The sequence below is a fragment of the Pagrus pagrus genome (assembly GCF_965226575.1).
Source record: "Pagrus pagrus genome assembly, chromosome: 8".
In the NCBI taxonomy this organism is placed as follows: domain Eukaryota; kingdom Metazoa; phylum Chordata; class Actinopteri; order Spariformes; family Sparidae; genus Pagrus; species Pagrus pagrus.
This window is the reverse complement of record NC_140192.1, coordinates 2,488,113-2,590,412: the sequence shown is the minus strand read 5'-3', so window position 1 is coordinate 2,590,412 and position 102,300 is coordinate 2,488,113. Positions and strand designations below refer to the sequence as shown.

Sequence of the window (102,300 nt, the reverse complement as noted above, 5' to 3'; positions counted from 1 at the left end):
GCATCATGAGGTTTCCTTGATTTAAAGGTGCAATATGTAGTTTTGGGGAAGATTTTGAATCAGAAGAGAAAGATCTTCATTAGCCATGTTTCCATTAAATTAAAAGTGAATTTTAAAGGGACTATGAGGAACTTTCTTGTTGTGAAGATCTCAGCAGTCTGTTCGCTGATGGTCCCGTTTGCTGTTACAGGTTATTTATAATCATCAGAGGAATCACACCTCGTAGTCACTTTAAGTGAACTTTTGAAAGTTCACAAAAAGAAAAAAATTAAATTTTAATCTTGTGCGTTTCCATATACTGTTTTGAGCGAATGAACTTGGCTACGTTAAGTGTAATTTCGTCAGAGGATGATGTGGTGTAGGCTACGTGGCTACAGAAGTAAACAGAGGCTAGAGGTAAACAAACCAGGAGACAAAAGGACAAAAATGAGCCTTTCCACAGGGCAAACTGTAATTGTTCTTGTCCGCAGTCAGTGGAAACAGCTGATTAGTCATGTGAGTTGATCGTTCAACTTTTTATGCCTTAACAGTTTGTTAAGACCTTAAAGGGGCACCATGTAGTTTTGTAGAAGAAAGGTGGCAGGGTCCGCCACATACAAACAGAGTAAAACAAAAGGTCAGTTTGTTCATTTAGTTTATTCAGTCATGAAAACAAAGAGAGTTTATTTTTTTTAGTTTGTTTAGGCAGAAAAAAAAATCAATCAATCAATTCTGATTAAAATTTCTTTCCCAAAACTACAGAGTGCTCCTTTAAAGGACATCACATTTTCATACTGTTTTACTTTGTTTATATGTGGCGGACCCTGCCACCTTTCTAGCTTCAAACAGTGTTCTGGGACCTTATTTTCCTCTGAGAACAGTTATTCAGTTATAGAAAAAATAAATATTTGTGTACCGTTTGTATTATTACCCCATTAATATTGTAAATATTAAAATTCTGAGTTTGTATTTCTTCTCAAAAACTATGTAGTGCCCCTTTAATGAAACTGAAACCAGAGAGCGACTGGAGTTTTTAAAGTCTTTGCCCCACAAAAGATGATGATGATGATACTGACTTGGACGTGACTTTAAAATATGCTGTTTGTTGTTCCCAAAGATTCTTGGAAGGTTTTTTTACACAGCGAAAAGTCAATGTTTCATGCTTCAAATGGGACTTGAATGCAACATTACATGGGCAGGGCTTCATTCAGAAACCACAAGCTGATTCCCCCATTGTTAATAATTTACATGATGTAGTGTTTGAAAATAATGTCACATTCCAGTGGACAACCAGTCTGAAACATACAGTGAGAGATGCAACACATACAATAAAAACTAGACCTGAAATATCATTTTGAGAGCAACTGAATAAATATTTACTCGAATACTTGGCCCTCTGTTGAATTTCTAAAACATGAATGTACAATTATAAACATTGCCATCGTTATAACTGTGACAGTTTTTGCACTGAACAGGAAATGTACCTGTGGTTTGTTTTTGTTGATATTGGATAAACAGAGTAGAGAAGTATTTAATATTGATTAACCTTTTCAAAACACAGCACTATGAAACTGGATTTTCAAGTCTTTCCACCTGTGTTGTGGAAAAATGTAATTCGCTACCATCCCATGAACACTAGGTGGCGCTCTTGCTTCATTTTCAAAAACACTTTCCTCGGTGCAAAGCTGCAGCCTCTTCTTGTAAGGAGTTATCTGAGAGGTCAGATGTGTTCAGTGTGTAATAATAAAGCAACTGGATAAAAAACAGATACAAAAATTTGAGATTTATTGAACTTGAAAATAGCATTAAATTCCACTTACACATTCATTATAAGTAAATACCTACAACATTACACTGAAAATATCACCAGTCACATATAAAACAATGGATACAGAGGATCAGTTCAACGTAAAAAGCAGCTCAACAGCTAAAATAAAAACAAAAAATAAAGTATTAAAGAGGAAAAAGGCCATGCACAAAAGAATTATCCACTGTTAGTCATTAGAAATGCTGGTTCATCGAGACGTTGATGTTTCAGCTTCTGCTATTTTCTGTAAGTTTTGCCTGCTGACAAGACAAGTACGCTTTTGTCCAGTCAGTGGTTCACTTCTTTTGCCTTGAGGTGAACTATTATCACCGAGATATGACACAAAACATTTCAGAGCCCTGTTATGTCACCAATTAGAAAGAAAGAAAGACAGAGAAAAAAAAAACAGCGACAAAAACACATGCACAAATCTCTAAAATTCACCCCAGGCAAACCTCGATACAAAGGAGGAGGAATGGAAGAGAAGCACAAGCACCAATCGGCACACAGCCCGAGGGTGTCTCTCGTCTCTCTGGCACATGTTCAGTATCGCTCGACTCTGGCCTGCAGCTTCTAGTGACAAAGCAACGGCCTGACAGATGCACAGTCAGACGCTGCCTTTTTCTACTTTAGGGTGGGAACATGAAATCAGCAGCGGGAGGAGAAAAACAAATGTTTGGCCATTTTTTTTTCTTTCAAGGGCTGAAGGAGGTGGTGGTGGTGGTGGGGGGGGATTCTAGCCTCTACAGCTGAGCACAGAGAAACATGGGAGTAAGTCAGCAGGACGTGATCAACGTCACTTCAAGTGTAGGCACTCGTGGCTCTTCAACAGTGCACAGCGACAGCAGCCGGGAGGAAAAACAAAAAGTGAATTTTTTTTTATCGCACCAGAGACAGTTTTTCCTCCCAAAGCCAGGTTGATCTTGCCAGTTTCCTCTTAGAGAAATGTGGCTTGTTTTTCAGCACAAAATCACAAACAGAGATATGTTGGGAACAATGGTAGATTAACTCACTACATGTTTCACATAAAATAAAAACAGACCGCAGCTAAAAAAAGAAAAAAAAAAGTGTTTGAACACAGAGTGATGTGGGAAGTCTTTGGTGCTCAGTGTGACAGGAAACTGAACAGGATCACATGTATGAGATCCAAAGAACTGTTGGCATCAACTCCAATCCAAACTGAGAGTGTTGAAGACAACGGACATCATAAAAAGGAGTGGTAATTACAACAGGAACCCACAGAAAACAACACACACCAGGAGTGTACTGTATGGCTATACATAAATCCTTCATTTCAGGCAAGGCTCTGCAGGCCTGGTCATTTGTTACAATAGCTCAGCCACTTATCCTCTCCTTCAACTCCCTTTTGACTTCTGCCCCAAAACGGATCAAGTACAAACAGTCAGCCGTCTTGAACCGGGCAGGTCTCGAGACACACCCTCGTATTGAAGAAGAGACACACCAACCAAAGCCCTCGTTTACACGTTAATCAGTCTATCCTGGCTATTATTAACATAACTCCATTAGTACGATATCATAAAAAGATGCTGAAATTCAAATATCTCTATGTACCTTGTGAAATTTTTTCGATAAAAAAAATCCACAGCATAGATGCAGTTTCGCCTGAATATATTCTGGGAAAATCATATTTTCATCAAAACTGCACAGTAATTAGGGTCTCTCTTTGCTTGCATATACATTACCAGTAAATTAGTATGCTGCAGATGGAAATGATTAATCAAACCCTTTTTTTTTTCAGTATTCTGTAAAAGCTTGAGGAAAATGTCTGAATGGAGGTGAGAGACTGAAAAACTAATGGGCACGCAGAGTTGAGGGCACTACCAGGAGACAGAAAGTGCTGATAAATGTTAAGAGTCCCGGCTCAGTGACCCACGGACCCACACTACAGCCTGCACCGGGCCCGTCCACTGACGGGACTTTGCGAGACTCGAAGTCGATCTCGTCACGTCTTTTTTTTTTTTTTCGTTTGGAGTGTTGATGGGAGTGAGATGTGAACGAGAATCCACAGAGATTGTTGGAGATCTGCTTCAGCTGAACGTGACCAGACCAGCCAACAGCGGGGTCCCGCCTTCTTGTGTTGTGATTGGTCGTATTCCAAGAAAGGCCGACGACATAGAAAAATTGTTCTCACAGGAGCTCCAGTAGTGAAAGGTCCATGACACATACACTGCGTCCAGTGAGTGGAAACTGCTGTTATTTACTGCATGATGAAGCCAGGCTGCGGGGCCATACGAGGTGAGGGCCGCTGGGGCAGAGCAGGGGGGTACTGGGATAGAAAGTGGCTCGGGTATCCGGAGGAGACGTTGGGGAAGGGCTGGCCCGTTCTGGGAGGAATTGGCGGGTACGGCGATGCTGAGTAGAAGACAGGAGGCTGGGGGGCAGCTGTTGGAGCTGGATTTAGAATTGGGGCCGGCTGGGATGGAGGAGGTGGGGGTTTCCTTCTTGGCTGGGCTACAGGAGAAGAGCCGTTAGTGGCCTCGTTGAGGAAGGAGGAGGGTGAGGGTCTGGCTGCCACCGACACATCCTGAGATCGTGAGGTAGGGACCGACGCCTGCGGCAGCCGCTGGCCCTGCAGCACCATCTCCTGCAGCTTCTCGATCTTCACTCTTCTCAGGTGGGCCAGCTTCCTGTTGCTCTGGTAGGTATCAATGAAGGAATCCAGGGTCATGTCGCCATCCAGGAACGAATCAGCCATATTCTGTTGACAGAACAGAAGAGATTCGGGAGAGTTTTAGACGGAGAAACTCTGACTCTTATTCAACATTCATCAAGCTGCTGTGGGATTTCACATCTTAAAAAGATCGTCTAATGATTATTTCTCTGACCAACCATTTATTCAGTAAAAAGGTCAGGGACTTTATTTACCAAAGCACCTGTGAAGCAAGATGTAAATGTGTCCGTGGGAACTTGGCATTTACCAAACATGTCTGTCAACCTTCATGCAAAGAACAATGATATATCTCACCTAATCTACATCCATCTGTTTGTGCGTGTCCAGGCTCATTTACATAGATATACATACGCATACACAGACTTTAGCTGAGATGTTGTTAGGGCCATGTGGACTTCAATGAAATTCATTCAAACCAAACTGTTTTATCTCACCTTTCAACACGTGGCTAGGACGCAGTACAGGAAGACATTACAATTATAACACTTATTACACTATGTGATGGTTAAATAAAGAATGTTGGTGTCTCTAATTGGCAGAAAATACTCCTGACTAGTTTCATTATCAATGCTGATTCATTACAGTTGAAGGTTGTGAACTGATCCTCGCGATCTCTATTAAGAAGCCGCTGACGCTCGGTGGTGCAGTACCAGAGAAACAAGGTGAAATGGAGGCATTAATGGCATAATTTCTCCCTCAGGGAAACTATTACATTGATTTTAAAATAAAACAAACTGAAATGCACAGCTTTACAACCTGGTTTTACTGAGCAGAGATTTTTAAATGGTGCAACAGAGCTCTGCTTAACTTTAAACTCTGATCAGAGCTAATCTGAGATGAAATGAATCTTGGTGTTGGTGCAACCCAGCCTTAATGGATCAGTGTTGAGAGCCTATCAATCATGCTTACATGTTAGACAGAGGTCATGACTTGTATTTAAGGAACAGGTTTACCCACAATTGCACCTGTGTACCACTGGGTAGTTGTGTTTGTAGACAGATTCTCAAGCACAAGGCACAACTGATGAAACATTAATGTGTGAACTCTGCATGTAGGGCATGGAAAGTGCCTCGGTAGTATTTTTCTTATGGTATTAATGAAGCTTAAACAATAACTGACAGGATGGGTAGGTATCACAGGCTATAAAATTGTGAAATTCTGCAGGTTGCGAGTCTTGGGTATAAACAATGACGCCTATGTAGGAGACGACATCAACAACTGGGAAAGCAGGTATATGAATTACTGCCTGGTGAAACTGCGGGACACATGAAGTCATCCATGCAGGGAGCAAAATAATGCTTACCTCTGTCTCCTCTTCTATTTTGGCTCCCTCCGCCTGCAGCAGGGCCAGCAAAAGGTCCAGGGAGGTGTTTCCTGACTTGGAGTCTGTGGAGTAACAAGAGAGAGGAAGAGCACACACGTTATTATTCTGTATTTCATGTGTAGTATAAGCAAAGCAGGCCCATACCATCCACTATACATGTAAATATAGTGAGATAAAGCCTGAGCATGCAGCATCACATGCTGAACACATAATGGACAGATGGAAAACTGCTCAGAATCATCTGCCAGACCCACATTACTCTTAATCTTCCTGTTAATGTGAAAAACTGTTACTACTGCAGTCACACTACAAGATGTTTCACTGCCCTGACTTTTTGTCATGAGGACTTTGTTGTACCTGGTGTTATTTTTACTCTGTTTTGATCGCTTTTATAACACGTCTGTGAACCAGAGCTACAACATTTGTAAAATTACACTACTACAATCCAACACCTCCTTTTTCACAACCTTTTCAACCCATTTGAGTCACAAGACTCTGGTGCAGGGTTTCCACAGCGCTCAATGCAACACAGATGCATTGTGGATTAAGTGTGATCCATGCCTAAATTAACCACAGAGCAGAAAAAAAAACCCAATATCCCCTCAGTTCTTACACTGAACGTGTGAGTAATAATAACAGGTTTTAATGAGCCTATCACACAAAGCTGCAGCAGGATATGTGAACTGTGCCAGTCACAGTCTTGTGACTGGCACATCCAAACAGCCATAACACTGCTCTGTTTGCTGTGAACTTGCAAAGCCCCAACTGAGTCAACTGAAACTGACTTAGTGTCTCTAAGGACGGAGCCTGTTTTGTTTGTGTTCCTAGGCAGGACTGAAAGTCAACACCAGCGGGAGCTGCGATCGCAGACACACATAGAGGCACCAGGAACACATCACACATTGCTGATCTCCACTGTAGCATTGTCATCTCACCATACTGTAATTACAGGAGAGACTCTGGTCTAACCTGATATGCTATTCTATTCAAGGCCTCCTTCTATGCATGATAACAAGTGAACAAAGATCTCGACAGATTAATTTACTTCTGGAGCTTCTGTGTACCTGAAGCATTTCCTTATTTTATGATAACAGACTTTCATTTCTCAGCTAATGTTCGCTACAGTTGTGTAAAACCCGACCAGAGTCCTTCACAAAGAAATCCACGGTCCAGCAGCGTTAAACAACATAAACAAACCCTGTCATCCACAGGATTAAAACAAAAACAAGACAAATCACATCCATAAAACAAAGACCTCTCAACTTTACAGCAGTCAATGTATTCATACCCATAGTGTTCAGCTTACACTCTCATATTTAACTTTACTGTATTTGTTTGACTGTATTAATTGCATCAGGAATAAACAAGATCTTTTTCTTATGATTGACAGGGCTTTCCTGTGTACAGCTGTGCTGTAAAGATCATCCAGCTGCTTCTGTTGGCAGCTTATTATCTTCCTGCTGTCTTAACAATCCTATTTAGCTTGTTTCTATTTGCTAAGCTCAGGCGCCAGTACCGAACAGAAATATTAAAAACAAGGACACTGTCAGACTGACCCAACCCAAACCACTTCAGTTTCCCAACACAGAACAGTCTTTTCTCTCATCAGTGATGAGAGCGGGTCCACTTGGTTTAAAATAATTTATGTTTTTCAAACATTAATTGAATAGTGAGCTGGACTTGAGCAAAACAGACAGATAAAACATAATATTTATGTCTAAAGATTTCACTCTAATGCTGCTTTTCCACCAAATTAGCGGGTCAACACAGGTTTTTTCTACACATCGTCTGTTCCCCATCACCACTTCCCTCAGGCAAGGCAGCCCGTCTGCGATGTTTTTACTGAAGCGTTACGTTTCACGTCATGAATGTGCCAGAAATAGTTGCAAAAGAAGAGAAAACAATAGACCGCATCCCAAATTCCTTCCTTATGTATGCGCCACTGATGCATGTTGATAACGCATCATCACTTCGCGTGGGCGTGTTCACCCGGGTCTTACGTTTAGATCAAAGCTGAGCCGAGGTGTAAAAACCCGTGTCTACTGCAGAGTCAACTGACCCGGGTGTAAACGCAGAGTGTACACATTCCCATTGCACACAAAAGCCCGATCTTAGCAAGTTTAAGTGGGATTTTTGACCAGTGGAAAAGAATAAACAACACAGAGACTCTCCTCTATAGCTGATTACTGATTACCTCCTGAGGCGTGTCAGAAGCTTTTCAGGCGCCTCCATACGCCATTAGGAGACATTTTACATGACTAGCATTGTTGAGTTCATCTGTCAACATCTTGTCATTGTTATGCCCTCAATCCATGACGTTGAGTACTGCTCTCTGTCAATCATCATCCAACTCCCATCCACACTGTAACTTAAACATTTCTAACATGTTGTATGGTAAATGAGTGATGGTGATTGATGGACGCTATGAACTCTGCACAGAACGGGAAGTTAACTTTATTAATCCCACGAAGGGAAATCAGTGTTTTCTCTGTCGTTAGTTAAATCTGTTTTAAATTAACTATATCTGACAGCCAGTATTTCTTCTCTGACACAAAATTGACAGACAGTCAACCTTTGTGCCGTTAGATAATCACTAGCTGCATGTCTGAATGTTGTAACCACTTGTTAACAAGCTTGTCAAACTGGATTGTTGGACTTAAGAACAAGATCACTGCTGCTACATAGACCGTCGTCATACGGGACAGAAACGAGTGGTAAAGCATCAGTGACTCATGTTGTTAAGTGTTTCAGCAAGCTGACCTGTGAAGGACAAAGGACTTGGCCGGACTAAAGTTTCTGTTAAATCTACTGATTATCAAAAACTTTATCTCAGACACTAGATCTCAAAACCTCACATCGGTTTGCCAAAATCTTTTGCTGGCAGAGTTTGAAAAGATAAAAAAAAACGTTCACGGACAGAGGCTTCATTCTCGACACAGCCCTTTGTCCAGCGGTGAACTCCCATTCCTTTCTGTGTCGCCCTCTCACCCATAACAAGGCGGACTCTCAGGCACATCAGCAGCTTCTCCACACAAAGCTGTGATTCTCTGGCTGTGCAGAGAGCCTGCCGAGTGCCCAACAGACAGTCTGGGCCTGGAGATCATGAGACAGCCATTTAGCAGATGAATCCACATCGACCTCTGCTGTGAATCTGAAGGGGGGAGTTCTGGCCTGCCTCACCGCCTTTCTCTCTCTCTCTCTCTCTCTCTCTCTTTTTTCTCCCACCCTCCCAACTTCCCTGCCTGCCAGTCCCATCATCCACCAGTCCCTCCCACACTCTGTTGCTGTTTTACATCAGCATGACTGGCAACACAATGGTCCACTGTAGGCTGCCGCTGGTGGTGTATGGGGGCTGCCCTGCCATTTTGGCCCTCCAGAAACCCGATGGACAGTGAGGGCTATTGCAGAGACATTTTCAGGCGGGAGGGCGGCGCTGGGGGTGTCACTGTTCACAAATGACAACACAGCGAGCTACTGTACGTGGGATCTTTCATCTGGGTCAAACGCTTCTCTTAGCTCTGAGCATCGCTGTCCTTCCCCAGCTGCTATGCTGCAGCAAATCCGGAGGGGGGGGCAGGGGGACACCGGGTAACCTACATTTGACAAAAGCCATCGCTCGCCGACAACAGACAAAACCAACAGACCTGCAGAGCTGCGTCCGTGAGCTGACTCCTGTATGAGACACAGGGAGCTTGGTATTCAGACCGAACAGCAAAAACTGCCTTGGACATTAAACAAAACACAGAAAAAAGCACATACTGCAAAAAAGATTTAGCAGTAGACTTTGTGCGGACTGTACACATGACAGCTCCAGGCAGTCTGCAAGCCTCACAGAGGAAGAAGACAAAGTCAAACTTTTATCAGCGCAGCAGAGTAGTGAATGGCTGGCATGCTATTTTGAGAGAGCTGCTAGGCAACGGCTGCGTCAACAAGGTCACAAGTAGCGTCACTCCCGTCTTCTCCACACACTAGGAAGTACTGTGAAGGTGTGTCGGTGTGGGATATGACAGCCCTCTTCAGTCTTAATAAAGATCCCGCAGCTGAGATGTAATCAGAGCTGGAACTTGCTAAACCCGAAAAAAAAAGAGTTCAATAACAGTGAGTCCTGCAGCAACATGATCACAGAGCTCCTGGTAAAAAGGGCTGCGACAGCCTCTGATGGGAAACATGAGAACTGGTGAAACAGGTCTCTTCAGCTTGTGCTCATTCAGAATATTAAAAAAAAAAAAAAACTGCTCTGGGAAAAACACATTACACAACACCTCTGCTTCTAATGAGGATGTCTGAAAGCAGAGCCCGACTGACACTGGAGCCGACACTGGCATCATATCGGCCAATAAAATCAGCTGACCAATGTATCTGCTCTTAAACTTAAGGCAGATAACAGCAATCATCTAAAGCCTCGTTCTTATCAATGTTTCCATACTGGATGTTTTAATGCAGAGCTGACACGATTAGTCAATTTATTTCAATAAATCTGTCACTGCTGCAGAAAGACTTCCCTGTAAAAGAGGTGTTACAAGCCCTCGCCTCTCCCTGAAGCGGACTTTTGTTACTATCATAATAAGATACACAGACTAACACTAGTGTCATATTACTCATTTTGGTATCAAAACAGATCCAGCTCCAGCTTCTCGAAATTCAAGATTGCCGCTATTATACTAAACTGTAGCAGGGCTGCAACTAGAAAACAATTAACCTCGAGATTACCCTCTCGATTAACTACCAGGGTAGTTTCCAGGGACGCTGAAAAATGTCACTACACTGAGTCTAAAATAAAATGATGTCTTGTATGAGTAAAAACATTTGGAAGTGATCTTATAAAATATATAAAAGATGAATGTAAGAAATAAATCTGAATTCTCGTGTTCGGCTTTTTAAGGAGTCATGTGTCGTTAGAGTCGAGTTCCCTCATTTTTGCAGTCAGCGATTCAGTTAGCGATCTTTCTGTTACACAATCAGCTGTGATCTATGAGTTTTAAATTTCATTTGTGCGATTACTCAATGATTGAAAAGGCTCTTTGGTGAGTATATGGCAAGCTTGGTAAAATTGTCTTCTGATATGTGACTCAGCCCAGCCCAAATGTCAAAACTTTGCCCATGCGATTAACCGTTGAGTCTGTGAAATGTCTCTCATCTTTCTTTCTCTCGTCTCAAAAAAACATTACATAATCAATTTTCCTTCATACACGGAAAAGAAAAACAGCAAATGCTCACACTTGACAACCTGGAGCCACGATTCTTTCATGAAAAATCACCTAAAAGATTTTACGATTATCAAAATAGATGCCGACTCCTTTTCTTCATCGTAGGGTCTCAAAAACCACGATGGCTATTTTTAACTATTAGCTGATATTTTGTCAAACATCATGTAATCCAACAGACTGATTGATAATGAAAATAATTGTTAGCTGGAGGTCTATAGAAATCATTAAAACCTTGGTTAAATGGATGATTCAGCAGGTCTGAGGGATCAGAAGTTTCAGGTCTTCCTCGTGGATAAAAGGTTAAGATGCAAGAATATAATGTTCCTGCTTGGATTACAGCAGAGGACACTTGTTACATAACCTTCTCTTAGTCTCCCGACGTTTCCTGTTTGTATCTCAGCTGTTGTTATTAACTATAAATTCTAATCTTATATATTGGAATAATATCTGGGCTGATGTTTTATGCCAAGTTGGCGTATATCACAACGTTTAACTATATTAAAAACCTGCAGAGACCACAATTGAATGTGAAAGACAAACAGGTTGTAATTATTAATGCCCTGTGTTTACTGTGCTCAGTCTGAAGCCTCTCCTGCAGGCATTTGTTAATGTATCGGTTCTCCATTACTTCAAGAGAGTATTCAAATTTCGTTAGGGCTGGGTATCATTAAAAATTCAAGACATGGAGACAGTCTAATCAATAGTAAAATGTTTCTCTCCGTCTTGTGATTGCTGTGCTCCTGCTGTACCTAGGCTGGACTTGCGCAGCTGATAGGACTCGAAGCTCTCCTGGAGACTGCCGTAGCGTTTGGTGAGCTGCTCCTTCTTGTGCTCCAGTTGGGGCTGCAGGGCGAGGTTCTGCTCCGCCAGGGTTCGGTTGTTCACCAACGTCATTTCCTTGCTCTGCTGGACTTCCTGCATCTACACAAGGAAAAAAATAAAACATGTCAATAATGTGTTTAAGGCATCACACTTGCACGTCCATCAATGCACAGCTCTTCTTGACTGACGGGACTTGTGTCTTACATAATGGACTCAAATTTAGCCGTGTGGGGGGGAAGTCGTTCTCTACAATTAATATAGCTCCTCTGCAGAGAAGCACCATAGAAAATAAAATAAAGAAAAACCTTATTGAAGTGAATATTAACTATGAATCATCGCACTTCATCACACGACTCCCACAAGCCTCTTTAAAGACAAATCATGTTGAAAATCTGCTCCAACAGAACGGTTTGTCTTCTTATTAAAAAATCTCTAGCAGGTTAAATCCAAACGAGGTAAAGGGTTAGTTGGCTTTGTTAAATTAATCTGGTATACTGGAAAAAAATAAGCTGTACTGGCTACTATGTCACTAAACAATAGAGCCTTTTTGACACGTCACAGCCGGACAGCCACAGTCGTATCCAATAACATTAATTATGGCTGCATTCCATTCAGGTGAGCTAGTACCTGTGCGTGCTATTGTGCACCTGACTCACTCACTGTTTCCCGTATGTAATCATTCCCTCATTCACTATTCCCAAACACCATTCACTCAGTAGTCGACCCTATTAATAGTGAGCAGCAAATTTGTATTTTCGGACACAGTATTATCATTTTGTCTCATCCCTGACAGGTGGAGTGCGGACGTTTATAAAATATTTGGCGATAAATATAGTGCCCATGCTCGATATTTGGGGCCGATAGCGGTATAAGGAAGTTCAAGATTCTGATATCGAAATGTAAGCTGACATTGGCACATCTTTTTGCAGTGATCCTTGAAATGTGGCTGTGAAAAACCCATATCCCAGGTATAGTTTTGAGATTCAGGATCTTAAAAAAAACAAACAAAGTGCTCTTTATAGTAATAGGGATTTATTATGTGCACAGCCACTGTCACAGCTTACTGCGACTCGTGAAGGGAGAGGAGCCATCAACGTAGTTTTTTTGGTCATGCTGCATTCATGTCATTTTGTTAAGGGTGGAATTGCAAGCATCTAGACCTAGATTTAGAAGAAACGTTCATGTCATCCTCCAAACTACAATATCTTCAACTTGGTGCAAAGGTATACAGAAGTACTATCAGACTGCTAGTAAATGGCTGCAGTACAAAACCTCAATCACTCACAATTTGTATTACTTCACTATTTTGGCTTGAAAATTATGATTAATTGATTGAAAATCGACTGATAAACAATTTGTTCACAAACTGGTACAAAAACTAGAGAAGCTAGCTTTGTCTATTGTAATAATGTGTCTACAAGGCTAAATCTAAGGAATAACATTGAAACATTCCCGAATTGAAATGACGGGCGATTTCTCTGTTCTCGCCATTCTGCTGGCATTGTTGGAACGCAGCGTTACACCTGAACGCAGCATTACACCTGAACGCAGCATTACATCCGTGCTTTTCCTGTAACAACTCAAAGTCTGTAACCAACTTAGACCAGCCACATTTTCATGTCAGCTCACTGATGTGTCATACTTGGTAGATAGCACTGGCAGGCTCCATAAAGTCGGGGGACTGAAAATGCAGCAGAGGCGGAGATGCACTCAGACTTTGACCCTCCAGTTTCTACAGCAGGTTTCTCTAAAAATCTTTAGTTTCAAGCCCGAGCTGAAAAAACCCTGATGACATTATTAGGTCATTAGCTCCCAACTGTTAAGTAAGTAAGTAAGTAAAAATTGATGGGGTGCCCCTTTAATGTAGGTTTGAACTGAGACCATGAAGACAGGTGGGAAGAACAGCTTGCTATAGTGGAGGACTGAATAAAAAAGGGTCTCCTGCTGCTTTTTTAAATGACTCATTTCACACATTCAACCAACCAGGACATGTAGGAAAACTCTATAAATACACTGTAACGTAGGCCGTGATTATGGAAAAGCTTCTAAAAGTGACTGAGGCAGGTCTTGTCTCTTGGTGGTCGCACTGAATGGGAAAACAACATTTAAAGCAGGAAAAGCAGCTAAATCTGTCTATTACCAACTGCACTTTGCACCGTCACATCCTGAGGTGACCGGCCGTCCTTTGACGAGAGCTGCTCTGCTCATTTATCGTGGCTCACTAAAGAAGCAGACCTTTAAATAGCATCCACAACTGCAGGCTTGCTCAGTCAAACCAAACACATAATTGTTTTGCTGGGGGAAATACTCTCCGATTGCTCCGCTCGCTCCATACAGGCTGAAATAATCACAGGAAATGTAGGTCAAGCTCGTCTGGATGGACCACAGACCTGAATTTTGAAAAGCTGGTGTAGTAACCCACAATTAGATAACCAAACACATATAAACGTCTCACAGGAACAGAGAGTCGCTATACGAGTTATATGGTTGATATATTGGTATACAAGTCGGCAGATAAGTAACAAGACGAGATTTCAGTAGAGAAACACCAAAATACGTCTAATTAGGTCTACACTTGAGAAACTATGTCACCATTACATAATCTGGGTTACGTTCCCACTAAAAAAATCTATCAGATGTTTTGTTATGGGTTTCTATTAAAATGAATAACAATCGGCTGTTATCAGACTTTCTTTTAATTAACAGTATCGGTTGGGCTATAATTAATAGGAGGTGTAGTCCCCCTACAACATTGTGAGAGTGTGTTTGACATTTCGAAATGAAGAAGAGGAAGGATAAACTGATGCAGAACGGAGTCGTCAGAGTGGAGTCGGGAGGAAAAGCGAGGGAGACAGGAGGCAAATGTCATGAAATAGGAAGGTCTTGCACTAAGTGGAGTGAAATTTGGAAGAAGTTGAGGGCTCACCTCTGCCCCTGGGATCGTTTGCCAGGTACGACCACACACATCCCACACAGAAGCTCAGAAACACCCATTTTTGATTCTTATAACTATAAAAATCAGGAGATTAGCGAGAGAAATCACCGATCGGGAGCACAGCGCGAGAAAGGGTTAAAAACCGGGAAACCACCTCTTAAATTGTGAAATATCAGACTATGAAAACACGTAATTAGAACAGTTGCATCTCTCACCAAAACCAATAATCAAAAACCTTGCAGAGCCGGTCCTGTATATGAGCTGACTCACACACCTGACTAACCTTTCTTTATCAACTTCTTAACGTATTATCTGTTTTTAATTCCTCCCTTGTGATGTCATTTTTCCTTTCCTCTTACCGTCCTTTACCTATTTTAATCTATGTATTGTCTTTTATTCCTTTTACTGCTCATAATCTTTTTACCTGTTCTTAATTCCTCGGATGTGATGTCGTCTTCCAACTGTCCTTTATCGTTTTTATTCTTTTATTTATTTCTGTTTTTGCATTTATTTGTTTTTCTTCCTTTTCTGTGATTGTGCCTGTTTTATCACTTTTATTCCTTTTACTTGTAATGACTCACACTGACTTTTTGTGTTTTTAGCCCTTTTTTTATGAGGCTTTCTTGTGTTTGTCTTCCCGAGTTTCCTTCTTTTGCTTGTTTTTCAAAGCACTTTGTGAACTTCGTTTTTAAAAGCGCTACATAAATAAAAGTTACATTTGTCTCCCATCATTCTCTGCTGTATAATCTTTATCCAAAAAGATCCAGAAAGACAGGGCAGGACTTCCCCTCTCTGTATCATTAGGAAAAACGTGTAATTATTTGAATCCACCCAAAGACAAGACACCAAGGCGTTAAAATAATATCTGCTCCCTTACAATTAACTTGAGCTACAGCGTGCATGCCCTGCAAAAGCCTTCCCTGGATCAGAGAAGGACTCAAATAGATAAGAAGCCAGAGGCGAGACAGTGCTCAGCTTAATCTTAACTCACTTCCAAAATGTAACGTACAACACTGTTAAATGAGCCGAAACATAATGTGGGTACATTATAAAAAGTGGGTCACCTCCAAAATCAAGCTCATAATGGCTACAGCCCAGTGGACGCTCAAAATGCTGCTGAGAAAAATGAGTTTTGTAGCCTTCGCTTGCCTCAAATAACAAGCCACAAAGAACCTACCATCACATACATGTTACATTTAGTGTATAACAAAGCACTTGTGTCACACAGTATGTACAGGTATGATGCTTCTAAGGTAATCCTGTGAAAAAACAGGATGTAGTGCAACTAAACAAATTCATGACAGCGCTATTTGCATTATTCAAAGGGCAACACATGTGCCGCCTTCACTGTGTGTTCTGCAAAACAAGGAGATCATTGCCTCCAGCAAAGCATGTGTCTACATCACAGGCAAGAGTTTGTGTCTATATGCTACAGCTGTATACTCAGTACTTCTCAGCACTCTCAGGTTTCACTCAACGCCTTATGACACCCACTCCTTTGTTCCCATCCAGTGTGTTTTAAAAGAAAGAATTTCCCAGACAGTTCCACCTTTCTGTTCGGGCATGTCTTTACTTGGCTTCATCTGTCAATGTTTCCCATAATCTTATGACTGACTAAAGTCAACAACTGCAGTGTCATTGCAGTAAACAAGTCCCTCCCTCTTCTCTGTTAGCTATTGGAAGAGGAAAAACGAAACCATGGAGACAATCAGAAAGGGTGTGGATCAAAAACAGAACTGACAACACAAAAGGCCAGCTCACTGCACAACGTTCATCCAAAGAGCTAATAATAGCCAAAATGTACAGTATACTTCTTGTTTTGCGGGGTAAATGGATCTGACGCACTTGAGATGAGATATAGAAGCTTTTGCAGCAGCTTGTTCATGTCTGAGAAGAGAGACTTTCATCAGATTTTGGCCAATAAAATCTTACAGTACTTGTGTACACAGCCTGAGAGAAAGCCACAGCACCATGACGACAGACGAGAAAAATTCCTGCATCCTGAACATATGTGTTTTTATGTTTGTAATTAGCGATCAGGTCCGAGCTGAACCGGGAAGGAACAAAGTGTTTCCTGAAAAGTTTGCATTTCACAGTTACAGAAAGAAAACAAAGCGCATGAGTACAGTGGGATTAAAGTAGATTAAAGCCGACCCTGGAAATGACCGTGTTGGAAGGCGCAGTAGCATGGGAAATAATCAGAAGCATTAATCCTGAATGAAATCTGTTTAATCTGTTCAAACTCCTTCTAAATAAGCAAAATGTCTGTCTGCGGTGAAAACCTTTCCAGTGACCTTGTTTCCAGCGTGTATGGAAAAAAATTTGGCTTATCAGCTTCTTATCATCACAAGGGCATATTTATGACAGAGTGAAAAGCAGGTAGCCATTAATTGGAAATTTGCTGAGTCCTTGTGGCACGGACGCAAGGCCATGGACTCCTGCCATGAGCCAGCTGCCTGTATGGAGTGGTGTAGTTCATGGTCCTAATACCTGGAAATCAGTTCTCATTTTTGGACTTCCTGTTCCCTCGTCTAAGAGTTTATGAGTTTTTTTAAATTGGTTTCGGTTAAATGCCTGAAATACCAGCTGTGGTTACAACAGGCTTAAGATATTTAGCGTTAAATGTCCCACAATTTTATTATAAAGCGCTTACGTGTGTTAAAATGGCGGTCGCCATGGACATTAAACATCATTTAACTTTACAACGTGTACACTGATCAGTTCATAGAAAACATGTTTAGTCATCGTGTAGTCATAAGCTTAGTGGTGGTGACTTTTAAGTCATGTGATCAATGTAGTCTGTCTGTAGCCTAACATTAGCCTTTTACTTCTAGTGATTTAATTTACGCTTTGAAAATAGCAAAAGTGGTGTTAATCTGTGAAGATTATCTTCGTGAACAAAACCTGTAAATTTCATTAACTTGTGTTTGCCACAGAGATTATTTTTGGACATAATCCAAAATCCGGTTCAAAACTCCTATTGGCTTTTCTGCTGAGGGAACCAGGACGATGCTAACTTCCGGGTTAGCCTACGCAAATACGTCATCGCTACACTTCTCTTGGGAGAAACCCATTGTGAAAAGTGTCAATTTAAGATACTTTGCCATCTGCCTTTCTTACACGCTTCATGTAACCTCGTTTGAGACTTTTTCTGAATAAATAAAATAATCTGTTGAATTCGGCATGTTAGCTTTAATCTTTAATGCAGCAACAGACGCGAACAACCACTTTATTATTATTACAATGTTGTAAGCACTACTTATAGTTCTGGGTGTCAAATGAGCTGGTTAATAATTAATAGCCCTTTTTAAGATGAGGGTGTTAAGTTATGTTTTCCTCGCTATCGGGTCCACTTGTGCCGGCAGCAACACCAGCCATAAATTGGCAGATTTGTGAGTGGAGTTTGGCATGACGTCCTGTCTGAAAAGGAGCGTCTAAGCTAGGCTGGTATTAAAATGTACATTTTCTTGTCTAAAAAATGAGTCAGCATTACAGTAGCCATTAAAAATGCATTGTTTTAACAGTAGACGAGTTTCTGCTGTCTACTGTAGTACAGTTTAATGGAGCGACAATTTCGCAAACTGGGAATCCCTGTGTGATCAAACTTGAGACAATGCTTCGTCCCAAGGTTAACGATTTGTAACCCGCGTTAGCTTCCACAACATTAAACTTCGGTTGACAACACTTATTAACGGTTAAATCCGAAGCGGGAATAAAGGGAACCGATTCCGTAACTGTACCGAGTAAACGTCAGTGAAGCAACAACAAAGGGGTTGAGAGAAAGAGAAAAAAAAAAAACACAGTGACCGAGAAAAAGGAGTCAGTAGCTAGCTTGGACTACAAAAGCGAACAGCTTGTAACATACCTCATCCATCTCCTGGACCATTTTTGTGAGTTTTTCGTCGTCCTCCAGAATTTCGTTGAGCTGAGTCATCGTGTAGGCGCTGAACTTGTTGGAAAAACTAGACATTTTGAGCTCTGGTTGCGTGTTTCTCCTCGCCTGTGCTCCCTCTTTCTCGCCGTCCAGATTGTGACAGCTGACTGAGCTTCTCTTACAGGAAGTAGTCAGAGAAGACGCCAGGCCCGCAGCTGCGTTCACGTGCCGTCGGAAATTCTGGCATCACCGGGGAACTGGCAGTAATCACTGTAGAGCACTGGCTGCATCTTGTCTTCAATGCGTCCTTTTCGATTAAATTAAATTTTAATCACTTTACTACACTAATAAAAGCAATAATACAGCTGTCTCTTAGTGTTTGTTCACATTATTATGATCACTGACTGGGTGCCCACGCTTATCACTGGCAATAATCCCTGTAAAGCACTGGCTGCATCTTGTCTTCAATGCGTCTTTTCGATTAAATTAAATTTTAATCACTTTACTACACTAATAACAGCAATAATCCAGCTGTCTCTTAGTGTTTCTTTACATTATTATGATCACTGACTGGGTGCCCAAGCGTATCACTGGCAATAATCCCTGTAAAGCACTGGCTGCATCTTGTATTCAATTCGACTCTTGTCAGTTAATTCACAACTGTATAATAACGTTCATAATTTCATATTCATTTTCACATACAGGTGCAGCTCAAAACATTAGAATATCATTGAAAAGTTCTTTTTTTTCCTCGGTAACTTAATTCAAAAAGTGAAACTTTCATATTATCTAGATTCATTACACATAAAGTGAAATATTTCAAGGCTTTTTTCTTTTTTTATCTCAAAATATTAGGCCAATAAAAAAAAGGACTTATAATACAGAGATGTCGACCTTCCTGAGAGTATGTTAATTTATGCACTCAATACTTGGTCAGGGCTCCTTCTCCATGAATTCCCGCATCAATGCGGCGTGGCATGGAGGCCCAGGCTGCTTTGATAACGGCCTTCAGCTCGTCTGTATTGTTTTGGGTCTGGTGTCTCTCATCTTCTTTAGATAGATTCTCTATGGGGTTCAGGTCAGGTGAATTGACTGGCCAAGCAAGCGCAGTAACACCACGATCAGCAAACCATTTGCTAGTAGTTTGGGCACTGTGGGCAGTCCTGCCAAGTCCTGCTGGGAAAGGAAACCAGCATCTCCATACGGTACAGAGGACTCGTAACTACTAAGGACTAGTACAATTTTTTCATGAGCTGTAAGCCGTAATCATCAACATTAAAACAAAAAAAGCCTTGAAATATTTCACTTTATGTGTAATGAACAAATTATATATGAAAGTTTCACTTTCTGAATTAAATTATGGGAAAAACATGAACTTTTCCACGATATAAAAATGTTTTGAGATGCCCTCGGTATTGTAACATAAGAAATACATACACAGGCCTATGTGCTGTAGATTTACATGCATATACACACACTTTGCTTCTGGTTTAAAAGAATATACTTTATCTACATTGTGCAATGGCAAAACCACAGGTGGTTATAGTGACTTTCAAAACACAACCAATGTGTCAGTCCAAGTTTACATCGACTGATATCTGAATGGGGGGGTTTACAAGGAGACATTGAACGCAGCATTTGGTTTTAATCCAACATGTCTGTTTCCATAAAGGCCAACATGCAGTACATCTTTTAAACGTGTGTTTTTCATTTACAGTAATTTATACATCATGTATCTCTAGTGTCATTAATTGATTTATTCTCACAACAAAATAAATCTGTATAATGCCTTCAGTGCAACAGACAAAGGCGTCTTCTCTTTGTAGTCATTATAGAGCTTTCTTATAAAGAAACACAACAGTCTATGATATGTTTTGATACATTCAACTCCATATAGTTAACTTAATAATGCCACTTAGTTCACCTATAAGTACATCTTAACCTAAACTAGTTCTGACATGTAGTTTGTCCTGATTTTGGACACAAATACTTGGAGTGTTTGAAGCAGTCTGCGGTTCAACCTTTTCTTCTTGTTACATGAAAAGTTTTAGACTCCAGGCTACTGAACAGCTGCACAAAATATCCCCAAATATTCCAAAAAGCTATGATCCCTCAGAAACATCCATCAGTCCATTTCCACGCACTGCAGATCATTCTCAATAGCGCAGGTTGCACTCAGACTCACTGGCGCTGCTGCTGCTGCTGCTTTGTCGTCTCCGCTGCCTTCCACCATCAGACCTCCAGCTGAGTTTTTCAGACGGGCTGAGGTCCTTCTCCCCAGTCTCGATGCCTAGGACCTGCCTCTGCACCAGCTTACAGTAAAGCCCCCCACTGGCCATCAGCTGACTGTGAGACCCCTGCTCGGCCACGTGTCCCTTGTCGATTACGATGATGTTGTCCGCCTTCTCCACCGTGCTAAGCCGATGGGCGATCACCAACACCGTGTGCTCTTGCATAATGTTGTTCAGAGCCTCCTGGACCTGCAGTAGGTACAGCAGAGATGAACAACATCATCACAGAGAAGAAGCAACACACACAAAAACTAAAGAGTTTATCATCAGGGTGCTTTATTGGATTATTGTGCCTCCTTTGTTCACCTCCTGTACATCAGATTTCTTTTTGGCGTAAGTACATGTAGCCTTTCACTTACGATGTGTTCACTCTCTGCATCCAGGGCGCTGGTCGCCTCGTCCAGGATAAGAACACGAGGGTTACGGATCAGAGCTCTTGCAATGGCCACCCTTTGTTTCTGGCCCCCCGACAGCTGGGTGCCTTTCTCTCCAACACCTGGGGAACGATAAGCAGCGATGACTCAACAGCATGACTTCATCTTTATGATGCACAGATGGCAGTCAGCTCAATGTCCTTCTGATTAAACAGTAATATGTAGTTACCCATTAGGTCTTTTAATATTTCTTTTTGGGAGCATTTCTGCTTTAAACAGTTTCTGGGACCTTATTTTCCTCCCAGAACAGCTTTTTTATTCACTTACGGAAAAAATAAATATTTCTTAGTTTGTATTATTACCTCATTAAACCCCTCTCTAGCAATAATACAGACAGCTGTCTCTTAGTCTTAGTGTCCAAGCTTATCACCTTTTTTTCATTACTACAACACATCAATGGCTGAATCATAAATAAATGCATATAGTAATTACTTGTCTCATAGCCTTTAGGGAGGGTGGTGATAAAATCGTGAGCATTAGCCTTGGTGGCAACCTGCGTCACAGCCTCCACTGGGGTGTCCGTCAGGCCATAGGTGATGTTCTCCTTGACCGTCCGAGCAAACAGCACCGGCTCTTGGCCCACAAGAGACACCTGCGGAAACGAAACAGCAAATGGATAGCACACCCCCACAATGCACCCTGACACATTTCAGATCTGATCTCTCAGACCACATTCACAGGTGGTCTGGGCTGTATGTAGCCACATCCTTTAGCAGTGTGTTTGCATATGTGCTACTCAGCTGTCGTCCTCTGCAAAACGAGAAGAAGAAGCCACAACAACAGGCAGAATGGATTTTCAATACATATTACATGTTTGGGCTTACTTAACCCTCCAACGTTAGCAGCAGATGCTTGTGTCTCAACTGATTTCACCACTGAACTAGAAACCTCAATATCGTCAGACTCCCTTAAAAATGGCACAGTTTTGTGACCTGTTACTTGAAGAAATGTTCCAAACTTTATGAAATTTTTACAAATTATTTTGTCCTTCTTCTGGCATTCAGCAAATGTTATACATTCAGTTATGTATTTCTTTGTGTAAAAGACATAATTTCCATTTGTCCGAGTGATGTACGTGGTCTGAACAGCCTCCTTAATGTAGACTGACCGTGGCGTGGAAGTAGTCGTGCCTGAAGGTGTGCACTGGCTTTCCATCCAGCAGCACTTGGCCTTGCTGAGGAAGATAGAAGTTTTCCAGCAGACTCACACAGGAGCTCTTTCCGCTGCCTGAAGGTCCCACAAGCGCCGTCACCTTCCCGGGCGGCAGAGTGAACGACACTCCCTGCAAAACACACATCATCGAGGAGTGATTTCATGAGCAAACGTGTGCAGTATAGCAGTCTAACGCTGGTATCTGCCAAACCGATCAGTTCTGAATAGTGTTTTAAGAGTTTTATACACAACATTTTGTGGCACACACAATCCCTCAGAACAAACCTTGAGTATATCAGTCTCAGGGCGCATTGGGTATGCAAATGTGACGTCTTTGAATTCAACCAGCCCGGTGCATGTGTCTGGAGCCTCCGTGCCGTCAGCTGGGTGTTTGGGCTCCCTGTCCAGGTACTCAAAAACCTTCTCAGCAGCTCCGACTCCCTGCATGAGGCCTGTGTACACTGATGCTATGTTCTGTAGATAAACCACATGTGACACCAGTTAAAGGGATAGTGTCCTCTGAGTGTTTTCATACTCACACGATGAATGAACATTCATAAAACTGATGAAATACCTCGAGACTCTCTCCCAGTTCAAGCATGTATATGAAGAAAGCTATCAAGGCACCACTGCTCATCTGCTTTGTTATGACAAGGTGGCCGCCATAGTAGAGGATCGCAACTTCTAAAGCGAGCTCTGAGATCTGAAACACACACACAGAAAAAACACTGTAACATCTACATTTAGAGCTTCACATCTTCATTTGATGGGACAACTGCTGAAACTTACACAACTGGACCACATGTAACAAGCGTAAGCCAGCGCTTGTTTTTTGTTGAGCTGGTACATGACCAGAAGCTTGGCATAGTACGAGTCTGCCTCCCCGCCCTCGTTAGCAAAGCTTCGTACTGTCCTCATGGCTGAAATCGTTTCTTCTGCAACTTTATTGGCCTCTGCTAGTGTTGTTTGCACCTCTTTGGTTAATTTCTGGGAAAAAGAAAATACAAAAGATGTACATTTTTTAATTTTACCTGCAGATTAAATGATCAACACAGACGCAGAGCTGCTGTACCTTGTAGTATTCTCCATAAAGTTTAGAGACGAGGGCGATGAAAGGGAATCCCATGATGGTCACCAGCGAGAGCCTCCAGGACATCCCACACATGACGATGAAGTCGCCGGCGCCCTTGATGGCGTTCCGCAGGAAGATGTTGACATTCTGGGAGATGAGGTCGCTCACCTGGGTGGTGTCGGATGACAGACGTGAAAGGATGTCACCTGCAGAGTGACAGAGGCGTGTGAGGACAGCTCTTTGTTGATACATTTCAGGATGGATGCACGTGTGGTGTTTTTATATCACCTGTATGGTTTTCATCAAAAAAGGCAATCTCCTGCCTCATCAGAGTTCTGAAGAGATGGTTCCTGAGTCGAAGGTTTAATCTGGCCATCGTCAGGGTGAAGACTCCTCCGCGTACTCCCATTGCGAGTGAGCTGAGGAGGGGGTGGAAGCGTCATAAAGCATTTAAGTTTGGCTTTTTATTTGTGACGTCCTGCCTTTGCCATATGTTATATCATTATTGTCATTATTATTATTATTATTAGACACCATCAGACTGATGCCTCCCATCTCTGTGTACTGTCCAGGAGGACAGATATCAATATTGTGATGTATGAGACTATACTGTATATCTTAATATAATAAGTGATTGGTTTGAAAGGCTGCATTACAGTAAACTTTTGTGTCGTGTTGGAAGCCGCTCGTTCATTCATGTTAGCAGACTCCATTTCTGAACTAACTTTGTAAACTCACGTTAACTAAAACCTAAAAATATTGCAATATTATTTTAAAGGACAAGTTCACTTCATGCTGATGGAAAGTCAGGTGAAGTTTCGTAGTCCTGAAACATTTCTGGAGCTTCGAGGCAAAACAGTGTTGCAGAATTCAACTAAACACCTGAAGTAGATGGGGACTTGTTTTAAAAATGTTTTTAAAAAACAACGGGAGAAAACATAAAATGGCTCCATACAGTTCGTCCGGCGTAATCAAAGTCTCTGTGTTTGAAAAGACATATTTACAATCTTGGCACGTGGTGGAACTTGAGCACCTACTTCAGACGGCGTGCGGTAATACACAATATTCACACCTTTGACGCACAGTTGTGCTCAGATGGTTTGCATGCTGACGGGACAGTGAAGACTTGGGTTATAAAGAGGGTGTACATAACATCTTTTCAAATTCATCTGGGATCTTGGGGCTTCTGGAGACTCGGATTACAGCGAGCAGGCTGTGAAGCTCCAGAAAAGTTTTGTTGTTGAACTGAACTTGGGGGAGAGTAGATAAGGACTGAATTTTCTTTTTTGGGTAAACAAATATTTGAAGAGCACTATGTAGTTTTGGAGAAGAAATTCAAACTCAGAATTTTCATACGTGTAGTATCTATGATGTTATTATAATACAAACTAGGAAATATTTATTTTTTCCATAACTGAATAAACAAGCTGTTCTCAGAGGAAAATAAGGTCCCAGAACACTGTTTGAAGCTAGAAAGGTGGCAGGGTCCGCCACATATAAATAAAGTAAAACAGTATGCTAAAAAATGATGATGACAGTTCACAACATAAGAGTCCTGGTTAGCAACACGTTCAAATAGACCTGTGTCTCTGTAATTATAGTGTCTCTTTCAGGCCAGTTATTTTATTTTGAAAGTGCATACAGGAACACACTGATGATGACATCACATCCAACCCATTCACCGCTGATATCACCTGTAGATACTCACCTGACTAAGGCGAGTGTGAACAGTGTGAGCACGGGCTTAGCAAGATGCTCCATGCTCTGTTGAACCACAATGCTGTCTATAGCTTTCCCGTACCAGTAAGGTATGAAGATCTCACCTGCAGGTTACAGAGACAGAAACAGAACTTAAAGACCGTCCACTTACTTTTGGGTCTTAGTGAAGTGACTTTACATACGTGAGCTCTTAGTCGTGACGACGTGCTGGTGCAAGTAATCAGCAGACTAATCATTCAATAATAAAGATGAGTTGTGGTCTTTACTTACACTGAATGGTTTTATAGCTGTTTTGAAGCTTATTATGTGTGTTAATATGTAATATATAACACACTACATCTTCATTAAGGTGCTATTAGGTCCCTCTACCTCTGTTCTGATCTCTTACTGTGTTTCTTTTTTTCCCTCTGTGCTATAAACTAATGAAAACAAAACCTTATGTATCCGAATGTCTTCATTTTGACTCTAAAGATTAGCCGCTGTTGCACTTGGTTGCACTTGATGAGAGCAATCTGTGTAATCTGGAATGAGTCAGACGGTCATGAACTATCACCTAGTACTTAAACACAACAGCGGTTCAAAGACGCCGATGACCTATTTCACATAAGTGTTGCAATCCTTAGTAACAGAAAAAATTAAACATTTGATGGAGCTGAACGTTGGACATCTGATTCATATTTCTTTATCTAAGACACTCACACACAGAAGAGATGAGGAGGGAAATGACGGCTAATGATAGCAGCCCACCATCCTTCCTGGAGTAGGCCAGCAGACGTCCCAGTGTTGCCCCAGAGCTCGTCTTCTCCTCCTCCTCCGTCATCTTCTTCCTCCTCTCACCCCCCACGTCCTCCTCCTCCTCACCAGCTCCCTCCACGAGCTTTTCAGTGTCCTCAGCCCGCCCTCTACCTTCACTGCTCCTGCTGCTTCTGCTGCTGCGACTGCTCGCTGAATTGGACTGCATCCCCAGCAGCCTCCAAAACAGCATGACACCCACAGAAGAGGCACAAGTCCAACATATCAAGCTCAGGACCCAGGGCCGATGGGTCAGCGCTGGAGCTCCCTCAGCTGGCTCAGTCAGCATCAGCAGCTTTGCCAGGGTGTAGGTGATGAAGACCAAACAGATGAAGACGGTAAGGGGGGTGAATTTAGCTGCCCTCGGTGGGCCGTCTTCTCTATTCCATGACACCCCGATGGAGGCTCCCAGCAGGAGGCAGGCTCTGAGCAGGACGGTCCCCCAGAGGTCCAACGTTGACTCGAGGACGTTAAAGTTCAGGGTTTCCTCTTTGAACATGCTCAAGTGTGATCCATGTGTGTACAGGACGGTCGTCACTACCACGTCCAGGAGGGTGAACGACACAGTGCAGCTCACAGCTACTTTGAGGCCCATGCTGTTATCTGGAGAGTTAAACAGAGAGTAATGATCAGTACTACCAGCATAGCATAGCCTATGCAAATAAACGGATACGTTTATTACACAAATAGAAATATCCTCATGTATAACGTTTGCCGAATGAACAAGCAGGCCCAAATAGTTAAGAATATGTTGTATACAGCATTTCACAAAGTTCATACAGTGTCTCTTCACACAGCAAGTCTTAAAATGTAGTGTTTTTTTAAGGGAATCTGGTGACTTTTGCCACCGTCTTCTTTTTCCAAAAGAAGTAGCCTATATTGGGGACTGTTTACTGGATTTGTAAAATTTGACACGTTTACTGTCAAATATGTTGTATTCTTTAATACAATTGGTGTGTCACAAGTGACTTCACTTCATTACGTGGTCCAGGTCCATGACTTTTACACACACACACACACACACACACACACACACACACACACACACACACACACACACACACAGCAGCCCACTCCTAGCAACAATTGTGTCAAGTAGATCATAACAATGATTAATGATTTTTAATTTGAAAAGGTACATTAGCACACAACTCAGAGGGAGAGACTTATATGGTCATTGTCTGTCATTCAGAGAGAATATGGTGCCACTGTACCACTGGAAAACATGTTTTTACTATCATTGATAGGCGATTGGTTGATTATCGGGGCCGATATTCAGCATTGTTGGTAGATTATCGGTATCGGTGATTTTTTCTGTCAGATTGCTGATAAAATACAACAAATTTAAAAATGTGCTACTTTGGATCTGATGCAACATCCTCTCAACACAATGTTCTGCCCACAACAATATCTGATTGGTGGCACGTCATAAATTATAGCCTTTAAACACTGACTAATCTGAATCTGCAAAGTAACTAGTAACTAAATTTATCAAATAAATGTAGTTGAGAGGAAGCATAAAGTAGCAGAAAAGGAAATTCTCACCTCAAAATTGTACTTAAGAACAGTACTTGAGTAAACTTAGTTTTATTTCATGCTTAGGGTCACGGTGAGAATTTTTTTTAGAAATATTTTTGCGTTCCCTCGCAATACTTCAATAGCTGAGCTGTGTAAATATGGATCAGACACACCGGCCTCTTCCGACTCTCCCCAATCTTCTGCTGTACAGTTAACAGTAAATACATACCTCCCTCCCTCTAGTTACACAGCAGGACATGCTTAACCTGTCTGGCCTAGATCAGGCACAGGGCTGAGGGCCACGTAAACCTCTCTGGCCCTTAGGGGGCTCCTTAACTTTATCACTCTTTGTTGAACTGCAAAATGTTTTACTGCAAATGAATATCGGTAACAAATATTCAGAATCAGCCCTAAAAAAAAGCCATATCGGTCGACCTGTAATCATTAATGTAAAAATACTCATAAGAATGAGAAAATCACAATTTGTAATGAAGTTTATTCAGTGTTTTAGAGACCCCCCTTGCTTTCATGGCAGCTCAGCTGTCATTGACAAAAACCAGAACCACTCCAGCTAGATTAAAATGCAGGTAAACCTTACATTCATGCTCATACTGCAGAAATTATTCCTGGATATTTTGAGATCTCAGAATTTGAGCAGTGATGACGTTTAGTTATTGTTTGACACTTACTTTTATTTTGAAGGAATGCACTTCCGGTGTCCTGCGGCTGGTTGCCTCGGTGAAGATGAAGTGTCCTATAAAGCTGGTAAACTATAATCTGTCAGAGCTGGAGGGGAGCGTCCAGTGTGGCTGCAGCATCAGTCTGAAGCACATTCCTACAAATCATTAGCTAGCATTGTAAGCTAGCTGTTAGCCCGGCGTTGAGCTGTGTTGCGTCAGGTTTCAAATTCGTCCGTGTTTTTTTAAAATCCCATGTCCAGCCAGCTGTCCTCGGGAACATGAAATACTTTACTACACTCTTTCTTTTTTCATTTTAAACATATACAGCGGCGTAAAAATGGAGGCTAACAGGCAGAAACCGCGTCTCAAACTGAGCTAAGTTTGACAGATGAAGCCAGGGGACACCGGTATCCAAGATCGTCTATTTTAAAGACGATGCACAGCTGTCAGAGTCAGTTACCTGACAACGACCAACAATGGCAGTTATTATTATTATTATTATTATTATTATTATTAGCTGAGACAGTTATGTCAGTATTGTAAATACAAAGTTATAGCCTACTTGGCATCAATCACATCACGTTACATTTAAAGGGAAGAACACTCACCCTCACAATTCTCAAATCATCAAAACAGCTACCCGAGTTGTCCTGAAATGTTAAAAATAAGTCTTCAAATTATCCGCTTATCCTTGTGAATTGTTATTTCATGTGTCCCCTCGGTCTGTTTGTATTTGATAAAAAGACACTCTTAAAGTCTCTTAAGTCTAACCATAAATTTCAGTGCACGGATAATGGAGCAGAATGAAACCTCCTCTGCTTTTCGCCTCTCTGATCTCAGTTGTTGCGGAAGTGAACGTGCTGTGGCTCCTCCCACCAGGTATTTTTAGTGAGCGTTCAAGAGCGAAAACAAACTTGTCTCGATGAGTCTCCTCAGTGTGATGGGAGGACTTTTACTGTCCAGAGTGTAAAAATAGAGCAATTTTAATCAAATTATATAGCTGGTCAATTTGAGCATTGTGATAGTTGGTTACTAAAATATATTTATACAATATAAATAATATAAATAATAGTATTTTTAAGTTTCCCTGAGGAGTAATAGCCATTAATAATTGATTATTGATCATGTGTATGAGTATGAGGAATGTTCATGTGTATGAGGAATATTCACATCAGACATCTAGACTTTACACTAACAAATTTTAAAGGTGCACTCTGTAGTTTTGGGGAAGAAATGTTACTCAGAGGGATCAGAGAAGATCTTCATTTTCCAAACAAACTGAATAATCAAACTCTTTGTTTTCATGACTGACTAAACTGACCTTTAAGGACAACACAATTTCATACTGTTTTACTTTGTTTATATGTGGCGGACCCTGCCACCTTTCTAGCTTCTAACAGTGTTCTGGGACCTTATTTTTCTCTGAGAACAGCTTGTTTATTGACTTATGGGAAATAAGTTTGTATTATAACCTCATTATTATTGTAAATATTAAAATTCTGAGTTTGAATTTCTTCTCCAGAACTACACAGTGCCGCTTTAAAGTTGCAATAGTGATACTTCAGTTATTTAGGAGAATGCAGCAACGTTGTTTTGTTGTGAAGGTCCAGAAATGTTTTATGGACTAAGAAAACCTTCACCTGACTTTCCATCAGCATGAGGGGAGGAGATAAGGCCAGAATTTTCATTTTTGGGTGAACTGTTCCTTTAATGTTTGCATAAATTAACTACTGTTCTAGCAAACATTTGGAAACTGAAACTCTGACATTATTGTCAATGCTCCTGACTCAAACATATTCTCAATGTCTGAGCACATTCAGACTCTGGTATCTGGTGGTGGTTTGTCCATAAGTATAAATCACAATGCTTTGTGGACTTTATTAATAAAAGCATGTGAAAGTGCGTACTGGTTAATGTAAATCCAGTTATTTTAAAGATAAAGACTCCACTTAATAACACTAACAAACGCTCAGGAGAAAATCCTTATTTCCCACCATGTAATGACAAAACACCAGGGCTTAAAAATGAAGCAATAGATTTATTTCAAAGTACCGTAGCTGAAAAGTCTTTTGTATGACAAAAGTGAAAACAAATAAATTAACAACATTTTCATGGGAAACTGCTTTTTTGTTGGGAAAGCTCAACAGTACATGTGGGTCAGTGTTACTGCCATTTCTTTGGCCAGATTCTGTTCAACGTCTGGTTTCCCATCCGATCCGTCAAAGACTTGAGGCGGCTCCTGACAACATGTCGTCGTGCTCCACTGATGTGTCCTCTCCGCACTGTTTTCACACCGTCCTCCTCAGTGGACGTCAGCCTCGGCTAAGTGATACGCTAACTCGGTCTTTATGTCCTCTGAGCCGCTCTGCTCGGTGGCCAGCACCGTCTCAACAGGAAAGGACAAATATAAACTCTCTTTCAGTTTTTTCGGGGAGGGCGAGTCTCCTGCACCGAACAGAGGATCTGCGATTTTAAAGGTCATGGAGGGGATGTTGTTTGTCCTCCGCTTGGCGTTCTTCTTCTTCTCTTGTTTGTAGGCTGCGTTCATATTGGCTATTACCTAGAAAGGGAACACACACATTCAGACACAGAACAGAAGGGATGTGGAAAAGTAAAAAAAACAGACATAACATCTGAGCTGACCATATGTTTCACACAGCCAGTTATGTTAATTAATTAATTAAGGTGACAGATGTGTGTATTTGTAAATATTTTATTTGCTGTCTCACAAAACATTAGTAAAACTAGTGTTAAGTCATGTAGTAAATGTGCTCACAAGAGGTGAAGATGCATAATCATAATGACCTAACTGTGTCCAACATGTCATGATATGTCAAGTATCGTGACCGAGGGACATAAAAAATATACCTAATTGAACATGAAACTTCCTGCCACTGATGCAATTGCTGCGTCGTCCTAAAAAATAAATAATCTCCAAAATATCAACAAGGAGTCGACCGTCCAAGAATCAGCAACCAAAGTTAGTTAAGTGCTGTCAGACAAGCTCGTTAAACATAGAAAGACTTTCACTGGTGGGGAATTTTCTGAAAGACTGTGTGTTGGAGGCAGCTAGCACACCGTCTGACTGTTTGGATTTTCACATCTGCAATACAGACCCTTTTTGCAGTGTGTGTGTGTGTGTGTGTGTGTGTGTGTGTGTGTGTGTGTGTGTGTGTGTGTGTGTGTGTGTGTGTCGGTGTTGTTTTTGCTTTTCTTCAGAACTGATTGTATCAATACAAGACAAAGCAACATGACTTACCAGCTGTTTCACAGAGTTCTGCTGCTCCTGCATTATTGTCATATACGTTGAGGCCTTCTCCTTTGTGGAATACATATCCTGCTCTTGGTCGTCATAATTCAGGAGGCTCAATGACGTCTAGAGGGAAGGAAAGAAAATTAGTGATCAGAAACAAACCACACTGTTAGATTTGTTTTATCTCAACAAGGGAGTCTGGACCTCATTTGGTAAATTAGCCATCCTGTTGAACATGAGGGAATAAGGTGTGAACTTGGTTGTAGGGTTGGTGGACGTCCTGAACAGAAACAGCACCGGGTCCAGGAAGTCGTCCCAGTCGGCCTGCTTCTCCGTCACCATCTGCACCACGGCGTCCTTCAGTAAAGTACAAGTGCAGTCGTGCAGCGGGTTGAGCTGAGGATGGTCCAGAGGAGACACCTTCTGCACGATGCTCCACCTGTCGCACAGCAGCTTCGTCACCTAGGAAACACACAGCAGGAGCAATGAGGAAACTGCCCGACAACAGAAGCGCTACAATCTCATCCTCTCATTCATCAGTTTATTTAAATATACTTTGTGACTCACATCTCACCTCATCACAGAAGTCAGCGTTCTGCGTGCACACTATTGTTTTGGGGGCACCAAACCTGATTGAACAGAGAACAAAATTAATTCAAAATCAGGTTTCAGAATAGTGTAATTTTGTGTGTATCAACATGGGTTAGAATAAAATATTAGCATCCTAAAAGTGGCCGTTCATTAAAGATTTGGAGGCAAATCGTGGCCAGAATTAAATTATGTCAAACACATTGAGTAATTTGGTTTTAAATGGTATCATGTAGTGAAGAAAATCAAACATACTGGCAAATTACATTTTAAAAACCCGTCGTTTAAACCTCAGTATGATTAGTCAAGATTTTGTGAAATGTTTTCACCTGTATATGCATTTGGAAATACATCGCGCAACAGAGAGAGCATCTGTCTTTTGCACTGGAAAAGCTTCTGGCCATTTACTAAAGTAATCAATAAGGACTGTAACCTTGGTGTTGCCTTGCTGGGTCTCTGGGAAAGGACCTGGTGAGAGAACAGAGGACAGACAGCAGGTCTCAAAGTGTGAAAATAAATCAAATACAGTGAAAAAAAATAAAATAATTGATGGATTTAATTGAGGCACAAACCTATAATATCAATCCCAACAATCTCCCAAGGTGCGTCCACTTTTATGGGCCGAACAATCCTCGCCAGGTTTTTACTCCTCTCTGTGTGCTGACAGGTGTCACATACTTTTATCTGAAACAGCAGTTATCATTAATGTTAGACAGTTTTGTCTTTATGTCCCAGAGATGTTAACAGAACACCGAAGACATAAAAATGTGTGTACCCAATCCACCACGTCCTTGATGATCCCCAGCCAGTAGTACTTGCTCTGGATCCTGTGGACAGTCTTCTTCTGGCCCAGGTGATGACCGATGTCATTAAAGTGGCAGTCGAGGAAAATCTGCCTCTTCCTCTCGGCCTCGATGACCACCTCCCTCTTCTCTTCTTTCTTGGGTCCCACATAGTACAGCTTGCCCTCTTATAAAAGACGTGTGATGAGAACATGCTTTGACACGCATGTGACATCCTGACAATATAAGGCTCCCGCAGACCCCTTCATGAGTACTTGCGGCCAAACTCAATTCAAAGAAATGAGTATTTAATGTTGTCTTGCTCATCTTGACAGGTAGACAAGCGGGTTCAAACACAACTTTATCTGTGAAGAGCAGTTCAAGTCCACTCATCAGTTCGGCTTACACTATATTTACCAAACTCCTCTTATATCCAGAAAATGTTGACTTTCATAAGAAGCTTATTCTCTTCTATAACTTAAAGCCAGTTTTAGAAGTTGAGATATACCTGATACACAGTGCTGGGTATGTTTAAACGCTCAGTTAGTGTGCCGGATTTTCTACAGGCTCCTACATATTCATTAAATATATAACATTATGTCCCACAAGATATATACTTCTTTATACATTAAAATTGCACGTTTTTCAAATGGAAGTTCGTAATGTCAGCTAGAGAAAGGCAACGCATTCTCAGTGGGTTTTCCAGGAATCCTCACCGTCAATGATGAACTTCTGGGCGTATCGTTTGAGGTTCTTCTTTCGTAAAGGGTTCATGGTCTGAGGGAAGCAGCCTTTAGCCACGAAGGTGTAAATGTCACCGAGTTTATTGGAGCTGGACTCGACCACCTCCTCCTCAGCCACCTGCAACGACTCCACGCTTAACATTTCCGCTTAGACTTTGTAAAGTAGCACAACGGACAGCGGTTACAAACCTCAGCGAACATAAATATGCTAGCTGCTAATCGGCATATTTAATAGCCGTGCTAGCCACTGCTAACGACGACAGTTAATCCACAACAGATCACAACAGGCTGACGGCACAAAGCGTGTGTTTGGCTCCGCTCTTCTTCTTCTTCTTCTACTGTTGATCTTCTGCGGCCGGTATCTACTTTTTATGGTTAGCGCCCCCTCCGCCTCCTGCTGGACATCCAATGGTACTACAGCCACACTCCACACCAGGTGGTGGCGGTAACGCGCCGATTCGTAGGTTGCCAGCCGCCCAGAAAACGAAGAAGAAGAAGCCGCAGGAGCAGCAGAAGAAGAAGAAGTGTTATTGTTTTGTTGTTGTAGCTCGTCACTGAACGTTTCCTGCGTGTTTTACTGAGGTTATTTCTTCTGAACGAGCTGTAATGACAACCGAGGAAACCGACGAAAGTCCTCAGTTTTATTTCTGCAACTGTTTCACAACTGACAACTTTTTCCTGGAGGACTACAGCCTGCATGTCCGCTTCGTGTCGGAGCAGCAGTTCAGACTGGACTATGAAGCAGTGAGTCACATTATAACAACATTAACAGTGTGTGGAGCGACATGACATGACATGACTGACACCTGGGTTCATTATTGATGTGCAGCTGCTGAGGAGGCTGGGCTGTGTGACGGACCGACAGTTTGAGGATGTGCTTAACAAGGTAAGCGTGTGTGTGTGTGTGTGACCAAGAAAACAACAACAACACAACAGGGTCTCAAATAGTAACTCACAATACGATATTCACTATTCATTGCTCACGATAACGATAATATCACGATACAGCGATTTTTGCAATAATCGTGACATTTCAAGACAATCATCTAACAACACGTCACAAGATCCGTCTGACTGAAGAATACAAAACACAACTCGAAAGGAAAAGTTTAGGAATTATGTATTGATTCAGTTACTAAACTAGTTATTAAATACAATTTTGAGGTACTTTACTTGAGTATTTCCTCTTTATACTTCCTCTACAGTACATTTATTTGATACATTTAGTTACTAGTTACTTTGCAGATTCAGATTATTCAGTGTTTATAGGCTATTAATTGTTACGTGTTACCAGTCAGATACACAGGCGGGACATTGTGTGAGACGAAGCTGCATCAGAGCCAAAGTAGCTCATTTATAAATTAAATTAGTTTATTTTAAAGGCGATCTGACAGAAAAATCTCAGATATCTATAATCAGAAAACGTGCTAAACATCGGCCCCGATAATCGGTCTACCCCTAATTTATTCTCTGTATTGTGGTGTCAGTTTCTCAGAATCTGACCTGAACTGAGATGAAACCGTGTATAAAGAAGTGACAGATAATGAAGCTAATCAATAGTGGCTGCGTTCAGATTTCACAGGAAGTGGACCGGCGAAGGCGTCTCGGCACGACTTCTGCTGAGAGAGCTGCTGCTATAAAAGACGTGTACCAGCCTCTCCATCCTCACGTCTACCACCTGCAGGTATTTACCATGTCAGCCACTGCGCATAGTGTCACTGATGTGTCATGAACGCCACAGTGAGACACACCTGCACCCCTCTTCTCCTCAGGAGTCCTACCTCGCACCGAAGTTCAAGCAGATTGTCCAGTACTGTCGAAGCAGCGACACCAGTGTGGAAGGTCTCTTGGACTTGTTGGAGGAAGAGGCAGGTGAGCTGGAAAGTGCTTGTATTGACTGAGGTTTTAATGCCCTGGAAGTCTGTTATTATTTGTATTAGAATTAAAAAAGTGTTACATGGAACATCTGTATTTCTTTCCCGTCCTCCTGTTGAAGCAGGGAGAGTGTATCGCTTCCCCATGTTTGAGAAGAGCTTCTGTGAGGAGCTGGTGGAGGAGCTGGAGCACTTTGAGAAGTCCTCCGCCCCCAAGGGACGACCCAACACCATGAACCATTATGGGGTAATGTCTCTACGCCTGCTGGCCATTTAATCACCGCTCAGTCATTCATATTTCATCTCTATTGTGCCAGGATATCTGAGTGCTTGACCTACTGTGGTCCCATCAGTCATGAAATATGTAAAGCAGGTTCATGTGGGCACTTTGATGGATTTTCTAAGAAAGTCAAGGAGAATAAGTGCTAATTTCACAGTAACATGCCTGTAGTGTATGGCTGTAAAATTAATTGCACTATACGGCTGCTAGCCAAGATGGAGCCCCTCGTCTGAGACACTAAATTAGGATGATATATAATGTTAAAGCCATGAAAGAGCTCTGTATTAAATATGTATAGATGTAAGAATATCAGAAGGATGTGTCCGAAGTCCTTTTATTCATGATATTCTTCTCATTTTCCTTCTGGTCCAGATCCTCCTGAACGAGCTGGGCTTCGACGAGGGCTTCGTCACGCCCCTCCGTGAGCGCTACCTGCATCCGCTCACCTCCCTGCTGTACCCGGACTGTGGGGGGCGCTGTCTGGACAGCCACAAGGCCTTCGTCGTTAAATATGACATGAACGAAGACCTGGACCTGAGCTACCACTACGACAACGCAGAGGTCACCCTGAACGTTTCCCTGGGCAAGGACTTCACTGAGGGAAACCTTTACTTTGGTGATATGAAACAGGTGAGATGAAACAGAATATATGGTTAGAAATCTATACTATAAGCTATTAAAGTATAGGTTTATTTGGAGTAAATAATAGGGATGTAATGATATGCTGAATTGTACGTTACCTTATGACCCTTCTTCTCACATGATTTATTACCTCAGGAAACATTATCCTGATGGGTTTATGGTCTTAATCTCTAGTTTGAAGCTTTCTTCAACAGAGTATGATGTTCATTTTGTAAATTATGGCCCCATTTAGGGTAAATTAGGCTTCAGGGCGTGGCTACCTTGTGATTTAAAAGTTGCCGCCAAACGTGTCATTGGGTTCACGGTCAGATCCAATCAGGAATCCTCAGCTCCAGTTCAACTACACTTCAGTTATATACCGGAGAGAACTCATTTAAATCGTATATATCATATTTCCTTTAAAGTTTAATTGTTGCTGATAGTTTTAGAAACATGAAAACACCAAATTTACTATAAAAATTTCTATAAAAGCAGCAAATGTGAGAATATTGTGAGATCAGTGCAATAATTTCCATGCAGAAATGTTCAGTCCCATCTAAAGTTGGTAGATTTGTCGCCCCCTGCAGGTGCCTTTAAGCGAGACAGAGTGTTCGGAGGTTGAACACAGGGTGTCCGAGGGTCTCCTCCACCGGGGCCAACACATGCACGGGGCCCTGCCCATCTCTTCTGGCCAGCGCTGGAACCTCATCATCTGGATGAGAGCCTCGCAGGAGCGCAACAAACTGTGTCCCATGTGCAACAAGAGGCCGACGCTGGTGGAAGGGGAAGGCTTCGCCGACGGCTTCACCAAACACTCTGCGACGCTGAATCCTTCGTGTGTGCTGACGTGACGTGCTGATGTTAATTAAGCCACCGGGTGGAAGTAGACACACTGTGGCAGACAGTAACGTATGCTGCCGCCTCGAAAATGATTTAGGTTCATCCAGTCTAAATTCTCTGTCAGCTGATTTAATAGACAGTTTGATTGATGTAGAATAAATCAAGACGACACTGGGTGACTGTAGAAAGTCATTAAATGGAGTTAATTAAATTAACACTTTGACTGTATTCCAAATTGGAATGATGAATATTTATAATCTTTACTATTAATAATAGCAGTGGTATTAATATAATTCTGTTTCAGACCTTCAGAGTAGTGATGAGACTTTACTGTTTCAAATCAAATAATATAAAAAACATATTATTACTGTGTCTTTATATGAACCGAGGGCAGGGTACATCTTCCACACTGGCCAAAAAACCCACTAACACCCGCTAACATCTGGCTTTAATGTTCAGTGTGAATGTAAATGATCAGGAAAACAACGTGGGTGAACACGCTAGTTTTACTCTGCTTTTCAGGCGCGATGCGATGACGTGTGTTAAAGTCGAGGCTGCTGGTTTGTTGAGATCTCTCAGATGCTGAGTTTTGAAGAGAGACTGAAATTAAAGAGACTCGGAGATCAGAAAGAGATGAGACGTCTCACTCGTTAGCAGCTTCAGTTATTAGCTCCAGAAAAAAAACAGTGTGTTTAATTCAGAATATTATTGACTGAGACTTTTTCTGGATGTAGTCTGATGAGGTTGATGATCTGCTGCTTTCTACTGCTCCCTGTTTTCCAGCACATTCGTGATCACGAAGGGGGAAAAAAAAAAGAAAGACAAACTCGTCCACCGGTAATGTGAACGCGGTTAATTGCAGATTACTAGCGGGTTTAAAAAACCTTTGTATACACACTCTTTTCCTTGTAAAAGTGGTGTAATACTGACAAACCATAGTCTGTAAAACTAAGTTTTTGAAACTACATTTATGACCAAAAGAAAAGAAGCTAGTAAACATGGATGTAAAGAAGCCGCCAGGTGTAATCACGTCACGTGACACACATCGGCCGAAAAACACTTTCTCCTCTGAGCTTACGTTGTGAAAGAAGCACAACCCCTGGACTAATTTCCTGATCAGAATTTGAACCATTTGGTCCGATAACATTTGTAAAGTCTTGAAGAGCTACATGATTAAATCATTTAATCGCCGTTCAAGTGAGCAGGGGGCCGAACCAAAAGTTAGCCAGCTCGACCAGCTTATCCGGTTCTTACATCCATCAGTGTCGATGATACAATATTAAAATAATCTGCTTTTTAATTGTCTCATGAGGAAGGACATTTTCTCAGACTGCAAGGACAGACACACAAAACAATTCAGTGAGAAACACTGAGCGGAAACATGTCCAGTTTGTTCACAAGCAAACTCCACAGAGCACCTTTTAATTGTATAATTGGTCACATCTGTCAGATACCAGATCTTTTTTATAAGGTCAGTTCTGGTGCCAGTAGCTCTTTCAATAAACACATCCAGTACAGAATCGTTCCCCATAAATGTTCATCTGTCAGTCACGGTTGTCAGAAGTCAACAATGCTGATATTAAACCGTTCCTCTGCCGGTATAACGCGCTTGTTTTTCTCATAAGCTGCAACAAGCTGAGCTTACTGTTTTCTGACTGTTGCTGATCGGCAGCCTGGATCAGGAACAACAGATGACACATCTGTGATGAAGTGTATTTTACTTCTGACAACGCTGAACCACAGATTTCTTAGTTCTGAGGATGTTCAACACAGGACAAGCACACGATTTGGAATAATGGAATTTTAATTACATGAATTATATCGGTCAGTTCATGAACATCCATCACGTGTGAGCTTTCTTGTTATTGTCATATGCATGTGGTGTTGTGTGGAAGTGAGTTATGTTCTCATACAGAGTCACAAATATAAACCTGTACGCTTACATCTTGCAAAATAAATCGATCCTTTGCAGCAACATCACGTCTTTTTTGGTTGTTTCTTTTTGTTTTCCGGGTTAATGTGCCAATATGGAAGTGTTGAACTGGAGGGAGACGGGGGGGAAAGGAGAGTGTTTCTCTGGGATCAGAGGCACAAAACAACATATTCAAACAAACACAATATACAAAGGCTAATATAGAAGAAGGCGTGGCTTTTTACAGTCGATGTTACAACCTCGTTATCAATAACTTTGTGCCTGTTTTCACGTTTTTTCTGCTGCAAACTCAAACTCTGTAGACGCAGGCTGATGTGAAGTTATTGTACAATAGGTTCTGACATTTGTGGTAACTGTATAATAGTACAGCATCGATAGCTAGAATGTATTAAGATAAATATTTTCACATCAAATATAATATTCCTATACAGCACATACAGATAAATATTTCCTCTCTTATTGTGGCTATTTACATCATACAAGTAAATAAATAAATTTAGTATTTAATATATTGTTCAAGCAATTTCTGTCAAAAATGCACCAATTTTAAAAGCAGATGCCGCTAAAGACATAAACGTCTCCGTCGCTTGGATCAGTCCAGTTTCAGCCAGTCTGTTAGTGTGTCCGTTTGTTCACAGCTGTCGGTCTGTGCCACCATGAACTGTCCGTGGCTCAGCGCCGGCTGCATCGAGCAGTTCGGCCACAGCTCGCTGTGTGTGTGTTGTTCTGTCAACGAGACATCGAGCTTCGTCGGCTTTTATAACGTGGTCTCGCTGCTCATGTCCCGAGGCCGGTGGTGGTCGAGGTCCGAGTCGTAGTCCGACTCCATCTCGATCTTGACCTGGGGCACGGGGCAGGCCATCCCTCGGCCCATAGGCATGGCCGGAGACGACGGGCAGGAGATCTTCAGGTGGAGGGTGATGCTAAGGAAGGGGCAAGTTTCTGGTTACCATACACACCCACGGCCAAAAAACACTGAGGGGCTGCAGGGAGGAGGAGCTCGGCCATGTGGCATCGTCCCCTCAGGCACAACAGCAGCTCGTGTCAGTGATGAGTGAAGTGAGCTGCTGAGGGGCGTCTGAGGCAACGATGCCTGATGGTCAAGACTGGGATAGAAACCTTCGAAGCAGGGAAGGTTTCATGTTGTGGCCCGTTTAACACAAAGGAAATCAGAGATCGAGCTTCCTCCTCTACACTCTATACCCTACATACAGTTTTGGTGGCAGAACAGGTCGAACTACATTTTATTTCTTTGAAACTATAAAGAGTGCTGATGCCAAAAGTAAACTGAGGACGTGTAATAGGAAAATGCAACCTTCAGCATCTTGACTTTACATTAGTATCTTCATTTTATAGAATAAACAAATACATTTTCAGTCGTCCACAGATTAAACTACGGGATTTGTGTTTGCATCCAGCTACACTTTGCAGATCAGTAATCAATCCTGCACCCGACATGTTGTAACATCATTTGTTCTCAAACTTTTTGGATGGTTTGGTGAAAAATGCATTCAAGGCAGGCATAAAAGCTTTTAGTGTTATTACGTTGAGCTACATCCACAACAGTCGACGACATCTCACAAAACAAAATTCATATTAATCAATAAACAAAAGTCAATTCCAAACCATGCCTCTTTCAAAGCAATGCAGACATGATGGGCAATATTGAAATTGTCATTCTCCCACAAATGAAAAGAATACAAAGCATCTGTGTTTGAATGTTCAGCATGTTGAGCAAAGGTCACCAGAAATAGCCTCATCAGCTGCACTTGCAATGCAAAAACATTTTCACTGCTGCGGCTCCAGGTGAGGCTACGAGTTGACGTGCAGGTGTGAGAATCACAAGAGATTTAACATACGGAGGAAAAAGAAACAACCAAAACAATGATGCTTGTTGCATGTGGATGATTATACGAGAAAGAACTGGCCTGACGATAAATCCTCTACACAGGGGGCTACATATACAACATATTCATATATCACACATTATATTTATTCATCTATTTCAATTCCACATGTTTTATTCTAACAAAGAAACCTGACTGACGGCTTTGAGGCACAGAGCACAACTACACAGGTCACCAGCCTTCACCTCACAGTCGCTGCTGTTCAGAATATCTCAAAACTAACAAACACATCAATGAGGAGTTACAATATTCAGCGCCGTGAGACATATTTAACACATGAACACAGTGAAGAGTAGCAGCAGGATTATACAGTTCATGACATTACAATCATCTGCATTGCCTTAAAGTGCATGGAGAGGAGACTGAGCCCAAAACACGAGAGTTGTTACGTGTGAATCCTCCCACAAGTGTTTACAATTTACATTTGTTTCCTAAATTTGTGGGAACGAATGAAGGAATAAAGAAGAAGCAACGAAGAAGTGAACACCACGAACACAAGAGAGCAAATACTTTGGAAAATATTAGAAGAATGGGAATATAAAGCAGCAACGAAGCGTAATAAGTGGCTGGTTTCATGCTACTGTGTCAGATGTCAAATTGAAATAACGGGTTAAAGTTAGCGTGTGATCTTTTTAAACTATCAGCTGAAGCTTCTGATTAGCCGTCGTTACAGGATGTAGAGTTTTGGCCATATTCTTAAAGAGTCAGTTCAACAAAATTACAAAATATATCTATACTACTTACCTGTAGCGGTATCTAACTTCTTAACTTATTAATTAAAAGTATTGTTTAATTGCTGAGAGCACCACAAACAAAATCCCGTCACCTCCACTCCTGTTGAACCCTCATGGTTAATGATTTGGTAGTGTATGGAGAGAGACGAGTAATTGTTTGACCCTGTTTGAATTGAAACGTATGATGTTTGTCAATTTAAAAGATAATTTTCCAAGTCGATAAAGTCTCAGTTTGTCGTGATTTAAGTTAAATATCATCTAGTTTTGTGTTAAAACTCTCAGGGAACGTCATCGTCTCGCTCAACACCAACATCGCTGCCATCTCCAGAAAAAAGTATTAAAAAGATGAAAATCACAATAAATCTGCTCATATTGACAAATACAGTTACGGGTTTTTGGGAGCGTTTAACAAGACGACGTCACTAACGACACTGTTTATAATGACGGATTGTCACAGTCTGATATTTCATTAGTTTGAAGACAAACTGAGACTTCACATCATCAAACATTATTCACTACCATACACAGTATTTTCTGAAATACGGTCCTGTGGAGCAAACCGGACCGGGCGCGACTTCGGCTCAGTGCTGTCGGCTGCTGCGTTTCATCAGTCCTGCTCAACCTCAATAGCTTTGAACCACTACTTTTTGTAATTTTTGTAAACTGACCCTTTAATACGTGCATAGAGTGTGTGTGTGTGTGTGTGTGTGTGTGTGTGTGTGTGTGTGTGTGTGTGTGTGTGTGTGTGTGTTAAAGAGCACTGTGCGTGGCAGCAGCCTCGCAGTACGCTCCCCACTGAGACTGTACAACATCAGGATACATGAGATCTTTGTAGGGGATGTGCAGTTTGAGGACACAGTACCTGCGATCCAAGTCTGACTCTGAGCTGGGTGAGTGGTTGGAGTAGGCGTGGGGCTTGTCCTGCAAGCAGACACACACACACACACACACACGATTACACACACACACACACACACACACACACACACACACACACACACACACACACACACACACAGAGCATCAGAAAACTTGTGTCACGACCCATCCCTCCAGCAGGGGGCAGCAGAAGCTCGAGGGCTCTCACCTCTTCCTCGCTGTCATCTTGTTTGGGCTTCTTCTCCTTCTCCTTCTCCTTCTCCTTGCCCTTCTTCTTATCGTCCTCCTTCTTCTTCTTCTCTTTCTCAGGCAGCAGGTCGTCCATCCAGGCCAGGTCGTGCTGGGAGAACACCATGTCCAGCATCTTTCGGACCACCATCAGACCCAGGATCTGATGAAGGTTTCAACACACGGATACAGGCCTTGCTTTGACTCCCATTAACATTCATCTCACATCCCAGATGTGGTCCGAACAGGATTAAGCTGTTTGGCATTTGTACATGACATTAACATGAATCACTGGTACACACACAGGGAAATCAGATCGACATTTACCCTCTTTAAAACTCTTTTCATCCTAACAAACAGTTTTTGGTATGGGTATTGGTTGGATCTCTAAAATAATGATTACTGGAACATCTTCAAAGCATCCTGGATGCCCGGGTAAAGCCCGATTTCATGCTTCATGCTACTAAATTGCATCAAATCATCGGATCATCTAGAAGTTAAAACCTTGTGTTAAAAGGGTTCAATCTCTTCCTCCAACCACGACGCAACGAGTTAAGATTCATTAACATTTTGTCACATACCATGACGGGGAAGATGATGGCCAAGAATGTGGATTTCAGGATCCAGAGCACGGCCAGACACATGATCTGGACCAGCGTGAACAGGTGAACCTTCCTCAGCGGGACGTGACGGAGGTAGGAGAAGTCGGGCTGGTGCTTGGACGGCATCATGTACAGTTTAATCCTGTCCCAGAACTGAGCAGGAACAGTGAGGAAAAAATGGGGGAAAATGAAGGAAGTTTTGAGTGGCACAGGTTAAACACATGCAGACCTATATGAATAATTAATCCCACATCATTTGCAGGGATTTATATGCGTTACAGCTCAGCTCTCACTGTGCGGCGAGCTGACAGGAAGTTACCCAGGAGCACCTGGCTGTAGGTGTTGCAACTCGTCTAAATGCATCTGTTGCTGTAATTGTTTCTCTAGATATCGGTTGTTATAATGAGACACCTGGCCATCAGAAACCTGCGCTGACACACTCAGTGCAGCCGTCCACAGGTGCAGCAACCGGTCTGATTGTTTTCTTCATTCCACATGATTTGGGAGCTTCTAACAAAATCCCCCAGAGTTTTAATTCACCGTGTAATTCTGTTTTCTCTGCGGTCCGTACGGACACTCTGGGAGCTCGTCTTCCTGCCCGCCTGCTTGGCAGCTTTGAATAAGCCACTTCCCACCTGCTCCAAATGCAATAAGTAAGATGTCCAGCTACAAAAAAAAAAAAAAATCAATTTATTACGATACACGACAGCAACAGCTGGCACACGAGCGTACCTGGATTCCACTGAGGGAAGCGACGCCCATGTAGAGGAAGACGCCGTACAGCACGGGCATGGGGATGAACTGCAGGGAGCAGGAGGAAAAACGTGTTGATAGACTGTCAACAATACAAGAGGACGTGCACGGAGCCCATACATGTCCAATATTAAATAAATAATTATGCAATAATCAAATTAAAGGGTGCAATACGTAAGAATCGACATACACATATACATCGATGTAGATGCTGTTAGCGTGTTAGCTCAGTTAGCTGTGCAGCAAGCTGGCCTACCAGGGGACCGTTGGTGTCTACACCCCTATTCAAGCCAGAGGCTAGCTGGTTAGCATGCTAACTTCAGCGGATATCTCTTCAACACAGTACAAAGTTTCTTCACATTCAGTCGATCAGTTTAGTTATTTTTTGAATGTTTTGTAGGAACATATTGCACCTGATGTGCACACAGATATAGAGATGTGGTCTATCTATGGCTACGCATGCTACTTAGCAATTTATTTATTGATTATTGAACCATTTCCATGGTGGCTCTTTTGTCAGGTAGTGGATTTAATAAAATAGAGGATCAGCTTGAACACTTGACCTCTATATACGCCACTGTTCAGGGTTTAATGCTCTCAGTAACCTGCAGGTGTTTCTGTCCTGATTATAAGCAACAGGAAGCAGCACACAGAACAGAGCCACGCATACCTGATGCTGGACAAACAACCACAACACAAACACAATGATTCATCCACGGTGTACATCGTACCTTGAGGATTGGAGCGAGGAAGATGGAGACTCCGGTGAGAGCAAACACCAAAATGCCTGTCATTCTTTGTTCTCTGTATAGGAAACATTGATTACAACACAAGAGTCAATTTCACAAGGCTTCTCTCTATTTCCTCTTCAAAGGACCGAATAAGGTTTGCTGATATTGCCAGTGGCAGCCTGAAGATTGAGGATTAAGTTACAGCTTTCTTTCTCATTTCTGTCTTCTGACTTTTTTATTCGACTGTGGACCGACCTGACCCCGAGGAACTGAGGCTGCTCTCCGGGAGCGCTCGACTCGCTCTCCATCTTCAGCGAATCGATGTGGGCGATGGAGATGACGGTGGCGGCGACGTACCAGGGGAGGCCCATGAATGAGCAGGCGGCCATCAGGACGCCCACCCAGAACAGATCCAGATGGTAACCACATCCTTTCTGCCAGGGGGAAACCACACACGGATCAGTTTTTAATCAGCACAATCAGACCTCACGAAGCTGGGATGATGTCACTCTGACACCGACCTTAAGTTTGTTCTCCTTGCGGTTAACAATGACGGCGCTGATCTGCTGGTCCATGAAGATGAGGATCGTGACCAGGAGGGCGGGGACAAAGCTGGCCACGTAGACCCACCACGGGTTCTTACCAAACGGCATCACCAGCCAGCCACGCTCCGGCCGAGTCGGCTGGTGGGAGATTTAATTTCCACAACAACTGAGCATTTCACTTCCACAGAAGTACACGGACATTTTATAAATTCAGTCTAGATCAGTGATTCTCAAACTTTTTTCGGCCTGCAAGTTACAGCCTAGTTAGATGACGGTCCGGCAAAACAGCCTCACTGACTCACTCGCTAGTCTCTGTTGTCGTCTTAACTGGATGGAGACGTCAGTGAAGCAGCGTCTGGCTCCAAACTGGAGGATTTCAGTGTCACATCGTGCTCAACGGCTGATCGTTTCTGATATAAATCGTAAATATGTTTTGCAGGCCGTGTCGCACAATGGTCACAAAAAGTTTCCCAAAATTTGAAACTGCTCCTTTAAAGCATTGGCAGATCGAGTCTGGGAAAGCGTTTGTTCGTCAACCAAAAGAAACAAACGAAATACAAATTTAAAAGAAGCAAATGAAAACTTGCCGTACCTTAAACTCTGTGGGGACGATGAGTTTGGGCGTCTTGAGTCCCATCAGCATATCGAGCCCCACGAACGTCATGATGGACATGAAGATGGAGAAGTCGCTGATGAGTTTCCTCAACTGAGACAAACAAAAAACATTTCTATGAGAAAAAAAAACACATTTCTTTTTGCCAGACTGAAAACAGAGACGAGGTCTCACAGGAAGCAAATCATAAAAACTCAAAAATCTGAGCTGTGTCTGGCTTCACTTCACATCATCCTTGTGTCTGGAGAAAGAAAAGGTTCAGCTTTTTGTCTGTCTGACAAAATAAATAGATCTGTCACCTTGGTGGGGAAGTAGCGGCTGAACTTGAACTTCTTGAGCGAGACGGTCATGGAGTACGTGCCGAAGAAGAGGATGAAGGACATGAGGGCCAGGTCGGGGACGTACTTGCAGGACTTTCCCACCAGAGAGCCTCCGTACTTCAGACACTCCTTCTTGCTCAGCTGGCTCCAGTCCAGAGCTGTCACATTCAACTGGGATGGTGGGTGGCAGTGTTGGGGGGGAGACAGGAGAGAGGAAGAGTGAAGTGTTTTGACGAAAGACACGGAGGAAAAAAAAAAATGTAAAAACACAGACAGAATCGTCAGCACGGATGTGAAGTTAGAAAAATCCACGGAGGAGAGTGAGAGAGGACGATGATGATGGGATGGACGGTGAGAGACAAAGGAGAGAAAGAGGAAAGCAACTTCTTCGTCAGACAGAGTTAGTTGGGTTTTTACACACATTTATTTAATCATTCATTCATTCAAGCTGAAATGTTGCCGACTCTATAAAACACTCAGCAATCAACCAAAATAAAAAAATGGAAATGAAAACAAGCACTTACCCCAGAGACACTAGAGCTGTTATCTGGCATTGGAACTAAACCATTGAAGATCATTGCAGCCACTGTTCATGAGACGGGACAGAGACGGGCCGAGAGACGAGGGAGGCGATGAGACAGAAAAGGAGAAGAGTGTGAGGAGGAAGACAGAAGGGAAACAAGAAGAAGAAATGAGAAATTCGAGCCGCCGGACGTCGCAGAGAGCACTCTCTCTCTCACAGAGGTCCCATGCAGACAAACACAAGAGGTACTCACTTGCAAGAGATGGCAGCCATATTGTTTTGTGCATGGCAAAAACAAACAAGAGACAAATCAGTTACAGAAATCAATGTCTGCACGGATTATTACTGCAAAGTCACTTCCACAAGACTCGGAAACGGATCAGTGAACACGTGGGAATGAAATGTGATGATTGACAGCGTGAAGACGACCTCTGGTGATCGTGACTCGCACTGAGCGCTTCATTTTAAAGAGTAAAAACTTGTCCGTGCTGCCGAGGGCACAAACTATGTGCCGGTGCAACTGTTTCAGGCTGAGCTAATATCAGCCGATAGCCAATTAAGCGGTGTGACTTAAAAAAGCAAACACGGATAAAAGTACAAACTCAAAATACAGCTGCTAGCAGGACTGTGGCTCCAAGGAAGTCAGCCACTACCACTTGTCTTTGCTAAAGTAAATGCAATGACTATAATTGGGACGACAATTATATTTAAGTGGGATGAACTTTATTAGAATATCAGAACGAAACACTTACTTGGAAAACTTAATTTTATCTTATTTTATCTTAAAAATAACAGCTGCAAAATCATTTTAATGTCACGGGGAGGACCGGTGTCTCTTGTGTTGTTGTACTTGCTGGCTTGATGTTTGTGAGTGAGTTGTGTACAACCTTTGACTGCTGCATGATCACTTTAATACACAAGTTTTCAAGACATAACATTGCTGCGACGTGGTGAGTTTTGTCAGTAGTTAGCACGTTAAGGATACATTATGTCTGACAAACCGTCACAGAAACCTGGGGTTTTGTATTTACGACAGCTGTTCCAGGTCCCAAATGACAAAACTGTGGTTTCTGCCACCATTTTACAAATTATGCCTGGAATTTTTGGATTGACACGTAGGATGCCGATGATTTTCATTCATCTTACGACTTGAAAAGCTCTCATATATCATGTTAACATCAGATATTCATCTTACTTACTACCCTAACGACATAAAAAGCACAGATGCCTGAGGAGTCAGTCTACTGATCCCACACAGAGCCTTTCCTCGTGGATCATCCCCCCACCTGTACCTCCCTGAGCCAAGGGGTGAACTCACTCGGGTCGGGGGCCAGGCATTCGCACTTGTAGGCGGTCACATAGTCGGGCTTGAAGTCGGTGTTGATGGGGTAATACTTGAAGGAGCCCACCATCTTCTTGATGGCGTCGGAGATGAAGATGAAGGAGATGAGGCTGGAGAAGCCCTCCTCGGTGAAGCGCGTCATGTACTTGATGATGTAGCTGGCGTCCGTGGCCACCAGGATGAAGCACTGCAGGCAGGAGTGCATGCCGATCCACAGACGCAGCTCCATGTAATCTATACCGTTGCTCCTGTGGGAGAGAGAGAAGCGCAATTAATGCATCGATAGTGGTGTTCAATTATAAAATGAACACAAACAGACGCAGCGCTGCATATTTATAAAATGAAGATACAGACGAGGTCACAAGATTTCAGGAGTTTGACCTCTGACTAATTAAAATGAGAATAAAGAGAAACGTCTTCATTTGTCTTCTGTACACTTCAAAGTTTCGTCTTTTAAGGGGCTCGAGATCAAATATCAGAACCTAATTAGACTTTTCACCGTTTTTATCTGGATGAAGAAATCAGCAAATTAATGCGAAATCAACCCTTTTTTGTTCATCTAGCGATTCACACCATCAGCGGCTGAGCTTTAAACTTCAGCCTGGAGGGAGGATCGACTGAAAGCTGCGACACGAGCAGCATTTTAAATCAAATCTCTTCGCTCTCAAACTGGAGCTGAATGCAAATAATGCTGAGAGTCATGATGAGGAGTTAGAGCAGGAGAGTCAGCTGTGTTTTTCTCCATAATGGGATTATCAAATAATCCTCTAATTGACATTAAAGAGGTCGTCTACTGTGTTCACACTGCAGCCCGTCTGGTGCGGACTCACTTGCTGAATTCAAACAGGAGTTTTTCAAAGATGAGGATGGGTCCAGTGGAGCTGAGGATGATGAGGGGCTGCCCGCTGAAGAGGCAGAAGACGGAGCCGGCCAGAGCCGTGCCCAGGAAACTCTCCATCACGCCCTGTTAGGAGACAAGACACAGAAACATGTTGAGGAGGAGGACGAGAGGCTCTCAGAGGAAGCTGGTGGGAAATCAAAGTGCAGCCGCGACGATCAAACTTCAGATGAGATGTGGGAAGAGAAGCATGACGACACAACAGCGGAGCGTGTAAAGGTCGAGTGTTTTAACCTGACAGAGCGTCAGGCGAAGCACTTCTCTGAAACAAGTCCTGTGTGTGTGTGTGTGTGTAAATGTTTGTGTTGCTGCAAAGTCACTGAAGCACAAATAGAGTGAAGGAGACTACAGAAGCCCGCAGGGACAAATAAAGAACTTCTGATCTAAATTAATTTCCCTTCATGTGTTTATGACCTGAGAACTGGCAGAAATGTTTGTTTTTGTCAGGATGATCTGTCGAAGTTGCTTCATTTTTTTCGATTTGTGAAAACTAGTAAAACTAAATTATCCTGGGGTAAGAAAAGAAAGGAATTAAATTAAATACATTTGTTCAGTTTCACCCACAAAAAAAGAAAAAATGTTTTTTTTCCCACGTGTCAGAACCAGAACGAGAATCAGAAGAATCAGAAATGCTCAGTAAGTTTACACATACGAGGAACGTGCTGTGGTCTGTAGGTGCAAAACAACAAACAATACTAAAAGCACTTAAAGGACATAATAAAACTATAAAAACATAAATAGAGATGATTTTAAAGTGGGTGAAGACCGGCCAGATTTGTCCAGCAGCCACTCAGAGACCTGATCTGATGTGAAACCACATGAAGCCGACACTCTGTGGTCAGAAGAGGTTCATCCTGGACCGTCTGTGACATCACTGCAGTATGACCGAGCAGTAAAATGAAATTAATGAGGACGTCGTGTAGTTTTTCTCTCAGCTGTCCTTCGATGGAAACACATTCGGATGATTGACAAGCTGAAGTAGATATTATTCATATCAGGATAAACAAATTAAAAACAGGAAAACGGTATCACTGGGAAGACGAACCGGCCGTGCTTAGGTAAATACATCTCATCTAACCTGATAAATATGACACACAAATTACACTTGATGTTCCTGGGCTGACACGTTGATTTTAATCTACTGCTGCTACGTGCCCGTGTTCATAATCACTTTATATTGACTGACACGGCCATGTTAGATGTGAATGTGACATGGCAGCTCTGACACAAACATCCAGGATCATGTGTGAATATCTAAAATGCATCATTGTGTTGTACCGTACAATAAATATGAAGCTAGAGCGAGCAGTTGATTAGCTTGTTAGGTTTTTTTTGCAGGTTATATGGACGACGGCTGGGAGGAGAGACTCCAACAGCCTCAATGTGACGACAAGACTGCTTCAATCCAAGAAATACTTCCACACGTTACACCTGTGAAGCCGTAACTTGGTTTTGTTTTGTTGGATTACCTTTCCATTGATTCAAGCCAGGCTAGCTGTTTCCCCCTGTGTCCACTCTTTATGCTAAGCTAATCAGCTGCTGGCTGTATCCATGTATTTCCAAATGGACATGAGAGTGAGAGAGAGTTTTCATCTGACTCTGTGAATAATTTAAAAGTAATTTGCAGGATTTTATCTTTGAGAAACGTGGTTTAATCATGACGCAACCCTGGAGCGTGATCTGTGATCGTTTTGGCATCTGTTTCAATCAACTCAACGTCTTTGCCTCCACTGAAGCCAGAATGAACGTTTTTTTGACGTCTTTTTAACGTTCACTGTCGATGTCCAGGTGACGTCCTCACAGGGTTCAACATTTTTTATTTTCATTTCATTTTAGACACCTTTTCAACTTCAGTCACGTCTGATGAACTTTTTGTGGTTCAGTTTTAATGACGGCCAGATTTTACTTAAAGCAGCAAAAACTACAGGGTGGATTTACGCACATTTACTCACCAGGAGAGCTAATCATCAGCTTTATTTAACAGCATGTTTTGGTCATCCAGCCTTCATCAGGTGTGCTGATGTTTCACGGTTTAATTACCAATCATGCTATTTAATAAAGATGAAGAATACGCCTCATACTGAGGTCGAGACCAGGGGTTCAGATCCACCCTGCAGTTTTTAGCTGCATGAAGGAAAATCTGGCCGTCATTAAAACTTTAATTTTGAACTTCAAGAAGCTCTTTAGACGTCTGTAAACGAAGTTGAAAAGAAGTATAAAATTACATGGTAAAAACTTTATTTTTGAACCCTGCAAGGACGTCAAACACACTCATTCTGTCTCTCCACAGGAAGTCTTTTCAACATCTTTTCAACATCTTTTCAACATCTTTTCAACATCTTTTCAACGCTGTCAAAGATGTTGAAAAGACGTCTTTTGTGCATTTTTGCTCAGTGGAACAAGCTGAAACTTCTCCCTGCAGATCATCACACAAGCCTCTGGTCCTTCATTATTCATTACTGCAGAAGAAGCCACGTCCTGCGTATCCAGGAACACATTAAAAGGCCACGTGTAATCAATTGATTAGGTTATTATAGAGATCAGCTCTGTGTGTGGTCAGAAAAGAGCAGTGGAGCTGAGTTGACCCGGTTCTGGCACTCTGTCGTACCTGGTAGTTGTCGGTAGCGTCTCCCAGCAGGCCGCCGAAGGTGATGGCGTTGGTGATGCATCCCAAGTAGATGAAGAGCACGGCCGAGATGGACTGAATGTGGAAACCCTCGTAGAAATCGCTCGGTAGCCACGGCAGCTTCCGCTTTATGTCCAGGAACAAACCCCCACAGAAGCTGTTGAGCACAGACAGAGTCAGTGTCAACGGACTCAGCGTTTCCCATGAGTGGACTGAATACTCTAACGATGAGTTAAAGATCTGGAGACACAGCGGTCAGAGTTTGTCACTTTCAAATGTCTATTTTCAAAAGTTTTAAAGGTCGTGTTCGTAAGAAAAGTTGATTTGTAACTCGTCAAAAACTAAAAGCTGTGGGGTTTGAAGGGCGGGCCAGCCTCCGTCCCAAAGTGTCAGTTTTACCTTTAAAACGACACCTCTGCATCGTGTCTTGACTCAAATGAAATAGAATAGATTGACTTTAAATCTTATCCTACACTTCATTTCCTGCCGTAAAACAAAACAAACGGGGGAACATTTGCTGACACTGGCGGCCGACGCTGCCAGGTTGTCCAGATTACCCTTTGTGTTCTCAGCTCATTAGAAAGCATCTGCACCTTTTGGGGAGTTGAATTTGAGCCCAAATAATTTCCCCCCATTTTGCCAAATGTTGATGAATTCATTTCCATATTCCCGGTCCGTATGGCTCGAGTCGGGTTAAGTTTACCCAAAGCGCTCAACAGTTGTGCCATGTGGCCCCGGACCGCTTACCGTCCAGTGAAGGCCAGCTCCTCTCCGAGCTCATGCTGCTCCGGCATCTCCTCGTCCTGAGCCAGGCCTCCTCCTCCTCCGGCTGTACCGTTCATCTGCCCCAGCTCGTTTAAGGAAAACACCGACTTCCTGCAGGAGAGACGCATACAGAGGTATAGATTCATTAATTTATGTTTATTTAAGTGTTACTCCACGATGTTTCAGAGGCTGTTCACCACTGCAAGCTTCAGCTCAAGGTCGAACCTCAGGGTTTCAATCAGGAAAATATTTCAGTGGCCAAATCTTTGAAAAAACTGATAAAATGATGATTTTGGTCCTTCTGGGCTACTGTAGAAACATGGACCGGGTCATTCTGCAGCTAAAAGGTAACAGAAACACATCAGTTCTTCTTTTCAGCTTCAGCTTCAGATTCAGATGTTTATTCACCGCCTGCCTCGCACACACACTAAAACATGCAGTAACACGTAGGCACAAGAAAAGATGAGTAATAAATAAAATAAGAACAAGATAAAATATGTCAAGGACTTCGGTGTAATTAAAGGAAAGCAGAAGATGTTAATAAATATTTTTGATCATCATTAATAAAATTAAAAAAAATTAAAAACATCTACAGAGAATTTAAAAAGCCGGATCGCAGCAGGAATAAAAGATTTTCACTTCGTTCTGGAGGATCTGTCGATGGCAAAAAGAGGTCGAGTCCCTTCCGTGTCGCTGCTGTGATCGTAAAACAGATTTCAACAAAGCAGCTTCTGTGTTTCAGTGTGAGGCTGAAACCAGCAGATAAAACTCTCAGTAAAAGACTGATACAAGCGTCAGAGGACAACGGGACTGACGGGGAGGGAAATAAGTTTGCGGAGAAGGTGAAGCCTCTGTCGGCCTTTAAACTTTAGATGCTCATCACAAAAGGGTTCCTGTGATGAGCTGATCCTTCTCACAGTTTCATTGTGAGTGTGATGAACATTATTACACACTTTCTGTTCTGTTTCTGTCCATTTCATATTTCATTTCTGCCCCTAAATCCTAAATCCTCCACACCGGACCTTTGACTTTTATACATTACAGGCATATTGACTCATTGTTCCCGGGACAAAGAGGAGTTAATGAGCATTTCTGAGCTGGATGGTGAGACTCCAACCTTTTGTCAGCTGAGGGGACTTTCTTCGGAGGCTCAATGCGGATTTTGGGATCCCATTCTCCAGGTGGAAGCACGATCACCTCATCCAAAAACTCATCTATGCCCGCGATGAGGTCCTCCCGATCTCTGGCCTTGTAGGCCACATCGCTGAAGAGCTGGGAGGAGAGAGAGAGATGAAGGGAGAGGGATTTGAGCCCATTACAGAGTTTATATCACGCTGATAGCGATCAGTGTGTGCTGCGGATCTAATAACAAGGACTCGACTTGGATTTCTCGTGCTTTTTGAAGGTCCACGGAGGCTTGTTAAGCGTAAATTGTGGAAGCTTCATCGATGTTATTGACCCCAGTTGGATTACATTCAAAAACATACTGTCAGTCTGTAACTAACCATGCCCTGGAAACACTGCGAGTCAAGTGCACGGGAGCGTAATGTGGAGAAATCATAAATCAAAGGCTTGATTCTAATTGGCAATGACTTGGGCATTGGTCCAGGTCTAGTTTTATAAATGTTAACTGCATGCGTCCCTCACCGCCGGTTCTGTAAACTGAAAAAAACACCACGAACTAAAGATCAGAGCGAAGCTTCTGCAACCTGAGGGGAGGCAGAAATATAAGTCCCAGGTCGCCTGTGGAGCCTTCATTGATCCTCTCCCTCCCACACAGCAGTTTAACTGGATGTGCTGGAGCCTGATGCTATGTTTGTAGCTAAACACAGCAAGTGCTTTCTATATGTTGAATGATTTAATTAAAACAACACCTCTGTGGACAGGAACAGTAGTGAAGTGAGCACAAGAATAAAGCCAGAGAGCATCCCAAACACCTCATTTATAATATTCCTGTTGGCCTGTTCTTGATTTCTCTACAGAAACTGCAGATTTCCAGACTAAAGCTGTTAAATGAATGAACAGAAGTTACCCTTCATCATATCTCTCTGTTTCTCTACTGAGCACTCTCCTCGAGCAGGCAAAGTAAAAAACTTCATACTTAAAGTCCCTCAAAGTCTCTTAACGATATCACGAGTCAAATACTTGCATATGTGGACACAAGGCTGCATAGCGTACGCAAAACACAGGCCAACCGCAGCTGTGCAGCATCAGCAAAGTTTTGTGGAATAGAAAAAGACGTGTTTTCTCTAATTTCCACATTTGATGGATCTGTTTCGGTCTTTTGACATCGATGAATTCATGTATTTGTAACGTTTCTTATATTTACTTTTTTAGTAGTTAAGTAGGATGTCAGTTTGATTCCCTGCTGAAACAGCCTCGGTTCAAACGTTTTCACTAAATAAAACTATTTTTGTACTGAAGCGCTGAACTGTCACGAGTCAAACGTTATTATATGAACAAAGTTTGTCTCCTAGAGATTTGGAGATAATTATCGACTCGTCACGGGAAAACGGAGGAAATAAAATGTTTGACTGTTCAGGGTTTCCATATTTTTGTGCTTATTTGCACACGTTAGTTGAACAGCTCTGCAGTGAGCAGGATAGATTTCTTTAAATATTAAATCAGCTTGTGTGTAAATTAAAACATTATCATTTGGGTCGGCTGTTCTGCTGCTGTCAGAACGTAATCGAACGTTTCGCGGCGCTGCCTGAATAACATATTTACGCTGTTATTGCGATTTATGATGAAAAATGATCAGCCGGCGAGCTTTGTGAGACGTTGCTACACTGACGTCTCCATCCCATTGAGATGGCAGCAGAGACAATGATGAGCGAGTAGGCGAGGCCATTTTGTCATCTAATTAGGCTGTAATTTGTAATATACTGTTGAAGTAGGCCAAAGACATTAGCATTAACCCTGAGCACCATGGTGACAGCTATTTCAGTCTGGTCCTCGCTATAAAATGAAATCTATAGGTGACCACCTACGTGGACCTACGTGCATTGTGATGTATAAAATAAAACTGTGCAACAACATCAAATTATGAAAATGTGCTCTTGTATCTGCCCTACCTCTGGCAGGAGAAGATTTATCTCCCATTAAACTGCCACATTATCATGAAACCTTTCCGGCAGGTGAATATAATATTTGTATGCATGATTGTGGCTCTTGCTCTGGATGTAACCGAGTTCAATCTGCAGTAACAACCTATTATTTCTTTGCTACTCGCCACTGCTATTAAAATGGCACCGTTGGTTTTATGCTTAGTGACTTAGGAAGCAATTAAAACAGCTAAAAATTGCACTCAGGAGCCAGAATAAAACACTCCCATTAGCAAACCATGGGGGTGACTTATTATCCCAACGGCAATCCTGCTCCCAACTGATGCTTAACAATCAGCATCACTTCCAGATGTAATTAAAACACGACAGCGGGGGATCCCAGTGGATCAGCAGGATAAAACCACACGCCACATACGTGTTAGCTTCCAGCTCACAGCCTCGGCAGCAGATGACACTTTGTGTTCCTACGTGTTGTAACGAAGGAACGTCAAGGACACATTTTTATAAACACACTGACAGACACTTACGTCGTCCACCATGAGCGTCGCTATGGCTCGACCGATCTCGTTATAGGACTTGGCCTTTCCTTGTGGTCCCAAGAGAATAAACAGGAATCTGCGTGGCGATAAGACAAATGTGAGCTTCGGTGGCGAGGGGCTTTGTTTGTTTGAAGAAGCAGGAAAGACCTGGCAGAGTCGTTTCACCTGGTGGGAACGGGGACCTCGGTCAGACCTCCTAGCGTCGTGGCTTGAGCCAGGCGGACGAAGGCTACGAAGGGCTTGTTGAGGAAATCCACTTCGCCCACCAGGACGTTGGACGCCTCCGCATCTCTGGGAATCTTCTTCATGAATTTATTTTTTAGCTGTAGACAGTAGAGGAAGAAAAAAAAGGGAACATGGTGAGACATTTCCCCACGATCACCTTCGCTGCGTTCATGTTTTTGTTCATGTTTACATGAAATTTAATCACAAACTATTCAGATAATACAGAAATGTATAATTATGTTCTGTGTTAAACGTGTTAGTAAATCAAATGTACCGCAGTAAGCGCTCGTTACCTCGGGCGCTGCGGAGTTATAATGGGAGTTTCTCACTTTTTATAGACATTTTATGGAAAAAGACATATTGACCAACAAGAAAATAATTGGTTTGCAGCCTCACATATGTTCCTACTTCCGGTGGTTGTTGCTGCCTCATCTCCCTACAGGGATCATTCAGAGTCTCACCTCCGAATCATTTGTTAGCAGCCGTGTCTCCAGGACCAGTGTTGTAAAACAGATGTTTGCAAGATAACAACCTCGTGTGTTGTTTTATTTTATTCCATGAGCCTTAAGCTGCCACTGTGAGAGGGATGGGCGAGCCAACCTGACCTGTCTGATTGCATGTAAAGGTGTGGCAGGAAACTGGACGGCAGCACAATAACACTCAATAACAGAGAGAGAGCCTCGCCAATCAACCCACAGCCCCGATCTGTGTGGATACATGTGAGAGGCCGAGCACGCGGACAGGACGACGAGAGGCCTGTTTTTCAATATTGATCCAGACACACACACACACACACACACACACACACACACACACACACACACACACACACAGTGACAAACTATCACTTGTCCATTGTTACATGTGACCTACTGTAGGCCTGTAAATACAATCTGAACATCCAGCCGACCGCTCATAACTGGGGTACTTGGAACTGGACGACCGGCGCTCGTCCGTCCTCGCAGTTTAACTAACAAATAAAAGTTCAGAGTTCACACCGCACGCTCCTAAACAAACACTCATTCATTATTGTTTGCACATTCGTCATCGCTGTGAATGACACTTAATCCCTGACCTGATCTGTTTCAAATCCGAGTAGCCTAATCCAAGCAGCGGCAGCACGCTCGCTCGAGCATGCGTCACCGGGTTTAAGCTGCATTATTGCATCGGCCCAACAAAACGGGTGAGTTATGTGTTTGCACGCTTCCTCTATCACGAGCTGTCACCTTTCGCTTGCGATCGTAATGAAAAGATTGATGACGCACTCGCCACTCCACCGAAAACATTAATTCAGTACAACACAACACCTCACTGAGACACGCGGGAGGTAATCTCGCCAGTAATGGGAAACAATCCGGCCATTTTTTAACACTTCGAGGGACGAACTCGAATATAAAACACACTTGCTTTGAGGAAATGCTGATTTTTGGGGTTTGTTTTACCGACTGATCTTTTTCATTCCTTCATTCAGCACCACTGATGCTTTAAATGTGTGAAGGGACGAGCAGAAGAGTGAAATGAATCACCTGGTCTGTGCTCGGCGTGTCTGCGATATCGTTCATACTCCGACTCTGGGCGTGACCTGCAGCACAACACAACAAGAACGTTTACTGGAGGTCCGTTCAAATGAAGATATACAGTTAGAATAAATACACAGAACAAGGTAAAGCAGTAAGACGAAGAGTTAGAGACTCTTTCAGACGTAAACTTCAAAATTAAAACAAAAAAAAGCAAAAAGAGTGAAATTCTAATCTAATGCAAAACACAAGTTGATACACAAATCACCTCCTTAGTATTTAGGATGCTCGCTGAAGATTATAAAGCTCTGGGAAAATCCTGAGGCCACGGTTTTATCACACTGACACCAAAGTACTCGACTTTTTCATGAGTTGTTACGTCTAACAGGTTGTTTTTCCTCCAACAGGGAGGGAGCACTTTCATATTCTGTAGACTTTAATGTCTCGGGCTTGTTTGTGTTGGCCGATACTTGTCTTTGGGGGTTAGTCTCTTAGATTCTTGAAAATAGTGAAAGTCTTTTGTTTATTTTCCCGTGGATGAGTCAGAACACACTACAGTCGCTCTGGTTTTTAAAGACAGCGGTAATAAGCAGTCGTAGTTTGCCCTCAGTCATGATAACATCCATCAGCAGTCCCTGATGTAGGCAGCTCTTTGTTCTAGATCAGCCAAGTGTTGGTGCTGCTCAGGAACCAGTTTTCCTGGCTGGGAGTCAGTTCTTTGCTAAGAACTGACTCCAAAGTAGGAACTGGCTCTGAACCAGCACCTGAACCGTCTTGGATGAAAAGGGGTAATTGATCTGATCTGATCTGATCTGATAGTCAGACTATCTTGCCTGTATTTATATGGTTGTTGCATTGTGCAGTGTGGCGGACTCAACACAGGGAAACAAAGGAGTCGCCGGTGATGGGTGAACGAAAACATAACCGAGTTGCTTAAAAGAATGGATCTTATCACTATAAGACTCATGATGATTGTGAAAATGGTCAGAACTTGAACAAACATTGTTAAACCTTTAAAAACAGAAGATGGACCTGAATGCAGTAGATGGCCGGCAGACAGATCGGTCGATGAAGTTTATTGAGGATAAGACAACACGACAGCAACGACCAGGGAAAGTCAACAGACGACTGAACGAAAGGCTGGACTTGAATACAAACTAAACTAATGAGGGGATCAGATGCAGGTGGAGCGAGGCAAAGAAACACAAGTGAGGGGAATGAACAGAAAAACACCAGAAAAACAGAAAAACGCTGGAAGGAGGGAAGGACTAATGAGGGGGATGGAGGACAGGTGTGGAGGGAACATCAGGCTGGTGAAGAGAAGAGGAGGGAAAAGAAAACACAGAGACAATGAAACTAAAACGACCGGACAGGACACAGGCAGACTCACGCAGGCGGCCATAGTTGGGCGCAGGCTGCTGTTTCATCCTCAGGTCCTCTGTGGATCGGTTGAAGTTGGGCGCCGGCCCGGGACCCGGTGCACCTCTCGGCCCCACGTTCCGACCTGGCGAGAGAAAAGAGGTAAACAGACACAAACAGTAACAGAGCCGGTGAGGTGACGCTCTATGATTTATCTCGCAGTGTGCAACCCTGCCCGGATGAGATGAGGAAATGCTACAGCGGTAATTAACTCATCAAACATTAATACATCCCCTGTGGAGGATATGAGCCTCGTTGTGACTTCACTCGTTTACCAAGTCGGTCAAATAAACAGCAGAATGAATTTCTCACAGGCTATAAAATGATATGCGGGATCAGAGCGGACCCAGAGTGTATTCATGTGATGGCATGTCATAATAATGCTTCCTACGCTGTATACAGCATCATTAATCATAGATATCATTTAGAGGCATCATCGTCCCATAACTGACCTGATAATTATTACTTTGCCCGTGTTGTAGGTCAGTTAAGTCTCATCCCAGAGGACATATTGGTCCCATAATGTCATTATTTCTCTTATACAGAAGTGGACACTCACTGGTAGAGGAGCTGGATTTGCCGATGTCGGCTAGCGAGCGGTGGATCGGCTTCTTGGTCTGGTGTCGATGTTTCCTCAGCAGGACGAAGCTGATCTTCTCTCGTAGGTCTGGAGAGATCATGCCCTCCTCTATCTGTCTCTCAATGATGTCGTCTGGAAAAGGAAGCATTTATATATATATATTATAAAAAAGGTGAAACATTACTAGATGAGAGGTGCGTGTAACACCCTCGACTACCGAGCCACACGTGACCTATTTTCTAGCATAAAAACTGAACCTATTCTTCTGATCTCTTGTGGGAAATTGAAGTAAGATGTTAACCAACAACATCAATGTGTGTTCATGTATATACAAGCTGCAATGTGCTATACAGAGCTGGGAACCACTGTGACTGCTGCGATCGATTCTGCTCCATCGATTGGCGTATTGATAGTCTATACGAACGCATGTGCAGCTTCCGTTCTGGCATGTGCTGAGTAGTGTGGGGGGAAGTGGGAGAAGCATAAACCGGCAGTTGTGTCGCTCTTTGTAAATGGTTCAACACGTAACAGCAGGGAGGGCTAACGCAGGTTGTTACGGTGAAGGAATATACATAAAGTATTGAAGTTTTACCTGATGCAGAGGTGTGAGTGGGGAAAGAAATGGGAAAGCATCTTAACTGAAGCTGTGGGCAGATAATGTTTGGTGTGCTGTAAAGGAGGCAAATGGAAGGACTAGATAAGAGTGGAGGGGTCAGCATGAAGTACCAAAAAACAAAGAGTTAGAGATTATTTTTTTGCGGTAACGAGTAATGTAACATGTTGGTTTTGCAAACATGATGTACTGTCAGCGGGACGAGGCTGTTTTCTCGTTTTCTGCCAAAACTCGGCGAAGTTCACGGTCTGCTCGTTAGCAGCCTAAAAGGCCGGGCAGCTGCTGCCTGTCAGGTACCTCAACCAAACTGTTTTCACTGCAAGTGCTTCCTATGTGGTGCACCAAGGCTAAATCAAATTATAGTTATTCTCAGGTACATGTGTGCCATGACTCAGGACGCACTTTGGGGTTTGGTTTGCTAGCTAACACTGCAGGGTAACGTTACTGCACAGTGGCTGAATATGTAGCAGAGCTGACAGTAACACTGACGACATGAAAATGAACAACATCGTCAACATCTCACCGACGATCTGAGGCAGCGAGTAGCCCTCCAGGTCCAGTAGCACCGTTCCCGTCTGCAGACACGTCCTGAGCTCAAACAGACTGTGCAGGGACAGCGTGGACACGTGCGGTTTACTCCATCTTTCTCCTCCCTCCTCCACCTTCTCCTCGAACTTCACCCACCTGGAGGCAGCAAAAGAACAGAGAGAGGAACAGGTGAGGAAGACACAACTGGAGAGATTTCTTTGCGCTTGGAGCTCTGCTGGACGGGCCCACTGCTCCTGGATGTCTGTGGTCTGAGCTGGCACATATGAATCTGAAGCAGAGACCTCAGTCCACTCAGAATAACAGTGTTGAATCACGTCATCATCTCGCATTTGTGGAGCAGATATATGAGCTTGTGTGTCTGAGAGTGTGAGTGCGGCCTCCACCTGGCGGACTCCTTCCACTCCAGCTCGTCTCCTTCTCGCTGCAGAGTGTCCATCTCGGTGAAGAGCGTCGGTGTGGGCATGTCGTCGTCTTCGCTCAGGATGTAGCGTAGCCGCTCAGCCGCTGGAGACACTTGATGGAAAGAAGATGATGAATAGTGAATTTTTTTGGGCTGTAGCCTTCACGTTCGCTATAAGAGAAACAGGATGTCCCTTTTTTCATTTGCTGAGGTTAAAGGATTCACTTAAAGATTAAAATTCAGTCATGATCTCCTCCCCCACATGCTGATGGAGAGTCAGGTGAAGGTCCACAAAACATTTCTGGAGCTTCACAGCAACAACCGACGGTCAAGCTTGTGACACTCACATTGAAGATTTCATCTTAAAAAGGTTGTAAATAATGTGTCTTCACATCCAGTTAGGACCTTTGGGTTTCCAGAAGCTTGGATTACACCAGACGAGCTGTTTTGAGCCAAGTCTCCATCTACACCTGTTGTTTGCTGCCACCCTGCTTTGCTTTTCATTTTTGGGTGAACTTACCCTTTAAGTCAAACTGACCTCTCACCCCTGAATGTTAATCATGATCTCCAATATGATATGACTCCACTTACACCCTGTACTCTTACAACCAGCTGTAGGCTGTTGTCTGTCACGCCATGTATACTTCCTATACGGCACCAGCAGTAACGATCGCAGTATTGATACCTACGTCCAGATCACATCGTACTACCTGATTATAGGTATTCAATCATGAGCCCACTGTACTTACAATCCAATTCACTGCTGCATAGAGGCTAAATTGCCCCCCCCCATAATCATGAGTGGTGCTGCAGGGTAATGAGCTGTCAGTGCTGCTAACGTATAGACTCAGCTGTACGGTAATTACTGAACACGGGTTGAGTCGACTGTATTGAAGCTCTTTATCGACAGCGACAAACAGTGAATTCCACTTAGAAGTTATTTTTCCTGAATGAGAAGCGCTGGTGAAATCAATCGTGTAAAACCAGAGAAGAAGAACGACGTTCACGAGCATTTAAACTGTGTCTGATGTAGAAAAGTGGGGGAGCGTTGAGCCACTGCAGGGGAGCGTGAAGCTAAGATGAATAAATCTGATTTAAATACAGAAAATAAATTATTTTATATTAGTTGCTTCCCCTTTAATTGATTTATTAAAGATTGTGAGGTCAGGGGCATGACCTGTTTCAGCTTCTGGTGGTTGGGGAAAGCCAGAAAAAGTTGAGGAACCACTGATGCATTTTGTTTGTTTGCCCAATAGTCCAACAACTCCAGCAACAACATATCCAACATTGAAAAGACTTAGAGAGCCAGCATGGAAGATTTTGTGACGTCTTTTGTTGACCAACCAACGTCCACCATTGATGTCCACGTGACGTCCTAATTTTAAATCATGCAGCAAAAGCTACAGGATGGATTCAAACCCGGAGCATCAACTTACGCAGCCTGTATGAGGCATGTACTTTACCAGGACAACCAACCCATAGCTTTATTAAATACCCTGTTTTGGTCATCTGGCCTTCATCATGTAGGCTAACATGGTATATCAGCTCATCTGGTAAAATGCAGACTCAGGCTGATGTTCTGGGTTTGAATCCATCCTGTAGCTAAACTTTGGCCGCCATAAAAACTTAATTTTGACCCACAAGAAGTTCTTTAGACGTCTGTGACTGAAGTAAAAACTTGAATTTCGACCCCTGTCACTTGGATCATTAGTGAACGTTGAGAAGACGTCTCTACTGGACGTCTTTCGATATGTTTTTACCCCGCGGGTTAATGCTTTCTCTCAGTATGAGGAACATCAGAGTCTATTTTCCCCAAGTTCTTGACTTTCACTCAGTGGGTTGGATTTTCTCTCCCGGTGTTGTCTCGTACATTTGTTTTTCGCCCCTGCTGTAATCCTCCGACAGATAACGACACTGTATGCATTATTTATAGTCATGTTTCTGAGGACCACTCGCTCTAAAACACTGTGTTTAGGGCTGCACACTATCCAGACATCGTAAAACACCTCTGCTGCGTTGCTACTGATTGCACCACATCGATTTAGCAAGGCAGGACAACTTTCCCAGCCAAAGCAGCAGCAGCAGCGCTCTGCCAGGCGACTCATTACTGCAGGCTGTAACAGAAGCTACAAACTCTCAGGCACTCAGTGTTTCAGACTCCTGCTGTTCGCTGCTCAAACTGCTGGAAGGAAGCAAAATCAAATCAAACGCACAAGGTGGGAAAATGCAACAATATTGTAATACATGACACAGTATGTTCCATCCTTTATAAAGCGCTTTTTAATTTTTAAAGTGCAGAAACTCCTGGCAGGTCTCTGCAGAAAACCTGCTATCTGCACCAGACTTCACTTGAGTTATTTGTCAAAGATTGCAGCCTTACTTCCCCATAATCACAGCACAGCGCTCTCAGCAAGAGGCAGAAGTTTTATTAGAGGCTTTTTATAGTTTCCTCTTAACGAAGGCTGAGAGAAAAGGATTTCTTAAGAACTGTCACCTCCATCATTTTTTTTTCATTTTCGAAACCCTCACAAAGCCTTTTCAAACTTTATCTTTTATTCTACAGTAACACATTTCTCTTCCACCACGGAGGTGATGCTGTCACCCGTGTCCGCTTGTTAGCCATTGGTTGGTTGGTTTGTCGGCGGGGTTGCACGAAAACTACACAGCAGATTTCCACGAAACTCGGATGGAGGATTGGCTCTCGGCCAAGAATAGACCCCATTAACTTTTGGTGCGGATCCAGATGAAGGGGACGGATCCAGGAAGGACAGCTGACCAGGCCTCAGGTTAGAAACTTACTTGTGCGGTTGATGTCTTGGAGACCCTGCTCAGACGAATCCATGAGTCCTTCCTCTATGTCGATGTCTCTGTAGCGGTCCTGCTCGTGCTCGTGGTGTCTGTGGTGACTGTAGCGTCTGTCCCTCTCCATGTCGGAAGCCTCGCGACTCGAGCGCCTTCGCCTGCGTTTACGTCGATATCCTCGAGGCACTGGAACGCCGATGTAGATGGACTGATGGTCTGGGGACAGATGTGGACAGATGTGGACGTTTCTAGGTTGGTAACATGACGACTAAGACACTGGCAGATTGTCTAATGAGTTCCCTCATTAATCCCCTCAAGTGAGTGTTGTCATGAATGTTAAACCACTTTAACAAACTCTGAATAAACAATGTTTCACCTCATGTTTGCTCGTTAACAACAGCAGTCGACACAGAGAATCGTGTATAAACTAAATCAAGTCTATCCAGAATCACTCAGTCCTGCAGCTTCTCCCCGTGATTCAACATATGTCTTGTATAATCCCCCGTTTTGCAACAAAAGCCTGCACGATGTGAGTTTGGATCATCTGCTGGCAATTAAGTTGTCACTTTAAAAACTAATTACACACAAAACTCCACATGGAATAACTAAACAAAAGGGAGACGCAAACCAATATTGAACGTCTGGAAGAAGAACAGAGCTGTGAACCTGCAGCTCAGTGTGACGACACACACACACACAAACATGCATACACAACTCCAACAACCTCCACAAGTACACACTCCTAAACACACACAAACAATCTTCATTGCTAATTTGCAGTCGATTAACAGCGTTCACACAAACTCTCAGAACAAATTAGCAACAAAGAGACGAATCAGAAACTTTAAGTTGGTGTGAATTATCGGCTGTCGTGTGATTGTATTGAGAGACATCAGGACGATGGGTGTAATGACTTAATTTCCTGTGTCTATTATCAGAGGGGTCTGTAGATATGAGCCACACACACGTGCACACACACACACACACACACTCACCCTCCTCCTCCTCATAGCGAAGGTGAGAGACGCCCATCCCTCTGTCTCCATGCTCCATCCTGTAGACGAAGAGAGACAGCACATCACTTCAAACAGTGAAAACACACATCAGGTTTGTGTAACGTTAGACTATGTTTAAAGTCTGTATGCTGCGTGTGTGTTTACCAGTGCACCTGTGCATGTGTGTGTTTCAGTGGTTTAAGTGCACGTGTGTGTGTGGTTGCTGTGTTTCTGATCCGAGCCTGCAGCAGCAGCAGCGGCAGGGCTCTTGTTCACTGACCTGCATGTTGGGTTACAGCGCAGATCAATGGGAAAATAATTAAAAAGCGAGGCCGAGTCGATGGAAATGTGCTTAATTAAAACAAATGTGAAGATAACTTATCGCACGTGGAGCCGATTCACACATCGAGCGCCCACCAGTAATGTTTAGGGCCACCCTGTTCTAGGTTACAGAGATCACATACATTCATTCACTGGATACTCACAGCGCCGTCGCTGCAGGTTTCAGGATTTGTATTTGCCCCCACGTGTCAGTGGGAAGTGAATTTGCTGAAGTAATTACAAGACAGGCAGTGAAGGCAACTTTCAGCTTTTCTGTGAATAAAGTCGTCGCAACAGGTCCCGAATATATTGACCAGAAGTAGAACAGATCGACTCCAACACACGAGATGTTAGTTTAATTTTATAGAAACACATCACGTAGGCTGGCCTGAAGTCAGCAGCAGTAGCCTAAATGACTAAAAAGCTGCATCAATCAATATGACGTGTTCTGTCTGATAGTCTGATATTCATGTTGTTAATGTTGTTTAGCGTGCTAACCTCTACGCTCTTTCTCAGCTAGCCGCTAACATCTGTCCATCTGCTTTTTGGTGCAGTTGTTGTTTTTTTCACGCAAATCAAGACTGAAAAATACGCAGCTGTAAAAACAGAAGTGTCGACCCTCTTTCACGTTGCACTTACTTTCAGTAATGACGTAATAAATATTGAGCAATGTTTTAAGTTTTAAGCTAGCGGAAAAAGTACAGGGATACGTTATGTTAATGGTGGTTCTGTTCCAGTTAATGTCTCAGTGAGAACTAATGTAGCAGAACCTGATGCTTTCCAACCTAAATGAAACCGTCTTCGCTGCGTATCAGTCATCCTAAAGTGCCTTTTCCAAATTTTTATACTTGTTTGCTGCAAAATGGACCGTCTTTATTCAGAGCTTTTATATTCTTACAGCCACTCAAAGCACTTTACAACACATACCACACACACACACACACACACACACACACACACACTCATACACTGATGGCAGAGGCTGCCATGCAAGATGCCAATCAGGAGTGATACGCTGCTTTCTATCTAAAGTGCTCCCCCGTGATATTTCTAGGCCGACATACTGGAGCAGCCGGAGATCGAACCGCTATGTTACTGATTAGCGTTCAATCCGCTCCACCACCTGAGCCACAGCCCCCCACAGACTGCATTCATTGTTAATGTTGTGAGTTACACTCGTGCGTTTTCCTGTCTGTTGTGAAGAGGTCTGTCACATCACGTCCATTAAACTGAGCCACAACTTGGAAAAAACCCGCCAGACTAAAGTACAATAAGAGGTTAATATTTCTATAAATATACAGAAGGATAACAACACGGACACACCTAAAGCTGTGTGTGTGCAGGTGTGTGTGGTGTGCATCAGCAGCTGTAATAAATCCACTGCACAGCTGCTCGGTACCAAGCAGCAGGCTGGAGAAGTGTGCGACTAGCTTGTGAACATAATGGAGTAATTAGCAGCTAAAGAGCTTTAAGATGATAGTATGTTAATATTTATATTCTTACAAGTGGACAAAGGGCTGTTATCAATTGTCAACATATTAACCGTTATGTGGTTGCTTTTATACAAGTCTACGTCAGACTTGCACAAGTCAGGTGGTCGTTTTTGGTTTGTTACTAAACTAAGAAAGTTAATTTTTTATAACTTACAGCTTCAAAATCATTTCAACGGGACACTGGTTAGTCATAAAGGTGAACGGTGTCTCCGTCACAGCCACCCCGCCCTCCTTTCACATGGTTCTGTGCATTAACTTCACCAGCGATCACTGATCTACGTGAAACTGGATCATATTTTATTGAGAAAAATAAAACTCAACTCAGAGTTTCCTGAGAGCAACCGGTAACTGCTGACAAGTCTGTCCGCTCCATAGGGGAGCGTTGGTGCTAACGATGCTATCGCCGTAGCTTTGGAGGTCGGGGTCGGGATGTGAAACCAAGTTCAGCAGCTTCTACGTCTACGGACATAATGAAGAGATGAAGAGACCCTTTTAGTCGTTGCTGTTGAATCGTCAGTAATATTAGTTTTATCTGTTGTGTTGTGAACTCGCTAGATTATGTTAAACAGCCAAGTCAGCCCGTTTCAGCAGCTGGTAGCATGTTGCAGCCGGGTGTTATCGTCTCTGGCTCAGGTTTACGTTAGCCGACTGTTCTGAGTTGTGTGAAGTGCGAAAAATGCTTCAGCAAGACTTAATTTATGAGATATACGTTATGAGGCGCCACATTTTCTCTGTAGTTTGCATTAGATTGCGTCTGGGATTTGTATTTACGACAGTCGTGTTTTAGGCCTACAAAAATTACAAAATTACTTCACAATGTTGCTTTAAAACTGCTGCAAAATGAAGCTTTGGATGTAAATTCAAGTGGATTTTTGTATTCTTAATTATTTATGGTTAAAACATGTTAAAACCACGAAATTCAACCAAATCCAGTGTGTATTTGTTTCCACTGCCGTTTTATCTGTTTAATAATCCAAAGCAGCTCACATCATAAATGATTAAAATACTGATTTAGTATTTAGAGTTTCTGTGAGCTTTTTTAAATTTCTGTTTCACTGCAGAAAATAAAAAGCCAGATTTCTGCGTCCTGTAAGTTAAAGCAGTGTTTCTCTTCATGTCGCTCCGTGTGGATAATATCTCCCCAGTCCACCCCGGAGGGACGAGAAGTGTAAAGTGGCTGTTGGGAGGATGGGTTTAGCCCAGCAGAGCCCAGTTGAGCTGCTGCTGTGAATGTTTGTAGCACTGGCTTCCTGCCTCTGTAATTAGCGCTGTCACATCAGTGTCCTTCATACCCAGTGGGCAGCTGGAGCGAGAGCTGCAGGCTGCCCCCCTCACGGCCCGATCGATGGGCATCGCTCCTGCCTCCAAAACCTCCATACGCTCACACATAAACATGCGCACGTGCACACGGGGGTAATGTGTTCCTGTGTGCATGCGATTGTGTATGCGAGTCTTTGGCAAACAGCAACAGGCACAAATGTGCACTGGAAAAACCAGGTCAGGTCTGTCGAGTGAATACGTCTCCAGCATTAATAACTCACTCCGGGAGGATTATTCAACACGTCTGACACTCACAAAGAAAAGTGAAGCTACAGCAGACTGATATTATTTCACCTCAGGGACAAATATTTGTTATATTGTGTAACGTTAGTTTAGCATGCTAACATTAGCTGATTAGCATTAAACACGACATGCAGATAAAGGGAATGTCATTCTGCAGGTATTTGGTCGTAAAACGATGATACAAAAATGCCTCTACTCAAGTATCGTGTAGAGGTATTTGTACTGTACTTGAGTATTTCCATTTTCTGCTACTTTATACTTCAACTCCTTCACTACATTTTGGAGGCAAATATTGTACTTTTTACTCCACTACATTTATGTGATAACTTAAGTTACTAGTTACTTTTAATTTTAATTTATTTTATCAGCAAATGGATTAAAAAATCTGACTGTTTCTGTAAAATTATAAAATAATTAGGTTACTCGCAGCATCACTAGTGTACTTTTGATACTTTAGCACATTTATTATCAGATACTTCAAGTACTTTATGCTTTTCATGTGTGACTCTCACAAGTAATATTTTAGCACAATATCTTTACTCTTCTACTCAAGTATGACTTTTGTGTAATTTTACACTGCTGATGATGGCAGGTATAAAGTTTACATGCTAACATGTTTATTAGCAGTAAACACAAAGTGTTAGTGGTAATGAGGTCGTATTTGCAGGTATTTGGACTTAAACTAATAAAAAATGGGGAATATTTAATTCAATCCTGAACATTAATTCTTTACAGATTTATATTTTTTTGTACAAGTCACTTAATAAGCATTAAATACAAACTGAGGAGAAGAAGATCACACAAGTGAAGCTTTGATCTGTTCTGTATCGAGACGCATGCACCAGTCCCTTCATGTTATGAGGCAGCCAGTTAAAACTTTTAAGTGTCATTTCTGTGCAGCTGTTAAACGGTGTGTGTGCAGCGAGAGGGGGGTTATTAAGTTAAACGGTGCTCATTAGTGCTTCACTTAGTTTGAAAGGAATTACCGTACGTCTCATCGACTTCTCAGAAAGTTTTTAAAAGCTTGTTTCATACGCTTTGTTTCCCCTGAAAGACGACGGCGACGTATGAAATCTGTTTTGCAGGAATAAAGCGAGGAAGCGTTGTACAGGAGGATGATCATGTGGGTTATGCATCATTTTTTAACCCCAAGAACCCTGACAAAGTGGCTGCCTTACACTGTATCTGCAAACTTTAAACCTTCACACATTCCCTCGTGTACTGACTCAATAGGTGTGTGTACAGCTCCCTGATAATATTAGACATTTACAGACGAAGATGTAGAAGATATATGAAGCTGCATAGTCTACATGCATCAGTGGAATATCAGCCTGCACCCACTTCTGCAAAGTGCAACGTCTATTAGAGTTTTCTGTGTTTATCATAAAGTTCATTTGCGAGGCCTAAACTGTGGAAATAAATGCCATCTCTGAGTCAACAGGCTGAGAAAGGTTCAGCTCAGACAGACAGACAGACTGCAGTGAAAAAAAAAAAAAAACAGGTAAAGAAAACCTACCTGGATTAGTTGTCAGCTGTGATGAGTGAAAGCAGAAAAGGCCTTTGCTGCTCAGAGGGTCGCATCAATGAAAACATGCCAGTGGACCTCCAACACGCTACTGAATGGTACAAACTCAGCAAAGAGGAAAGCTCCTTTCCATTTCTGTCTGTCCGTCTGTCTGTCTGTCTGTCTGTCTGTCTGAGTGGCTCTCTGTCTGTCTGTCTGTCTGTCTGAGTGGCTCTCAGTCTGTCTGTCTCTCTCTCTCTCTCTCATGACTGGTTCAATAATGGGCAAACTAGGACTCAGCAGAGAGCTCCAGGCAGGAAGTTGTTTCAGAGTATGGTTGACACCAAACCACCGATAGAAAATCCCTCAATATATCGCACCAGCAGGTCAATATATAGCATCGCGGAAAAAGTGATGAAGGATAGGAAGTTACAGGATGCTGCTCGTGAAAACAAGCCGTGGGTTAAAAATGGATTTTGGAGTTGGAGAGAGGAGGAGTGACGGATCACCATTTTGGATTCATTCAAACGTTTCTTGACACTGCAGCTGGATCCTCAACAGCCAATTTTACAGGGTTTGGACATGAGAACATGATAAACAGAGCCAGTCTTCAGTCGAACATGTGTGCTGATAGCTGTTAACCTCTTTCACTCCCTTCACTTCTAAGCTTATGACACAGTCACTACATATCTTGGTGAGGCACGCTGTATATTCTTATTTTTAGGACAAGTTAGACTCCCAAAAAGACCATCATTTGGGATGTGAATGCTTTATTTCTTTGTTTTTTAAAAACATTACAAAACTAGCTGTTAGTCTTTAACTGCCCTCTGCTTTCTTTACAACTATTGGAATAATAGGACTTTTCCTTCAGCTTGAATAACTTCACCAGCATCCCGAAGGCAAAACAACATCACCTCCATGACTCAGGAGCTGGAGTCGAGCGCCCTGGGCTGTTTGGAGGAAGAGCATACAATATCTGAGCATAAAATCAATGAGTCACCTCTCAGTACAGAGTCCACGCTCTGTTGGAAAAAGAGTCGCACACCTAGCAAGGTAAGGTGCTGTAGGTGTCAACCTGTTTCAAGTCTGTCTTTCATGGAGACGACCAAAAAGCTTTCAGCTCGCCGTGTTTGATTCAAGCTAAAAACCTGTTTTGCTCGTCTTTCACTCCTTTTTATTTCGAGGCTTATTACAGAGTCTCTAGAGGTTTCAGACATTTATTCTTATTTTCAGGACGTGGTAAGCTCCCCAGGACAAAATGCCATCATTAGGCATGTGAGTGCTATTATACATCTTCTAGGATATTTATTTATTGAGGAAAAACATGGATTTCCAGCAGGTTGAACATGGAGGTGGATCAATAATGGTACTGTAGCCTTCTACTAGGAGCCACACAGTCTGGTGATTACTGTTTATAATGATTTTGAAATATGACCATTTCAGAAAGGTCCTTCATTACCTCCCCCATCACCCTTCATCCCTCAATGAACTCAGGGCATGAGGTCGACCAGCCCGGCACACATGGATAACAAGAGTTTACAGGATATTAAGACTGCAGGATGTAAGCCGCCGTTGCACTGCGTTCAGACTGTACGTCGTGTTTCCCAGTCCTCTTTTACCTAAAGTTGAGGTCTGGGCTACTTCATGCAAATCAGCAACACCTGAAAAACTATAACACCTAACCACTCTCTTCATTTTAACCTTTGACAAGTTAAAATTAAGACAAAGTCAGAGGCAAGTCTCAAGTTTGCAGCATATAAAACCAAAACTATCACCACAGTTATCCACTTCCAGCAGTAATTCTGGGAAAATATGCTCTTTTGTGATATGTGTGAACTGACCCTGCAAGAGCAGCATCATCATTATTGATCTTCCTCACCACTGAGCAGACCAAAGGCCACACGGTGACGCCCTGCAGTCAGGCAGCAAACTCATCCCAGTTCAACTGGAAACGTTTGGTGGTGAAAACGAGACGAGCGCCGCTGAAACACGACACAAAAACCATCTGAAACTACTGTCGGTGTTCCTGAAGTGATCATCAGCTCGTCAGTTTTTAACAGATTAAAAGAACTTCTGCATTTTAAAAGGTAAAGGTGAAGATGTTTAAAAGATGTATGGTAACGCTTCATGGTGAGGGTACGTGAATCATCATGAACCAAGTACGACTTTAATGTCTCTACATCTTTGTGTCCCTGCGTCTTCATCTTGATGAATGGCTGCTCATTTAACAGTCGTTAGGGACACCGTGGGGATGAGTCAGAGGAGGAAATCAGAACTGAAAGCTCATTTCAAACTATTTTATACATTTGTAACTCCACCCTGTAACTTTTGCTGCATGAAGTAACATTCTGGTTTCATTGTTTGTGTGTTTCCTGTCTTCCCTCCTGGTTTCTTGTGCTCCTCACCTGCCTGATTTTCCTCCTCACCTGTGATCGAAACACCTTAGTTGTTGCATTGGTTAATAGATTGTTCCTGCATTAAGTCTGGCATGAGATACTATTGAAACATGTACATTACTGATAGTTCATGAAGGACTACATTAAATTCATGCACGAAGTCACAATGATCATTCATGTATCTGACCATTAAAGCGTTACAAATGTATGAAATAGTTGGAAATGAGCTCTCCACTTTCGTTCTCAAAATGATTTCTTCAGAGGATTAAACTGTCACTTCCAACTCATCCCTGTGGTGTCCTTAACGACTGTTTAATGGGCAGAGGATGTATATATATAATGTAAGTAGTGTTTCTGCACATCGAGCCGGCGTCTTCATTAATGCCATCCATCCATGAAATCCATCAAACCAACACAACAGATGATGTGTTTTGTGTAAACATGCTGATTTTAACTGAAATCAGCAGTTCAAACCCTCGGATCTGTTGTCACAAAGGCTTCTGGGAGAAAATCAGTAACTCAGTAACGTCCGGTGAAATATCTGCACACAGAAAGTAAATTACAGCACTTTATCATAAAACAACTTGTGATGTCTACAAAACACAAACACCAGTGAGACGGGGAAGTCTTTTGCTTCACAAAATGACAAACGACGCTGACTTTTTCCTCCCAGCTCTCAACAATAAATCTGGTTGAAGCTCGCTCGGTCGATTGTGTCGCTGATAATCTCCTCACATTGTACAAACTCAGCGAGCGGAGGAGACTCGAGCGAGGCTATTAAAGAGGTAGTCTGTTAAAACCTAATGGAGTGAGACTGCAGATCTGGAGAGGTGTAGAGATAAAGAGCGCTGAAACTATAAAAAGGTTAAGTAGGAGGATGAGACACGGGGGGATTCGTATGATGTGTAAGCAGTCCGTGCATGAAACTCTGCAGCTTCTGGTGAGAGTATCAACTCTGTCTTTTTTACCCCACAGCACGCGGAGCAGTTAGTGTGAAATTGACTGCAGACTGGTCAACCTGTCCCTGTTACTGATGCCAGATACGTGGGTAATTCAATCAAGGGTGCACACAGGCGTGGGCCCTGCTAATGTTGGGAGAAAGAGTTGGAGTTAGCTCACAGACAAAAGAAGCTGCAGAAACTGTCTCTCATTGGGAACGTCACAAAAACTGAGATTAAAGTGAAGGCGTTCACTCATTTAATGCATTTATTCCCCCGGCCCAGTCTGACCCCTGGTAGCCACAAAGAGGCACTGCAGTTTTCACAGCAGTGGCTCTTTGTGTTGCAGCTTGAGGTTCACGGTTATTTTATTTACTTATGGTGGAGTTGATGAGTTCAGGAAGAAGAAGCTGCTCTGTAGTCTGGTGGTACATCAGCACAGACTTCTGTATCTCCTGCCGGACTGTGGCTGGGCGGGTGTTGTCTTTTAGTATCTTTGGGCTCTGTGCAGACATCTCACTTCACTTAAGAGTAAGACAAAACATACGATCAGTTTATAAAATATGACACATTTGTGGCGGTGCTGGCAGTAAAATGCTTACAGGCGAGCTCCAACACATAACAATATAAACGAAAACAAATATATTCACTTACAGGAATGCTGGTACAAACGCCTCTTCAGGGGATAATAATGAAACTGAAATATACTTTGACAACCTCTCAAGTCTCCAGTGAAATAAAATGGGAAAACTGAATGGTTAAAAACTTTTTAACAGCTGCCTGCTGCAGCAGAAATTGATGCTATGAGAGTGAACCACAACAGTGAAGTTCGCTGTACAGCTGGACAATGAGCTGAAAGCTGAAACAGCATCAGAAACAGCAGCAATTAAAGCAGTGATCATAAGTTTAAAAGCAGTAAAAACAATGTGAACAATTTAAATAAGAAACAAAACTCAGTACAAAAATATGAACAGCATCGCACACTGAGACGCTGAAATTGGCCATCAGTGTGTGTGTGTGTGTGTGTGTGCGTGTGTGTGTGTGTGTGTGGTCCACTGGGAGCAGTGCTGGTTGAAGGGTCTACCAGCAGCCGGCAGGAAGCAGCTGAGATGTTGCTCCTTCACACACTCAGGGTGAAGCAGCCTGTTGCTGAAGGAGCTCTCCATCAGGGACGATAGCTCGGCTCAGCGATCATCCTCCTGCCTCCCACCACCTGCGCTGGGTCAGGGGTCATCCCAGGACAGAGCTGGCCTTTTAATCAGTGTCTCTTCCTTCCACCACCAGCTACGAGCCACTTCTTCTACTACTACTACTACTACTACTACTTCTACTACTACTACTACTACTTCTACTACTACTACTACTACTACTACTACTACTACTTCTACTACTACTACTACTACTACTTCTACTACTGCTACTACTACTACTACTACTACTACTTCTACTACTGCTACTACTACTACTTCTACCCCTACTTCTACTTCTACCTCTACTATTACTTCTACTACTACTACTACTACTACTACTACTACTACTTCTACTACTACTACTACTACTACTTCTACTACTACTACTACTACTACTACTTCTACTACTGCTACTACTACTACTTCTACCCCTACTTCTACTTCTACCTCTACTATTACTTCTACTACTACTACTACTACTACTACTACTACTACTTCTACTACTACTACTACTACTACTACTACTACTTCTACTACTGCTACTACTACTACTTCTACCCCTACTTCTACTTCTACCTCTACTACTACTTCTACAACTACTTCTACCTCTACTACTACTTCTACTACTACTACTACTTCTACCCCTACTACTACTTCTACCTCTACTACTACTTCTACTACTACTACTACTACTACCTCTACTACTACTACTACTTCTACTACTGCTACTACTACTACTTCTACCCCTACTTCTACTTCTACCTCTACTACTACTTCTACTACTACTACTACTACTACTACTACTACTACTTCTACTACTACTTCTACCTCTACTACTACTTCTACTACTACTACTACTTCTTCTACTACTACTACTACTACTACTACTACTACTTCTACCCCTACTACTACTTCTACCTCTACTACTACTTCTACTACTACTACTACTTCTACTTCTTCTACCCCTACTTCTACTTCTTCTACTACTACTACTACTACTACTACTTCTACCTCTACTACTACTACTTCTACTTCTTCTGCTACTAGTACTACTTCTTCTTCTTCTTCTACTACTACTACTACTACTAGTTCTACTACTACTACTACTACTTCTACCTCTACTACTACTTCTACTACTACTACTTCTACCTCTACTACTACTACTACTACTACTAGTTCTACTACTACTACTACTAGTTCTACAACTAGTTCTACTACTACTTCTTCTTCTCCTTCTTCTACTTCTACTACAGTTTATCACCTCACCAAACAAGATCTTTGTCATTGCGGTTGTGTTGTTGTTGTGTTAGTTGTTGTTGTGTTCAGTGAACTCTGCGTCCTCGTGTCTGTCGTGAGGAGCTCCTCGTCACCTGAATACTGGGAAAGCAAACAAAAACAACCCGATGTATCTGTGAAGATCTGCTGCTCTCTGCACAACACGGCTGTTGACAACATGCGCTGCACGTCGCTGCTGACCATTAGCATCATTTCAGCAGTTTCCAAGGAAATTGTGTATTATTATCTGAGCTTAATATATATGTTCTCTTTTCAACAAGTGATACCTCCACACACCGAGTCTGTTCCCTGACAGATAAGGCTGTTGAGATGGTGTGTGTGTGTGTGTGTGTGTGTGTGTGTTTATGGTTCCCTTGCTGATCATAACAACAACATTCACGTCCATATTATAATAATCACAGCTTGTTTAGATGTGCGCACATCCTGCTCTCAGACTATTGAGTGTTGTTTTTGTTTTTTTTTATCTTATCCGCTGACGCAATCGAGCTCCATGCCATAATTATTCCATCCCCAGTGTCTTGATCATGATGATGATGAGGGGGGAAGAGAGGTGAGAAGCGAGTGAGGAGAGATGACCTGCAGGAGGAGGGAGAGCTGTGTGCGTTCATGCGCTGCCTGTGAGCTGAATTAATATGACTTGTGTCCACGGAGAGCGGTGTGTGAGACGGGGGAGAACAAATCTGCAGATCCACTTTAAATTCAGCCCTAACCATGTAGGGTCCAAAAGTCTGAGACCACCAGTCAAAATACTTCTGTGCTCAACAGTTTGCATTAAAAGTTGAATCTTTGAAACATTTCAGGATACATTCGCAGCAACACTAACGGCACTTCATCGCTCATGAACTCGGCCCAAATGATTTACTAGTAAGAGACTTAAAGGTCTAAATTGTTAACAAATGTTATGTCAATCAATCTTTATTTGTAAAGAACCAATTCACAACAGAATTCATCTCATGACACGACATGACACTGCAGTGGTAAGAAAAAACTGCCTTTAACAGGCAGAAACCTCGAGCAGAACCGGACCCATTTGTGGGCGGCCATCTGTCTAGACTGGTTGATAATAACAAATACTGTACATTACGATGCATTTTAAATCTGATTGTGACGTCTGATGTTCGTGAATTCAACCTTGAATTAGCAGTGGCCTGGCCGCAGCAACAAGGTGGACTCTGGTTAAACAAAAAGAAAATCCAATTTGTTGAGTTCAAACCAGGAGGAAGTCGGGAATGAGTCCTAAAACCTGGAAATAAGTGAGCAGTTAGTATTTTTTGTCTTTCTGGTTTCCTCGTCTCAAAGTCTGAGTTTTTTGTTTTTTGGTTAAATGTCTGAAATAAGGTGTAGCTGCAGATATCTACACATTTTGTACGACATAAAAGACCTCACATTTGAATCATAAAGCGTGTCTTGTGTATTGTGTGTGAATTAATGGCTCTCTAAGACCATGTGACATACTTGAATGTGCCATGTGTTTAAATCGGTGAGATGTTGATAATTACGAGATGCTACACGCGGCAATAATTGAGGCACTTAGAGGTTTTTGATGATGGGAGGGAGAATCTCTCATTCCCGCTGCAATTTGTGGCAATCATTCATTCTCTCCAGCTTCCCTCCTTCCCCTGCAGCTGGTGCCTCCACCATGTGTTCACCTGCTAGGGGCAGGTGATACCACAAAAATATTGATCTCACTGTACATGCCTGGAGATGTCCTGCCTCTCTGTGGTCTCTGGATGCTGATGAGACTTTCCCCTCCTCATCCTCTCGTCTTTGCAGCCGCTCTGAGTTTCTCTTTCGTGTGTTTGAACACGTTTGCGGTGTTGCCACAGTAGCGAACAGCCTCATACACACATCACAGCTGCAATGCTTTCATTTACAGCTGTAAAATAGCTCCAGTAGAGTCGTGTAGTTTGTTGTCCTGAAACCTGGAAATCAGTTTTTATTTGCACATCCAGTTCCCTCGTCTCAAAGCCTGTGAGTTGTTTCCATAGGTTATCTGTTAAATGCCTGAAATAAGGGCTGTGGTTACCAGAGGCTGAAGATATTTGCACTTTTTGTTCTGTGGCAGTTGCTAACAAGTGTCTAAATGAGACTACAGAGGTTGTCGGGGACATTAAACGTCATCACAGCGAACACGGAGACTCATTTACTCACTAGTCCGTCTGTACAGGCCCACTTTAGTTACACACTATTCTACAGATTGTATGTCAATAGTAAAGTTTATAGCCTAACGTTAACGTTTTGCTTCTGTCGATTACATTTATACTTATAAATAAAAATCATGAGACATATTTTAGTGTACAGCAGGGTTTCAAGCCCTCGAGTTACAGGAACTGCAATCGGCAGGGAGTGAAGGTTACACACGTACACAAATGACTCACAGAGGAACGCTACGAGACGGCAAACATGGATGTAAACAATGCTGCATACAGAATACTAAAACCTGGCACGGCAAATGTGTTATTGGAGGAAGGAAGCACATTCTGCGTGTTTGTAAGAGCTCAAGGACACAACGTCCACATACTTGAGCTAGCAAATAAACAATCTATCCTCTCTGGACGCAGGAAAAGTGTTTCAGTTTGCAGATTTCGTACCAAAAGATTCAGCACAACAATCAGTAGACAAATTCAGCTTTATTAACAAGTACAGTAGTGTTGATTGATACAAGGCAGGAGCTAGGGGGAAGCTCAAAACAGTGCATAACTCAGATACAAAAAACCGTAATAGAGTAGTTTTTCACTGGATTTGTATTTTGGATAATCCCTTTAGTTGTTCCTTTGAAAAGATGGAATAAAAAGTTTAGTTAAAAATGGAGCAGACTCAAGCCCCCCTGATGAGAGCTAACATGTAAACCGAGTTGTTTTTTTTTTTTGTTTTGCTTTTTTAAACTTTACTTCATATACAGTACAAAACATGCATCCCATGTTATTCCACAACTATCAGTCTTACAATGTACATCGATTGCACACAACCAATAAAAATAATTAAAACAAAAATAATACACAAACTTTATACATCTGTCACTGACGCTACACGCAAGACGTACTTGGCTATTCCTATTTCTCCGACACTGAAAAAAACGCCATTTCAAGCTACCATTTAATTTTTTACACCACATAGTACTGTGCTCTGACTACTGGGCTATCTTCAAAAACAGCCTGAGGTAAGCTTTAGCACATGAGACATCGCTCAATTTTAAAGGCTAAAAAGATTCAATTAAATGTGACATAATGCCAGAAATCCTTCAACATCAACTTTCACAAAGAAGACAAAAGATTTTCTCTCTCTCTAAAAAAAAAAAGAAACAATAAAACAGCTAATGTTGCATGTTGTTCCTCCAATTTTTAAGTTGTAAACAAATTCATCAACAAAGTGCCAAAGTACTTCTGATCCCTTTAGCTGGCCGAATTTCTCTTGATCCAATGACTCACGGGTTCAACCACTAAGTAGTGCAACATAACTTCAACAAATGAAATGATCACAATGACAGAAACAGAAAAGGCAAAAACCAAAAAAAGGCAAGAAAGGGTTCAAAAGACCGCTCAGTGTTCCCTTTTCTGCTTTCGGCCGACGTCGACCTCGTCCAGCCCCGTGACCGATCTGGACTGCTGCATTTCCCGGAGCTGAGCGTGCGTGCGGGGCGGCTGCTTCTTCAGCTTCTCCAGGTGAACGTCAATGGGGTCGAGTTCGGGCTCGGCGACGGGGACGGGCAGGTAGCCGCCGTCCCTCGGCAGACACATACACCAGCCGGCGCCGGCCAGGTCCAGCTCGCCGTAATCAACCTCTGTCTTCTTCAGCTTGAAGTCCACCATGTCCGCCGACTCGCTCATGTCCACCAGCAGGTTCCAGAAGACACAGCTCAGGACGATGCCCAGCAGCTGCAGGGAGACGCGAGACCTCGTTAATACAAATATTTTAAAAAGGCTCGATTCCTGGAGTTCAGTCACATTCATTATTGATTTCTTTTTATTACTTGTTTCATTTTTTTTTTGGTTGCATTTTTCTGTTGAGTCAGGAAAATGTGTGTAAAATTATTGAAATTCTTGACATTTGTGAGTTTATTTTGTTTATTCATTAGACTTAAACAGCACATAGCTCCCAACACACACCTGCACGAATAATTGTTGTCTCCGCTCTCTTAATCAACTTGTCATGTTTAGCCACTGCTGAATGTCGCTTTCAGTGGTTAAAATCACAAACATAACTAATAATAAAGCTTGTGTACTCTGAATATTGTGATTTTCTGCTGATCTACTCTGTACACGACATCTACCGTACTGCATGTCTGTCCATCCTTAGAGGGGGACTCCTCTTCTGCTGCTCTACATCACAAAATCCAAATCAAGCTTTAAATGAAACTTGAAAATGTAATCCAAACAGCCACTGCTGCATCATGGGGCTTGTAGTGCACGCAGGCAAAAGTAGCTCCATGTCCATTCAAAGATCATTTAAATTCATGGTTTATTTTCCATAAAGCAGGCAAAGAACAAAGAAATCCTGCATGCCTCTCCTGCTCTGGTTTACATCACGGTACAATAAACAAGGAAATAATTAAACTAAACAAATCCCATCAAACTCTGATTAAACAAACACAAAACAATTTACCTAAAACTAACAACAAACAAATAGCTCCACCACGCCGTTAAAGGATTTTTTCGTATCTGAACTGAGAGTCTGAGGACAGGAGGTGTCAGACCGACACGATGTGCTCTCATTTTTAATGATGCTAGTGGAGGGTAGGTGGCCGAACCTCTGCAGGAGCCTGCTGCGCTCCATCACTGCCTGAATATCCTGACCTTCTATCACAGACAGTGGAGTGAAAACTGAGGCTGGAGCGAGGGAACAGCCTGTGCCAAGGTGCGTTTCAAGCTTTTACAAACTCCACAGTAACACAACATCACCATTAGCCATGCTGCTGTGTGTAGAAACTTATTTGGGGGTGTGAATCAACCATGCCTCACTAAATTATTTTCAATCTTTCCACCACAAGGATTTATTCCTGAAGTACGTAGTGAATAAAGGTCAAATGTTATCGTAACGATATTCATCACGTGTATCGATAATCATATATTGCTGTGTCGATATTTTGTCCCACACATATTTTTTTATAGGATCAGCATACTGAAATCAAACCTGGAGTATGCAGGCCAGTACACAAGCTTATTACAATAAAAACTCAAAGGAAGAGGCCGAATGAAGAGTTTCCCAGGAAACAGTGGTGTCAGGGCACTATTAACTGCAGGAGTGGGTGTTTATTTTTAATTGGGTTAAATTTATTGCACCTTGTGCGAGCTACATTTAATTCTGAAGCAGTGACGCTGGAAAGAACCAGTTTTTTATTTATGCAGCCGTTTTAGAAAAGTAATTATTGTAATTACTCCCCTCTGTGGAGGCTGCGACAAGTCTGAATGTATGCACGGGAAGATTTGTGGACGCTGCGGTGCGGAGGATTCAGATTTACCAAAATGTACTGAAACTATTAAAAAACGGTTTCTGAAAGGTTTCTGAAAAGTTAAAGTTAAACCACAATCTGGAATTCTGGCAGCGATTAATCAGGTTTTTTTATGCTGCATAGAAACATAAATCATTTGGGAGGAAAATGAAAATGTGATTTAACTTTCAGAAACTTTCACAGGAAGTCTACAGTTCAACTATCAGCACTAGAAGTCGGAGAGGTGCATTTGGCTGGAAAGAGGGCTTTAAAGCCAGTTCGGTTTCAGTGAGTCGGTGCTGTGAGTTTTCAATTACCTGAGGCAGCCCGATGGCGCAGCAGAGTGCAATGGTTAGTCCAATGTTGTCACTCATCCAGAGGTTGACTGCATGGATGCAGCCGCGCACGTGGATCGTGTCATGCAGGGTTTCACGCTGATACACAGACCGGAGGAAGACAACAAGAGGAAAGTCTCAGTTTTAAACTCAAACTCAAAAGCCACAGCTTACAAAAAAATAAAAATAAAGACAAAAAGAGTCAATGAGCATCACAGAATCTGCCCGACAACTCTGAAAATGAGACGTTAGATCGTTTGGATTAATTCTCTTTCAGTGATTTCAGGTTCTGTGATCATCAGCTTTGCCCGATAGTCTTTGTTTTCCTTCACAGCCATGCAACACAATAAAAACATCACCATCATAGAGTATTTGAGTAACACAGTGCTGCATTATGGGTTGTACGTAGCCTTGATGTTGCTATGCTAGCGGGGGTTTTTCCAGTCGGTTTAAAGTGTTACTTCGTGTCCTGATGGCTGAAAATGAGCTAAAAGCATCGTCCGTCATCTTGACTGTAAAAAAAAAAAAAAACAGACCGGCAGCGAATCAGCTGTCAAGCTGCCAACAAATAATGGTGTCACAGAATGTCATGAAGAGGAGTTCAGACGGTCTGAAAAGCCAGAGAAAATCATTATGACTATTCACAGAAAGCCTGATGGGAGAGCGAGTGTGAATATGTGACAGATAGATAAACTGCACGAATATTGGATTAACGTTCTGCTTCAATTAAAAAAGTATTTCTTGTTTTAAACAAGAGAAAAGCCTTCAGAGACCAGGACTCTCTTCTCTTTGGACTGATAATGTCTGGGTTTAAAAAATGTTCTCGAGGTGCATTGTGTCTTTAAAAAGTGAAGGAAAAGAGTGAATCGTCTTACAGTCGGGCCAATGACGTCAGTGACTTCCTCTCATACATTGTAACAAAGTTTGTTGGTGTTAAAAAGTAAGTTTCAGCCCGTTTAAAATACAGTTACTTTGTGTTTTTATAGGATTCTGCACAGCATTAAGTGTTTTAATTTGTCAGACATTTCATTGACTGGATTAGCAAGAAACACACCATCTGGTAATTTGATCTACGAAGAGTTTATGAATTAGAATTTGAGAAATTAAATCATGTGTGATGCATCCAGGCTGTGTGAGGAGTCAAAGACAAAATGTGTCTACTTGTTCGTCTTACCTCTTTTTCCAGAGTCTTGTAACCACAGAGAGTGTTGACGACCTCTCCAACCTGTGGAAAGAGTCGAGATTCAGAGAGTCAGAGAGTCAGAGATGAGATTTTAACTGAGCTGAGCCGAGCTGACCACAGACGGCACCGTGGGGACATGTGTGACAGTGACGCTCCTGACGGGGGGGTGTGTTCCTGTCCGCTGACAGCCGGAGCGCGACCTTAAGGCGCTTACAAAATGGCTCCCGCCCTGACAGGTGGACAGTGATAACAGCAGACACCCAGCAAATGCTCAGCTTTTCTAATCAACTCCTCCATCTCTGGTGTGTGTGAGTATTGGAGGCTTCTGCCATTAATTTCTCCAGCACAGCTCCACTGCTTCCACGAACAGTATCAGTGCTTTGAGCTTCGGGGCGCCATGAGGGAACAACATTTCATTTGAAGAGAGAAACCTTTCAGAGGCCACGCACTTTTAAATCACAGCATATCGCCTGCTAGCAGGACGAGACACTTCCCTCACACAATCAATTACGTCTCTGCTGCGGAGACAATGGGTGTCTTTTCATTCCATAATTAAGCAGCAGACATCACAAAGTCTGTGGATGGCTTTTGGATCAGACCCATCTATCATCAGGGACCAGAATCATCAAACAAGATGGCCGTCTACAGGCAGCAGGCCCATTTATGGATCACATGGTGTCAATACACGCCAAGTAACTTTATGTACTGAACTCTGAAAAGTGCCTCATCTTAGAGCAGGAATTGAAAGACTGTAGGAACAGAGAGGACAATTTAATCTATTTACAGAATTTAACATTTTAAAACGTTTTTAGTTCGACTTCAGTTTGTGTTGATGTGTGTGTTTCATGAGGATTTATGTTTTTATGACATTTCCTTTAGTCGTTTGGGTTTCACAGCTCCCCTGTTTGGTAACTCTGGTGTGTTTTCCTGTTTGGTAACTCTGTTAGACTTGATGTGTAACAGACGAGAGGAAAACAAACTCTGGTGTTGTGCAGAATTTAAATCTCCTGTATTGTCCGAATAATGACAGCGAATGTCTCGAGTTTGTAGTCAAGAATAAAAGCCTTGCGACAGAACGAATAGCCAGGACTCACCTTGCGACGGACACAACAGGTATATGGAACCCCGCAGGCTAGTGGACCTGTACCATTGCAAAAATGGTACTGGTTGACACCCCAGTCCTTGTACTCGTCCCCGCCGCAGCATGAAAACTGGAAAAGAAAAGACGATGCAGTTAGGAAACAAAGCAGGGTCATCTCAAAATGTGAAACAACAACAGGCTCAAGTTCAAACTAAGTTACAGCTTCTGCTGTGTGGTCCACACCTCTGTTGAGCCTCAGCTCACGCACCATGCCCCCCCCCAGTCAATGTGGAGATGTCATGTCATGACATGTGAGCATGTGAAGACTGCAGAGTTTCTGACAATCAAAGGCTAACATCTTAATGTACCTCACAGAGGAAATTCAATAAAGTGTCCACTGTGTTGAGACCTTTCCAACACCACAAAGGACGCCTCTACCTCTGTGATCGCCTGACTCAGCCTGCACGCTGTGGGGAAAAAAACAAAAGAACGGACAGCTACAAGATTTATTGCCCTCCACATTGATAGAGGTGATGGAAACACAGTGGGCGTCCCCTCGAAGAAAAGGCTTCCAGCTGTGAGAATTGTAGCGGAGAGGCTGGACTACGCTCCGAGCTCATGGTCAAAGGTTACTGTAAACACCCATTACAGCAAATTTGTTTTGAAATTCAAGTTCAAAGACACTGAACCCATTCAGTGTTCGCCTCAGTGGAGCTGAGCTGATGTCAGTTCTGCCGTTTCTACTCAGATAAAATATGTATCTCAAAGAATGAGCACATGAGACACTTCCTAAATACCCACCTGCAGCATTTATCTATTATTAATTTCTTCTCTTGATAGATTTAGTAGCTGCAGGCTACAACAAACAACTTTTTGAGACCGACTGAGATCTACCTCAACCAGAGAGAGCGTAACATGGAGGGCAACGTGTTAATCATTAAAAGCAGACTGACTATCCCAACAATGACACTGAGGATACAGAAATAAAAGTGAGATCAACAATCATGTCAGCTGTGAGATGAAACGACCAGCTTGGTGTTAATCTGGCTGGATTAAAATGCAGGATAACAAACCAACTGACTGAGAGAAAAAGACGAATCTACAGTAAAGCTCTGAACCTGCGTATCACAACAATATCTATGTCTATCATTTACTAGATAAATCATCATGATACCTTTTGTTGCACATAGTCCAAGATATTTTTGAAGTCCAAGTCGTCGTAGTAGTGTTTGATTCCTTCTCGTATACTGCTCTGAAACAAGGCAGACGTCTGGAGAGAATGGCGAGAGGTAGAAGCACAGATGAGAGGTGGTCAGTGTTGCCCGACTGTGGCTGGAGGCTGTCATAAAGTAGAAGTAGTATGTATGAATGTAAAGGACAGGGTGTGACCCCGAATATGACACATGTACCTTCTTTTCAAAGATGAGAGCCATGGTGAGGGCGATCGCCTGGAGAAGCAGCAGCACGCAGAGAACGCAGAGGAACTGCAGACGGAGAGAGATGACGGATTAATACATCACTGTGTGAACGTTAAGTGGTGCAACAACAACAACACATCAGGAAAACTACTTTGCAAAGTATACCTGACCAGTACTCGACTTTTGGAGCCGATGCTGATACTGATACAACATATACGCCCATACCAATACATCTGTGGTAGACCAAATGACCGATCAGGCATATGCAAGTGAAGTGATGAGTTATTCCCCATTACTCCCCGAGGATAAAACATCCTAAGTGATCACTGACTTCAGTGTTGATCTGCTGCTGCTGAACACACATTTCTCAGTGTTGACGTGTATAATCTGTATACCAGTGTGAACATTGCCTGCTGGTACTGAATGTGGGCAGTGCTGTGTAGTCAGATTACTGGGTTGTAGTTTGTTTGAGGGGTCAACAACAACACACACACACACACACACACACACACACACACACGTTTGCCATTGGTTGCGCTGGTCAAGGCTCACCACTCAAAACAAAGATGCAAATCAGTTTTGCCACTGGAGGCAAATTTGCCCCTTCGCCTGCATAGATGTGAAATATCCTGCATGTCTGACCGAGCCATTATTCCCCATCACTACCCTGATTTTGTAACTCAGTTTACAACTCACATTGTTCAAAACTGGGGAAACTATAACGTGCAAAACAAACGACATGCGCCGACAGCCTCTCTCCTCCTCCTCCTTCAGTCTTACCATGTGCAGCAGGGTCTTGTTGTCCCGGAGGGATCCCACCATGCCCACCACCGACACTGTAAACATCACCAGGCCCAGGAGGATGAGCACCACAGCAGGAGCCAGGAAGAGGCCCTCCAGGGTACGATTCTTCTGCCTTTCCACTTCGGCATACACCCCCACACACAGCACACAGAGACCCATCAGCTGGAGGTGGAGACAGACAGAGAGACAGAGGGTTCATGAGATACAAACCTCGAAAAGTCTCTGAATGAAGAACGAAAAATGTGTTGTTGAGCTCTTCTTCCCTTCCTCCTGCTGCTTCTTCTATGAATGATAAGAATGATCCTGTCAGTTCGTCTCCCTCTTGATTGAAAATGAAACTTCAACCTCACAGACACATCCGGTTTAATAAATAACAAATGGAAATGGAGCAGCTGGTTTCAGGAGGAAATGAACAGACTTTAAGGGTTTGAATGTAGCTGATAAGCTTTTCTAATCTACGATAAGATTAGCAGCCAAACATCAAGTTTTAAAGGCTGATACAGAAAGTTTTATTTTGAACTGAAAAGCCAATACAGTCAATAACATTAAAAAAAGGTTCTGGTTTTCCTCAGAATTGTATTTTTATCAGTGTGGAAAAAGCCTCAAAAAGAAAAGACAAGACATCAAAATGCTTCATTAAAATCCAGACTAATGAGAATCTTTTAAGTGGATTTGTTGCGTCTTAAAGCAGCATAAGACTTCGGTCCATATGAACTGCAACCACGTCCACTTAGTGGAATTACAGAATGGATAAAGAGGACGGGACAGACTCTCCCTCATGGTGGGACGGAGACAGTGGAAGTCTAAAGACGCCTGACTGGATGTAATCAGAACGAAAGAAGCCACCGACAAATGGTGGCAGCAGAGCATAGGATTTTAATATCATTTATTTATGATATCAGTTTTTCTGAAAAAGTGGGAGGAATGTATAATAAAAAGCAGTGATGAGTTGAAGACTGTTGTCACTTCTTGACTTTACGCCTGCTGTGTTTGGTTCAACAGCATCAGCATTCAGACGGGGAAGGCAAAGACATCAGGACATCGTATACACACTTTCAGTTTCTTTCGTCATTCTTCTATTAAATCAAACCAATGTAGAAGCATACACTGGCAGGGTACACATGGCAGGAAATGTTCTGTCCTAACTATCTATACCTCTGACCGTGCACTGATCTTACAGCTAATATCCTGCATTGTTCGAGCAACGATTCAGGAGTTATTCTTACCACAACGATTCCTGAAATAAGGGCTCTTTCAGGCATGAAAGATGTATTTATCAGACATACAGGTTTTACACGTGCTTTTGTTCCCAGTGTCACAAACCTCACATCACCCACAAGCTGCCCTGAGTGCTCACATTGTGTTGGGTGAAGGCTGCAAAATGTGAAAGGGTGAGCGGGGCACAGAAATAGAAAAATATGTGTTGTTGGCGTAATGTGACCATGATCAGATCCAAAGTGCCCGCAGTGCAAAGCATCAGGCATCTAACCCGCGGAGGAAGAAATACACAGATCCTCGGATTATTATTATATATTGCATCAGATTGTTAATATTAAGGCTGCTCCCTAAAAGTTGTTGTCTTGCATCATCAGTCTAGACGTACTGAGTCGAATCATTGCACTTCTGTGTTTTCGCTGCGTCATGTCCGCAGAGCGATGCAGAAACAACAGCATGACAGACTGTGAACTTTACAAATCGAGTGTCAAAGTGAGCACAAACCACAAAACTGTGATGGCAACAGAGAAGAGTAAAAAACACAAAGGGCAGCATGAAGCAGAGCAGCGTGACTCCAGTCTGTCTGGACGCTCCGTGCTCCGGCGACGACTGTCAGTGAAGTTGGCTGAACTACTTCTGAACCAGACGTCGGTACAACCTCCTCTACTCGCCGTCCACTGTGATCGACTCCTCGGCTGACAGACGCCTGGCAGGAGAGACGCACGCCGGACCGCTGGGATTTATTCTGAGCAGGACACACTTTACTTTCTCTGTCTGGGAAATCTGATGGCTTAAATACATGAGTCTGACAGGTACAACATGACACTCATGTAGACTGCTATTGACTGCAAGAGAGTTTATACAAAAAAATATCTATCGAGCTGGCATAAGACGATTTCATTCAATAGTGTATGAGGGACGGATGTTATAGAAATTAATTGAAAACTAACAGTGATCAATGACATACATTTACTTTTAAATAAAAATATAATTTCATGGGAATTAAATACAATTTAAGCTGTTAATGTAAAACCGTTACTCATCAATTTAATTTTATAATAAAGTTTCAATGCATGTGAATTAAATGCACTGTAACATTTAATATAAAACTTTTACTCAGTAATTAAATGCAATTAATTTTAGATGATAACATTACAACCATTACTTTATTCTGTGGACATTTCAGTTGGGAAGAGCTTTTATTTTAGTGCCTCGCAGTTCAATTCACTGACATTTTTAATTAAGAAGCATTTGGTTTTATCAGACTCTTTCTCAGGTTATGGGGAAGCACCACACTGGAGACTATTTCATCACTAACTCCACTTCTGGGAATATTTCACTCGAGAAGTCAACTGTGTAGATTTCAAATATGGGCAGTTATACTAAAATGGATGGCAGGAATTGAACTGGACCGCAGCCGCAACAATCTGCACAGAGCAGATCGAGCCAGACGGGAAGTCAGACAGCGAAACGGCATCGTGCATCCAGTCAGATTTCAAAATAAAACACCGACCTGCAGCACAACAAAGCTGGAAATATGACCAATAAATGCACTTAACAGACACATAACCAAAATATTTAACTATGTAACCTTGAATCATGTGGGCCGGAAATAATATTTAACCACATCATGAAACAGAAATATGTACAAGGTTATAGAGGTCTCACGCACTCACAGACTTGACGTGATGACAGCGAACGCGTCACGATACGTACGACTGAAGCAGATGATTAACGGGACAGTAAATGACTCTTTGTTTTGCTTTGTTGTGAAATATTGGATGATTAAACCTCTTTAGGTCTCGAACAGTTCATTAATAACAAAAAGAGGTTTTGATTTATTTACACTCATTGCTGTCAGCTGTAAGTTACACATCTGAATTATGACGTGGCGCTCAAACCAAACAGGGAATCACTACTTAAATCTTCAACAATGTTTTGTTTTTATAAGCTTATTATACTTCTCTAATGTAAAATCTTAAATCAGTGAAGTAACTTGTAATTATAGCTGAGAAATGCTGGGGAATAAGAAGGGCAATACCCATCTGAGGAAGCAGTTTAGAATGGAAATACTTAAGTATAATACCTCAAAACTGTACTTAACTACAGTACTTGAGTAGATGTACTTAGTTACTTTCCACCTCTGCATCTAGCTGCGCAGTGTTTTAGGCTCACAGTGAATTACTGTCATAAAGAACATTATATTAAAATGATTAGCAGGACTGAGTGCAGCCCTCTGTGCCCGCTGTAAACTGTTAAATAACTTTAGAGCACCTCGTCAAATTTGTCAAAGGCAGCGTGTCACCCCGTTTACATCTAACTAATGCAACTGCCAAAAAAAAGAAGACGTTATACACAGTGTTTGCTTCCCTGCTATTGATTTTCAATTGGAAAACGGAGGCAATCTACCTTAAGAGCAGGGTCCATCTACTTCCACTCCATTTACTGCTCACAACCCTCCATAAAGCATTGGCAGATACATTTGGCTTGGATCCCACATCCAATGTCAGCCTTTCTACCCACCCTGCTGCAGTAATGAAGATAAGAGTGAGTAACAGACTTTGTAGAAAGGGATCTGATATCACCACGAAGAGAGAAAAAAAAGAAAAAGACAATAGCTGCAATTGCTAGCATGATATCAGTCATCGCAGGATATTGGAAAGGACGGGATGCTTTGCAGACAAACGGTCTGTAAGCCGGATACCAATGAGTTCTGACAGCGCTGAACGGTGACACCGCACAAAAACACATCGACTCAGGGAAAATAAACCTAATCCCTGACCTGTATGTGTGCCAGCCTGCTTTACAGAAGCTAACAATGCTAAAAAACTATTGCTTTCACTTGAAGTATGAGTGACACTTTATAACCATCATTAATAGTGTAAATTAATAGTTAAATAAACTTAAATTAAGTTATTTCACTATTAATAATGAAATACTTATATAAAAGCCATAAACAATCATTGTCTATGAAGTCTATAAACGTCAGCTGCAACTTAACAATTGCTTAATGAATTGTTTATAAAGCATTTCATAAATTGTTAACAGCTAAATTACTTTTAACTTGAGCAACATTGACCATAAATGTATCATTTATTTATGATGGTGATTATAAAGGATTACCGCAGTATCATGGGACGATTAACCAGACCTATTCATGTTCACTGGATGAGGAAGAGTAATCCCCACTGGACACCTGCAGCGCTACTTCTGTCATGAGAATGCAACTTAAATCACATTAACCAAAGCTAATATTACAACTGCAGGGAGACAACTTTAATTAAGTTCATACATTCAGCTTTGGGCTAAAAAAAGCTTCTGTCTGTTGAGCTGAGCTGAGCCGAGCTGAGCCAAGCCGAGCTGGGACCACACTGTCCTCAATCACAGCAGTAAAAGAGAGAAATGGTAGCGGGGACAGACGGATCATATGAAAAGGGACTGGAGTGCTAATGGAATCAAACTACTGATGTTTTGGAGTCATATTCAATAATGTGCCTCAGGGTGTATAAATACAACAAACACAGATAGTCAGGCAGCATGTTGGAGGTGGTGGTGGTGGTGCAAATTGAACATTATACCGCAAATTTTCCTCGAGATGAAAGTGGTGTAAGGGTCAGATGGAGGAAGCGTGAAGCCAGACTAAAACACAAGGGATTGTAAACAGGTTGATATGACGTTTACATGATTATAGGCAAAACTACAGCAGAGTTTCTGATGTTTTTTATGTGTCTGGCATGCATAATATTCTTGTTTAGGCCTATATTCTTTACATAACATTATAATGTTATATAAAAAATAATAAAGGGCCACACTTGTGCAATGAATCTGCATTATTTGACATGCTAAATTACCCAGAATGCTCTCAACCTGCCAGGTGTGTCTTTAAACTGAGTTAAACTCGTCTGTTTACATTGGGTAAGATAACATTTCAGAGAGGTATAACTATATGAATTGTCTAAACATAACTGACATTACATATATTATCTATTTAAACCATAATATGTATATAATTTGGTTTTATGTCCAACACAAGCACCTCTCAAGGCTGCTCCTATTTTCTGTCGGCGACACTATTTACCCACATCACCGTCCCTTTAAATGGATCCAACGCCCTGCACCACCGAGCTGTTTGCTAGCCGGTGATCGCTCCGCATTGTTTCACTATCACATGTAATTATTAATACCTCGGTATATTGTTTTATTGCTACATGGCCCACAGTTTTTTGTATTAACAACATATCAAAATGTAGCAGGATGCGAGGTGTGTGAAATAGTAGCATCGATCTTGTAAGCTAACCATTCACCAGCTAGCTAGTACACAGGGAATTCCACACCGAATCCCATTGGAAATTATGGCAACTTAATATTGCATTGTTAAACAACATACACATGTAGTTATAATCCAATGTATACTTTATCTTCAACTAATTATATTCTTCTGATGAATTCGGCTAATGTCCTATCAACCACACGGTGATTTATTTTAATTAAATCTGACATATACCCCGTTACATGATGTGACGCTATTTAGATGGAAGCCCACGAGAGTTTGACACGTACCCGTGTTTAAAAATGAAACTGTAATCACAATAGGCACGGTAGCTGTCCGGGGTGTATGCCGAATTGTACTACAGATTGTATAGATTCGCAATATACCTGAAGTTATGTTCTATAAAGTGTGTATTTTTCTACGTATGTATGCAGATGCTACATGCAGGTATTTCTAATGAAGTTTGGAGTGAGCCTCACAGATGCTACTGGGTGTTTCGTGTCTGCTACAATTAGCTGCCACTGGTGCTGCTCGGGCGAGCTCACGATGGCAAACGGGATGCCCAGTTCAACAAATGGACCAGAAACTTACCGAGAAGAGCATTGAGTAGATATTTAGGGTAAATTTGATGAAGTAGTAGAAGTGGTTGGTTTTCCTCAGTTCAGAGTAGGGCGGCATGGCTGCAAAGCTAGCTAACAAGCTAGCTAGCTGTCCCTCGTTTGGTTCTGGCGGTATGAAAATAATATGAATGAAAAATAAGATATTGTTCCTGAAATTAAAAATGCTTTTAAGAGAGCTAACTGAATTTTAAATACGTAGCAGCCCTCATTTCTCACATTACTACAGAGGGTAGCCACCGAAACAAAACCACTTCCGTGCGGCCGGTCCACGCTTTGTTTTGACTACATTCTTAAAGGGACAGTACACAAGTCGTCATTACTTAATTGGATTAATCTGCTACATTTAATGTTGTGACATCATTTTGTGTTTAGTTTCAACTATTACACACGTGTTACAGTCATATTGTCAACGGTTATATTAATGAAATATTAATCATAACAGTAAAAACAAATGTAAACATTAAAAGGTGGTCTATATTCTGACATTTTGTAGCCAGAGAGGACAGAAATCTACCTATTAAAAAGTAAAAAGCTGTTTATTTTTTAACAATGAAACAGGGTGGAAGTAGAATGAACCCTAGAAATAAAAAAATAAAAAATATGTGTAAGAATACAGCCTGTTAATTACTTTTTCGCTACCCTATGTATTGACTGTTAAAAAAAAAAGGTAAAAAAATGATCTTCACCAGATAATTTACATGAGTGAAAACATACTAAATGGCAGAAAAACATGCAAGTAAATATAAATGTTGCTAGGAGTTACAGTGATGCACAACCTCTCGACTCAGGGCAGAGTTAATCCCCCCTTGCTTCAAGTTGCATCAGTTGTTGTCACCACTTGTTGGATATATCTGGTGTGCTAATGACCCTACACATGCATCACAAATAGGTTTACACGATTGCAAAGCTGGCCATGTGTTCGCTCAAGTGATTATCAGCAAGCGTTTACTCGTCTGTCGTTCCCATCTTTATAAGCTGATTTGTGATCTTATTTTTTTATTATCTTATTTTTGTGGATCATTTCACTTCCTCCTGATTTGTTCGGTCCTGGAGAGAGTGTCCATTCACGCAACGTCACCTGCTGAACACGAACGAGTCATCAGGTTACATTTAATCAATTCCTGGAGTCCTTCAACCGGCGTTACGCAAACATGCACATTTATTTTGTCTCCTTGAGGAAGATGCTGTTTGTTGACCTCTGACTTTACAATGGAGGGCTGGTATGAACAAGTGAATTTCCCATCAGGGATCAATACAGTTTTCTGTTATCATGCACTGCGTTCTGATGGAAGGAGAGTGTATCTGTGATCGACCCTGGGATTGCAACGAGTCCCGTGTGACCACGAACAGGAATAACTGGGGCAAATAAGGAAATGAATGATAATGCACTGCTATGAAAGAGCGACGTGGAAAAACCTAATCTTTCCCAAGGCTATTCAGAGTCATCAACGTATGCATTGATCGATGCGGAAAGGAATTCAATCCGTCACCCTTGCGCACGTTCTCAAGGTCGTTAGGTTGGCAACATCTCGTCAATGGCAACAACCGGAGTCTCACATATTTTACAAATAATTGACTGAGACTTTTCAGTGGGTGGTGGAGGAACATTCAGATCAAGATATTGGAAGTCAGTCAATGAAAGGTCAGAGATGATAGCCAGAATTTAGAAATGTGGCGATCTTTGGCGATGATGAAAAGACTGTAGACTTTCCAACATTCACTATCGATGTCCAGGTGACATCTTTACAGGTGTTCAAAATGAAAGTTTTGACCATCAATCAAATCAATTCACAATCACAATCACATCGCCTCAGTGGGCTTTACAAACTGCACAGTGAAACGACATCCTCTGTCCTTAGACCTTCGATTTGAGTGAGGAAAAAGTTGCCATATCGAGAAAAAAAATCCTTTTAACGGGGAAAAAAAAGATGGAGGAGACCTCAGGAAGAGCCACAGAGGAGGACAGACATGCAATAGATGTTACATGAATTACCATTTCATTTTATACACCTTTTCAACTTCAGTTACAGGCGTCTACCAGCTTTACCAGGTGAGCTCTTCATTAGCTTTATTAAAAACAATGTTCTGGTCATACAAGTTTGGACCGTTAGTCCGCCTGATGAAGGTTGGATCAAGGTTTGAATCCACCCTGTAGCTTTTGGTGCATGAATTAAAAACTTTAATTTCTCGTATATGTCCGTAACTGAAGATGAAAAGATATTTAAAATTTCAAGGTGAAAACTTTCATTTTAACTCTCTCAGGATGTCAGGAGGCATCACAAAGAAACTTTCATTCTGTCTCTTTTCAATGGCCTCAAGGACGTCGAATTGACGTCTTTTGGATATATTTTTTCCTCAGCGGGTCCCGTGGGATCAAGGACCTGACTCGGAGACAGTTTGCAGGGACTGAATGGAGTTTAAATTCAGAAACTCGGCTCATTTCTTGTGTTAAGTCATCTGAATCCAGCACTTCCTCTGCCAGCGTCATTTCCACACTCCATATCACATGCACACACACAGGGCCACTGCTATTTGTGTACACTATAAGCTGTGAGGGATATTTCTAATTTCTAATAAGGTCTCATTAAAAATATGTGAGCAGTAACTTGTATATTTCTTCTATTTTAAAATAGCAGATCTGTTTTTCTGCATCACAAACAGCAATGTGAAACTTGTGACACCACCCCTGAGCCCTGTGATGACTCCTGTCATGACTTATGCTCTGTGAGAAGAATTTTTTTCCTCACCTGAGATGAGATGCAACTAATTCACTGCAGTTGTGGGAAAGTGCCAAAAAAAAAATGTCTCAGAAGCTACAGCTTTTCCAGGCCAGAGTGGCACAGACAGTCAATTATTCACAGATCGCAGGAGAGGTGCTGCTGACGTAGTTTATTACTCTTCTCATAAATTGTTTCAGCGCCTACGATTGCTTTTTTAATCTACTCTTTAAACATGCACTACAGTATGTGTCACTGAGATGATCAGGCTCTGACTTGTGTCCCTGCAGCTCTATAGATGACTATTAGTCCGTCTGCAGCTTCTCTCAGCAGCCTCCAGATAGGACCTGATGGCTTTCTGCGTTTTTCAGCCATCATGATGTCCGGCCGTGTGAATACTCTGCAGGACAAGCGCCCAGCAGAGCCTCCAAAAGTCTCACCTCTATAGGTATGTAGGGACCTTTCCACCCCACACAGTGCTGCAACAAGTAAACAAAATATACCTGAAAAAGTAAAAGTAAAGATATCGTGTTGAAGTATTTCTTTGGTGAAAGTGAAAGGGTAACCCATACGAATAGTAATATTCAGCATTGTTTCGCTTTTTATTTTTTCATTTGATTGCTGATAAAATAAATGTATGTAATCTAAAAAGTAACAAATAACTAAAGTAATCAAATAAACGTAGCCTTAAAAGTACAATATTCAAACATAAAGAAGCTGAGTATGTCACTTCCTGCCAGAAGAAAAGAGAAAACCAGCTGGAACAAAAACAAAAACACATATTTTTATCTCATTCCTTCTTTCTGCCACCTCCTCCTTTTGTTATTTGTTCTTCTATACATAGATACACACACACACTATAATAGGATATATACTGTACGTGATATGTTATGTGTGTGTGTGTTTGCTTCATTCATGTATTTAATTCTGTTAACCGATGTCATTAACCCTATTTGTTGCTGTATAATATAATTGTGCCTCGGCCTCACGTATCCTCAAACAGCCTGAAATTAAAAGCCGGCTTCAGTTTGCAGTTTTCTCATTAGCCTCAATCATACTGTCAAATGGATTATGGGCTGCAAATAAACATTTTGACAGACAATTAATTCTATTTTAAGTTCATAATATTTGAGCCTCCCAGGATGCCTCTAAGAGCTGGAGAGGGTTTAGTCCACTCCTGCAGTAAGGTCACGTAGAGGCAACTCGGTGGCCTCAGGAGCCGATCACATCCTGTAGCGTCCAGCTGGGGACCTTTCCCACTCTCTGAATACATACAATACAAACTAACCCTGAAGTTAGCACGAGTTACACGATTGCTATCCAGGTTTTCTATAAACTGATCAATGTACAAGTTGTAAAGTCAGAGTGAGAATAGTGTGTAACTAAAGTGGGCCTGTAAAGACGGACTAGTGAGGAGACGAGTCTCCGTGTTCGCTGTGAGGACGTTTAATGTCCCCGACAACCTCTGTAGTCTCATTTAGTGGACATTTAATTTAAATTCCTCTTTCACTGTGTCTGTGGTCACTTTGCACACAAACAATGAGCCTTTCCACCACAGCCGTGGGTGGTTAGAGGGTGAAAGCAGCCACGACGGGACGCTCAGCATCAGTCACAGCTTTTGGACTCTGTAAAGAAACTTTTCTTTTCCTTAACTTTAATATTTATATATATGGAGAATGGCTGCATCTTTCTCAGCAGTCTGAGCGCTTTGCTGATTGGGCTGGATTATATCATCAGGAAAGGTGAAGTAAACAACTTATCATGATAATCATTCTCATTTCCATCACCTCAGACTAACTTGTTTTTCTGTTCGCTGTGATTGGATCTTTTCAAACCCATTAAAATGATGGGAATCATAACGGAGCAGCAATAAAACACTTGAAACATCTGATTGATATCATAATATCATGATTATAGTACTTTGCATGCATTTTTTTGATTCAAATCATCTTAAATAATGTAATATATTCTCATGAATTCAAGCTTTATTCACATAAAGGTCACTCTCTGCCAATTTTAAAATACAAACATCATGTAAGTCAACTTCACATTTTCTAAAAAGGCCAAGGTAATCATCGTAAATTGTTTGTTTTAGTTTTATATCCATTTGTAACAATACTCTGCAGTCAAACATGAAAATGAAATGAAAATGAAACCTGGACCACTGATCACGCCCGGACATGTAGTACCAATTTGTTTGAGATGATTTCAATTAAATACTGATACAGTCTGTCAATATCCAGTCATCTGCAGGAGATAGGATGTAGAATTGATTTGACCTCAGTATAATTTGGTCTCATGCCGACCTTGTTGGGAAAGATTGCCGTGTTCGCAGTCGATATAAAGACAAACTGTGAGTGGCAGGTTGATTGAGTGAGGAGGAGACGGACATCTTGTTTGGCAGCAACTACATTGTCTGATACAAGTGTGGTATTGCTTAGATATTAAATGAATGAATACAGGTGAAAATGTTGCTTTAAAGTTATTTTAAAGAAAAATATAACCAAGTTTATTTTTTAAGATAGACGTCTCTTTGAGGAAAACTGCACGTGGCAGCCGTCGTGTCCCGGTCCGAGGCGCAGGCTCTACCCGGTAACCACCTGAGATCCTGTGATTGAATCTGGGAAGGTTATAGGATGTCGAGTCCCTGTTGATCCAGCTTGTTTTGCCCGTCTTCACCTTCAAACAAAGGCAGCAACACTACCTCTCCCCTCAATAAAAGTTCACAGGCATTTTCAATTGGATTTCGGTCGGGAGAGAAACTCTCTCGTAGTGTTGACTCTCTCTGTAAGCAGGGACAAGGTTCATTTATTTATGATTTTACAACACAGGGTTGTATAGCGACGTGCCAGCAGTCCCTCAGTGCTGCTCACAAACAAAAATCATTTTATGAAGCTGCTTTATAGTCTGATGATATGGCAGCGGACACTTCTGTATCTTTGGCCAGATGGCAGCAGGATGAACAGACTGTGGCCGAGGTGGGTGATATAACTGATGCTCTGTAGACTGGTACCAATGATGTTCTGGGTCGTTTAAAGGTCCACTCTGTTAGAAAAGCTGGTTTGATTCTTTCCAACTCGTCAAACATCGACGACCGACTCAACCTTCAATCCCAAAGCATCAGCATTTGTTTGGTTTCAACATTAGTAAGGACTCAACCACCCACCCCCAGATGTCCCTTATCTTATTATGTTCGATCTCTAGAGAGTAAAACATGTTTAAATATTAAGTTATGTGTGCTGTACAGTGCAGGAAATAAAGAAAATGGAGTAGTTCAACTGAAGTAAGTAGGCAGGAAGAGAGAGGAACATGGATCGTCCATTAAGTGCAACAGCTTCATCTGGGATGTTGTGATGGTGTCAGGTCTCTGTAAGGATCCCCTTCCCCTTTCTAGGTCTTATATCAGCCATTTTATTTCCTTGCGACCAGACAGAAGCAAGAAGAGGAACAGCCATATCGGTCCAAGCGGGCTCTCTTCCCTCTCTGATTTGTGCGATCTCGGTGGCGTTTGGTCCGGCCGGTTTGGCTGTGTGGTCGGAAGATGTCATGGGCTGTTATGCTTCATTTAATCAGATCCGCTTCCTTTTTTCTGATGTTGATAAGTGTGTTTCTGCTACATCATGATAAACCTTGATGATCCCTTCACTTTTCACGTCTGCCATCAACAGGACAAGACTTTTTATTCGCCCAGTACAACAATAAACTAACGACTAAATGTCGGCATGCTAACAAGCTAAATCAAGTAAACATTGTACACAGTATATCTGAGAACATCAGCATGTTAGCATAGCTGCTGTAAGAATGCTAGCAAACCGTAAGCATTTAGCATTGTGCTGAAGTACAGCCTGTAACTGAATCCCTTCTGGGGACATGATGCACGCTCTAGTGGAAAAACATCTATACACACGTGCTTCGAAGGTGTGTATTCAATTTTATACAATAAAAGATAATCATCTATGTTCATTTAAAGCCATTTTTAGCCTAGCCTTTATTATGAGTAAGAGATTTCGGTGCACTCTACGAGCAAATGTAGTGGACATGATGCCTGGATAGCATCGAGGTAACAGGTTACTGTGGCCGACCCGGTCATTTCATGGCTCGAGCTGTGCAGTGCAGCAGGGATGCAGCTGGAAATAGGATGAAATGAGCAGGAATGTCTGTTTATGTGAGGCTGGTGTCATTCACCTCTTTTAGTTTCACCCTCCAAGCTGTGTAGACTCCAGCATGAGGCTCTGACAGACGTGATGGAGAGGACGGACCGGAGCGGATCGAAGCGAATCTCCCAGGAGAGAAGAAGTGTCCTTGTGCTGCAGGAACGTGACCGGACACCATCTATAATTTAATTATCTTCGGAAGGGGGCAACATATTTTTGGTGAATGTGTTGTTGAAGAACCAGACGAGCCATTTCACCAACAAGAAGACATCTGCATAAAATTTACAGGCAGACAGTTTTTTTAAATGGGTGAAACCACTGTCTCATCTCCTTAATGTGCTGCAGAAGCCTTCTGACACTTCTTTTCACACAGTCACATCCCTGCTAGAAATTTCTGTGAGATTTGTGAGCAGATGCTATAATTACAGTTGGTTCTCCGGGTTAGACTGAAAAACCTCCGAGTTCACAGACAATTTTCAACGAGATTTAGCTGTTAGAGTTGTCATTATAGTTGCCAGGGGGTGATTTCAAAGGGAAAAAATGGAAATTACGTGAAATTTCACAGCAATCTGGTGAAGAGATGTCCAGATATTTTTCTCTGGACCACAGTGTTAGACAGACAGATGGACGGTTGGATTTTCATTTAATCACAGCATTCGCACATAAAATTGTATTTATTTTTCTTTTCAAGTCAGCCTTGGTCAGAACGGCGACCTTTCAAAGGGTCTCACAAGACGTTGATGATGTTCTGGGTACTTAACAAGTCTGCGTGAAAGCAAAATCATAAAAAGAGCTCGGATGAGAGGCAGAAAATACTTTGCTTGCATAATTGCATGGCTTTCTGCACTCTGCAAGTTTGATGTTGTAAATGACGGCATGACAAAAAAGCCTCCGTTCTTTTTTCCAATAGAGAAAGTGTGTCTGATTCTCTGTGTGGGATTATAGCGTAGCTGCAGTGAATCTATAGTGACCTTCTCCTCTGTGTGGTTTTTATTAGTTGTTATGGCTCTATAACCTTGTAATGTAGCAACCTCATTAATTTATTCATGAGAATATGTTTCTGCTGAGATCGGAGAAGAAAACTCTGCTGTACATGATGAATAGAGCCTTTTTTACATCTGGAAGACACAGGATTTTTATTTTTATTTATTATGTCTAATGCTCTCATGATGCAGGAAAGACATTATCACATATAACTCATGAGCATCGTACTGAGTGACCATCTGCTCAAGTATGAAACCTCACAGGGAATTCTTCATTCAGACTCAACAAGTAGGAAGACATCAAGAAACAAAACCTTAAAACAAGTTAACAATAGAAAAATAAGCTGAAGTAGAATCGGTTTAAAAGAGACAAGACAATAAGAGTTACAGTGCAGTTCAATATATCGATCAAAGCTTTAAAACTGCTTCAGCCTTGATTGAAAAGAGGTGAGAGTCGGAGCAGACCTGCAGGTTTCTGGGAGTTTGTTCCAGATGTGTGGTTGGTAATAACTAAACGCTGCTTCTCCATGTTTAGTTTTGACTCTGGGGACTGAAGGCAGACCCGTACCTGACGACCTCAGACGTCTGGATGGTTAATAACGTCGCAGCAGATCAGAAATGTGTTTGGGCCCTAAACCATTCAGTGCTTTATAAACCAGCAGCAGGATGTTGAAGTTTACTCTTTGACTGACAGGAAGCCGGTGTGAAGATCTGGACGGGAGTGACGTGATCGAGTTAGTTAAAGTATGAGACGTAAATTTTAACCTGGTGATGGAGCGAGATCAGAAGTCAGGGGTCAACGATTACAGCTCATCCTGAGGGGGACATTAATGTCTGTAGGCATGTGATCCTCATGGTGCCGTTAGAGGAAAACTCAGGGGAACAGTAGGTCACAAGGATTCATCCTCTGGGAGCGCGAATGTCTGTACAAGATTTATTGCAAATCCATCAGGTAGATGTTGAGATATTCATAGATAAATGAACACTTTGATGACCTGGTGTTAAAATATTGATAAATCAAATATAAATTGCAATAATACCAAAAAATATGAGACCTGTTGCTGTTAACTGCCCTGACAGGAGCTGTGAGTTGAGCCTTTGGATCTCCAGTCTTTCAGCGGTGTCACTGGTCCAGCAGCGAGCCGGGAAGCCCTCCTAATGACCTCATTCATCCTCTCACACGCTGCTCTCCTGGGCAGACAGCCGCAAACACACACATGAAGAATGGCAGCTGGAACAAAAGGTCTGACAGACGTTGGCGTTGTAAGCAAAAAGAGTCTCCTGAGGAAAATCTCCTGGACTCGATCTTATCAATTCAAATCAGGTCACTGTATCATATTATTATAATCTTTTTTCAGTATTATTTAAATATTGCATTACTGGGTATGAAGGTATTAGGACTTTTACTGTGAAGCATGTTAGCTTCCAGTGAAGCAGCCTGATCTCCACACACACACTCCAGACTTTGAGTCCACAAGAGGGGGTCAGTGAGTGGGGAGAAGGGTCATCAATCAGTGTGGCACCTCCACACATTACACATTCAGCTGTATCTGGAGATTAATTATTAAAACTGGCATCAACAAAGCCACTGCTGCAACCACTACACAACTAAATCTATTATCATATAACAGTGTCTTTATCATCATCATCATTAGTGACATTAATTATTAATATCATCCTGTTCGTCTACTCATGTCCCAGTCTGACTTCCATTCATTCTCCTGCTTTTGCTGTTTGTGTTTGTCTACAAAAGGAATTATGAGCAAATGAAATCAGATAAGAAGCATTCAGGCACGATGATCCCGTTGCCTCCTCCACTGCTCTCCGCGGTATGAGCCGGATGGAATAAATCACTTACCTGGACTCATCCATAATCATAATTACAGAGGCTGCCTATTGGATACGGGTGCGCAGCGGCTCGCTCCGCAAGCTGCTGTACAGTCGCTCAGTTTGAGCTGAGGAGCCGAAGGAGAGCGCTGGAGGAGAGAGAGAGAGAGAGAGAGAGAGAG

The 102,300-nt window shown here is 42.2% G+C and overlaps 6 protein-coding genes across 7 annotated transcripts; 1 reads left to right on the top strand and 5 right to left on the bottom strand.

Annotated features, from left to right (window-relative positions):
- Nucleotides 1-1,747: 1,747 nt before the first annotated feature.
- On the bottom strand, nt 1,748-18,816 carry vps37ba (VPS37B subunit of ESCRT-I a). The gene is made up of 4 exons (XM_084360056.1): nt 18,632-18,816; nt 11,759-11,930; nt 5,782-5,864; nt 1,748-4,505 (listed from the first exon to the last, which is right to left on the bottom strand). The coding sequence occupies exons 1-4, from the start codon at nt 18,734-18,736 to the stop codon at nt 4,005-4,007; spliced, it is 861 nt and encodes a 286-aa protein (XP_084216182.1). The 5' UTR covers nt 18,737-18,816; the 3' UTR covers nt 1,748-4,004.
- A 1,313-nt stretch (nt 18,817-20,129) lies between these two features.
- On the bottom strand, nt 20,130-28,700 carry abcb9 (ATP-binding cassette, sub-family B (MDR/TAP), member 9). Its single transcript, XM_084359321.1, has 12 exons — nt 28,308-28,700; nt 26,008-26,703; nt 25,298-25,412; nt 23,878-24,008; nt 23,590-23,795; nt 23,307-23,504; nt 23,092-23,220; nt 22,803-22,991; nt 22,474-22,647; nt 21,798-21,957; nt 21,291-21,427; nt 20,130-21,120 (listed from the first exon to the last, which is right to left on the bottom strand). The coding sequence occupies exons 2-12, from the start codon at nt 26,693-26,695 to the stop codon at nt 20,797-20,799; spliced, it is 2,451 nt and encodes an 816-aa protein (XP_084215447.1). The 5' UTR covers nt 26,696-26,703; nt 28,308-28,700; the 3' UTR covers nt 20,130-20,796.
- Nucleotides 28,701-30,316: 1,616 nt separating this feature from the next.
- LOC311260864 (gypsy retrotransposon integrase-like protein 1) lies at nt 30,317-34,010 on the bottom strand. Its single transcript, XM_084359124.1, has 8 exons — nt 33,638-34,010; nt 32,915-33,108; nt 32,712-32,823; nt 32,469-32,607; nt 32,126-32,180; nt 31,756-32,013; nt 31,558-31,674; nt 30,317-30,858 (listed from the first exon to the last, which is right to left on the bottom strand). The coding sequence occupies exons 1-8, from the start codon at nt 33,804-33,806 to the stop codon at nt 30,601-30,603; spliced, it is 1,302 nt and encodes a 433-aa protein (XP_084215250.1). The 5' UTR covers nt 33,807-34,010; the 3' UTR covers nt 30,317-30,600.
- Nucleotides 34,011-34,184: 174 nt separating this feature from the next.
- On the top strand, nt 34,185-39,259 carry ogfod2 (2-oxoglutarate and iron-dependent oxygenase domain containing 2). Of its 2 annotated transcripts, none has more exons than XM_084360154.1 (7): nt 34,185-34,408; nt 34,494-34,550; nt 35,238-35,348; nt 35,437-35,536; nt 35,664-35,785; nt 36,191-36,448; nt 37,027-39,259. In XM_084360154.1, exons 1-7 carry the CDS (start codon nt 34,271-34,273, stop codon nt 37,288-37,290), a joined length of 1,050 nt encoding a protein of 349 aa, XP_084216280.1. In that variant the 5' UTR covers nt 34,185-34,270; the 3' UTR covers nt 37,291-39,259. The 2 variants fall into 2 exon arrangements, with proteins under 2 accessions (XP_084216280.1, XP_084216279.1); XM_084360153.1 differs by having other exon boundaries at nt 35,661-35,785.
- A 100-nt stretch (nt 39,260-39,359) lies between these two features.
- slc4a5a (solute carrier family 4 member 5a) lies at nt 39,360-65,440 on the bottom strand (the record flags this gene model as incomplete). Its single annotated transcript, XM_084360155.1, has 25 exons — nt 39,360-40,135; nt 42,716-42,774; nt 42,941-43,123; nt 43,542-43,715; nt 44,295-44,363; nt 45,047-45,119; nt 45,302-45,480; nt 45,568-45,729; nt 46,184-46,297; nt 46,504-46,695; nt 47,049-47,110; nt 48,366-48,637; nt 49,220-49,353; nt 51,896-52,070; nt 52,661-52,789; nt 53,796-53,950; nt 56,271-56,358; nt 56,448-56,605; nt 58,034-58,089; nt 59,415-59,528; nt 60,003-60,155; nt 61,160-61,320; nt 61,569-61,698; nt 64,385-64,603; nt 65,383-65,440. The coding sequence occupies 25 exons, from the start codon at nt 65,438-65,440 to the stop codon at nt 39,970-39,972; spliced, it is 3,435 nt and encodes a 1,144-aa protein (XP_084216281.1). The 3' UTR covers nt 39,360-39,969.
- A 13,254-nt stretch (nt 65,441-78,694) lies between these two features.
- Nucleotides 78,695-92,706, bottom strand: LOC311261826 (tetraspanin-15). Its single transcript, XM_084360830.1, has 9 exons — nt 92,654-92,706; nt 92,409-92,542; nt 86,309-86,494; nt 85,520-85,594; nt 85,285-85,380; nt 84,124-84,240; nt 83,021-83,071; nt 81,829-81,945; nt 78,695-79,958 (listed from the first exon to the last, which is right to left on the bottom strand). Exons 2-9 carry the CDS (start codon nt 92,493-92,495, stop codon nt 79,623-79,625), a joined length of 1,065 nt encoding a protein of 354 aa, XP_084216956.1. The 5' UTR covers nt 92,496-92,542; nt 92,654-92,706; the 3' UTR covers nt 78,695-79,622.
- Between the last annotated feature and the right edge of the window lie 9,594 nt (nt 92,707-102,300).

Excerpts from the sequence above, each read along its gene's own strand:
- ogfod2 (XM_084360153.1), top strand. The coding sequence starts at position 34,271 with ATGACAACCGAGGAAACCGACGAAAGTCCTCAGTTTTATTTCTGCAAC. Across the intron at positions 35,786-36,190 it reads ACACCATGAACCATTATGGG|ATCCTCCTGAACGAGCTGGG; the intron begins GTAATGTCTCTA and ends CTTCTGGTCCAG. Across the intron at positions 36,449-37,026 it reads ACTTTGGTGATATGAAACAG|GTGCCTTTAAGCGAGACAGA; the intron begins GTGAGATGAAAC and ends CGCCCCCTGCAG.
- LOC311260864 (XM_084359124.1), bottom strand. The coding sequence starts at position 33,806 with ATGTTAAGCGTGGAGTCGTTGCAGGTGGCTGAGGAGGAGGTGGTCGAG. Across the intron at positions 32,014-32,125 it reads ACGCTGACTTCTGTGATGAG|GTGACGAAGCTGCTGTGCGA; the intron begins GTGAGATGTGAG and ends TGTGTTTCCTAG. Across the intron at positions 30,859-31,557 it reads AGAACTCTGTGAAACAGCTG|GTAATAGCCAATATGAACGC; the intron begins GTAAGTCATGTT and ends TTCCCTTTCTAG.
- vps37ba (XM_084360056.1), bottom strand. The coding sequence starts at position 18,736 with ATGTCTAGTTTTTCCAACAAGTTCAGCGCCTACACGATGACTCAGCTC. Across the intron at positions 11,931-18,631 it reads TGGTCCAGGAGATGGATGAG|ATGCAGGAAGTCCAGCAGAG; the intron begins GTATGTTACAAG and ends TTCCTTGTGTAG. Across the intron at positions 4,506-5,781 it reads AAATAGAAGAGGAGACAGAG|AATATGGCTGATTCGTTCCT; the intron begins GTAAGCATTATT and ends TTCTGTCAACAG.
- abcb9 (XM_084359321.1), bottom strand. The coding sequence starts at position 26,695 with ATGGGCCTCAAAGTAGCTGTGAGCTGCACTGTGTCGTTCACCCTCCTG. Across the intron at positions 23,796-23,877 it reads TTTTGATGAAAACCATACAG|GTGACATCCTTTCACGTCTG; the intron begins GTGATATAAAAA and ends GTCACTCTGCAG. Across the intron at positions 22,992-23,091 it reads AACTGGGAGAGAGTCTCGAG|AACATAGCATCAGTGTACAC; the intron begins GTATTTCATCAG and ends GTTTATCTACAG.
- LOC311261826 (XM_084360830.1), bottom strand. The coding sequence starts at position 92,495 with ATGCCGCCCTACTCTGAACTGAGGAAAACCAACCACTTCTACTACTTC. Across the intron at positions 85,595-86,308 it reads ACAAGACCCTGCTGCACATG|TTCCTCTGCGTTCTCTGCGT; the intron begins GTAAGACTGAAG and ends CTCCGTCTGCAG. Across the intron at positions 83,072-84,123 it reads CCTGTTGTGTCCGTCGCAAG|GTTGGAGAGGTCGTCAACAC; the intron begins GTGAGTCCTGGC and ends CTCTTTCCACAG.